We start from the raw sequence: 144,179 nt of genomic DNA, 5'->3' as shown, positions 1-144,179 counted from the left end.
GTGAAATTTGACTTCCTTCATATATTCTTGAAATCAACATACATAGAAATCCAATTTTTACTAGACGTACTGCCTTAGAATATATTAATTGTGATTACAATAAATTTTTCAAACTTATTCTGTTAAAGATGAGTATATCTAGTTTACAATTTAGTCTCAGAAATCAACTTCCGACTTAAAACGAAGTGTGTAGACTTTTTTGAGTTAACGTACAAAAAATCAACATTTTTATGAACTCTTTATTTTTGTATTGGCTTTGTATTTCAATTTGATTCAAATAGATGAAATTTGTTAGGATTTGGATTAGTTCTAGCTGGTCTTTCATCCTTCTTCTATTGTGAAATTTGACTTCCTTCATATTTTCTTGAATCAACGTACATAGAAATGCAATTTTTACTAGACGTAATGCTTTAGAATATATTATTTGTGATTGCAATACATTTTTCAAACTTTTTCTGTTAAAGATGAGTTTATCTAGTTTACAATTTAGTCTCAGAAATCAATTTCCGACTTATAACGAAGTGTGTAGACTTTTTTTAGTTAACGTATATAAAATTCAACATTTTTATGATCTTTTTTTTTCTTGGCTTTGTTTTTCTATTTGATTCAAGATTGATGACATTTTTTAGGATTTGGATTAGTTCTGCTTGGTCTTTCTTCCTTCTTCTATTGTGAAATTTGACTTCCTTCATATATTCTTGAATCAACATACATAAAAATCGAACTTTTACTAGACGTAGTGCCTTAAAACATATTAATTGTGATTACAATACATTTTTCAATCTTATTCTATTAAATATGAATATATCTGGTTTACAATTTAGTCTCAGAAATCAACTTCCGACTTATAACAAGGTGTGTAGACTTTTTTGAGTTAACATATTAAAAATTCCACATTTTTATGAACTCTTTATTTTTTATTGGCTTTGTCTTTCGATTTGATTCAAATAGATTAAATTTGTTAGAATTTGGATTAGTTCTGGCTGGTCTTTCATCCTTCTTCGATTGTGAAATTTGACTTAATTCATATTTTCTTGAATCAACGTACATAGAAATGCAATTTTTACTAGACGTAATGCCTTCAAACATATTATTTGTGATTACAATACATTTTTCAAACTTTTTCTGTTAAAGATGAGTTTATCTAGTTTACAATTTATTGTCAGAAATCAATTTCAGACTTATAACGAAGTGTGTAGACTTTTTTGAGTTGACGTATATAAAATTCAACATTTTTATGAACTCTTTCTTTTTGTGTTGGGTTGGTCTTTCTATTTGACTCAAGATAGATGAAATTTGTTAGGATTTGGATTAGTTCTTCTTGGTCTTTCATCCTTCTTATATATTGAAATTTGCCATCCTCATATTTTCTTAAATCAACGTACATAGAAATTCAATTTTTACTAGACGTAATGCTTTAGAACATATTATTTATGATTACAATACATTTTTCAAACTTTTTCTGTTAAAGATGAGTTTATCTAGTTTACGATTTAGTGTCAGAAATCAATTTCCGACTTGTAGACTTTTTTGAGTTAACGTATATAAAATTAAAAATTTTTTGAACTCTTTCATTTGTGTTGGTTTGTCTTTCTATTTGATTCAAGATAGATGAAATTTGTTAGGATTTGGATTAGTTATGCATGGTCTTTAATCCTTCTTCTATTGTAAAATTTGACTTCTTCATATTTTCTTGAATCAACGTACATAGAAATGCAATTTTTACTAGACGTAATGCTTTAGAACATATTATTTGTGATTGCAATACATTTTTCAAACTTTTTCTGTTAAAGATGAGTTAATCTAGTTTACGATTTAGTCTCAGAAATCAATTTCCGATTTATAACGAAGTGTGTAGACTTTTTTGAGTTAACGTATATAAAATTCAATATTTTTATGAACTCTTTCTTTTTGTGTTGGCTTTGTCTTTCTATTTGATTCAAGATAGATGAAATTTGTTAGGATTTGGATTAGTTCTGCATGGTCTTTCATCTTTCTTCTATTGTGACATTTGACTTCCTTCATATTTTCTTGAATCAACGTACATAGAAATGCAATTTTTACTAGAGCTATTGCCTTAGAACATATTAATTGTAATTACAATACATTTTTCAAACTTTTTCTGTTAAAGATGAGTTTATCTAGTTTACAATTTAGTCTCAGAAATAAATTTCCGACTTATAACGAAGTGTGTAGACTTTTTTGAGTTAACGTATATGAAATTTAACATTTTTATGATCTTTTTTTTTCTTGGCTTTGTTTTTCTATTTGATTCAAGATTGATGAAATTTGTTAGTATTTGGATTAGTTATGCTTGGTCTTTTGTCCTTCTTCTATTGTGTAATTTGACTTCCTTCATATATTCTTGAATCAACATAGAAATGCATTTTTACTAGACGTAGCCTTAGAACATATTAATTGTAATTACAATACATTTTTCAAACTTTTCTGTTAAAGATGAGTATATCTAGTTTACAATTTAGTCTCAGAAATCAACTTCCGACTTATAACGAGTGTGTAGACTTTTTTGAGTTAACGTATAAAATTCAACATTTTATGAACTCTTTTTTTTATTGGCTTTGTCTTTCTATTTGATTCAATAGATTAAATTTGTTAGATTTGGATTAGTTCTGGCTGGTCTTTCATCCTTCTTCGATTGTGAAATTTGACTTCCTTCATATTTTCTTGAATCAACGTACATAGAAATGCAATTTTTACTAGACGTAATACCTTCGAACATATTATTTGTGATTACAATACATTTTTCAAACTTTTTCTGTTAAAGATGAGTTTATCTAGTTTACAATTTAGTCAGAAATCAATTTCGACTTATAACGAAGTGTGTAGACTTTTTTGAGTTAACGTATATAAAATTCAACATTTTTATCTCTTTCTTTTTGTGTTGGGTTGTCTTTCTATTTGATTCAAGATAGATGAAATTTGTTAGATTTGGATTAGTCTTCTTGGTCTTATCCTTCTTCTATTGTGATTTGATCCTCATATTTTCTTGAATCAACGTACATAGAAATCAATTTTTACTAGACGTAATGCTTAGAACATATTATTTATGATTGCAATACATTTTTCAAACTTTTTCTGTTAAAGATGAGTTATCTAGTTTACGATTTAGTCTCAAAATCAATTTCCGACTGTGTAGACTTTTTTGAGTTAACGTATATAAAATTCAAATTTTATGAACTCTTTCTTGTGTTGGTTTGTCTTTCTATTTGATTCAAGATAGATGAAATTTGTTAGGATTTGGATTAGTTATGCATGGTTTCATCTTCTTCTATTGTGAATTTGACTTCCTTCATATTTTCTTGAATCAACGTACATAGAAATGCAATTTTTACTAGACGTAATGCTTAGAACATATTATTGTGATTGCAATACATTTTTCAAACTTTTTCTGTTAAAGATGAGTTAATCTAGTTTACGATTTAGTCTCAGAAATCAATTTCAGACTTATAACGAAGTGTGTAGACTTTTTTGAGTTAACGTATAAAATTCAATATTTTATGAACTTTTTTTTTGTGTTGCTTTGTTTCTATTTGATTCAAGATAGATGAAATTTGTTAGGATTTGGATTAGTTCTGCATGGTCTTTCATCTTCTTCTATTGTGACATTTGACTTCCTTCATATTTTCTTGAATCAACGTACATAGAAATGCAATTTTTACTAGAGTATGCCTTAGAACATATTAATTGTAATTACAATACATTTTTCAAACTTTTCTGTTAAAGATGAGTTTATCTAGTTTACAATTTAGTCTCAGAAATCAATTTCGACTTATAACGAAGTGTGTAGACTTTTTGAGTTAACGTATAAAATTCAACATTTTTATGATCTTTTTTTTCTTGGCTTTGTTTTCTATTTGATTCAAGATGATGAAATTTGTTAGAATTTGGATTAGTTCTGCTGGTCTTTCGTCCTTCTTCTATTGTGAATTTGACTTCCTTCATATTCTTGAATCAACGTACATAGAAATCCTTTTTACTAGACGTATGCTTAGTACATATTATTGTAATTACAATACATTTTTCAAACTTATTCTGTTAAAGATGAGTATATAGTTTACAATTTAGTCTCAGAAATCAATTTCCGACTTATAACGAAGTGTGTAGACTTTTTTTGAGTTAACGTATAAAAAATTCAACATTTTTATGAACTCTTTATTTTTTATTGGCTTTGTCTTTATTTGATTCAAATAGACGAAATTTTTTAGAATTTGGATTAGTTCTGCTGGTCTTTGATCCTTCTTCTATTGTGAATTTGACTTCCTTCATATTTTCTTGAATCAACGTACATAGAAATGCAATTTTTACTAGAGGTATTGCCTTAGAACATATTTGTAATTACAATACATTTTTCAAACTTTTTCTGTTAAAGATGAGTTTATTTAGTTTACAATTTAGTCTCAGAAATAAATTCCGACTTATAACGAAGTGTGTAGACTTTTTGAGTTAACGTATATGAAATTAACATTTTTATGATCTTTTTTTTTTCTTGGCTTTGTTTTTCTATTTGATTCAAGATTGATGAAATTTGTTAGTATTTGGATTAGTTCTGCTTGGTCTTTCGTCCTTCTTCTATTGTGTAATTTGACTTCCTTCATATATTCTTGAATCAACATACATAGAAATCCCATTTTTACTAGACGTACTGCCTTAGTACATATTAATTGTAATTACAATACATTTTTCAAACTTATTCTGTTAAAGATGAGTATATCTAGTTTACAATTTAGTCTCAGAAATCAACTTCCGACTTATAACGAAGTGTGTAGACTTTTTTGAGTTAACGTATAAAAAATTCAACATTTTTATGAACTTTTATTTTTTCTTGGCGTTGTCTTTCAATTTGATTCAAATAGACGAAATTTTTTAGAATTTGGATTAGTTCTGGCTGGTCTTTGATCCTTCTTCTATTGTGAATTTGACTTCCTTCATATTTTCTTGAATCAACGTACATAGAAATGCAATTTTTACTAGACGTACTGCTTTAGAACATATTATTTGTGACTGCAATACATTTTTCAAACTTTTCTGTTAAAGATGAGTTAATCTAGTTTACGATTTAGTCTCAGAAATCAATTTCAGACTTATAACGAAGTGTGTAGACTTTTTTGAGTTAACGTATATAAATTCAATATTTTATGAACTTTTCTTTTTGTGTTGGCTTTGTCTTTCTATTTGATTCAAGATAAATGAAATTTGTTAGGATTTGGATTAGTTCTGCATGGTATTTCATCTTTCTTCTATTGTGACATTTGACTTCCTTCATATTTTCTTGAATCAACGTACATAGAAATGCAATTTTTACTAGAGGTATTGCCTTAGAACATATTAATTGTAATTACAATACATTTTTCAAACTTTTCTGTTAAAGATGAGTTTATCTAGTTTACAATTTAGTCTCAGAAATAAATTTCCGACTTATAACGAAGTGTGTAGACTTTTTTGAGTTAACGTATATGAATTTAACATTTTTATGATCTTTTTTTTTTCTTGGCTTTGTTTTTCTATTTGATTCAAGATTGATGAAATTTGTTAGTATTTGGATTAGTTCTGCTTGGTCTTTCGTCCTTCTTCTATGTGTAATTTGACTTCCTTCTATATCTTGAATCAACATACATAGAAATCCCTTTTACTAGACGTACTGCCTTAGTACATATTAATTGTAATTACAATACATTTTTCAAACTTATTCTGTTAAAGATGAGTATATCTAGTTTACAATTTAGTCTCAGAAATCAACTTCCGACTTATAACGAAGTGTGTAGACTTTTTTGAGTTAACGTATAAAAATTCAACATTTTTATGAACTCTTTATTTTTTATTGGCGTTGTCTTTCAATTTGATTCAAATAGACGAAATTTTTTAGAATTTGGATTAGTTCTGGCTGGTCTTTGATCCTTTTCTATTGTGAATTTGACTTCCTTCATATTTTCTTGAATCAACGTACATAGAAATGCAATTTTTACTAGACGTAATGCTTTAGAACATATTATTTGTGATTGCAATACATTTTTCAAACTTTTTCTGTTAAAGATGAGTTAATCTAGTTTACGATTTAGTCTCAGAAATCAATTTCAGACTTATAACGAAGTGTGTAGACTTTTTGAGTTAACGTATAAAATTCAATATTTTCATGAACTCTTTCTTTTTGTGTTGGCTTTGTCTTTCTATTTGATTCAAGATAGATGAAATTTGTTAGGATTTGGATTAGTTCTGCATGGTATTTCATCTTTCTTCTATTGTGACATTTGACTTCCTTCATATTTTCTTGAATCAACGTACATAGAAATGCAATTTTTACTAGAGGTATTGCCTTAGAACATATTAATTGTAATTACAATACATTTTTCAAACTTTTTCTGTTAAAGATGAGTTTATCTAGTTTACAATTTAGTCTCAGAAATAAATTTCCGACTTATAACGAAGTGTGTAGACTTTTTTGAGTTAACGTATATGAAATTTAACATTTTTATGATCTTTTTTTTTCTTGGCTTTGTTTTCTATTTGATTCAAGATTGATGAAATTTGTTAGTATTTGGATTAGTTCTGCTTGGTCTTTGTCCTTCTTCTATTGTGTAATTTGACTTCCTTCATATATTCTTGAATCAACATACATAGAAATCCCATTTTTACTAGACGTACTGCCTTAGTACATATTAATTGTAATTGACAATACATTTTTCAAACTTATTCTGTTAAAGATGAGTATATCTAGTTTACAATTTAGTCTCAGAAATCAACTTCCGACTTATAACGATGTGTGTAGACTTTTTTGAGTTAACGTATTAAAAATTCCACATTTTTATGAACTCTTTATTTTTATTGGCTTGTCTTTCGATTTGATTCAAATATATTAAATTTGTTAGAATTTGGATTAGTTTCTGGCTGGTCTTTTATCATCTTCTATGAAATTTGACTTCCTTCATATTTTCTTGAATCAACGTACATAGAAATGCAATTTTTACTAGACGTAATGCCTTCGAACATATTATTTGTTACAATACATTTTCAAACTTTTTCTGTTAAAGATGAGTTTATCTAGTTACAATTATTGTCAGAAATCAATTTCAGACTTATAACGAAGTGTGTAGACTTTTTTGAGTTACGTATAAAATTCAACATTTTATGAACTCTTCTTTATGTGTGGGTTTTCTTTCTATTTGACTCAAGATAGATGAAATTTGTTAGGATTTGGATTATTCTCTTGGTCTTCATCCTTTTCTTTGAATTTCCATCCTCATATTTTCTTAATCAACGTACATAGAAATCAATTTTTACTAGACGTAATGCTTTAGAACATATTATTTGATTGCAATACATTTTTCAAACTTTTTCTGTTAAAATGAGTTTATCTAGTTTACGATTTAGTCTCAAAAATCAATTTCCGATGTAGACTTTTTTGAGTTAACGTATATAAAATTCAAAATTTTATGAACTCTTTTTTGTTTGGTTTGTCTTTCTATTTGATTCAAGATAGATGAAATTTGTTAGGATTTGGATTAGTTGCATGGTCTTAATCCTTCTTCTATTGTGAATTTGACTTCATATTTTCTTGAATCAACGTACATAGAAATGCAATTTTTACTAGACGTAATGCTTTAGAACATTATTTGTGATTGCAATACATTTTTCAAACTTTTCTGTTAAAGATGAGTTAATCTAGTTTACGATTTAGTCTCAGAAATCAATTTCAGACTTATAACGAAGTGTGTAGACTTTTTTGAGTTAACGTATATAAAATTCAATTTTATGAACTCTTTCTTTTTGTGTTGGCTTTGTCTTTCTATTTGATTCAAGATAGATGAAATTTGTTAGGATTTGGATTAGTTCTGCATGGTATTTCCTCTTCTTCTATTGTGACATTTGACTTCCTTCATATTTCTTGAATCAACGTACATAGAAATGCAATTTTTACTAGGTATTGCCTTAGAACATATTAATTGTAATTACAATACATTTTTCAAACTTTTTCTGTTAAAGATGAGTTTATCTAGTTTACAATTTAGTCTCAGAAATAAATTTCCGACTTATAACGAAGTGTGTAGACTTTTTTGAGTTAACGTATATGAAATTTAACATTTTTATGATCTTTTTTTTTCTTGGCTTTGTTTTTATTGATTCAAGATTGATGAAATTTGTTAGTATTTGGATTAGTTCTGCTTGGTCTTACATCCTTCTTCTATTGTGTAATTTGACTTCCTTCATTTTCTTGAATCAACATACATAGAAATCCCATTTTTACTAGACGTACTGCCTTAGTACATATTAATTGTAATTACAATACATTTTTCAAACTTATTCTGTTAAAGATGAGTATATCTAGTTTACAATTTAGTCTCAGAAATCAACTTCCGACTTATAACGAAGTGTGTAGAATTTTTTGAGTTAACGTATAAAAATTCAACATTTTATGAACTCTTTATTTTATTGGCGTTGTCTTTCAATTTGATTCAAATAGACGAAATTTTTAAGAATTTGGATTAGTTCTGGCTGGTCTTTGATCCTTCTTCTATTGTGAATTTGACTTCCTTCATATTTCTGAATCAACGTACATAGAAATGCAATTTTTACTAGACGTAATGCTTTAGAACATATTATTTGTGACTGCAATACATTTTTCAAACTTTTCTGTTAAAGATGAGTTAATCTAGTTTACGATTTAGTCTCAGAAATCAACTTCCGACTTATAACGAAGTGTGTAGATTTTTGAGTTAACGTATAAAATTCAACATTTTTATGAACTCTTTTTTTTTATTGGCGTTGTCTTTCATTTGATTCAAATAGACGAAATTTTTAGACTTGGATTAGTTCTGGCTGGTCTTTGATCCTTCTTCTATTGTGAATTTGACTTCCTTCATATTTTCTTGAATCAACGTACATAGAAATGCAATTTTTACTAGACGTAATGCTTAGAACATATTATTTGTGATTGCAATACATTTTTCAAACTTTTTCTGTTAAAGATGAGTTAATCTAGTTTACGATTTAGTCTCAGAAATCAATTTCAGACTTATAACGAAGTGTGTAGACTTTTTTGAGTTAACGTATAAAATTCAATTTTTATGAACTCTTTCTTTTTGTGTTGGCTTTGTCTTTCTATTTGATTCAAGATAGATGAAATTTGTTAGGATTTGGATTAGTTCTGCATGGTATTTCATCTTTCTTCTATTGTGAATTTGACTTCCTTCATATTTTCTTGAATCAACGTACATAGAAATGCAATTTTTACTAGAGGTATTCCTTAGAACATATTAATTGTAATTACAATACATTTTCAAACTTTTTCTGTAAAGATGAGTTTATCTAGTTTACAATTTAGTCTCAGAAATAAATTTCCGACTTATAACGAAGTGTGTAGACTTTTTTGAGTTAACGTATATGAAATTTAACATTTTATGATCTTTTTTTTTTGGCTTTGTTTTTCTATTTGATTCAAGATGATGAAATTTGTTAGTATTTGGATTAGTTCTGCTGGTCTTTCGTCCTTCTTCTATTGTGTAATTTGACTTCCTTCATATTCTTGAATCAACGTACATAGAAATCCCATTTTTACTAGACGTACTGCCTTAGTACATATTAATTGTAATTACAATACATTTTTCAAACTTATTCTGTTAAAGATGAGTATATCTAGTTTACAATTTAGTCTCAGAAATCAACTTCCTACTTATAACGAAGTGTGTAGACTTTTTTGAGTTAACGTATAAAAAATTCAACATTTTTATGAATTCTTATTTTTTTGGCGTTGTCTTTCAATTTGATTCAAATAGACGAAATTTTTAGATTTGGATTAGTTCTGGCTGGTCTTTGATCCTTCTTCTATTGTGAATTTGACTTCCTTCATTTTCTTGAATCAACGTACATAGAAATGCAATTTTTACTAGACGTAAGCTTTAGAACATATTATTGTGATTGCAATACATTTTTCAAACTTTTTCTGTTAAAGATGAGTTAATCTAGTTTACGATTTAGTCTCAGAAATCAATTTCAGACTTATAACGAAGTGTGTAGACTTTTTTGAGTTAACGTATATAAAATTCAATATTTTTATGAACTCTTTCTTTTGTGTTGGCTTTGTCTTTCTATTTGATTCAAGATAGATGAAATTTGTTAGGATTTGGATTAGTTCTGCATGGTATTTCATCTTTCTTCTATTGTGACATTTGACTTCCTTCATATTTTCTTGAATCAACGTACATAGAAATGCAATTTTTACTAGAGGTATTGCCTTAGAACATATTAATTGTAATTACAATACATTTTTCAAACTTTTTGTTAAAGATGAGTTTATCTAGTTTACAATTTAGTCTCAGAAATAAATTTCCGACTTATAACGAAGTGTGTAGACTTTTTTGAGTTAACGTATATGAAATTTAACATTTTTATGATCTTTTTTTTTTCTTGGCTTTGTTTTTCTATTTGATTCAAGATTGATGAAATTTGTTAGTATTTGGATTAGTTCTGCTTGGTCTTTCGTCCTTCTTCTATTGTGTAATTTGACTTCCTTCATATATTCTTGAATCAACATACATAGAAATCCCATTTTTACTAGACGTACTGCCTTAGTACATATTAATTATAATTACAATACATTTTTCAAACTTATTCTGTTAAAGATGAGTATATCTAGTTTACAATTTAGTCTCAGAAATCAACTTCCGACTTATAACGAAGTGTGTAGACTTTTTTGAGTTAACGTATAAAAAATTCAACATTTTTATGAACTCTTTATTTTTTATTGGCGTTGTCTTTCAATTTGATTCAAATAGACGAAATTTTTAGAATTTGGATTAGTTCTGGCTGGTCTTTGATCCTTCTTCTATTGTGAATTTGACTTCCTTCATTTTCTTGAATCAACGTACATAGAAATGCAATTTTTACTAGACGTAAGCTTTAGAACATATTATTTGTGACTGCAATACATTTTTCAAACTTTTCTGTTAAAGATGAGTTAATCTAGTTTACGATTTAGTCTCAGAAATCAATTTCAGACTTATAACGAAGTGTGTAGACTTTTTTGAGTTAACGTATATAAAATTCAATATTTTTATGAACTCTTTCTTTTGTGTTGGCTTTGTCTTTCTATTTGATTCAAGATAGATGAAATTTGTTAGGATTTGGATTAGTTCTGCATGGTATTTCATCTCTTCTATTGTGACATTTGACTTCCTTCATATTTTCTTGAATCAACGTACATAGAAATGCAATTTTTACTAGAGGTATTGCCTTAGAACATATTAATTGTAATTACAATACATTTTTCAAACTTTTTCTGTTAAAGATGAGTTTATCTAGTTTACAATTTAGTCTCAGAAATAAATTTCCGACTTATAACGAAGTGTGTAGACTTTTTTGAGTTAACGTATATGAAATTTAACATTTTTATGATCTTTTTTTTTTCTTGGCTTTGTTTTTCTATTTGATTCAAGATTGATGAAATTTGTTAGTATTTGGATTAGTTCTGCTTGGTCTTTCGTCCTTCTTCTATTGTGTAATTTGACTTCCTTCATATATTCTTGAATCAACATACATAGAAATCCCATTTTTACTAGACGTACTGCCTTAGTACATATTAATTGTAATTACAATACATTTTTCAAACTTATTCTGTTAAAGATGAGTATATCTAGTTTACAATTTAGTCTCAGAAATCAACTTCCGACTTATAACGAAGTGTGTAGACTTTTTTGAGTTAACGTATAAAAAATTCAACATTTTTATGAACTCTTTATTTTTTATTGGCGTTGTCTTTCAATTTGATTCAAATAGACGAAATTTTTAGAATTTGGATTAGTTCTGGCTGGTCTTTGATCCTTCTTCTATTGTGAATTTGACTTCCTTCATATTTTCTTGAATCAACGTACATAGAAATGCAATTTTTACTAGACGTAATGCTTTAGAACATATTATTTGTGACTGCAATACATTTTTCAAACTTTTTCTGTTAAAGATGAGTTAATCTAGTTTACGATTTAGTCTCAGAAATCAATTTCAGACTTATAACGAAGTGTGTAGACTTTTTTGAGTTAACATATATAAAATTCAATTTTTTTGAACTCTTTCTTTTTGTGTTGGCTTTGTCTTTCTATTTGATTCAAGATAGATGAAATTTGTTAGGATTTGGATTAGTTCTGCATGGTATTTCATCTTCTTCTATTGTGACATTTGACTTCCTTCATATTTTCTTGAATCAACGTACATAGAAATGCAATTTTTACTAGAGGGTATTGCCTTAGAACATATTAATTGTAATTACATACATTTTTCAAACTTTTTCTGTTAAAGATGAGTTTATCTAGTTTACAATTTAGTCTCAGAAATAAATTTCCGACTTATAACGAAGTGTGTAGACTTTTTTGAGTTAACGTATATGAAATTTAACATTTTTATGATCTTTTTTTTTTCTTGGCTTGTTTTTCTATTTGATTCAAGATTGATGAAATTTGTTAGTATTTGGATTAGTTCTGCTTGGTCTTTGTCCTTCTTCTATTGTGTAATTTGACTTCCTTCATATTCTTGAATCAACATACATAGAAATCCCATTTTTACTAGACGTACTGCCTTAGTACATATTAATTGTAATTACAATACATTTTTCAAACTTATTCTGTTAAAGATGAGTATATCTAGTTTACAATTTAGTCTCAGAAATCAACTTCCGACTTATAACGAAGTGTGTAGACTTTTTTGAGTTAACGTATAAAAAATTCAACATTTTTATGAACTCTTTATTTTTTATTGGCGTTGTCTTTCAATTTGATTCAAATAGACGAAATTTTTTAGAATTTGGATTAGTTCTGGCTGGTCTTTGATCCTTCTTCTATTGTGAATTTGACTTCCTTCATATTTTCTTGAATCAACGTACATAGAAATGCAATTTTTACGAGAGGTATTGCCTTAGAACATATTAATTGTAATTACAATACATTTTTCAAACTTTTTCTGTTAAAGATGAGTTTATTTAGTTTACAATTTAGTCTCAGAAATAAATTTCCGACTTATAACGAAGTGTGTAGACTTTTTTGAGTTAACGTATATGAAATTTAACATTTTTATGACTTTTTTTTTTCTTGGCTTTGTTTTTCTATTTGATTCAAGATTGATGAAATTTGTTAGTATTTGGATTAGTTCTGCTTGGTCTTTCGTCCTTCTTCTATTGTGTAATTGACTTCCTTCATATTCTTGAATCAACATACATAGAAATCCCATTTTTACTAGACGTACTGCCTTAGTACATATTAATTGTAATTACAATACATTTTTCAAACTTATTCTGTTAAAGATGAGTATATCTAGTTTACAATTTAGTCTCAGAAATCAACTTCCGACTTATAACGAAGTGTGTAGACTTTTTTGAGTTAACGTATAAAATTCAACATTTTTATGAACTCTTTATTTTTTCTTGGCGTTGTCTTTCAATTTGATTCAAATAGACGAAATTTTTTAGAATTTGGATTAGTTCTGGCTGGTCTTTGATCCTTCTTCTATTGTGAATTTGACTTCCTTATTTTCTTGAATCAACGTACATAGAAATGCAATTTTTACTAGACGTACTGCTTTAGAACATATTATTTGTGACTGCAATACATTTTTCAAACTTTTCTGTTAAAGATGAGTTAATCTAGTTTACGATTTAGTCTCAGAAATCAATTTCAGACTTATAACGAAGTGTGTAGACTTTTTTGAGTTAACGTATAAAATTCAATATTTTTATGAACTCTTTCTTTTTGTGTTGGCTTTGTCTTTCTATTTGATTCAAGATAATGAAATTTGTTAGGATTTGGATTAGTTCTGCATGGTATTTCATCTTTCTTCTATTGTGACATTTGACTTCCTTCATATTTTCTTGAATCAACGTACATAGAAATGCAATTTTTACTAGAGGTATTGCCTTAGAACATATTAATTGTAATTACAATACATTTTTCAAACTTTTTCTGTTAAAGATGAGTTTATCTAGTTTACAATTTAGTCTCAGAAATAAATTTCCGACTTTAACGAAGTGTGTAGACTTTTTTGAGTTAACGTATATGAAATTTAACATTTTATGATCTTTTTTTTTTCTTGGCTTTGTTTTTCTATTTGATTCAAGATTGATGAAATTTGTTAGTATTTGGATTAGTTCTGCTTGGTCTTTCGTCCTTCTTCTATTGTGTAATTTGACTTCCTTCATATTCTTGAATCAACATACATAGAAATCCCATTTTTACTAGACGTACTGCCTTAGTACATATTAATTGTAATTACAATACATTTTTCAAACTTATTCTGTTAAAGATGAGTATATCTAGTTTACAATTTAGTCTCAGAAATCAACTTCCGACTTATAACGAAGTGTGTAGACTTTTTTGAGTTAACGTATAAAAAATTCAACATTTTTATGAACTCTTTATTTTTTATTGGCGTTGTCTTTCAATTTGATTCAAATAGACGAAATTTTTTAGAATTTGGATTAGTTCTGGCTGGTCTTTGATCCTTCTTCTATTGTGAATTTGACTTCCTTCATATTTTCTTGAATCAACGTACATAGAAATGCAATTTTTACTAGACGTAATGCTTTAGAACATATTATTTGTGATTGCAATACATTTTTCAAACTTTTTCTGTTAAAGATGAGTTAATCTAGTTTACGATTTAGTCTCAGAAATCAATTTCAGACTTATAACGAAGTGTGTAGACTTTTTTGAGTTAACGTATATAAAATTCAATATTTTCATGAACTCTTTCTTTTTGTGTTGGCTTTGTCTTTCTATTTGATTCAAGATAGATGAAATTTGTTAGGATTTGGATTAGTTCTTCTTGGTCTATCATCCTTCTTATATTTGAGATTTGCCATCCTCATTTTTCTTAAATGAACGTACATAGAAATTCATTTTACTAGACGTAATGCTTTAGAACATATTATTTATGATTGCAATACATTTTTCAAACTTTTTCTGTTAAAATGATTTATCTAGTTTACGATTTAGTCTCAAAATCAATTTCCGACTTGTAGACTTTTTTGAGTTAACGTATATAAAATTCAAAATTTTATGAACTCTTTCATTTGTGTTGGTTTGTCTTTCTATTTGATTCAAGATAGATGAAATTTGTTAGGATTTGGATTAGTTATGCATGGTATTTCATCTTCTTCTATTGTGACATTTGACTTCCTTCATATTTCTTGAATCAACGTACATAGAAATGCAATTTTTACTAGACGTAATGCTTTAGAACATATTATTTGTGATTGCAATACATTTTTCAAACTTTTTCTGTTAAAGATGAGTTAATCTAGTTTACGATTTAGTCTCAGAAATCAATTTCAGACTTATAAGAAAGTGTGTAGACTTTTTGAGTTAACGTATATAATTCAATATTTTTATGAACTCTTTCTTTTGTGTTGCTTTGTCTTTCTATTTGATTCAAGATAGATGAAATTTGTTAGGATTTGGATTAGTTCTGCATGGTATTTCATCTTTCTTCTATTGTGACATTTGACTTCCTTCATATTTTCTTGAATCAACGTACATAGAAATGCAATTTTTACGAGAGGTATTGCCTTAGAACATATTAATTGTAATTACAATACATTTTTCAAACTTTTTCTGTTAAAGATGAGTTTATCTAGTTTACAATTTAGTCTCAGAAATAAATTTCCGACTTATACGAAGTGTGTAGACTTTTTTGAGTTAACGTATATGAAATTTAACATTTTTATGATCTTTTTTTTTCTTGGCTTTGTTTTTCTATTTGATTCAAGATTGATGAAATTTGTTAGTATTTGGATTAGTTCTGCTTGGTCTTTCGTCCTTCTTCTATTGTGTAATTTGACTTCCTTCATATATTCTTGAATCAACATACATAGAAATCCCATTTTTACTAGACGTACTGCCTTAGTACATATTAATTGTAATTACAATACATTTTTCAAACTTATTCTGTTAAAGATGAGTATATCTAGTTTACAATTTAGTCTCAGAAATCAACTTCCGACTTATAACGAAGTGTGTAACTTTTTTGAGTTAACGTATAAAAATTCAACATTTTTATGAACTCTTTATTTTTTATTGGCGTTGTCTTTCAATTTGATTCAAATAGACGAAATTTTTTAGAATTTGGATTAGTTCTGGCTGGTCTTTGATCCTTCTTCTATTGTGAATTTGACTTCCTTCATATTTTCTTGAATCAACGTACATAGAAATGCAATTTTTACGAGAGTTGCTTAGAACATATTATTTAATTACAATACATTTTTCAAACTTTTTCTGTTAAAGATGAGTTTATCTAGTTTACAATTTAGTCTCAGAAATAAATTTCCGACTTATAACGAAGTGTGTAGACTTTTTGAGTTAACGTATAAAATTAACATTTTTATGACTTTTTTTTTCTTGGCTTTGTTTCTATTTGATTCAAGATGATGAAATTGTTAGATTTGGATTAGTTCTGCTTGGTCTTACATCCTTCTTCTATTGTGTAATTTGACTTCCTTCATATATTCTTGAATCAACGTACATAGAAATCCAATTTTTACTAGACGTACTGCCTTAGTACATATTAATTGTAATTACAATACATTTTTCAAATTATTCTGTTAAAGATGAGTATATCTAGTTTACAATTTAGTCTCAGAAATCAACTTCCGACTTATAACGAAGTGTGTAGATTTTTGAGTTAACGTATAAAAAATTCAACATTTTTATGAACTCTTTATTTTTATTGGCGTTGTCTTTCAATTTGATTCAAATAGATGAAATTTTTAAGAATTGGATTAGTTCTGGCTGGTCTTTGATCCTTTTCTATTGTGAATTTGACTTCCTTCATATTTCTTGAATCAACGTACATAGAAATGCAATTTTTACTAGAGTAATGCTTTAGAACATATTATTTGTGACAATACATTTTTCAAACTTTTTCTGTTAAAGATGAGTTAATCTAGTTTACGATTTAGTCTCAGAAATCAACTTCCGACTTATAACGAAGTGTGTAGAATTTTTTGAGTTAACGTATAAAAAATTCAACATTTTTATGAACTCTTTATTTTTTATTGGCGTTGTCTTTCATTTGATTCAAATAGACGAAATTTTTAAGAACTTGGATTAGTTCTGGCTGGTCTTTGATCCTTCTTCTATTGTGAATTTGACTTCCTTCATATTTTCTTGAATCAACGTACATAGAAATGCAATTTTTACTAGACGTAATGCTTTAGAACATATTATTTGTGATTGCAATACATTTTTCAAACTTTTCTGTTAAAGATGAGTTAATCTAGTTTACGATTTAGTCTCAGAAATCAATTTCAGACTTATAACGAAGTGTGTAGACTTTTTTGAGTTAACGTATATAAAATTCAACATTTTTATGAACTCTTTCTTTTTGTGTTGGCTTTGTCTTTCTATTTGATTCAAGATAGATGAAATTTGTTAGGATTTGGATTAGTTCTGCATGGTATTTCATCTTTCTTCTATTGTGAATTTGACTTCCTTCATATTTTCTTGAATCAACGTACATAGAAATGCAATTTTTACTAGAGGTATTCCTTAGAACATATTAATTGTAATTACAATACATTTTTCAAACTTTTTCTGTTAAAGATGAGTTATCTAGTTTACAATTTAGTCTCAGAAATAAATTTCCGACTTATAACGTGTGTAGACTTTTTTGAGTTAACGTATATGAAATTAACATTTTTATGATCTTTTTTTTTTTGGCTTTGTTTTTCTATTTGATTCAAGATTGATGAAATTTGTTAGATTTGGATTAGTTCTGCTTGGTCTTTCGTCCTTCTTCTATTGTGAATTTGACTTCCTTCATATTCTTGAATCAACATACATAGAAATCCATTTTTACTAGACGTACTGCCTTAGTACATATTAATTGTAATTACAATACATTTTTCAAACTTATTCTGTTAAAGATGAGTATATCTAGTTTACAATTTAGTCTCAGAAATCAACTTCCGACTTATAACGAAGTGTAGACTTTTTTGAGTTAACGTATAAAAAATTCAACATTTTTATGAACTCTATTTTTTTGGCGTTGTCTTTCAATTTGATTCAAATAGACGAAATTTTTAGAATTTGGATTAGTTCTGGCTGGTCTTTGATCCTTCTTCTATTGTGAATTTGACTTCCTTCATATTTTCTTGAATCAACGTACATAGAAATGCAATTTTTACTAGACGTAAGCTTTAGAACATATTATTTGTGATTGCAATACATTTTTCAAACTTTTTCTGTTAAAGATGAGTTAATCTAGTTTACGATTTAGTCTCAGAAATCAATTTCAGACTTATAACGAAGTGTGTAGACTTTTTTGAGTTAACGTATATAAAATTCAATATTTTTATGAACTCTTTCTTTTGTGTTGGCTTTGTCTTTCTATTTGATTCAAGATAGATGAAATTTGTTAGGATTTGGATTAGTTCTGCATGGTATTTCATCTTTCTTCTATTGTGACATTTGACTTCCTTCATATTTTCTTGAATCAACGTACATAGAAATGCAATTTTTACTAGAGGTATTGCCTTAGAACATATTAATTGTAATTACAATACATTTTTCAAACTTTTTCTGTTAAAGATGAGTTTATCTAGTTTACAATTTAGTCTCAGAAATAAATTTCCGACTTATAACGAAGTGTGTAGACTTTTTTGAGTTAACGTATATGAAATTTAACATTTTTATGATCTTTTTTTTCTTGGCTTTGTTTTCTATTTGATTCAAGATTGATGAAATTTGTTAGTATTTGGATTAGTTCTGCTTGGTCTTTCGTCCTTCTTCTATTGTGTAATTTGACTTCCTTCATTATTCTTGAATCACATACATAGAAATCCATTTTTACTAGACGTACTGCCTTAGTACATATTAATTGTAATTACAATACATTTTTCAAACTTATTCTGTTAAAGATGAGTATATCTAGTTTACAATTTAGTCTCAGAAATCAACTTCCGACTTATAACGAAGTGTGTAGACTTTTTTGAGTTAACGTAAAAAATTCAACATTTTTATGAACTCTTTATTTTTTATTGGCGTTTGTCTTTCAATTTGATTCAAATAGACGAAATTTTTTAGAATTTGGATTAGTTCTGGCTGGTCTTTGATCCTTCTTCTATTGTGAATTTGACTTCCTTCATATTTTCTTGAATCAACGTACATAGAAATGCAATTTTTACTAGACGTAAGCTTTAGAACATATTATTTGTGATTGCAATACATTTTTCAAACTTTTTCTGTTAAAGATGAGTTAATCTAGTTTACGATTTAGTCTCAGAAATCAATTTCAGACTTATAACGAAGTGTGTAGACTTTTTGAGTTAACGTATATAAAATTCAAATTTTTATGAACTCTTTCTTTTGTGTTGGCTTTGTCTTTCTATTTGATTCAAGATAGATGAAATTTGTTAGGATTTGGATTAGTTCTGCATGGTATTCATTTTCTTTCTTCTATTGTGACATTTGACTTCCTTCATATTTTCTTGAATCAACGTACATAGAAATGCAATTTTTACTAGAGGTATTGCCTTAGAACATATTAATTGTAATTACAATACATTTTTCAAACTTTCTGTTAAAGATGAGTTTATCTAGTTTACAATTTAGTCTCAGAAATAAATTTCCGACTTATAACGAAGTGTGTAGACTTTTTTGAGTTAACGTATATGAAATTTAACATTTTATGACTTTTTTTTTTCTTGGCTTTGTTTTCTATTTGATTCAAGATTGATGAAATTTGTTAGTATTTGGATTAGTTCTGCTTGGTCTTTCGTCCTTCTTCTATTGTGTAATTTGACTTCCTTCATATATCTTGAATCAACATACATAGAATATCCATTTTTACTAGACGTACTGCCTTAGTTACATATTAATTGTAATTACAATACATTTTTCAAACTTATTCTGTTAAAGATGAGTATATCTAGTTTACAATTTAGTCTCAGAAATCAACTTCCGACTTATAACGAAGTGTGTAGACTTTTTTGAGTTAACGTAAAAAATTCAACATTTTTATGAACTCTTTATTTTTTATTGGCGTTGTCTTTCAATTTGATTCATAGAGACAAATTTTTAGAATTTGGATTAGTTCTGGCTGGTCTTTGATCCTTCTTCTATTGTGAATTTGACTTCCTTCATATTTTCTTGAATCAACGTACATAGAAATGCAATTTTTACTAGACGTAATGCTTTAGAACATATATTTGTGACTGCAATACATTTTTCAAACTTTTTCTGTTAAAGATGAGTTAATCTAGTTTACGATTTAGTCTCAGAAATCAATTTCAGACTTATAACGAAGTGTGTAGACTTTTTTGAGTTAACGTATAAAATTCAATATTTTTTGAACTCTTTCTTTTTGTGTTGGCTTTGTCTTTCTATTTGATTCAAGATAGATGAAATTTGTTAGGATTTGGATTAGTTCTGCATGGTATTTCATCTTCTTCTATTGTGAATTTGACTTCCTTCATATTTCTTGAATCAACGTACATAGAAATGCAATTTTTACTAGAGGGGTATTGCCTTAGAACATATTAATTGTAATTACAATACATTTTTCAAACTTTTTCTGTTAAAGATGAGTTATCTAGTTTACAATTTAGTCTCAGAAATCAATTTCCGACTTATAACGAAGTGTGTAGACTTTTTTGAGTTAACGTATATGAAATTAACATTTTTATGATCTTTTTTTTTCTTGGCTTTGTTTTTCTATTTGATTCAAGATTGATGAAATTTGTTAGTATTTGGATTAGTTCTGCTTGGTCTTTCGTCCTTCTTCTATTGTGAATTTGACTTCCTTCATATTTCTTGAATCAACGTACATAGAAATCCCAATTTTTACTAGACGTACTGCCTTAGAACATATTAATTGTAATTACAATACATTTTTCAAACTTATTCTGTTAAAGATGAGTAATCTAGTTTACAATTTAGTCTCAGAAATCAATTCCGACTTATAACGAAGTGTGTAGACTTTTTTGAGTTAACGTATAAAAATTCAACATTTTTATGAACTCTTTATTTTTTATTGGCGTTGTCTTTCTATTTGATTCAAATAGACGAAATTTTTAGAATTTGGATTAGTTCTGCATGGTTTGATCCTTCTATTGTGAATTTGACTTCCTTCATATTTTCTTGAATCAACGTACATAGAAATGCAATTTTAGAGAGGTATTGCCTTAGAACATATTAATTGTAATTACAATACATTTTTCAAACTTTTTCTGTTAAAGATGAGTTTATTTAGTTTACAATTTAGTCTCAGAAATAAATTTCCGACTTATAACGAAGTGTGTAGACTTTTTTGAGTTAACGTATATGAAATTTAACATTTTTATGATCTTTTTTTTTCTTGGCTTTGTTTTTCTATTTGATTCAAGATGATGAAATTTGTTAGTATTTGGATTAGTTCTGCTTGGTCTTTCGTCCTTCTTCTATTGTGTAATTTGACTTCCTTCATATTCTTGAATCAACATACATAGAAATCCCATTTTTACTAGACGTACTGCCTTAGTACATATTAATTGTAATTACAATACATTTTTCAAACTTATTCTGTTAAAGATGAGATATCTAGTTTACAATTTAGTCTCAGAAATCAACTTCCGACTTATAACGAAGTGTGTAGACTTTTTTGAGTTAACGTATATAAAAAATTCAACATTTTTATGAACTCTTTTTTTTTTTGGCGTTGTCTTTCAATTTGATTCAAATAGACGAAATTTTTAGAATTTGGATTAGTTCTGGCTGGTCTTTGATCCTTCTTCTATTGTGAATTTGACTTCCTTCATATTTTCTTGAATCAACGTACATAGAAATGCAATTTTACTAGACGTACTGCTTTAGAACATATTATTTGTGACTGCAATACATTTTTCAAACATTTTCTGTTAAAGATGAGTTATCTAGTTTACGATTTAGTCTCAGAAATCAATTTCAGACTTATAACGAAGTGTGTAGACTTTTTTGAGTTAACGTATATAAAATTCAATATTTTTATGAACTCTTTCTTTTTGTGTTGGCTTTGTCTTTCTATTTGATTCAAGATAATGAAATTTGTTAGGATTTGGATTAGTTCTGCATGGTATTTCATCTTTCTTCTATTGTGACATTTGACTTCCTTCATATTTTCTTGAATCAACGTACATAGAAATGCAATTTTACTAGAGGTATTGCCTTAGAACATATTAATTGTAATTACAATACATTTTTCAACTTTTTCTGTTAAAGATGAGTTTATCTAGTTTACAATTTAGTCTCAGAAATAAATTTCCGACTTATAACGAAGTGTGTAGACTTTTTTGAGTTAACGTATATGAAATTTAACATTTTTATGATCTTTTTTTTTCTTGGCTTTGTTTTTCTATTTGATTCAAGATTGATGAAATTTGTTAGTATTTGGATTAGTTCTGCTTGGTCTTTCGTCCTTCTTCTATTGTGTAATTTGACTTCCTTCATATATTCTTGAATCAACATACATAGAAATCCCATTTTACTAGACGTACTGCCTTAGTACATATTAATTGTAATTACAATACATTTTTCAAACTTATTCTGTTAAAGATGAGTATATCTAGTTTACAATTTAGTCTCAGAAATCAACTTCCGACTTATAACGAAGTGTGTAGACTTTTTTGAGTTAACGTATAAAAAATTCAACATTTTTATGAACTCTTTATTTTTTATTGGCGTTGTCTTTCAATTTGATTCAAATAGACGAAATTTTTTAGAATTTGGATTAGTTCTGGCTGGTCTTTGATCCTTCTTCTATTGTGAATTTGACTTCCTTCATATTTTCTTGAATCAACGTACATAGAAATGCAATTTTTACTAGACGTAATGCTTTAGAACATATTATGTGATTGCAATACATTTTTCAAACTTTTTCTGTTAAAGATGAGTTATCTAGTTTACGATTTAGTCTCAGAAATCAATTTCAGACTTATAACGAAGTGTGTAGACTTTTTTGAGTTAACGTATATAAATTCAATTTCATGAACTCTTTCTTTTGTGTTGGCTTTGTCTTTCTATTTGATTCAAGATAGATGAAATTTGTTAGGATTTGGATTAGTTCTTCTTGGTCTATCATCCTTCTTATATTTTGAGATTTGCCATCCTCATATTTTCTTAAATGAACGTACATAGAAATTCAATTTTTACTAGACGTAATGCTTTACAATTATTTATGATTGCAATACATTTTTCAAACTTTTCTGTTAAAATGAGTTTATCTAGTTTACGATTTAGTCTCAAAAATCAATTTCCGACTTGTAGACTTTTTTGAGTTAACGTAATAAAATTCAAAATTTTATGAACTCTTTCATTTGTGTTGGTTTGTCTTTCTATTTGATTCAAGATAGATGAAATTTGTTAGGATTTGGATTAGTTATGCATGGTATTTCATTTCTTCTATTGTGACATTTGACTTCCTTCATATTTTCTTGAATCAACGTACATAGAAATGCAATTTTTACTAGACGTAATGCTTTAGAACATATTATGTGATTGCAATACATTTTTCAAACTTTTTCTGTTAAAGATGAGTTATCTAGTTTACGATTTAGTCTCAGAAATCAATTTCAGACTTATAACGAAGTGTGTAGACTTTTTTGAGTTAACGTATATAAAATTCAATATTTTTATGAACTCTTTCTTTTTGTGTTGGCTTTGTCTTTCTATTTGATTCAAGATAGATGAAATTTGTTAGGATTTGGATTAGTTCTGCATGGTATTTCATCTTTCTTCTATTGTGACATTTGACTTCCTTCATATTTTCTTGAATCAACGTACATAGAAATGCAATTTTTACGAGAGGTATTGCCTTAGAACATATTAATTGTAATTACAATACATTTTTCAAACTTTTCTGTTAAAGATGAGTTTATCTAGTTTACAATTTAGTCTCAGAAATAAATTTCCGACTTATAACGAAGTGTGTAGACTTTTTTGAGTTAACGTATATGAAATTTAACATTTTTATGATCTTTTTTTTTCTTGGCTTTGTTTTTCTATTTGATTCAAGATTGATGAAATTTGTTAGTATTTGGATTAGTTCTGCTTGGTCTTCGTCCTTCTTCTATTGTGTAATTTGACTTCCTTCATATATTCTTGAATCAACATACATAGAAATCCCATTTTTACTAGACGTACTGCCTTAGTACATATTAATTGTAATTACAATACATTTTTCAAACTTATTCTGTTAAAGATGAGTATATCTAGTTTACAATTTAGTCTCAGAAATCAATTTCCGATGTAGACTTTTTTGAGTTAACGTAAAAAATTCAACATTTTTATGAACTCTTATTTTTTATTGGCGTTGTCTTTCAATTTGATTCAAATAGATGAATTTTTTAGGATTTTGGATTAGTTCTGGCTGGTTTTGATCCTTCTTCTATTGTGAATTTGACTTCCTTCATATTTTCTTGAATCAACGTACATAGAAATGCAATTTTTACTAGACGTATGCTTAGAACATATTATTGTGATTACAATACATTTTTCAAACTTTTTCTGTTAAAGATGAGTTATCTAGTTTACATTTAGTCTCAGAAATCAATTTGACTTATAACGAAGTGTGTAGACTTTTTTGAGTTAACGTATATAAAATTCAATTTTTTTTGAACTCTTTTTTGTGTTGGCTTTGTTTTCTATTTGATTCAAGATAGATGAAATTTGTTAGGATTTGGATTAGTTCTGCTGGTATTTCATCTTCTTCTATTGTGAATTTGACTTCCTTCATATTTCTTGAATCAACGTACATAGAAATGCAATTTTTACTAGACGTTGCCTTAGAACATATTAATTGTAATTACAATACATTTTTCAAACTTTTCTGTTAAAGATGAGTTATCTAGTTTACAATTTAGTCTCAGAAATAAATTTCCGACTTATAACGAAGTGTGTAGACTTTTTTGAGTTAACGTATAAATTAACATTTTTATGAACTCTTTTTTTTTTCTTGGCTTTGGTTTTTCTATTTGATTCAAGATTGATGAAATTTGTTAGATTTGGATTAGTTTGCTTGGTCTTTCGTCCTTCTTCTATTGTGTAATTTGACTTCCTTCATATTTCTTGAATCAACGTACAAGAAATGCATTTTTACTAGACGTACTGCCTTAGTACATATTAATTGTAATTACAATACATTTTTCAAACTTATTCTGTTAAAGATGAGTATATCTAGTTTACAATTTAGTCTCAGAAATCAACTTCCGACTTACAAACGAAGTGTGTAGACTTTTTTGAGTTAACGTATAAAAAATTCACATTTTTATGAACTCTTTATTTTTTATTGGGTTGTGTTTCAATTTGATTCAAATAGACGAAATTTTTTAGAATTGGATTAGTTCTGGCTGGTCTTTGATCCTTCTTCTATTGTGAATTTGACTTCCTTCATATTTTCTTGAATCAACGTACATAGAAATGCAATTTTTACTAGACGTAATGCTTTAGAACATATTATTTGTGACTGCAATACATTTTTCAAACTTTTCTGTTAAATGAGTTAATCTAGTTTACGATTTAGTCTCAGAAATCAATTTCAGACTTATAACGAAGTGTGTAGACTTTTTTGAGTTAACGTATATAAAATTCAATATTTTTATGAACTCTTTCTTTTTGTGTTGGCTTTGTCTTTCTATTTGATTCAAGATAGATGAAATTTGTTAGGATTTGGATTAGTTCTGCATGGTATTTTCTTTCTTCTATTGTGACATTTGACTTCCTTCATATTTTCTTGAATCAACGTACATAGAAATGCAATTTTTACTAGAGGTATTGCCTTAGAACATATTAATTGTAATTACAATACATTTTTCAAACTTTTCTGTTAAAGATGAGTTTATCTAGTTTACAATTTAGTCTCAGAAATAATTTCCGACTTATAACGAAGTGTGTAGACTTTTTTGAGTTAACGTATATAAATTTAACATTTTTATGATCTTTTTTTTTTTGGCTTGTTTTTCTATTTGATTCAAGATTGATGAAATTTGTTAGTATTTGGATTAGTTCTGGTCTTCTTCCTTCTTCTATTGTGTAATTTGACTTCCTTCATATATTCTTGAATCAACATACATAGAAATCCTTTTTACTAGACGTACTGCCTTAGTACATATTAATTGTAATTACAATACATTTTTCAAACTATTTGTTAAAGATGAGTATATCTAGTTTACAATTTAGTCTCAGAAATCAACTTCCGACTTATAACGAAGTGTGTAGACTTTTTTGAGTTAACGTATAAAAAATTCAACATTTTTATGAATCTTATTTTTTATTGGCGTTGTCTTTCAATTTGATTCAAATAGACGAAATTTTTTAGAATTTGGATTAGTTCTGGCTGGTCTTTGATCCTTCTTCTATTGTGAATTTGACTTCCTTCATATTTTCTTGAATCAACGTACATAGAAATGCAATTTTTACTAGACGTAAGCTTTAGAACATATTATTTGTGACTGCAATACATTTTTCAAACTTTTTCTGTTAAAGATGAGTTAATCTAGTTTACGATTTAGTCTCAGAAATCAATTTCAGACTTATAACGAAGTGTGTAGACTTTTTTGAGTTAACGTATATAAAATTCAATATTTTTATGAACTCTTTCTTTTGTTGGCTTTGTCTTTCTATTTGATTCAAGATAGATGAAATTTGTTAGGATTTGGATTAGTTCTGCATGGTATTTCATCTTTCTTCTATTGTGACATTTGACTTCCTTCATATTTTCTTGAATCAACGTACATAGAAATGCAATTTTTACTAGAGGTATTGCCTTAGAACATATTAATTGTAATTACAATACATTTTTCAAACTTTTTCTGTTAAAGATGAGTTTATCTAGTTTACAATTTAGTCTCAGAAATAAATTTCCGACTTATAACGAAGTGTGTAGACTTTTTTGAGTTAACGTATATGAAATTTAACATTTTTATGATCTTTTTTTTTCTTGGCTTTGTTTTTCTATTTGATTCAAGATTGATGAAATTTGTTAGTATTTGGATTAGTTCTGCTTGGTCTTTCGTCCTTCTTCTATTGTGTAATTTGACTTCCTTCATAATTCTTGAATCAACATACATAGAAATCCCATTTTTACTAGACGTACTGCCTTAGTACATATTAATTATAATTACAATACATTTTTCAAACTTATTCTGTTAAAGATGAGTATATCTAGTTTACAATTTAGTCTCAGAAATCAACTTCCGACTTATAACGAAGTGTGTAGACTTTTTTGAGTTAACGTATAAAAATTCAACATTTTTATGAATCTTTATTTTTTATTGGCGTTGTCTTTCAATTTGATTCAAATAGACGAAATTTTTTAGAATTTGGATTAGTTCTGCTGGCTTTGATCCTTCTTCTATTGTGAATTTGACTTCCTTCATATTTTCTTGAATCAACGTACATAGAAATGCAATTTTTACTAGACGTAAGCTTTAGAACATATTATTTGTGACTGCAATACATTTTTCAAACTTTTTCTGTTAAAGATGAGTTAATCTAGTTTACGATTTAGTCTCAGAAATCAATTTCAGACTTATAACAAGTGTGTAGACTTTTTTGAGTTAACGTATATAAAATTCAATATTTTTATGAACTCTTTCTTTTGTGTTGGCTTTGTCTTTCTATTTGATTCAAGATAGATGAAATTTGTTAGGATTTGGATTAGTTCTGCATGGTATTTCATCTTTCTCTCTATTGTGACATTTGACTTCCTTCATATTTTCTTGAATCAACGTACATAGAAATGCAATTTTTACTAGAGGTATTGCCTTAGAACATATTAATTGTAATTACAATACATTTTTCAAACTTTTTCTGTTAAAGATGAGTTTATCTAGTTTACAATTTAGTCTCAGAAATAATTTCCGACTTATAACGAAGTGTGTAGACTTTTTTGAGTTAACGTATATGAAATTTAACATTTTTATGATCTTTTTTTTTTCTTGGCTTTGTTTTTCTATTTGATTCAAGATTGATGAAATTTGTTAGTATTTGGATTAGTTCTGCTTGGTCTTTCGTCCTTCTTCTATTGTGTAATTTGACTTCCTTCATATATTCTTGAATCAACATACATAGAAATCCCATTTTTACTAGACGTACTGCCTTAGTACATATTAATTGTAATTACAATACATTTTTCAAACTTATTCTGTTAAAGATGAGTATATCTAGTTTACAATTTAGTCTCAGAAATCAACTTCCGACTTATAACGAAGTGTGTAGACTTTTTTGAGTTAACGTATAAAAATTCAACATTTTTATGAACTCTTTATTTTTATTGGCGTTGTCTTTCAATTTGATTCAAATAGACAAATTTTTTAGAATTTGGATTAGTTCTGGCTGGTCTTTGATCCTTCTTCTATTGTGAATTTGACTTCCTTCATATTTTCTTGAATCAACGTACATAGAAATGCAATTTTTACTAGACGTAATGCTTTAGAACATATTTTGTGACTGCAATACATTTTTCAAACTTTTTCTGTTAAAGATGAGTTAATCTAGTTTACGATTTAGTCTCAGAAATCAATTTCAGACTTATAACGAAGTGTGTAGACTTTTTTGAGTTAACATATAAAATTCAATATTTTTTTGAACTCTTCTTTTTGTGTTGGCTTTGTCTTTCTATTTGATTCAAGATAGATGAAATTTGTTAGGATTTGGATTAGTTCTGCATGGTATTTCATCTTTCTTCTATTGTGACATTTGACTTCCTTCATATTTTCTTGAATCAACGTACATAGAAATGCAATTTTTACTAGAGGGGTATTGCCTTAGAACATATTAATTGTAATTACAATACATTTTTCAAACTTTTTCTGTTAAAGATGAGTTTATATCTAGTTTACAATTTAGTCTCAGAAAAATTTCCGACTTATAACGAAGTGTGTAGACTTTTTTGAGTTAACGTATATGAAATTTAACATTTTTATGATCTTTTTTTTTTCTTGGCTTTGTTTTCTATTTGATTCAAGATTGATGAAATTTGTTAGATTTGGATTAGTTCTGCTTGGTCTTTTCCTTCTTCTATTGTGTAATTTGACTTCCTTCATATTTCTTGAATCAACGTACATAGAAATCCATTTTTACTAGACGTACTGCCTTAGAACATATTAATTGTAATTACAATACATTTTTCAAACTTTTCTGTTAAAGATGAGTATATCTAGTTTACAATTTAGTCTCAGAAATCAACTTCCGACTTATAACGAAGTGTGTAGACTTTTTTGAGTTAACGTAAAAAATTCAACATTTTTATGAACTCTTTTTTTTATTGGCGTTGTCTTTCATTTGATTCAAATAGACGAAATTTTTAGAATTTGGATTAGTTCTGGCTGGTCTTTGATCCTTCTTCTATTGTGAATTTGACTTCCTTCATATTTTCTTGAATCAACGTACATAGAAATGCAATTTTTACTAGAGGTATTGCCTTAGAACATATTAATTGTAATTACAATACATTTTTCAAACTTTTTCTGTTAAAGATGAGTTTATCTAGTTTACAATTTAGTCTCAGAAATCAATTTCCGACTTATAACGAAGTGTGTAGACTTTTTTGAGTTAACGTATATGAAATTTAACATTTTTATGATCTTTTTTTTTGGCTTTGTTTTCTATTTGATTCAAGATGATGAAATTTGTTAGATTTGGATTAGTTCTGCTTGGTCTTTCGTCCTTCTTCTATTGTGTAATTTGACTTCCTTCATATTTCTTGAATCAACGTACATAGAAATGCATTTTTACTAGACGTATGCCTTAGAACATATTAATTGTAATTACAATACATTTTCAAACTTTTCTGTTAAAGATGAGTTATCTAGTTTACAATTTAGTCTCAGAAATCAATTTCCGACTTATAACGAAGTGTGTAGACTTTTTTGAGTTAACGTATAAAAAATTCAACATTTTTTGAACTCTTTATTTTTTTGGCGTTGTCTTTCAATTTGATTCAAATAGATGAAATTTTTAGAATTTGGATTAGTTCTGGCTGGTCTTTGATCCTTCTTCTATTGTGAATTTGACTTCCTTCATATTTTCTTGAATCAACGTACATAGAAATGCAATTTTTACTAGACGTATGCTTAGAACATATTATTTGTGATTGCAATACATTTTTCAAACTTTTCTGTTAAAGATGAGTTAATCTAGTTTACGATTTAGTCTCAGAAATCAATTTCCGACTTATAACGAAGTGTGTAGACTTTTTTGAGTTAACGTATAAAATTCAAATTTTTATGAACTCTTTTTTTTGTGTTGGCTTTGTCTTTCTATTTGATTCAAGATAGATGAAATTTGTTAGGATTTGGATTAGTTCTGCATGGTTTTCATCTTCTTCTATTGTGAATTTGACTTCCTTCATATTTTCTTGAATCAACGTACATAGAAATGCAATTTTTACTAGGTATTGCCTTAGAACATATTAATTGTAATTACAATACATTTTTCAAACTTTTTCTGTTAAAGATGAGTTTATCTAGTTTACAATTTAGTCTCAGAAAAATTTCCGACTTATAACGAAGTGTGTAGACTTTTTTGAGTTAACGTATATGAAATTAACATTTTTATGAATTTTTTTTTTTTGGCTTTGTTTTCTATTTGATTCAAGATGATGAAATTTGTTAGATTTGGATTAGTTCTGCTTGGTCTTTCGTCCTTCTTCTATTGTGTAATTTGACTTCCTTCATATTCTTGAATCAACGTACATAGAAATCATTTTTACTAGACGTATGCCTTAGAACATATTAATTGTAATTACAATACATTTTTCAAACTTTTCTGTTAAAGATGAGTATATCTAGTTTACAATTTAGTCTCAGAAATCAACTTCCGACTTATAACGAAGTGTGTAGACTTTTTTGAGTTAACGTATAAAAAATTCAACATTTTTATGAACTCTTTATTTTTTATTGGCGTTGTCTTTCAATTTGATTCAAATAGACGAAATTTTTAGAATTTGGATTAGTTCTGGCTGGTCTTTGATCCTTCTTCTATTGTGAATTTGACTTCCTTCATATTTTCTTGAATCAACGTACATAGAAATGCAATTTTTACTAGACGTAATGCTTTAGAACATATTATTTGTGATTGCAATACATTTTTCAAACTTTTTCTGTTAAAGATGAGTTATCTAGTTTACGATTTAGTCTCAGAAATCAATTTCAGACTTATAACGAAGTGTGTAGACTTTTTTGAGTTAACGTATAAAATTCAATATTTTATGAACTCTTTCTTTTTGTGTTGGCTTTGTCTTTCTATTTGATTCAAGATAGATGAAATTTGTTAGGATTTGGATTAGTTCTCTTGGTCTATCATCCTTCTTATATTTGAATTTGACTTCCTCATATTTCTTGAATCAACGTACATAGAAATCAATTTTTACTAGACGTAATGCCTTAGAACATATTTATGATTCAATACATTTTTCAAACTTTTTCTGTTAAAGATGAGATCTAGTTTACAATTTAGTCTCAAAAAATCAATCCGAGTGTGTAGACTTTTTTGAGTTAACGTATATAAAATTAACATTTTATGAACTCTTTTTTTGTTGGTTGTCTTTCTATTTGATTCAAGATAGATGAAATTTGTTAGATTTGGATTAGTTTGCTGGTTTCATCTTCTTCTATTGTGAATTTGACTTCCTTCATTTTCTTGAATCAACGTACATAGAAATGCAATTTTTACTAGACGTATGCTTAGAACATATTATTTGTGATTGCAATACATTTTTCAAACTTTTCTGTTAAAGATGAGTTAATCTAGTTTACGATTTAGTCTCAGAAATCAATTTCCGACTTATAACGAAGTGTGTAGACTTTTTTGAGTTAACGTATATAAAATTCAAATTTTTATGAACTCTTTCTTTTGTTTGGCTTTGTCTTTCTATTTGATTCAAGATAGATGAAATTTGTTAGGATTTGGATTAGTTCTGCATGGTATTTCATCTTCTTCTATTGTGACATTTGACTTCCTTCATATTTTCTTGAATCAACGTACATAGAAATGCAATTTTTACTAGAGGTATTGCCTTAGAACATATTAATTGTAATTACAATACATTTTTCAAACTTTTTCTGTTAAAGATGAGTTTATCTAGTTTACAATTTAGTCTCAGAAATAAATTTCCGACTTATAACGAAGTGTGTAGACTTTTTTGAGTTAACGTATATGAAATTTAACATTTTTATGATCTTTTTTTTTCTTGGCTTTGTTTTCTATTTGATTCAAGATTGATGAAATTTGTTAGTATTTGGATTAGTTCTGCTTGGTCTTCGTCCTTCTTCTATTGTGTAATTTGACTTCCTTCATATATTCTTGAATCAACATACATAGAAATCCCATTTTTACTAGACGTATGCCTTAGTACATATTAATTGTAATTACAATACATTTTTCAAACTTATTCTGTTAAAGATGAGTATATCTAGTTTACAATTTAGTCTCAGAAATCAATTTCCGACTGTGTAGACTTTTTTGAGTTAACGTATAAAAATTCAACATTTTATGAACTCTTATTTTTTATTGGCGTTGTCTTTCAATTTGATTCAAATAGATGAAATTTTTAGATTTGGATTAGTTCTGGCTGGTCTTTGATCCTTCTTCTATTGTGAATTTGACTTCCTTCATATTTTCTTGAATCAACGTACATAGAAATGCAATTTTACTAGACGTAATGCTTTAGAACATATTATTGTGATTGCAATACATTTTTCAAACTTTTCTGTTAAAGATGAGTTAATCTAGTTTATTTAGTCTCAGAAATCAATTTCAGACTTATAACGAAGTGTGTAGACTTTTTTGAGTTAACGTATATAAAATTCAATATTTTATGAACTCTTTTTTTGTGTTGGCTTTGTCTTTCTATTTGATTCAAGATAGATGAAATTTGTTAGGATTTGGATTAGTTCTGCATGGTATTTCATCTTTCTTCTATTGTGACATTTGACTTCCTTCATATTTTCTTGAATCAACGTACATAGAAATGCAATTTTTACTAGAGGTATTGCCTTAGAACATATTAATTGTAATTACAATACATTTTTCAAACTTTTTCTGTTAAAGATGAGTTTATCTAGTTTACAATTTAGTCTCAGAAATAAATTTCCGACTTATAACGAAGTGTGTAGACTTTTTGAGTTAACGTATATGAAATTAACATTTTTATGATCTTTTTTTTTCTTGGCTTTGTTTTTCTATTTGATTCAAGATTGATGAAATTTGTTAGTATTTGGATTAGTTCTGCTTGGTCTTTCGTCCTTCTTCTATTGTGTAATTTGACTTCCTTCATATTTCTTGAATCAACATACATAGAAATCCCATTTTTACTAGACGTATGCCTTAGTAACATTAATTGTAATTACAATACATTTTTCAAACTTATTCTGTTAAAGATGAGTATATCTAGTTTACAATTTAGTCTCAGAAATCAACTTCCGACTTAAACGAAGTGTGTAGATTTTTGAGTTAACGTATAAAAAATTCAACATTTTTATGAACTCTTTATTTTTTATTGGCGTTGTCTTTCAATTTGATTCAAATAGACGAAATTTTTTAGAATTTGGATTAGTTCTGGCTGGTCTTTGATCCTTCTTCTATTGTGAATTTGACTTCCTTCATATTTTCTTGAATCAACGTACATAGAAATGCAATTTTTACTAGACGTAATGCTTTAGAACATATTATTTGTGATTGCAATACATTTTTCAAACTTTTTCTGTTAAAGATGAGTTAATCTAGTTTACGATTTAGTCTCAGAAATCAATTTCGACTTATAACGAAGTGTGTAGACTTTTTTGAGTTAACGTATATAAAATTCAATATTTTATGAACTCTTTCTTGTGTTGGCTTTGTCTTTCTATTTGATTCAAGATAGATGAAATGTTTGTTAGGATTTGGATTAGTTCTGCATGGTATTTCATCTTCTTCTATTGTGACATTTGACTTCCTTCATATTTTCTTGAATCAACGTACATAGAAATGCAATTTTTACTAGAGGTATTGCCTTAGAACATATTAATTGTAATTACAATACATTTTTCAAACTTTTTCTGTTAAAGATGAGTTTATCTAGTTTACAATTTAGTCTCAGAAATAAATTTCCGACTTATAACGAAGTGTGTAGACTTTTTTGAGTTAACGTATATGAAATTTAACATTTTTATGATCTTTTTTTTTGCTTGGTTTTTTTCTATTTGATTCAAGATTGATGAAATTTGTTAGATTTGGATTAGTTCTGCTTGGTCTTTTCCTTCTTCTATTGTAATTTGACTTCCTTCATATTCTTGAATCAACATACATAGAAATCATTTTTACTAGACGTATGCCTTAGAACATATTAATTGTAATTACAATACATTTTTCAAACTTTTCTGTTAAAGATGAGTATATCTAGTTTACAATTTAGTCTCAGAAATCAACTTCCGACTTATAACGAAGTGTGTAGTTTTTGAGTTAACGTATAAAAATTCAACATTTTTATGAACTCTTTATTTTTTATTGGCTTTGTCTTTCATTTGATTCAAATAGATAAATTTGTTAGATTTGGATTAGTTCTGGCTGGTCTTTCATCCTTCTTCTATTGTGAATTTGACTTCCTTCATATTTTCTTGAATCAACGTACATAGAAATGCAATTTTTACTAGACGTAATGTTAGAACATATTATTGTGATTACAATACATTTTTCAAACTTTTTCTGTTAAAGATGAGTTTATCTAGTTTACAATTTAGTCTCAGAAATCAATTTCAGACTTATAACGAAGTGTGTAGACTTTTTGAGTTAACGTATATAAAATTCAACATTTTTATGAACTCTTTCTTTTGTGTTGGTTTGTCTTTCTATTTGATTCAAGATAGATGAAATTTGTTAGGATTTGGATTAGTTCTTCTTGGTCTTTCATCCTTCTTATATTTGAATTTGATCCTCATATTTCTTGAATCAACGTACATAGAAATTCAATTTTTACTAGACGTATGCTTTAGAACATATTATTATGATTACAATACATTTTTCAAACTTTTCTGTTAAAGATGAGTTTATCTAGTTTACGATTTAGTCTCAAAATCAATTTCCGACTTGTAGACTTTTTGAGTTAACGTATTAAAATTCAAAATTTTATGAACTCTTTCATTTGTGTTGGTTTGTCTTTCTATTTGATTCAAGATAGATGAAATTTGTTAGGATTTGGATTAGTTATGCATGGTCTTTATCCTTCTTCTATTGTGAATTTGACTTCCTTCATATTTCTTGAATCAACGTACATAGAAATGCAATTTTTACTAGACGTAATGCTTTAGAACATATTATTTGTGATTGCAATACATTTTTCAAACTTTTTCTGTTAAAGATGAGTTAATCTAGTTTACGATTTAGTCTCAGAAATCAATTTCAGACTTATAACGAAGTGTGTAGACTTTTTTGAGTTAACGTATATAAAATTCAATATTTTTATGAACTCTTTCTTTTTGTGTTGGCTTTGTCTTTCTATTTGATTCAAGATAGATGAAATTTGTTAGGATTTGGATTAGTTCTGCATGGTATTTCATCTTTCTTCTATTGTGACATTTGACTTCCTTCATATTTTCTTGAATCAACGTACATAGAAATGCAATTTTTAGAGGTATTGCCTTAGAACATATTAATTGTAATTACAATACATTTTTCAAACTTTTTCTGTTAAAGATGAGTTTATCTAGTTTACAATTTAGTCTCAGAAATAAATTTCCGACTTATAACGAAGTGTGTAGTTTTTTGAGTTAACGTATATGAAATTTAACATTTTTATGATCTTTTTTTTTCTTGGCTTTGTTTTCTATTTGATTCAAGATTGATGAAATTTGTTAGTATTTGGATTAGTTCTGCTTGGTCTTTCGTCCTTCTTCTATTGTGTAATTTGACTTCCTTCATATATTCTTGAATCAACATACATAGAAATCCCATTTTTACTAGACGTACTGCCTTAGTACATATTAATTGTAATTACAATACATTTTTCAAACTTATTCTGTTAAAGATGAGTATATCTAGTTTACAATTTAGTCTCAGAAATCAACTTCCGACTTATAACGAAGTGTGTAGACTTTTTTGAGTTAACGTATAAAAAATTCAACATTTTTATGAACTCTTTATTTTTTATTGGCGTTGTCTTTCAATTTGATTCAAATAGACGAAATTTTTTAGAATTTGGATTAGTTCTGGCTGGTCTTTGATCCTTCTTCTATTGTGAATTTGACTTCCTTCATATTTTCTTGAATCAACGTACATAGAAATGCAATTTTTACTAGACGTAATGCTTTAGAACATATTATTGTGATTGCAATACATTTTTCAAACTTTTTCTGTTAAAGATGAGTTAATCTAGTTTACGATTTAGTCTCAGAAATCAATTTCAGACTTATAACGAAGTGTGTAGACTTTTTTGAGTTAACGTATATAAAATTCATTTTATGAACTCTTTCTTTTTGTGTTGGCTTTGTCTTTCTATTTGATTCAAGATAGATGAAATTTGTTAGGATTTGGATTAGTTCTGCATGGTATCATCTTTCTTCTATTGTGACATTTGACTTCCTTCATATTTTCTTGAATCAACGTACATAGAAATGCAATTTTTACTAGAGGTATTGCCTTAGAACATATTAATTGTAATTACAATACATTTTTCAAACTTTTTCTGTTAAAGATGAGTTTATCTAGTTTACAATTTAGTCTCAGAAATAAATTTCCGACTTATAACGAAGTGTGTAGACTTTTTTGAGTTAACGTATATGAAATTTAACATTTTTATGATCTTTTTTTTTTTGGCTTTGTTTTCTATTTGATTCAAGATTGATGAAATTTGTTAGTATTTGGATTAGTTCTGCTTGGTCTTTCGTCCTTCTTCTATTGTGTAATTTGACTTCCTTCATATATTCTTGAATCAACATACATAGAAATCCCATTTTTACTAGACGTACTGCCTTAGTACATATTAATTGTAATTACAATACATTTTTCAAACTTTTCTGTTAAAGATGAGTATATCTAGTTTACAATTTAGTCTCAGAAATCAACTTCCGACTTATAACGAAGTGTGTAGACTTTTTTGAGTTAACGTAAAAAATTCAACATTTTTATGAACTCTTTATTTTTTATTGGCGTTGTCTTTCAATTTGATTCAAATAGACGAAATTTTAGAATTTGGATTAGTTCTGGCTGGTCTTTGATCCTTCTTCTATTGTGAATTTGACTTCCTTCATATTTTCTTGAATCAACGTACATAGAAATGCAATTTTTACTAGACGTAATGCTTTAGAACATATTATTTGTGACTGCAATACATTTTTCAAACTTTTTCTGTTAAAGATGAGTTAATCTAGTTTACGATTTAGTCTCAGAAATCAATTTCAGACTTATAACGAAGTGTGTAGACTTTTTTGAGTTAACGTATATAAAATTCAATATTTTATGAACTCTTTCTTTTTGTGTTGGCTTTGTCTTTCTATTTGATTCAAGATAGATGAAATTTGTTAGGATTTGGATTAGTTCTGCATGGTATTTCATCTTTCTTCTATTGTGACATTTGACTTCCTTCATATTTTCTTGAATCAACGTACATAGAAATGCAATTTTTACTAGAGGTATTGCCTTAGAACATATTAATTGTAATTACAATACATTTTTCAAACTTTTTCTGTTAAAGATGAGTTTATCTAGTTTACAATTTAGTCTCAGAAATAAATTTCCGACTTATAACGAAGTGTGTAGACTTTTTTGAGTTAACGTATATGAAATTTAACATTTTTATGATCTTTTTTTCTTGGCTTTGTTTTTCTATTTGATTCAAGATTGATGAAATTTGTTAGTATTTGGATTAGTTCTGCTTGGTCTTTCGTCCTTCTTCTATTGTGTAATTTGACTTCCTTCATATATTCTTGAATCAACATACATAGAAATCCCATTTTTACTAGACGTACTGCCTTAGTACATATTAATTGTAATTACAATACATTTTTCAAACTTATTCTGTTAAAGATGAGTATATCTAGTTTACAATTTAGTCTCAGAAATCAACTTCCGACTTATAACGAAGTGTGTAGACTTTTTTGAGTTAACGTATAAAAAATTCAACATTTTTATGAACTCTTTATTTTTTATTGGCGTTGTCTTTCAATTTGATTCAAATAGACGAAATTTTTTAGAATTTGGATTAGTTCTGGCTGGTCTTTGATCCTTCTTCTATTGTGAATTTGACTTCCTTCATATTTTCTTGAATCAACGTACATAGAAATGCAATTTTTACTAGACGTAATGCTTTAGAACATATTATTTGTGATGCAATACATTTTTCAAACTTTTTCTGTTAAAGATGAGTTAATCTAGTTTACGATTTAGTCTCAGAAATCAATTTCAGACTTATAAAAGTGTGTAGACTTTTTGAGTTAACGTATATAAAATTCAATATTTTATGAACTCTTTCTTTTTGTGTTGGCTTTGTCTTTCTATTTGATTCAAGATAGATGAAATTTGTTAGGATTTGGATTAGTTCTGCATGGTATTTCATCTTTCTTCTATTGTGACATTTGACTTCCTTCATATTTTCTTGAATCAACGTACATAGAAATGCAATTTTTACTAGAGGTATTGCCTTAGAACATATTAATTGTAATTACAATACATTTTTCAAACTTTTTCTGTTAAAGATGAGTTTATCTAGTTTACAATTTAGTCTCAGAAATAAATTTCCGACTTATAACGAAGTGTGTAGACTTTTTTGAGTTAACGTATATGAAATTTAACATTTTTATGATCTTTTTTTTTCTTGGCTTTGTTTTTCTATTTGATTCAAGATTGATGAAATTTGTTAGTATTTGGATTAGTTCTGCTTGGTCTTTGTCCTTCTTCTATTGTGTAATTTGACTTCCTTCATATATTCTTGAATCAACATACATAGAAATCCCATTTTTACTAGACGTACTGCCTTAGTACATATTAATTGTAATTACAATACATTTTTCAAACTTATTCTGTTAAAGATGAGTATATCTAGTTTACAATTTAGTCTCAGAAATCAACTTCCGACTTATAACGAGTGTGTAGACTTTTTTGAGTTAACGTATAAAAATTCACATTTTTATGAACTCTTTATTTTTTATTGGCTTGTCTTTCGATTTGATTCAAATAGATAAATTTGTTAGAATTTGGATTAGTTCTGGCTGGTCTTTCATCCTTCTTCGATTGTGAATTTGACTTCATATTTTCTTGAATCAACGTACATAGAAATGCAATTTTTACTAGACGTAATGCCTTCGAACATATTATTTGTGATTACAATACATTTTCAAACTTTTTCTGTTAAAGATGAGTTTATCTAGTTTACAATTTGTCAGAAATCAATTTCAGACTTATAACGAAGTGTGTAGACTTTTTTGAGTTAACGTATATAAAATTCAACATTTTTATGAACTCTTTCTTTTGTGTTGGTTTGTCTTTCTATTTGATTCAAGATAGATGAAATTTGTTAGGATTTGGATTAGTTCTTCTTGGTCTTTCATCTTCTTATATTTGAATTTGCCATCCTCATTTTCTTAATCAACGTACATAGAAATCAATTTTTACTAGACGTATGCTTAGAACATATTATTTATGATTGCAATACATTTTTCAAACTTTTCTGTTAAAAATGAGTTTATCTAGTTTACGATTTAGTCTCAAAATCAATTTCCGACTTGTAGACTTTTTTGAGTTAACGTATATAAAATTCAAATTTTATGAACTCTTTCATTTGTGTTGGTTTGTCTTTCTATTTGATTCAAGATAGATGAAATTTGTTAGGATTTGGATTAGTTATGCATGGTCTTTCTTCTTCTATTGTGAATTTGACTTCTTCATATTTTCTTGAATCAACGTACATAGAAATGCAATTTTTACTAGACGATGCTTTAGAACATATTATTTGTGATTGCAATACATTTTTCAAACTTTTTCTGTTAAAGATGAGTTAATCTAGTTTACGATTTAGTCTCAGAAATCAATTTCAGACTTATAACGAAGTGTGTAGACTTTTTTGAGTTAACGTATATAAAATTCAATATTTTTATGAACTCTTTCTTTTTGTGTTGGCTTTGTCTTTCTATTTGATTCAAGATAGATGAAATTTGTTAGGATTTGGATTAGTTCTGCATGGTATTTCATCTTTCTTCATTGTGACATTTGACTTCCTTCATATTTTCTTGAATCAACGTACATAGAAATGCAATTTTTACTAGAGGTATTGCCTTAGAACATATTAATTGTAATTACAATACATTTTTCAAACTTTTTCTGTTAAAGATGAGTTTATCTAGTTTACAATTTAGTCTCAGAAATAAATTTCCGACTTATAACGAAGTGTGTAGACTTTTTTGAGTTAACGTATATGAAATTTAACATTTTTATGATCTTTTTTTTTCTTGGCTTTGTTTTCTATTTGATTCAAGATTGATGAAATTTGTTAGTATTTGGATTAGTTCTGCTTGGTCTTTCGTCCTTCTTCTATTGTGTAATTTGACTTCCTTCATATATTCTTGAATCAACATACATAGAAATCCCATTTTTACTAGACGTACTGCCTTAGTACATATTAATTGTAATTACAATACATTTTTCAAACTTATTCTGTTAAAGATGAGTATATCTAGTTTACAATTTAGTCTCAGAAATCAACTTCCGACTTATAACGAAGTGTGTAGACTTTTTTGAGTTAACGTATAAAAAATTCAACATTTTTATGAACTTTTTTTTTTATTGGCGTTGTCTTTCAATTTGATTCAAATAGACGAAATTTTTTAGAATTTGGATTAGTTCTGGCTGGTCTTTGATCCTTCTTCTATTGTGAATTTGACTTCTTCTTCATATTTTCTTGAATCAACGTACATAGAAATGCAATTTTTACTAGACGTAATGCTTTAGAACATATTATTTGTGACTGCAATACATTTTTCAAATTTTTTCTGTTAAAGATGAGTTAATCTAGTTTACGATTTAGTCTCAGAAATCAATTTCAGACTTATAACGAAGTGTGTAGACTTTTTTGAGTTAACGTATATAAATTCAATATTTTATGAACTCTTTCTTTTTGGTTGGCTTTGTCTTTCTATTTGATTCAAGATAGATGAAATTTGTTAGGATTTGGATTAGTTCTGCATGGTCTTTCATCTTTCTTCTATTGTGAAATTTGACTTCCTTCATATTTTCTTGAATCAACGTACATAGAAATGCAATTTTTACTAGAGGTATTGCCTTAGAACATATTAATTGTAATTACAATACATTTTTCAAACTTATTATGTTAAAGATGAGTATATCTAGTTTACAATTTAGTCTCAGAAATCAACTTCCGACTTATAACGAAGTGTGTAGACTTTTTTGAGTTAACGTATAAAAATTCAACATTTTATGAACTCTTTATTTTTATTGCGTTGTCTTTCAATTTGATTCAAGTAGATGAAATTTTTAGAAATTGGATTAGTTCTGGCTGGTCTTTCATCCTTCTTCTAGTGTAAAATTTGACTTCCTTCATATTTCTTGAATCAACGTACATATAAATGCAATTTTTACTAGAGCTATTGCCATAGAACATATTAATTGTAATTACAATACATTTTTCAATCTTTTTCTGTTAAAGATGAGTTTATCTTGTTTACAATTTAGTCTCAGAAATCAACTTTCGACTTATAACGAAGTGTGTAGATTTTTTTGAGTTAATGTATAAAAAATTCAAAATTTTTATGAACTCTTTATTTTTGTATTGGCTTTGTCTTTCAGTTTGATTCAAATAGATGAAATTTTTTAGAATTTGGATTAGTTCTGGCTGGTTTTTCATCCTTCATCTATTGTGAAGTTTGACTTCCTTCATATTTTATTGAATCAACGTACATAGAAATGTAATTTAAACTAGGCGTAATGCCTTAGAACATATTATTTGTGATTACAATACATTTTCAAATTTTTTCTGTTAAAGATTAGTTTATCTAGTCTACAAAGATGAAATTTATTAGGATTTGGATTATTTCTGCTTGATCTTTCATCCTTCTTCTATTGTGAAATTTGACTTCCTTCATATTTTCTTGAATCAACGTACATAGAAATGCAATTTTTACTAGACGTACTGCCTTAGAACATATTAATTGTAATTACAATATATTTTTCAAAAAATTTCTGTTAAAGATGAGTTTATCTAGTTTACAGTCTAGTCTCAGAAATCAACCTCCTACTTATAACGAAGTGTGTAGAATATTTTGAGTTAACGTATAAAAAATTCAACATTTTATGAACTCTTTATTTTTTATTGGCTTTGTCTTTCAATTTGATTCAAATAGATGAAATTTTTTAGAACTTGGGTTAGTTCTGGCTGGTCTTTCATCCTTCTTCTGTTGTGAAATTTTACTTCATTTTCTTGAATCAACGTACATAGAAATGCAATTATTACTAGACATAATGCCATAGAACATATTATTTGTGATTACAATACGTTTCAAACTTTTTCTGTAATCAATTTCAGACATAAACGAAGTGTGTAGACTTTTTTGAGTTAACGTAATAAAATTCAACATTTTTATGATCTCTTTCTTTTTGTGTTGGCTTTGTCTTTCTATTTGATTCAGGATAGATGAAATTGTAAGGATTTGGATTAGTTCTGCGTTGTGTTTCATCCTTCTTCTAGTGTGAAATTTGATTTCCTTCATATTTTCTTGAATCAACGTAGAAAGAAATGCAATTTTTACTAGATGTATTGCCTTAGGACATATTAATTGTAATTACAATACATTTTTCAAATGTTTTCTGTTAAAGATGAGTTTATCTAGTTTACAATTTAGTCTCAGAAATCAATTCCCGACTTATAACGAAGTGTGTAGACTTTTTGAGTTAACGTATAAAAAATTCAACATTTTTATGAACTCTTTATTTTTGTATTGGATTGTCTTTTAGTTTGATTCAAATAGATAAATTTTTTTAGAATTTGGGTTAGTTCTGGCTGGTCTTTCATCCTTCTTCTATTGTGAAATTTAACTTCCTTCATATTTTCTTGAATCAACGTACATAGAAATGCAATTTTTACCAGACGTAATGCCTTAGAACATATTATTTGTGATTACAATACATTTTCAAACTTTTTATGTTAAAGATGAGTTTATCTAGTTTACAATTTAGTTTCAGTAATCAATATCAGACTTATAGCGAAGTGTGTAGACTTTTTTGAGTTAACATATATAAAATTCAACATTTTTATGAAGTCTTTCTTTTTGTGTTGGTTTTGTCTTTCTGTTTGATTCAATATAGATGAAATTTTTTAGGATTTGGATTAGTTCTTCATGGTCTTTCATCCTTCTTATATTGTGAAATTTGCCTTCCTTCATTTTCTTGAATCAACGTACATAGAAATACAATTTTTACTTGACGTAATGGTTTAGAACATATTATTTGTGATTACAATACATTTTTTAAACTTTTTATTGAAAGATGGGTTTATCTAGTTTACGATTTAGCCTCAGAAATCAATTTCCGACTTGTAGATTTTTTGAGTTAACGTATAAAAAATTCAACATATTTATGAACACTTTATTTTTGTGTTGGCTTTGTCTTTCAATTTGATTCAAATAGATGAAATTTGTTAGAATTTGGGTTAGTTCTTGCTGGTTTTTCATCCTTCTTCTATTGTGAAATTTGACTTCCTTCATATTTTCTTGAATCAACGTACATAGAAATGCAATTTTTACTAAACGTAATGCCTTAGAACATATTATTTGTGACTACAATACATTTCTCAAACATTTTCTGTTAAAAATGAGTTTATCTAGTTTACAATTTAGTCTCAGAAATCAATTTCCGACTTATAACGAAGTGTGTAGACTTTTTAGGTTAACGTATATAAAATTCAACATTTTTATGATCTCCTTCTTTTTGTCTTGGCTTTGTCTTTCTATTTGATTCAATATAGGTGAAATTTGTTAGTATTAGGATTAGTTCTGCTTGGTCTTCCGTCCTTCTTCTATTGTGAAATTTGACTTCCTTCATATATTCTTGATCAACATACATAGAAATGCAATTTTAACGTACTGCCTTAGAACATATTAATTGTGATTACAATACATTTTTCAACCTTTTTCTGTTAAGGATGAGTTTATCTAGTTTACAATTTTGTCTCAGAAATCAACTTCCGACTTATAACGAAGTGTGTAGACTTTAAGTTAACGTATACAAAATTCAACATTTTTATGAACTCTTTATTTTTGTATTGGCTTTGTCTTTCAATTTGATTCAAATAGATGAAATTTGTTAGAATTTGGATTAGTTCTGGCTGGTTTTTCATCCTTCTTCTATTGTGAAGTTTGACTTCCTTCATATTTTATTGAATCAACTTACATAGAAATGCAATTTAAACTAGGCGTAATGCCTTAGAACAAATTTGTGATTACAATACATTTTTCAAATTTTTTCTGTTAAAGATTAGTTTATCTAGTTTACAATTTATTCTCTAATCAATTTCAGACTTATAACGAAGTGTGTAGACTTTTTTGAGTTGACGTATATAAAATTCAACATTTTTATGAACTCTTTCTTTTTGTGTTGGCTCTGTCTTTCTATTTGACTCAAGATAGATGAAATTTGTTAGGATTTGGATTAGTTCTTCTTGGTCTTTCATCCTTCTTCTATTGTGAAATTTGCCATCCTCATATTTTCTTGAATCAACGTACATAGATATGCAATTTGTACTTAACGTAATGCTTTAGAACATATTATTTGTGATTACAATATATTTTTCAAACTTTTTATGTTAAAGATGAGTTTATCTAGTTTACGATTTAATCTCAGAAATCAATTTCCGACTTATAACGAAGTGTGTAGATTTTTTGAGTTAACATATATAAAATTTAAAATATTTATGAACTCTTTCTTTTTGTGTTGGCTTTGTCTTACTATTTGATTCAAGATAGATGAAATTTGTTAGGATTTGGATTAGTTATGCATGGTCTTTCATCCTTCTTCTATTGTGAAATCTTACTACCTTCATATTTTCTTGAATTAACATACATAGAAATGCAATTTTTACTAGACGTATGCCTTAGAACATATACTTTGTGACTACAATACATTTTTCAAATTTTTTATGTTAAAGATGAGTTTATCTATTTTACAATTTAGGTTCAGAAATCAATTTTAGACTTATAACGATGTGTGTTGACTTTTTTGAGTTAACGTTTATAAAATTCAACATTTTTATGAACTCTTTCTTTTTGTGTTGGCTTTGTATTTCTATTTTGATTCAAGATGGAAGAAATTTCTTAGGATTTGAATTAGTTCTACATGGTCTTTCATCCTTCTTCTAGTCTGAAATTTGACTTCCTTCATATTTTTTTGAATCAACGTACATAGAAATGCAATTTTTACTAGAGGTATTGCCTTAGAACATAGTAATTGCAATTACAATACATTTTTCAAACTTTTTCTGTTAAAGATGAGTTTATCTAGTTTACAATTTAGTCTCATAAATCAATTTCCGACTTATAACGAAGTGTGTAGAATTTTTGGAGTTAATGTATGTAAAATTCAAAAATTTTATGAACCTTATCTTTTTGTGTTGGCTTTGTCTTTCTATTTGATTCAAGATAGATGAAATTTGTTAGGATTTGGATTAGTTCTTCTTGGTCTTTCATCTTTCTTCTATTGTTGAATTGACTTCCATCATATTTTCTTGAATCAACGTACATAGAAATGCAATTTTTACTAGACGTAATGCTTTAGAACATATTATTTGTGATTACAATACATTTTTCAAACTTTTTCTGTTAAAGATGAGTTTATCTAGTTTGCAATTTAGTTTCAAAAATCAATTTCAGACATATAACGAAGTGTGTAGACTTTTTTGAGGTAACGTACATAAAATTCCACATTTTTATGAACTCTTTCTTTTTGTGTTGGATTTGTCTTTCTATTTGCTTCAAGATAGATTAAATTTGTTAGGATTTGGATTAGTTCTACATGGTCTTTCATCCTTCTTCTAGTGTGAAATTTGACTTCCTTCATATTTCTTGAATCAACGCACATAGAAATGGAATTTTTACTTGACGTAATGCTTTAGGACATATTATTTGTGATTACAATATATTTGTCAAACTTTTTCTGTTAAAGATGAGTTTATCTAATTTACGATTTAGTCTCAGAAATATATTTCCGAGTTATAACGAAGTGTGTAGACTTTTTTTAGTTAACGTATATAAAATTCAAAATTTTATGAACTCTTTCATTTGTATTGGCTTTGTCTTTATATTCGATTCAAGATAGATGAAATTTGTTAGGATTTGGATTAGTTATGCATGGTCTTTCATCCATCTTCTATTGTGAAATTTGGCGTCCTTCATATTTTCTTGAACCAACGTATATAGAAATGCAATTTTTACTAGACGTTATGCCTTAGAACATATTATTTGTGACTACAATACATTTTTCAAACTTTTCCTATTAAAGATGAGTTTATCTAGTTTACAATTTAGTTTCTGAAATCAATTTCAGACTTATAACGAAGATGTAGACTTTTTTGAGTTAAGGTATATAAAATTCAACATTTTTATGAACTCTTTCTTTTTGTATTGGCTTTGTCTTTCTATTTGGTTCAAGGTAGATGAAATTTGTTTGGATTTGGATTAGTTCTTCTTGGTCGTTCATCCTTCTTCTATTGTGAAATTTTCCTTCCTTCATATTTTATTGAATCAACGTACATAGAAATGCTATTTTTACTAGACGTAATGCTTTAGAACATATTATTTGTGATTACAATACATTTTTCAAACTTTTTCTGTTAAAGATGAGTTTATCTAGTTTGCGGTTTAGTCTTAGAAATCAATTTCCGACTTATAACGAAGTGTGTAGAATTTTTTTAGTTAACTTATATAAAATTCAAAAATTTTATGAATTCTTTCTTATTGTATTGGCTTTGTCTTTCTATTTCAGTCAAGATAGATGAAATTTGTTAGGATTTGGATTAGTTCTGCATGGTCATTCATCCTTCTTCTATTGTGAAATTTGACTTCCTTCATATTTTCTTGAATCAACGTACATAAAAAGGGAATTTTTACTTGACGTAATTCCTTAGAACATATTATTTGTGATTACAATACATTTTCAAACTTTTTATGTTAAAGATGGTTTATCTAGTTTACGATTTAGTCTCAGAAATCAATTTCCGACTTGTTGACTTTTTTGAGTTAACGTATATAAAATTCAAAATTTTATGAACTCTTTCATTTGTGTTGGCTTTGTCTTTCTATTTGATTTAAGATAGATTTGTTAGGATTTGGAATAGTTATGCATGGTCTTTCATCCTTCTTCTATTGTGAAATTTGACTTCCTTCATATTTTCTTGAATCAACGTACATAGAAATGCAATTTTTACTAGAGGTACTGCCTTAGAACATAGTAATTGCAATTAGAATAGGTTTTTCAAACTTTTTCTGTTGAAGATGAGTTTATCTAGTTTACGATTTAGTCTCAGAAATCAATTTCCGACTTATAACGAAGTGTGTAGATTTTTTGAGTTAACATATATAAAATTTAAAAATTTTATGAACTCTTTCTTTTTGTGTTGGCTTTGTATTACTATTTGATTTAAGATAGATGAAATTTGTTAGGATTTGGATTAGTTCTGCATTGTCTTTCATCCTTCTTCTATTGTGAAATTTTACTTCCTTCATATTTTCTTGAATCAACGTACATAGAAATGCAATTTTTAGTAGACGTAATGCTTTAGAACATATTATTTGTGATTACAATACATTTTTCAAACTTTTTCTGTTAAAGATGAGTTTATCTAGTTTGCAATTTAGTTTCAAAAATCAACTTCAGACATATATAACGAAGTGTGTAGACTTTTTTTGAGGTAACGTACATAAAATTCAACATTTTTATGAACTCTTTCTTTTTGTGTTGGCTTTGTCTTTCTATTTGCTTCAAGATGGATTAAATTTGTTAGGATTTGGATTAGTTCTACATGGTCTTTCATCCTTCTTCTAGTGTGAAATTTGACTTCCTTCATATTTCTTGAATCAACGTACATAGAAATGAAATTTTTACTTGACGTAATGCTTTAGGACATATTATTTGTGATTACAATACATTTGTCAAACTTTTTCTGTTAAAGATGAGTTTATCTAGTTTACGATTTAGTCTCAGAAATCAATTTCCGAGTTATAACGAAGTGTGTAGACTTTTTTTAGTTAACGTATATAAAATTCAAAATTTTATGAACTCTTTTATTTGTGTTGGCTTTGTCTTTCTATTCAATTCAAGATATATGAAATTTGTTAGGATTTGTATTAGTTATGCATGGTCTTTCATCCATCTTCTATTGTGAAATTTGGCTTCCTTCATATTTTCTTGAATCAACGTATATAGAAATGCAATTTTTACTAGACGTTATGCCTTAGAACATATTATTTGTGACTTCAATACATTTTTCAAACTTTTCCTGTTAAAGATGAGTTTATCTAGTTTACAATTTAGTTTCAGAAATCTATTTCAGACTTATAACGAAGATGTAGACTTTTTTGAGTTAAGGTATATAAAATTCAACATTTTTATGAACTCTTTCTTTTTGTGTTGGCTTTGTCTTTCTATTTGATTCAAGATAGAAGAAATTTGTTAGGATTTGGATTAGTTCTACATGGTCTTTCATCCTTCTTCTATTGTGAAATTTGCCTCCTTCATATTTTCTTGAATAAACGTACATAGAAATGCAATTTGTACTTGACGTAAGGCTTTAGAACATATTATTTGTGATTACAATACATTTTTCAAACTTTTTCTGTTAAAGATGAGTTTATCTATTTTACGATTTAGTCTCAGAAATCAATTTCCGACTTATAACGAAGTGTGTAGATTTTTTGAGTTAACGTATATAAAATTTAAAATTTTTATGAACTCTTTCTTTTTGTGTTGGCTTTGTCTTACTATTTGATTCAAGATAGATGAAATTTGTTAGGATTTGGATTAGTTGTGCATGGTCTTTCATCCTTCTTCTATTGTGAAATTTTACTTCCTTCATATTTTCTTGAATCAACGTACATAGAAATGAGATTTTTACTAGACGTAATGCCTTAGAACATATTATTTGTGACTACAATACATTTTTCAAACTTTTTGTGTTAAAGATGAGTTTATCTAGTTTACAATTTAGTCTCAGAAATCAATTTCAGACTTATAACGAAGTGTGCATCCTTTTTTGAGTTAACGTATATAAAATTCAACATTTTTTGAACACTTTCTTTTTGTGTTGGCTCTGTCTTTTATATTTGATTCAAGATAGATGAAAATTGTTAGGATTTGGATTAGTTCTTCTTGGTCTTTCATCCTTCTTCTATTGTGAAATTTGCCTTCCTTCATATTTTCTTGAATCAACGTACATAGAAATGCAATTTGTACTTGACGTAAGGCTTTAGAACATATTATTTGTGATTACAATACACTTTTTCTGTTAAAGATGAGTTTATCTATTTTACGATTTAGTCTCAGAAATCAATTTCCGACTTATAACGAAGTGTGTAGAATTTTTTTAGTTAACTTATATAAAATTCAAAAATTTTATGAATTCTTTCTTATTGTATTGGCTTTGTCTTTCTATTTCAGTCAAGATAGATGAAATTTGTTAGGATTTGGATTAGTTCTGCATGGTCATTCATCCTTCTTCTATTGTGAAATTTGACTTCCTTCATATTTTCTTGAATCAACGTACATAGAAAGGGAATTTTTACTTGACGTAATTCCTTAGAACATATTATTTGTGATTACAATACATTTTCAAACTTTTTATGTTAAAGATGGTTTATCTAGTTTACGATTTAGTCTCAGAAATCAATTTCCGACTTGTTGACTTTTTTGAGTTAACGTATATAAAATTCAAAATTTTATGAACTCTTTCATTTGTGTTGGCTTTGTCTTTCTATTTGATTTAAGATAGATTTGTTAGGATTTGGAATAGTTATGCATGGTCTTTCATCCTTCTTCTATTGTGAAATTTGACTTCCTTCATATTTTCTTGAATCAACGTACATAGAAATGCAATTTTTACTAGAGGTACTGCCTTAGAACATAGTAATTGCAATTAGAATAGGTTTTTCAAACTTTTTCTGTTGAAGATGAGTTTATCTAGTTTACGATTTAGTCTCAGAAATCAATTTCCGACTTATAACGAAGTGTGTAGATTTTTTGAGTTAACATATATAAAATTTAAAAATTTTATGAACTCTTTCTTTTTGTGTTGGCTTTGTATTACTATTTGATTTAAGATAGATGAAATTTGTTAGGATTTGGATTAGTTCTGCATTGTCTTTCATCTTTCTTCTATTGTGAAATTTTACTTCCTTCATATTTTCTTGAATCAACGTACATAGAAATGCAATTTTTACTAGACGTAATGCTTTAGAACATATTATTTGTGATTACAATACATTTTTCAAACTTTTTCTGTTAAAGATGAGTTTATCTAGTTTGCAATTTAGTTTCAAAAATCAATTTCAGACATATAACGAAGTGTGTAGACTTTTTTGAGGTAACGTACATAAAATTCCACATTTTTATGAACTCTTTCTTTTTGTGTTGGATTTGTCTTTCTATTTGCTTCAAGATAGATTAAATTTGTTAGGATTTGGATTAGTTCTACATGGTCTTTCATCCTTCTTCTAGTGTGAAATTTGACTTCCTTCATATTTCTTGAATCAACGCACATAGAAATGGAATTTTTACTTGACGTAATGCTTTAGGACATATTATTTGTGATTACAATATATTTGTCAAACTTTTTCTGTTAAAGATGAGTTTATCTAATTTACGAATTAGTCTCAGAAATCAATTTCCGAGTTATAAGGAAGTGTGTAGACTTTTTTTAGTTAACGTATATAAAATTCAAAATTTTATGAACTCTTTCATTTGTGTTGGCTTTGTCTTTCTATTCGATTCAAGATAGATGAAATTTGTTAGGATTTGGATTAGTTATGCATGGTCTTTCATCCATCTTCTATTGTGAAATTTGGCTTCCTTCATATTTTCTTGAACCAACGTATATAGAAATGCAATTTTTACTAGACGTTATGCCTTAGAACATATTATTTGTGACTACAATACATTTTTCAAACTTTTCCTATTAAAGATGAGTTTATCTAGTTTACAATTTAGTTTCTGAAATCAATTACAGACTTATAACGAAGATGTAGACTTATCTAGTTTAAGGTATATAAAATTCAACATTTTTATGAACTCTTTCTTTTTGTATTGGCTTTGTCTTTCTATTTGGTTCAAGGTAGATGAAATTTGTTTGGATTTGGATTAGTTCTTCTTGGTCTTTCATCCTTCTTCTATTGTGAAATTTTCCTTCCTTCATATTTTATTGAATCAACGTACATAGAAATGCTATTTTTACTAGACGTAATGCTTTAGAACATATTATTTGTGATTACAATACATTTTTCAAACTTTTTCTGTTAAAGATGAGTTTATCTAGTTTGCGGTTTAGTCTTAGAAATCAATTTCCGACTTATAACGAAGTGTGTAGAATTTTTTTAGTTAACTTATATAAAATTCAAAAATTTTATGAATTCTTTCTTATTGTATTGGCTTTGTCTTTCTATTTCAGTCAAGATAGATGAAATTTGTTAGGATTTGGATTAGTTCTGCATGGTCATTCATCCTTCTTCTATTGTGAAATTTGACTTCCTTCATATTTTCTTGAATCAACGTACATAGAAAGGGAATTTTTACTTGACGTAATTCCTTAGAACATATTATTTGTGATTACAATACATTTTCAAACTTTTTATGTTAAAGATGGTTTATCTAGTTTACGATTTAGTCTCAGAAATCAATTTCCGACTTGTTGACTTTTTTGAGTTAACGTATATAAAATTCAAAATTTTATGAACTCTTTCATTTGTGTTGGCTTTGTATTTCTATTTGATTTAAGATAGATTTGTTAGGATTTGGAATAGTTATGCATGGTCTTTCATCCTTCTTCTATTGTGAAATTTGACTTCCTTCATATTTTCTTGAATCAACGTACATAGAAATGCAATTTTTACTAGAGGTATTGCCTTAGAACATAGTAATTGCAATTAGAATAGGTTTTTCAAACTTTTTCTGTTAAAGATGAGTTTATCTAGTTAACAATTTAGTTTCTGAAATCAATTTCAGACTTATAACGAAGTGTCTATCCTTTTTCGAGTTAACGTATATAAAATTCAACATTTATTTGACCTCTTTCTTTTTGTGTTGGCTCTGTCTTTTCTATTTGATTCAAGATAGATGAAATTTGTTAGGATTTGGATTAGTTCTTCTTGGTCTTTCATCCTTCTTCTATTGTAAAATTTTCCTTCCCTCATATTTTCTTGAATCAAAGTACATAGATATGCAATTTTTACTTGACGTAGAGCTATAGAACATATTATTTGTGATTACAATACATTTTTCAAACTTTTTCTGTTGAAGATGAGTTTATCTAGTTTACGATTTAGTCTCAGAAATCAATTTCCGACTTATAACGAAGTGTGTAGATTTTTTGAGTTAACATATATAAAATTTAAAATTTTTATGAACTCTTTCTTTTTGTGTTGGCTTTGTATTACTATTTGATTTAAGATAGATGAAATTTGTTAGGATTTGGATTAGTTCTGCATTGTCTTTCATCCTTCTTCTATTGTGAAATTTTACTTCCTTCATATTTTCTTGAATCAACGTACATAGAAATGCAATTTTTACTAGACGTAATGCTTTAGAACATATTATTTGTGATTACAATACATTTTTCAAACTTTTTCTGTTAAAGATGAGTTTATCTAGTTTGCAATTTAGTTTCAAAAATCAACTTCAGACATATAACGAAGTGTGTAGACTTTTTTTGAGGTAACGTACATAAAATTCAACATTTTTATGAACTCTTTCTTTTTCTGTTGGCTTTGTCTTTCTATTTGCTTCAAGATGGATTAAATTTGTTAGGATTTGGATTAGTTCTACATGGTCTTTCATCCTTCTTCTAGTGTGAAATTTGACTTCCTTCATATTTCTTGAATCAACGTACATAGAAATGGAATTTTTACTTGACGTAATGCTTTAGGACATATTATTTGTGATTACAATACATTTGTCAAACTTTTTCTGTTAAAGATGAGTTTATCTAGTTTACGATTTAGTCTCAGAAATCAATTTCCGAGTTATAACGAAGTGTGTAGACTTTTTTTAGTTAACGTATATAAAATTCAAAATTTTATGAACTCTTTTATTTGTGTTGGCTTTGTCTTTCTATTCAATTCAAGATATATGAAATTTGTTAGGATTTGTATTAGTTATGCATGGTCTTTCATCCATCTTCTATTGTGAAATTTGGCTTCCTTCATATTTTCTTGAATCAACGTATATAGAAATGCAATTTTTACTAGACGTTATGCCTTAGAACATATTATTTGTGACTACAATACATTTTTCAAACTTTTCCTGTTAAAGATGAGTTTATCTAGTTTACAATTTAGTTTCAGAAATCTATTTCAGACTTATAACGAAGATGTAGACTTTTTTGAGTTAAGGTATATAAAATTCAACATTTTTATGAACTCTTTCTTTTTGTGTTGGCTTTGTCTTTCTATTTGATTCAAGATAGAAGAAATTTGTTAGGATTTGGATTAGTTCTACATGGTCTTTCATCCTTCTTCTATTGTGAAATTTGCCTTCCTTCATATTTTCTTGAATAAACGTACATAGAAATGCAATTTGTACTTGACGTAAGGCTTTAGAACATATTATTTGTGATTACAATACATTTTTCAAACTTTTTCTGTTAAAGATGAGTTTATCTATTTTACGATTTAGTCTCAGAAATCAATTTCCGACTTATAACGAAGTGTGTAGATTTTTTGAGTTAACGTATATAAAATTTAAAATTTTTATGAACTCTTTCTTTTTGTGTTGGCTTTGTCTTACTATTTGATTCAAGATAGATGAAATTTGTTAGGATTTGGATTAGTTGTGCATGGTCTTTCATCCTTCTTCTATTGTGAAATTTTACTTCCTTCATATTTTCTTGAATCAACGTACATAGAAATGAGATTTTTACTAGACGTAATGCCTTAGAACATATTATTTGTGACTACAATACATTTTTCAAACTTTTTGTGTTAAAGATGAGTTTATCTAGTTTACAATTTAGTCTCAGAAATCAATTTCAGACTTATAACGAAGTGTGCATCCTTTTTTGAGTTAACGTATATAAAATTCAACATTTTTTGAACACTTTCTTTTTGTGTTGGCTCTGTCTTTTCTATTTGATTCAAGATAGATGAAAATTGTTAGGATTTGGATTAGTTCTTCTTGGTCTTTCATCCTTCTTCTATTGTGAAATTTGCCTTCCTTCATATTTTCTTGAATCAACGTACATAGAAATGCAATTTGTACTTGACGTAAGGCTTTAGAACATATTATTTGTGATTACAATACATTTTTTCAAACTTTTTCTGTTAAAGATGAGTTTATCTATTTTACGATTTAGTCTCAGAAATCAATTTCCGACTTATAACGAAGTGTGTAGATTTTTTGAGTTAACGTATATAAAATTTAAATTTTTTATGAACTCTTTCTTTTTGTGTTGGCTTTGTCTTACTATTTGATTCAAGATAGATGAAATTTGTTAGGATTTGGATTAGTTGTGCATGGTCTTTCATCCTTCTTCTATTGTGAAATTTTACTTCCTTCATATTTTCTTGAATCAACGTACATAGAAATGAGATTTTTACTAGACGTAATGCCTTAGAACATATTATTTGTGACTACAATACATTTTTCAAACTTTTTGTGTTAAAGATGAGTTTATCTAGTTTACAATTTAGTCTCAGAAATCAACTTCCGACTTATAACGAAGTGTTTAGACTTTTTTGAGTTAACGTATAAAAAATTCAACATTTTTATGAACTCTTTATTTTTGTATTGGCTTTGTCTTTCAGTTTGATACACATAGATGAAATTTGTTAGGATTTGGGTTAATTATGGCTGGTATTTCATCCTTCTTCTATTGTGAAATTTGACTTCCTTCATATTTTCTTGAATCAACGTACATAGAAATGCAATTTTTACTAGACGTAATTCCTTAGAACATATTATTTGTGATTGCAATACATTTTCAAACTTTTTATGTTAAAGACGGGTTTATCTAGTTTACGATTTAGTTTCAGAAATCAATTTCCGACTTGTAGACATTTTCTGAGTTAACGTATATAAAATTCTAAATTTTATGGACTCTTTCATTTGTGTTGGCTTTGTCTTTCTATTTGATTCAAGATAGATTAAATTTGTTAAGATTTGGATTAGTTCTACATGGTCTTTCATCCTTCTTCTAGTATGAAATTTGACTTCCTTCATATTTCTTGAATCAACGTACATAGAAATGCAATTTTTACTAGACGTAATGCCTTAGAACATATTATTTGTGACTACAATACATTTTCAAACTTTTTCTGTTAAAGATGAGTTTATCTTGTTAACAATTGAGTTTCAGAAATCAATTTCAGACATATAACGAAGTGTGTGGACTTTTTTGAGTTAACGTACATAAAATTCAACATTTTTATGAACTCTTTCTTTTTGTGTTGGCTTTGTCTTTCTATTTGATTCAAATTTTCTCTCTCTCCTAAAAAAGCTCTGGCGATTTTAGGGTTTTAAAAAAATAATAATCACGTTTTCTCTAATCTTGTTCACCCTTTGGGTGTTTCAAGATGGGGAAATCTTCGGATCCCGGTAATATGAAGATTATATCTTTTGCAGAAATGGTTGTTGGTAAGAAACAACTAAATACCACTTCCATTGATTTGGGTACGCTTCCTAACCCTACTATGGAAGACGGAAAACCATCCTTGGTGATTCCAGACAATTTCTTTCAAAAGGGATGTGCTATATGGCAGTATAGTCTCATTGGGAGGCTTGTTTTTAAGGATCTGAATTTTGGCGCTGTTAAAAAGTCACTTGTAAAACAATGGAAGCTGGGTGAAGATAAAGTGAAGTTCGTGCCTATGAGTAAAGGTTTTTTCATTATAAAGTTATCTTCCAAAGAGGATCAGCAAAAAGTGAACCGTAAGGAGTCATGGATTGTTGAAAATCAAGCATTGAAGTTGCAAGAGTGGTTTCCAAGTTTTGATCCTTCAAAACAAAGAACTTCTCATGCTGTTGTGTGGGTAAAGCTTCCAGGTCTTCCCATGGAATTATGGACCTAAGGTCTTATCCTTAGGTAAAACTCTTGGTACACCTATTGTGGTGGATTCAAAAACTTTAAATCATGATTATGGTTATTTTGCATCTATTTTGATTGATATTAATTTTGCTGAAAACGTTGCTGAGAAGATCATTCTCTCATCTGGTGGGAGGAAATTTTCACAATCAGTGGATATTCCTAAGAAGCCTGCATATTGTAAACATTGCAATATCATAGGACATGCCTATGCTGATTGTAAAAAGGCACGCCAGCTGTTTGGGAAGGCTATAATCAATAATAATAATGATGCTAAAAAGAGTCAATCAGGTAACAGCCCTTTGGTTGTGCAAGAAGGTGCTGGTAATAAGGTTAATGATGCTCCAACAAAGACTGGCGGGGAGAAGGGAACTACTGCTCGTGCAGCTGCTAAGAAGAATTCGCAAGCTACCAACCAATCTTTGGAATGGAGACAACGTCAGAAAAGTGCAGCTAATGTTACTTCTGATGACGTTCAAAAAGATGCGTCAAATCATGGTAATACTCAGCAATTTCAAGATGCAAATGACTGGCAGCAAGTAGGGGATAAGAATAAGGGTTCACCTTTAAAATTTACTCCGCTTGCGGAGGATTTATTCAGTTCTGAGTTGGTTGTTCATCGTAATAGTTTTGATGTTCTTACCAGAGAAGTTGGACTTACTAATGAGAATAATAGTGAGGAGATGGAGAATGCCGTGGAAAATGAACTTGAGGAGGAGACTGATTTTTCTGAAGGGAGTATTGGTTCTAAGGATTGGGCGGAAGTAGGTGATGTTATTCGTGCTAGAAGGGAAGCAAAAAAACTGTCTAAGAAGGCTAAAAGCGTTCTAGCAAAGCGCAATCAATCGGACTTCAGTCAAGACACGGAAAGAATACCAATCTTGGTAACTGAACGTGATGGGAATTTAGAGAAATCCAAGGAATTTGAAGCTTGCTCGGACTCTTGTTCTGGCAGTAATAAGGAGGCTACAGATTCTTGTTTAAATACGGAGGCTCTAAAATTCAATTTGGATTTGGAGAATAGTAGCCGTGACTTGGAGTTGGATGGTGAATCCAATTTGAATACGGAAAAATGAATTGAGGCCACGTCTTGTCATATTGGGAATGATGTAGTTTACTCTGACGGTGTTTTGGGGGAGAATAAGTCTGGGAACTCTACGGACCAGGTTTTTAAAAAGGGAAAACATGAAGATATTTTGAGGGAGCAGCAGGTGGTACGTGCCAAGGCAAAATTTAAAGGTAGTTCGAATATTGCTGAGCACAATGCTAGGCTGCAACTGCATAAAGTTTTGAGTACTAATAGAGAGGTGCATTTATCTAAAGAGGAGCATGAAGTTCTTCTTACAATAACGAAATTTGATATTCAACAACAGTTTGTGAAAGATTTATCTTTTCGCAAGGAGTATTGCAAGGAAATACAAGACCAATTAAAAAGAATGCAAACTCCAAAGAAGAATAATAAGAACAAAGGAGGGGGTGGAAACTCTTAATGTTTTCCTTTGTTAGTTTTTCTTGTTATTTTTTTTGGGCTTTGTTGCTTATTTTTTGTTAGTTATTTTGTTGTTTTTCACCCCTTTGGTTTATGGGGGTGGGGAGTTTATCTTAATAAACCTTTTTGACCTAGCAAAAAAGAAACTAATTGATTCAAGATAGATTAAATTTGTTAAGATTTGGATTAGTTCTACATGGTCTTTCATCCTTCTTCTAGTATCAAATTTGACTTCCTTCATATTTCTTGAATCAACGTACATAGAAATGCAATTTTTACTAGAGCTATTGCCTTAGAATATATTAATTGTAATTACAATACATTTTTCAAACTTTTTCTGTTAAAGATGAGTTTATCTAGTTTACAATTTAGTTTCAGAAATCAATTTCAGACTTATAACGAAGTGTGTAGCCTTTTTTAAGTTAACGTATATAAAATTCAACCTTTTTTTGAACTCTTTCTTTTTGTGTTGGCTTTGTCTTTCTATTTGATTCAAGATAGAAGAAATTTGTTAGGATTTGGATTAGTTCTACATGGTCTTTCATCCTTCTTCTAGTCTGAAATTTGACTTCCTTCATATTTTCTTGAATCAACGTACATAGAAATGCAATTTTTACTAGAGGTATTGCCTTAGAACATAGTAATTGCAATTACAATACATTTTTCAAACTTTTTCTGTCAAAGATGAGTTTATCTAGTTTACAATTTAGTTTCAGAAATCAATTTCAGACTTAAGTTTACAATTTAGTCTCAGAAATAAATTTCCGACTTATAACGAAGTGTGTAGACTTTTTTGAGTTAACGTATATGAAATTTAACATTTTTATGATCTTTTTTTTTCTTGGCTTTGTTTTTCTATTTGATTCAAGATTGATGAAATTTGTTAGTATTTGGATTAGTTCTGCTTGGTCTTTCGTCCTTCTTCTATTGTGTAATTTGACTTCCTTCATATATTCTTGAATCAACATACATAGAAATCCCATTTTTACTAGACGTACTGCCTTAGTACATATTAATTGTAATTACAATACATTTTTCAAACTTATTCTGTTAAAGATGAGTATATCTAGTTTACAATTTAGTCTCAGAAATCAACTTCCTACTTATAACGAAGTGTGTAGACTTTTTTGAGTTAACGTATAAAAAATTCAACATTTTTATGAATTCTATATTTTTTATTGGCGTTGTCTTTCAATTTGATTCAAATAGACGAAATTTTTTAGAATTTGGATTAGTTCTGGCTGGTCTTTGATCCTTCTTCTATTGTGAATTTGACTTCCTTCATATTTTCTTGAATCAACGTACATAGAAATGCAATTTTTACTAGACGTAAAGCTTTAGAACATATTATTTGTGACTGCAATACATTTTTCAAACTTTTTCTGTTAAAGATGAGTTAATCTAGTTTACGATTTAGTCTCAGAAATCAATTTCAGACTTATAACGAAGTGTGTAGACTTTTTTGAGTTAACGTATATAAAATTCAATATTTTTATGAACTCTTTCTTTTTGTGTTGGCTTTGTCTTTCTATTTGATTCAAGATAGATGAAATTTGTTAGGATTTGGATTAGTTCTGCATGGTATTTCATCTTTCTTCTATTGTGACATTTGACTTCCTTCATATTTTCTTGAATCAACGTACATAGAAATGCAATTTTTACGAGAGGTATTGCCTTAGAACATACTAATTGTAATTACAATACATTTTTCAAACTTTTTCTGTTAAAGATGAGTTTATCTAGTTTACAATTTAGTCTCAGAAATAAATTTCCGACTTATAACGAAGTGTGTAGACTTTTTTGAGTTAACGTATATGAAATTTAACATTTTTATGATCTTTTTTTTTTCTTGGCTTTGTTTTTCTATTTGATTCAAGATTGATGAAATTTGTTAGTATTTGGATTAGTTCTGCTTGGTCTTTCGTCCTTCTTCTATTGTGTAATTTGACTTCCTTCATATATTCTTGAATCAACATACATAGAAATCCCATTTTTACTAGACGTACTGCCTTAGTACATATTAATTGTAATTACAATACATTTTTCAAACTTATTCTGTTAAAGATGAGTATATCTAGTTTACAATTTAGTCTCAGAAATCAACTTCCGACTTATAACGAAGTGTGTAGACTTTTTTGAGTTAACGTATAAAAAATTCAACATTTTTATGAACTCTTTATTTTTTCTTGGCGTTGTCTTTCAATTTGATTCAAATAGACGAAATTTTTTAGAATTTGGATTAGTTCTGGCTGGTCTTTGATCCTTCTTCTATTGTGAATTTGACTTCCTTCATATTTTCTTGAATCAACGTACATAGAAATGCAATTTTTACTAGACGTAATGCTTTAGAACATATTATTTGTGATTGCAATACATTTTTCAAACTTTTTCTGTTAAAGATGAGTTAATCTAGTTTACGATTTAGTCTCAGAAATCAATTTCAGACTTATAACGAAGTGTGTAGACTTTTTTGAGTTAACGTATATAAAATTCAATATTTTCATGAACTCTTTCTTTTTGTGTTGGCTTTGTCTTTCTATTTGATTCAAGATAGATGAAATTTGTTAGGATTTGGATTAGTTCTTCTTGGTCTATCATCCTTCTTATATTTTGAGATTTGCCATCCTCATATTTTCTTAAATGAACGTACATAGAAATTCAATTTTTACTAGACGTAATGCTTTAGAACATATTATTTATGATTGCAATACATTTTTCAAACTTTTTCTGTTAAAAATGAGTTTATCTAGTTTACGATTTAGTCTCAAAAATCAATTTCCGACTTGTAGACTTTTTTGAGTTAACGTATATAAAATTCAAAATTTTATGAACTCTTTCATTTGTGTTGGTTTGTCTTTCTATTTGATTCAAGATAGATGAAATTTGTTAGGATTTGGATTAGTTATGCATGGTATTTCATCTTTCTTCTATTGTGACATTTGACTTCCTTCATATTTTCTTGAATCAACGTACATAGAAATGCAATTTTTACTAGACGTAATGCTTTAGAACATATTATTTGTGATTGCAATACATTTTTCAAACTTTTTCTGTTAAAGATGAGTTAATCTAGTTTACGATTTAGTCTCAGAAATCAATTTCAGACTTATAACGAAGTGTGTAGACTTTTTTGAGTTAACGTATATAAAATTCAATATTTTTATGAACTCTTTCTTTTTGTGTTGGCTTTGTCTTTCTATTTGATTCAAGATAGATGAAATTTGTTAGGATTTGGATTAGTTCTGCATGGTCTTTCATCTTTCTTCTATTGTGAAATTTGACTTCCTTCATATTTTCTTGAATCAACGTACATAGAAATACAATTTTTACTAGACGTATTGCCTTAGAACATATTAATTGTAATTACAATACATTTTTCAAACTTTTTCTGTTAAAGATGAGTTTATCCAGTTTACAATTTAGTCTCAGAAATCAACTTCCGACTTATAACGAAGTGTGTAGACTTTTTTGAGTTAACGTATAAAAAATCTAACATTTTTATGAATTCTTTATTTTTGTATTGGCTTTGTCTTTCAATTTGATTCAAATAGATGAAATTTGTTGGAATTTTGATTAGTTCTGCATGGTCTTTCATCCTTCTTCTATGGTGAAATTTGGATTCCTTCATATTTTCTTGAATTAACGTACATAGAAATGCAATTTTTACTAGACGTAATTCCTTAGAAAATATAATTTGTGATTAAAATATATTTTTCAAACTTTTTCTGTTAAAGATGAGTTTATCTAGCTTACAATTTAGTCTCAGAAATCAATTTGCGACTTATACCGAAGTTTGTAGACTTTTTTGAGTTAACGTATAAAAAATTCAACATTTTTATGAACTCTTTATTTTTGTATTGGCTTTGTCTTTCAATTTGATTCAAATAGATGAAATTTGTTAGAATTTGGATTAGTTCTGGCTGGTCTTTCATCCTTCTTCTATTGTGAAATTTGACTTCCTTCATATTTTCTTGAATCAACGTACATAGAAATGCAATTTTTACTAGACGTAATTCCTTAGAACATATTATTTGTAATTACAATACATTTTTCAAACTTTTTCTGTTAAAGATGAGTTTATCTAGTTTAAAATTTAGTTTCAGAAATCAATTTCAGACATATAACGAAGTGTGTAGACTTTTTTGAGTTAACGTATATAAAATTCAACATTTGTATGATCTCTTTCTTTTTGTGTTGGCTTTGTCTTTCTATTTGATTCAAGATAGATGAAATTTGTAAGGATTTGGATTAGTTCTGCGTTGTGTTTCATCCTTCTTCTAGTGTGAAATTTGATTTCCTTCAAATTTTCTTGAATCAACGTAGAAAGAAATGCAATTTTTACTAGATGTATTGCCTTAGGACATATTAATTGTAATTACAATACATTTTTCAAATGTTTTCTGTTAAAGATGAGTTTATCTAGTTTACAATTTAGTCTCAGAAATCAATTCCCGACTTATAACGAAGTGTGTAGACTTTTTTGAGTTAACGTATAAAAAATTCAACATTTTTATGAACTCTTTATTTTTGTATTGGATTTGTCTTTTAGTTTGATTCAAATAGATAAATTTTTTTAGAATTTGGGTTAGTTCTGGCTGGTCTTTCATCCTTCTTCTATTGTGAAATTTAACTTCCTTCATATTTTCTTGAATCAACGTACATAGAAATGCAATTTTTACCAGACGTAATGCCTTAGAACATATTATTTGTGATTACAATACATTTTCAAACTTTTTATGTTAAAGATGAGTTTATCTAGTTTACAATTTAGTTTCAGTAATCAATATCAGACTTATAGCGAAGTGTGTAGACTTTTTTGAGTTAACATATATAAAATTCAACATTTTTATGAAGTCTTTCTTTTTGTGTTGGTTTTGTCTTTATCTAGTTTACAATTTGGTCTCACAAATAAATTTCCGACTTATAACGAAGTGTGTAGACTTTTTTGAGTTAACGTATATGAAATTTAACATTTTTATGATCTTTTTTTTTTCTTGGCTTTGTTTTTCTATTTGATTCAAGATTGATGAAATTTGTTAGTATTTGGATTAGTTCTGCTTGGTCTTTTGTCCTTCTTCTATTGTGTAATTTGACTTCCTTCATATATTCTTGAATCAACATACATAGAAATCCCATTTTTACTAGACGTACAGCCTTAGTACATATTAATTGTAATTACAATACATTTTTCAAACTTATTCTGTTAAAGATGAGTATATCTAGTTTACAATTTAGTCTCAGAAATCAACTTCCGACTTATAACGATGTGTGTAGACTTTTTTGAGTTAACGTATTAAAAATTCCACATTTTTATGAACTCTTTATTTTTTATTGGCTTTGTCTTTCGATTTGATTCAAATAGATTAAATTTGTTAGAATTTGGATTAGTTCTGGCTAGTCTTTCATCCTTCTTCGATTGTGAAATTTGACTTCCTTCATATTTTCTTGAATCAACGTACATAGAAATGCAATTTTTACTAGACGCAATGCCTTCGAACATATTATTTGTGATTACAATACATTTTTCAAACTTTTTCTGTTAAAGATGAGTTTATCTAGTTTACAATTTATTGTCAGAAATCAATTTCAGACTTATAACGAAGTGTGTAGACTTTTTTGAGTTGACGTATATAAAATTCAACATTTTTATGAACTCTTTCTTTATGTGTTGGGTTTGTCTTTCTATTTGACTCAAGATAGATGAAATTTGTTAGGATTTGGATTAGTTCTTCTTGGTCTTTCATCCTTCTTATATTTTGAAATTTGCCATCCTCATATTTTCTTAAATCAACGTACATAGAAATTCAATTTTTACTAGACGTAATGCTTTAGAACATATTATTTATGATTGCAATACATTTTTCAAACTTTTTCTGTTAAAAATGAGTTTATCTAGTTTACGATTTAGTCTCAAAAATCAATTTCCGACTTGTAGACTTTTTTGAGTTAACGTATATAAAATTCAAAATTTTATGAACTCTTTCATTTGTGTTGGTTTGTCTTTCTATTTGATTCAAGATAGATGAAATTTGTTAGGATTTGGATTAGTTATGCATGGTCTTTAATCCTTCTTCTATTGTGAATTTTGACTTCTTCATATTTTCTTGAATCAACGTACATAGAAATGCAATTTTTACTAGACGTAATGCTTTAGAACATATTATTTGTGATTGCAATACATTTTTCAAACTTTTTCTGTTAAAGATGAGTTAATCTAGTTTACGATTTAGTCTCAGAAATCAATTTCAGACTTATAACGAAGTGTGTAGACTTTTTTGAGTTAACGTATATAAAATTCAATATTTTTATGAACTCTTTCTTTTTGTGTTGGCTTTGTCTTTCTATTTGATTCAAGATAGATGAAATTTGTTAGGATTTGGATTAGTTCTGCATGGTATTTCATCTTTCTTCCATTGTGACATTTGACTTCCTTCATATTTTCTTGAATCAACGTACATAGAAATGCAATTTTTACTAGAGGTATTGCCTTAGAACATATTAATTGTAATTACAATACATTTTTCAAACTTTTTCTGTTAAAGATGAGTTTATCTAGTTTACAATTTAGTCTCAGAAATAAATTTCCGACTTATAACGAAGTGTGTAGACTTTTTTGAGTTAACATATATGAAATTTAACATTTTTATGATCTTTTTTTTTTCTTGGCTTTGTTTTTCTATTTTATTCAAGATTGATGAAATTTGTTAGTATTTGGATTAGTTCTGCTTGGTCTTTCGTCCTTCTTCTATTGTGTAATTTGACTTCCTTCATATATTCTTGAATCAACATACATAGAAATCCCATTTTTACTAGACGTACTGCCTTAGTACATATTAATTGTAATTACAATACATTTTTCAAACTTATTCTGTTAAAGATGAGTATATCTAGTTTACAATTTAGTCTCAGAAATCAACTTCCGACTTATAACGAAGTGTGTAGACTTTTTTGAGTTAACGTATAAAAAATTCAACATTTTTATGAACTCTTTATTTTTTATTGGCGTTGTCTTTCAATTTGATTCAAATAGACGAAATTTTTTAGAATTTGGATTAGTTCTGGCTGGTCTTTGATCCTTCTTCTATTGTGAATTTGACTTCCTTCATATTTTCTTGAATCAACGTACATAGAAATGCAATTTTTACTAGACGTAATGCTTTAGAACATATTATTTGTGACTGCAATACATTTTTCAAATTTTTTCTGTTAAAGATGAGTTAATCTAGTTTACGATTTAGTCTCAGAAATCAATTTCAGACTTATAACGAAGTGTGTAGACTTTTTTGAGTTAACGTATATAAAATTCAATATTTTTATGAACTCTTTCTTTTTGTGTTGGCTTTGTCTTTCTATTTGATTCAAGATAGATGAAATTTGTTAGGATTTGGATTAGTTCTGCATGGTCTTTCATCTTTCTTCTATTGTGAAATTTGACTTCCTTCATATTTTCTTGAATCAACGTACATAGAAATGCAATTTTTACTAGAGGTATTGCCTTAGAACATATTAATTGTAATTACAATACATTTTTCAAACTTATTATGTTAAAGATGAGTATATCTAGTTTACAATTTAGTCTCAGAAATCAACTTCCGACTTATAACGAAGTGTGTAGACTTTTTTGAGTTAACGTATAAAAATTCAACATTTTTATGAACTCTTTATTTTTTATTGCCGTTGTCTTTCAATTTGATTCAAGTAGATGAAATTTTTTAGAAATTGGATTAGTTCTGGCTGGTCTTTCATCCTTCTTCTAGTGTAAAATTTGACTTCCTTCATATTTCTTGAATCAACGTACATATAAATGCAATTTTTACTAGAGCTATTGCCATAGAACATATTAATTGTAATTACAATACATTTTTCAATCTTTTTCTGTTAAAGATGAGTTTATCTTGTTTACAATTTAGTCTCAGAAATCAACTTTCGACTTATAACGAAGTGTGTAGATTTTTTTGAGTTAATGTATAAAAAATTCAAAATTTTTATGAACTCTTTATTTTTGTATTGGCTTTGTCTTTCAGTTTGATTCAAATAGATGAAATTTTTTAGAATTTGGATTAGTTCTGGCTGGTTTTTCATCCTTCATCTATTGTGAAGTTTGACTTCCTTCATATTTTATTGAATCAACGTACATAGAAATGTAATTTAAACTAGGCGTAATGCCTTAGAACATATTATTTGTGATTACAATACATTTTTCAAATTTTTTCTGTTAAAGATTAGTTTATCTAGTCTACAAAGATGAAATTTATTAGGATTTGGATTATTTCTGCTTGATCTTTCATCCTTCTTCTATTGTGAAATTTGACTTCCTTCATATTTTCTTGAATCAACGTACATAGAAATGCAATTTTTACTAGACGTACTGCCTTAGAACATATTAATTGTAATTACAATATATTTTTCAAAAAATTTCTGTTAAAGATGAGTTTATCTAGTTTACAGTCTAGTCTCAGAAATCAACCTCCTACTTATAACGAAGTGTGTAGAATATTTTGAGTTAACGTATAAAAAATTCAACATTTTTATGAACTCTTTATTTTTTTATTGGCTTTGTCTTTCAATTTGATTCAAATAGATGAAATTTTTTAGAACTTGGGTTAGTTCTGGCTGGTCTTTCATCCTTCTTCTGTTGTGAAATTTTACTTCATATTTTCTTGAATCAACGTACATAGAAATGCAATTATTACTAGACATAATGCCATAGAACATATTATTTGTGATTACAATACGTTTTCAAACTTTTTCTGTAATCAATTTCAGACATATAACGAAGTGTGTAGACTTTTTTGAGTTAACGTATATAAAATTCAACATTTTTATGATCTCTTTCTTTTTGTGTTGGCTTTGTCTTTCTATTTGATTCAGGATAGATGAAATTTGTAAGGATTTGGATTAGTTCTGCGTTGTGTTTCATCCTTCTTCTAGTGTGAAATTTGATTTCCTTCATATTTTCTTGAATCAACGTAGAAAGAAATGCAATTTTTACTAGATGTATTGCCTTAGGACATATTAATTGTAATTACAATACATTTTTCAAATGTTTTCTGTTAAAGATGAGTTTATCTAGTTTACAATTTAGTCTCAGAAATCAATTCCCGACTTATAACGAAGTGTGTAGACTTTTTTGAGTTAACGTATAAAAAATTCAACATTTTTATGAACTCTTTATTTTTGTATTGGATTTGTCTTTTAGTTTGATTCAAATAGATAAATTTTTTTAGAATTTGGGTTAGTTCTGGCTGGTCTTTCATCCTTCTTCTATTGTGAAATTTAACTTCCTTCATATTTTCTTGAATCAACGTACATAGAAATGCAATTTTTACCAGACGTAATGCCTTAGAACATATTATTTGTGATTACAATACATTTTCAAACTTTTTATGTTAAAGATGAGTTTATCTAGTTTACAATTTAGTTTCAGTAATCAATATCAGACTTATAGCGAAGTGTGTAGACTTTTTTGAGTTAACATATATAAAATTCAACATTTTTATGAAGTCTTTCTTTTTGTGTTGGTTTTGTCTTTCTGTTTGATTCAATATAGATGAAATTTTTTAGGATTTGGATTAGTTCTTCATGGTCTTTCATCCTTCTTATATTGTGAAATTTGCCTTCCTTCATATTTTCTTGAATCAACGTACATAGAAATACAATTTTTACTTGACGTAATGGTTTAGAACATATTATTTGTGATTACAATACATTTTTTAAACTTTTTATTGAAAGATGGGTTTATCTAGTTTACGATTTAGCCTCAGAAATCAATTTCCGACTTGTAGACTTTTTTGAGTTAACGTATAAAAAATTCAACATATTTATGAACACTTTATTTTTGTGTTGGCTTTGTCTTTCAATTTGATTCAAATAGATGAAATTTGTTAGAATTTGGGTTAGTTCTTGCTGGTTTTTCATCCTTCTTCTATTGTGAAATTTGACTTCCTTCATATTTTCTTGAATCAACGTACATAGAAATGCAATTTTTACTAAACGTAATGCCTTAGAACATATTATTTGTGACTACAATACATTTCTCAAACATTTTCTGTTAAAAATGAGTTTATCTAGTTTACAATTTAGTCTCAGAAATCAATTTCCGACTTATAACGAAGTGTGTAGACTTTTTTAGGTTAACGTATATAAAATTCAACATTTTTATGATCTCCTTCTTTTTGTCTTGGCTTTGTCTTTCTATTTGATTCAATATAGGTGAAATTTGTTAGTATTAGGATTAGTTCTGCTTGGTCTTCCGTCCTTCTTCTATTGTGAAATTTGACTTCCTTCATATATTCTTGATCAACATACATAGAAATGCAATTTTAACGTACTGCCTTAGAACATATTAATTGTGATTACAATACATTTTTCAACCTTTTTCTGTTAAGGATGAGTTTATCTAGTTTACAATTTTGTCTCAGAAATCAACTTCCGACTTATAACGAAGTGTGTAGACTTTAAGTTAACGTATACAAAATTCAACATTTTTATGAACTCTTTATTTTTGTATTGGCTTTGTCTTTCAATTTGATTCAAATAGATGAAATTTGTTAGAATTTGGATTAGTTCTGGCTGGTTTTTCATCCTTCTTCTATTGTGAAGTTTGACTTCCTTCATATTTTATTGAATCAACTTACATAGAAATGCAATTTAAACTAGGCGTAATGCCTTAGAACATATTATTTGTGATTACAATACATTTTTCAAATTTTTTCTGTTAAAGATTAGTTTATCTAGTTTACAATTTATTCTCTGAAATCAATTTTCGACTTATAACGAAGTGTGTATCCTTTTTTGAGTTAACGTATATAAAATTCAACATTTATTTGAACTCTTTCTTTTTGTGTTGGCTCTGTCTTTTCTATTTGATGCAAGATAGATGAAAATTGTTAGGATTTGGATTAGTTCTTCTTGGTCTTTCATCCTTCTTCTATTGTGAAATTTACCTTCCTTCATATTTTCTTGAATCAACGTACATAGATATGCAATTTGTACTTAACGTAATGCTTTAGAACATATTATTTGTGATTACAATACATTTTTCAAACTTTTTATGTTAAAGATGAGTTTATCTAGTTTACGATTTAATCTCATAAATCAATTTCCGACTTATAACGAAGTGTGTAGATTTTTTGAGTTAACATATATAAAATTTAAATTTTTATGAACTCTTTCTTTTTGTGTTGGCTTTGTCTTACTATTTGATTCAAGATACATGAAATTTGTTAGGATTTGGATTAGTTATGCATGGTCTTTCATCCTTCTTCTATTGTGAAATCTTACTTCCTTCATATTTTCTTGAATCAACATACATAGAAATGCAATTTTTACTAGACGTATGCCTTAGAACATATACTTTGTGACTACAATACATTTTTCAAACTTTTTCTGTTAAAGATGAGTTTATCTATTTTACAATTTAGGTTCAGAAATCAATTTTAGACTTATAACGAAGTGTGTAGACTTTTTTGAGTTAATGTATATAAAATTCAACATTTTTATGAACTCTTTCTTTTTGTGTTGGCTTTGTCTTTCTATTTTGATTCAAGATGGAAGAAATTTCTTAGGATTTGGATTAGTTCTACATGGTCTTTCATCCTTCTTCTAGTCTGAAATTTGACTTCCTTCATATTTTTTTGAATCAACGTACATAGAAATGCAATTTTTACTAGAGGTATTGCCTTAGAACATAGTAATTGCAATTACAATACATTTTTCAAACTTTTTCTGTTAAAGATGAGTTTATCTAGTTTACAATTTAGTCTCATAAATCAATTTCCGACTTATAACGAAGTGTGTAGAATTTTTGGAGTTAATGTATGTAAAATTCAAAAATTTTATGAACCTTATCTTTTTGTGTTGGCTTTGTCTTTCTATTTGATTCAAGATAGATGAAATTTGTTAGGATTTGGATTAGTTCTTCTTGGTCTTTCATCTTTCTTCTATTGTTGAATTGACTTCCATCATATTTTCTTGAATCAACGTACATAGAAATGCAATTTTTACTAGACGTAATGCTTTAGAACATATTATTTGTGATTACAATACATTTTTCAAACTTTTTCTGTTAAAGATGAGTTTATCTAGTTTGCAATTTAGTTTCAAAAATCAATTTCAGACATATAACGAAGTGTGTAGACTTTTTTGAGGTAACGTACATAAAATTCCACATTTTTATGAACTCTTTCTTTTTGTGTTGGATTTGTCTTTCTATTTGCTTCAAGATAGATTAAATTTGTTAGGATTTGGATTAGTTCTACATGGTCTTTCATCCTTCTTCTAGTGTGAAATTTGACTTCCTTCATATTTCTTGAATCAACGCACATAGAAATGGAATTTTTACTTGACGTAATGCTTTAGGACATATTATTTGTGATTACAATATATTTGTCAAACTTTTTCTGTTAAAGATGAGTTTATCTAATTTACGAATTAGTCTCAGAAATCAATTTCCGAGTTATAAGGAAGTGTGTAGACTTTTTTTAGTTAACGTATATAAAATTCAAAATTTTATGAACTCTTTCATTTGTGTTGGCTTTGTCTTTCTATTCGATTCAAGATAGATGAAATTTGTTAGGATTTGGATTAGTTATGCATGGTCTTTCATCCATCTTCTATTGTGAAATTTGGCTTCCTTCATATTTTCTTGAACCAACGTATATAGAAATGCAATTTTTACTAGACGTTATGCCTTAGAACATATTATTTGTGACTACAATACATTTTTCAAACTTTTCCTATTAAAGATGAGTTTATCTAGTTTACAATTTAGTTTCTGAAATCAATTACAGACTTATAACGAAGATGTAGACTTATCTAGTTTAAGGTATATAAAATTCAACATTTTTATGAACTCTTTCTTTTTGTATTGGCTTTGTCTTTCTATTTGGTTCAAGGTAGATGAAATTTGTTTGGATTTGGATTAGTTCTTCTTGGTCGTTCATCCTTCTTCTATTGTGAAATTTTCCTTCCTTCATATTTTATTGAATCAACGTACATAGAAATGCTATTTTTACTAGACGTAATGCTTTAGAACATATTATTTGTGATTACAATACATTTTTCAAACTTTTTCTGTTAAAGATGAGTTTATCTAGTTTGCGGTTTAGTCTTAGAAATCAATTTCCGACTTATAACGAAGTGTGTAGAATTTTTTTAGTTAACTTATATAAAATTCAAAAATTTTATGAATTCTTTCTTATTGTATTGGCTTTGTCTTTCTATTTCAGTCAAGATAGATGAAATTTGTTAGGATTTGGATTAGTTCTGCATGGTCATTCATCCTTCTTCTATTGTGAAATTTGACTTCCTTCATATTTTCTTGAATCAACGTACATAAAAAGGGAATTTTTACTTGACGTAATTCCTTAGAACATATTATTTGTGATTACAATACATTTTCAAACTTTTTATGTTAAAGATGGTTTATCTAGTTTACGATTTAGTCTCAGAAATCAATTTCCGACTTGTTGACTTTTTTGAGTTAACGTATATAAAATTCAAAATTTTATGAACTCTTTCATTTGTGTTGGCTTTGTCTTTCTATTTGATTTAAGATAGATTTGTTAGGATTTGGAATAGTTATGCATGGTCTTTCATCCTTCTTCTATTGTGAAATTTGACTTCCTTCATATTTTCTTGAATCAACGTACATAGAAATGCAATTTTTACTAGAGGTATTGCCTTAGAACATAGTAATTGCAATTAGAATAGGTTTTTCAAACTTTTTCTGTTAAAGATGAGTTTATCTAGTTAACAATTTAGTTTCAGAAATCAATTTCAGACTTATAACGAAGTGTGTATCCTTTTTTGAGTTAACGTATATAAAATTCAACATTTATTTGACCTCTTTCTTTTTGTGTTGGCTCTGTCTTTTCTATTTGATTCAAGATAGATGAAATTTGTTAGGATTTGGATTAGTTCTTCTTGGTCTTTCATCCTTCTTCTATTGTGAAATTTTCCTTCCCTCATATTTTCTTGAATCAAAGTACATAGATATGCAATTTTTACTTGACGTAGAGCTATAGAACATATTATTTGTGATTACAATACATTTTTCAAACTTTTTCTGTTGAAGATGAGTTTATCTAGTTTACGATTTAGTCTCAGAAATCAATTTCCGACTTATAACAAAGTGTGTAGATTTTTTGAGTTAACATATATAAAATTTAAAAATTTTATGAACTCTTTCTTTTTGTGTTGGCTTTGTATTACTATTTGATTCAAGATAGATGAAATTTGTTAGGATTTGGATTAGTTCTGCATTGTCTTTCATCCTTCTTCTATTGTGAAATTTTACTTCCTTCATATTTTCTTGAATCAACGTACATAGAAATGAAATTTTTACTAGACGTAATGCTTTAGAACATATTATTTGTGATTACAATACATTTGTCAAACTTTTTCTGTTAAAGATGAGTTTATCTAGTTTACGATTTAGTCTCAGAAATCAATTTCCGAGTTATAACGAAGTGTGTAGACTTTTTTTAGTTAACGTATATAAAATTCAAAATTTTATGAACTCTTTTATTTGTGTTGGCTTTGTCTTTCTATTCAATTCAAGATATATGAAATTTGTTAGGATTTGTATTAGTTATGCATGGTCTTTCATCCATCTTCTATTGTGAAATTTGGCTTCCTTCATATTTTCTTGAATCAACGTATATAGAAATGCAATTTTTACTAGACGTTATGCCTTAGAACATATTATTTGTGACTACAATACATTTTTCAAACTTTTCCTGTTAAAGATGAGTTTATCTAGTTTACAATTTAGTTTCAGAAATCAATTTCAGACTTATAACGAAGATGTAGACTTTTTTGAGTTAAGGTATATAAAATTCAACATTTTTATGAACTCTTTCTTTTTGTGTTGGCTTTGTCTTTCTATTGATTCAAGATAGAAGAAATTTGTTAGGATTTGGATTAGTTCTACATGGTCTTTCATCCTTCTTCTATTGTGAAATTTGCCTTCCTTCATATTTTCTTGAATAAACGTACATAGAAATGCAATTTGTACTTGACGTAAGGCTTTAGAACATATTATTTGTGATTACAATACATTTTTCAAACTTTTTCTGTTAAAGATGAGTTTATCTATTTTACGATTTAGTCTCAGAAATCAATTTCCGACTTATACCGAAGTGTGTAGATTTTTTGAGTTAACGTATATAAAATTTAAAATTTTTATGAACTCTTTCTTTTTGTGTTGGCTTTTTCTTACTATTTGATTCGAAATAGATGAAATTTGTTAGGATTTGGATTAGTTGTGCATGGTCTATCATCCTTCTTCTATTGTGAAATTTTACTTCCTTCATATTTTCTTGAATCAACGTACATAGAAATGAGATTTTTACTAGACGTAATGCCTTAGAACATATTATTTGTGACTACAATACATTTTTCAAACTTTTTCTGTTAAAGATGAGTTTATCTAGTTAACAATTTAGTTTCAGAAATCAATTTCAGACTTATAACGAAGTGTGTATCCTTTTTTGAGTTAACGTATATAAAATTCAACATTTATTTGACCTCTTTCTTTTTGTGTTGGCTCTGTCTTTTCTATTTGATTCAAGATAGATGAAATTTGTTAGGATTTGGATTAGTTCTTCTTGGTCTTTCATCCTTCTTCTATTGTGAAATTTTCCTTCCCTCATATTTTCTTGAATCAAAGTACATAGATATGCAATTTTTACTTGACGTAGAGCTATAGAACATATTATTTGTGATTACAATACATTTTTCAAACTTTTTCTGTTGAAGATGAGTTTATCTAGTTTACGATTTAGTCTCAGAAATCAATTTCCGACTTATAACAAAGTGTGTAGATTTTTTGAGTTAACATATATAAAATTTAAAAATTTTATGAACTCTTTCTTTTTGTGTTGGCTTTGTATTACTATTTGATTCAAGATAGATGAAATTTGTTAGGATTTGGATTAGTTCTGCATTGTCTTTCATCCTTCTTCTATTGTGAAATTTTACTTCCTTCATATTTTCTTGAATCAACGTACATAGAAATGAAATTTTTACTAGACGTAATGCTTTAGAACATATTATTTGTGATTACAATACATTTGTCAAACTTTTTCTGTTAAAGATGAGTTTATCTAGTTTACGATTTAGTCTCAGAAATCAATTTCCGAGTTATAACGAAGTGTGTAGACTTTTTTTAGTTAACGTATATAAAATTCAAAATTTTATGAACTCTTTTATTTGTGTTGGCTTTGTCTTTCTATTCAATTCAAGATATATGAAATTTGTTAGGATTTGTATTAGTTATGCATGGTCTTTCATCCATCTTCTATTGTGAAATTTGGCTTCCTTCATATTTTCTTGAATCAACGTATATAGAAATGCAATTTTTACTAGACGTTATGCCTTAGAACATATTATTTGTGACTACAATACATTTTTCAAACTTTTCCTGTTAAAGATGAGTTTATCTAGTCTACAATTTAGTTTCAGAAATCAATTTCAGACTTATAACGAAGATGTAGACTTTTTTGAGTTAAGGTATATAAAATTCAACATTTTTATGAACTCTTTCTTTTTGTGTTGGCTTTGTCTTTCTATTTGATTCAAGATAGAAGAAATTTGTTAGGATTTGGATTAGTTCTACATGGTCTTTCATCCTTCTTCTATTGTGAAATTTGCCTTCCTTCATATTTTCTTGAATAAACGTACATAGAAATGCAATTTGTACTTGACGTAAGCCTTTAGAACATATTATTTGTGATTACAATACATTTTTCAAACTTTTTCTGTTAAAGATGAGTTTATCTATTTTACGACTTAGTCTCAGAAATCAATTTCCGACTTATAACGAAGTGTGTAGATTTTTTGAGTTAACGTATATAAAATTTAAAATTTTTATGAACTCTTTCTTTTTGTGTTGGCTTTGTCTTACTATTTGATTCGAAATAGATGAAATTTGTTAGGATTTGGATTAGTTGTGCATGGTCTTTCATCCTTCTTCTATTGTGAAATTTTACTTCCTTCATATTTTCTTGAATCAACGTACATAGAAATGAGATTTTTACTAGACGTAATGCCTTAGAACATATTATTTGTGACTACAATACATTTTTCAAACTTTTTGTGTTAAAGATGAGTTTATCTAGTTTACAATTTAGTCTCAGAAATCAATTTCAGACTTATAACGAAGTGTGTATCCTTTTTTGAGTTAACGTATATAAAATTCAACATTTTTTGAACACTTTCTTTTTGTGTTGGCTCTGTCTTTTCTATTTGATTCAAGATAGATGAAAATTGTTAGGATTTGGATTAGTTCTTCTTGGTCTTTCATCCTTCTTCTATTGTGAAATTTTCCTTCCTTCATATTTTCTTGAATCAACGTACATAGAAATGCAATTTGTACTTGACGTAAGGCTTTAGAACATATTATTTGTGATTACAATACATTTTTCAAACTTTTTCTGTTAAAGATGAGTTTATCTATTTTACGATTTAGTCTCAGAAATCAATTTCCGACTTATAACGAAGTGTGTAGATTTTTTGAGTTAACGCATATAAAATTTAAATTTTTTATGAACTCTTTCTTTTTGTGTTGGCTTTGTCTTACTATTTGATTCAAGATAGATGAAATTTGTTAGGATTTGGATTAGTTGTGCATGGTCTTTCATCCTTCTTCTATTGTGAAATTTTACTTCCTTCATATTTTCTTGAATCAACGTACATAAAATGAGATTTTTACTAGACGTAATGCCTTAGAACATATTATTTGTGACTACAATACAATTTTCAAACTTTTTGTGTTAAAGATGAGTTTATCTAGTTTACAATTTAGTCTCAGAAATCAACTTCCGACTTATAACGAAGTGTTTAGACTTTTTTGAGTTAACGTATAAAAAATTCAACATTTTTATGAACTCTTTATTTTTGTATTGGATTTGTCTTTCAGTTTGATACACATAGATGAAATTTGTTAGGATTTGGGTTAATTGTCTTTCATCCTTCTTCTATTGTGAAATTTGACTTCCTTCATATTTTCTTGAATCAACGTACATAGAAATGCAATTTTTACTAGACGTAATTCCTTAGAACATATTATTTGTGATTGCAATACATTTTCAAACTTTTTATGTTAAAGACGGGTTTATCTAGTTTACGATTTAGTTTCAGAAATCAATTTCCGACTTGTAGACATTTTCTGAGTTAACGTATATAAAATTCAAAATTTTATGGACTCTTTCATTGTGTTGGATTTGTCTTTCTATTTGATTCAAGATAGATTAAATTTGTTAAGATTTGGATTAGTTCTACATGGTCTTTCATCCTTCTTCTAGTATGAAATTTGACTTCCTTCATATTTCTTGAATCAACGTACATAGAAATGCAATTTTTACTAGACGTAATGCCTTAGAACATATTATTTGTGACTACAATACATTTTCAAACTTTTTCTGTTAAAGATGAGTTTATCTTGTTAACAATTGAGTTTCAGAAATCAATTTCAGACATATAACGAAGTGTGTGGACTTTTTTGAGTTAACGTACATAAAATTCAACATTTTTATGAACTCTTTCTTTTTGTGTTGGCTTTGTCTTTCTATTTGATTCAAATTTTTTCTCTCTCCTAAAAAAGCTCTGGCGATTTTAGGGTTTTAAAAAAAAAATAATCACGTTTTCTCTAATCTTGTTCACCCTTTGGGTGTTTCAAGATGGGGAAATCTTCGGATCCCGGTAATATGAAGATTATATCTTTAGCAGAAATGGTTGTTGGTAAGAAACAACTAAATACCACTTCCATTGATTTGGGTACGCTTCCTAACCCTACTATGGAAGACGGAAAACCATCCTTGGTGATTCCAGACAATTTCTTTCAAAAGGGATGTGCTATATGGCAGTATAGTCTCATTGGGAGGCTTGTTTTTAAGGATCTGAATTTTGGCGCTGTTAAAAAGTCACTTGTAGAACAATGGAAGCTGGGTGAAGATAAAGTGAAGTTCGTGCCTATGAGTAAAGGTTTTTTCATTATAAAGTTATCTTCCAAAGAGGATCAGCAAAAAGTGAACCATAAGGAGTCATGGATTGTTGAAAATCAAGCATTGAAGTTGCAAGAGTGGTTCCCAAGTTTTGATCCTTCAAAACAAAGAACTTCTCATGCTGTTGTGTGGGTAAAGTTTCCAGGTCTTCCCATGGAATTATGGACCTAAGGTCTTATCCTTAGGTAAAACTCTTGGTACACCTATTGTGGTGGATTCAAAAACTTTAAATCATGATTATGGTTATTTTGCATCTATTTTGATTGATATTAATTTTGCTGAAAACGTTGCTGAGGAGATCATTCTCTCATCTGGTGGGAGGAAATTTTCACAATCAGTGGATATTCCTAAGAAGCCTGCATATTGTAAACATTGCAATATCATAGGACATGCCTATGCTGATTGTAAAAAGGCACGCTAGCTGTTTGGGAAGGCTATAATCAATAATAATAATGATGCTAAAAAGAGTCAATCAGGTAACAGCCCTTTGGTTGTGCAAGAAGGTGCTGGTAATAAGGTTAATGATGCTCCAACAAAGACTGGTGGGGAGAAGGGAACTACTGCTCGTGCAGCTGCTAAGAAGAATTCGCAAGCTACCAACCAATCTTTGGAATGGAGACAACGTCAGAAAAGTGCAGCTAATGTTACTTCTGATGACGTTCAGAAAGATGCGTCAAATCATGGTAATACTCAGCAATTTCAAGATGCAAATGACTGGCAGCAAGTAGGGGATAAGAATAAGGGTTCACCTTTAAAATTTACTCCGGTTGCGGAGGATTTATTCAGTTCTGAGTTGGTTGTTCATCGTAATAGTTTTGATGTTCTTACCAGAGAAGTTGGACTTACTAATGAGAATAATAGTGAGGAGATGGAGAATGCCGTGGAAAATGAACTTGAGGAGGAGACTGATTTTTCTGAAGGGAGTATTGGTTCTAAGGATTGGGCGGAAGTAGGTGATGTTATTCGTGCTAGAAGGGAAGCAAAAAAACTGTCTAAGAAGGCTAAAAGCGTTCTATCAAAGCGCAATCAATCGGACTTCAGTCAAGACACGGAAAGAATACCAATCTTGGTAACGGAACGTGATGGGAATTTAGAGAAATCCAAGGAATTTGAAGCTTGCTCGGACTCTTGTTCTGGAAGTAATAAGGAGGCTACAGATTCTTGTTTAAATACAGAGGCTTTAAAATTCAATTTGGATTTGGAGAATAGTAGTCGTGACTTGGAGTTGGATGGTGAATCCAATTTGAATACGGAAAAATGAATTGAGGCCACGTCTTGTCATATTGGGAATGATGTAGTTTACTCTGACGGTGTTTTGGGGGAGAATAAGTCTGGGAACTCTACGGACCAGGTTTTTAAAAAGGGAAAACATGAAGATATTTTGAGGGAGCAGCAGGTGGTACGTGCCAAGGAAAAATTTAAAGGTAGTTCGAATATTGCTGAGCACAATGCTAGGCTGCAACTGCATAAAGTTTTGAGTACTAATAGAGAGGTGCATTTATCTAAAGAGGAGCATGAAGTTCTTCTTACAATAACGAAATTTGATATTCAACAACAGTTTGTGAAAGATTTATCTTTTCGCAAGGAGTATTGCAAGGAAATACAAGACCAATTAAAAAGAATGCAAACTCCAAAGAAGAATAATAAGAACAAAGGAGGGGGTGGAAACTCTTAATGTTTTCCTTTGTTAGTTTTTCTTGTTATTTTTTTTGGGCTTTGTTGCTTATTTTTTGTTAGTTATTTTGTTGTTTTTCACCCCTTTGGTTTATGGGGGTGGGGAGTTTATCTTAATAAACCTTTTTGACCTAGCAAAAAAGAAAGTATTTGATTCAAGATAGATTAAATTTGTTAAGATTTGGATTAGTTCTACATGGTCTTTCATCCTTCTTCTAGTATGAAATTTGACTTCCTTCATATTTCTTGAATCAACGTACATAGAAATGAAATTTTTACTAGAGCTATTGCCTTAGAATATATTAATTGTAATTACAATACATTTTTCAAACTTTTTCTGTTAAAGATGAGTTTATCTAGTTTACAATTTAGTTTCAGAAATCAATTTCAGACTTATAACGAAGTGTGTAGCCTTTTTTAAGTTAACGTATATAAAATTCAACCTTTTTTTGAACTCTTTCTTTTTGTGTTGGCTTTGTCTTTCTATTTGATTCAAGATAGAAGAAATTTGTTAGGATTTGGATTAGTTCTACATGGTCTTTCATCCTTCTTCTAGTCTGAAATTTGACTTCATTCATATTTTCTTGAATCAACGTACATAGAAATGCAATTTTTACTAGAGGTATTGCCTTAGAACATAGTAATTGCAATTACAATACATTTTTCAAACTTTTTCTGTTAAAGATGAGTTTATCTAGTTTACAATTTAGTTTCAGAAATCAATTTCAGACTTATAACGAAGTGTGTATCCTTTTTTGAGTTAACGTATATAAAATTCAACATTTTTTTGAACTCTTTCTTTTTGTGTTGGCTCTGTCTTTTCTATTTGATTCAAGATAGATGAAAATTGTTAGGATTTGGATTAGTTCTTCTTGGGCTTTCATCCTTCTTCTATTGTGAAATTTGCCTTCCTTCATATTTTCTTTAATCAACGTACATAGAAATGCAATTTGTACTTGACGTAATGCTTTAGAACATATTTTTTGTGATTACAATACATTTGTCAAACTTTTTCTGTTAAAGATGAGTTTATATATTTACGATTTAGTCTCAGAAATCAATTTCCTTTTTTTTTGCTAGGTCAAAAAAGGTTTATTAAGCAAAAAAACGTAATTACAAGAATTACAAAATTGGAGCACAATTCTCCCTACCCCCATAAACCAAAGGGGACTAAATAACGATTAAGAAATAACAAAAGCAATAACCACAAAAAAGAAAAATAAAGAAGCTACATATATCTATAGCCAACTCCTTTCAATTTACTTATGCTGCTACCAACTCTATACGATTTGCTCTTTGAAAAAATTCCATCCATAATATCCGTATCAAAAGCATAATTACCCAAGACATCCTCATCTTCATCCTCATAAAACTCTCTGTCTTCATCCTCAGATGCAAAGTTACCAGGGACAAGCTTAATAGGAGACAACTTACTAGGAGATTTTTCCTTTGATAATTCTTCCTTAGACAAAATATTATTCTTATCAAAAACAGTATCAACCAACCCCGCTTGAATGTCACGGGTTGGAGATTCCTCAATAGACTTGCTGGGAGAAGATTCCAAACTTGAATCAGATTGTAAAGAACGCTTTGCTATAATAATAGCAGCCTGTTTGGCAACTTTCCTAGCTTTTTTCCTTTCTAAAATGTCAGCATCAACCTCACCCCAACTTTTAGAGCCCATACTAACATCTGAGTCACTAGATTCCACTTGTTCCTCCTCCTCAATAATAACCTTATCAAGGCCTAACTCAGATGCTAGAACACCAAATTTGTTTTTAACCGCAACTTCAGTTTGCATCAACTCATCCACAAAAGGAGTATAATCATTCTCAAAAGGAGTAAAAGAGAAAGTACCTTTGTTAGGGGGTTTCTTTCCTTTCACTTCAGTCCATTCTTCTTTAGAAAAACTCTGTGCAGCCATGTCTTCATGATTTTTTCGTAAAGCTCTATCTTTCTTAGCTGCAATACTATTTTTACAATGAATAAATCTCATCTGAGCCTCACGCAACTCAACAGAATATTGAGCAAGCTCCTTTTCTAACTGATTTGCTTCATCAATAACGTCATTAGGGGTGTTTTTTAACACGGACCCAGACTCAAGAGCTTCAGCATGGCCTGCATGGATAGAAGTTGTACGTACATTATCTTCAGTTTCACGAGACCCAACAGTTTCAATAGGATTTGGTTTGCTCACGGATTGTATTCCAGATTCAGCCAGGGAGTTTGATTTGTTCACAACTCTTGTCTGGGTTTCCAACTCAGACACAGACTCTTTAGAGTTTTGGTCGGACTGAAATTGAGTATTTGTTGCCCCTTGCGTAACTATTGCATGGTCTGCATGAGCAGATTGTGAACGTACACCAATCATATTATCCTGCATATTACCCTTATTCAAAGACTTCTCCCCCTCCGCATTAGCTAATTTTGGTTGCCAAACTTGGATTGCAGGTTTATGAACAATCTGTTTTTCCTTACCAGCAGTCTTCATGCTGTTCTTCCTTTTGCATTCACCATCAACATGCCCAATAATATTGCAAGATAAACAGAATTTAGGTGAATTTGGTATATCAACATATTGCCAAATTTTTTTACCTCCAGCAGTGATAGAGATGCGCTCAGGAATATGCTTTGCAAAGTCTATATCTACCAAAACAGCCGCGAAGTGACCATATTCCAGATTTAGGTTTCTTTGATCCACCACAATGGGTGTTCCAAGGATTTTCCCAATAGAGAGTAATGATCTCTCAGTCCATATCTCAATAGGGAGACCAAGAAAACGTACCCAAACAGCTGCATGGGACGTTCTTTGTTTATCAGGATTAAAACCGGGGTACCAATCAATCAACCTCAGAATTTGTTGATTGATAAACAACTTTTCAGCACGTATCTTCTCCTTGTCCAAATCTGAAGATAACATAATAACAAAGAATCCTTTGCTCATAGGTATAAACTTACAGCTATTCTTAAGTTTCCATTGATTTTCAAGGATTTTTTGAACCTCAACAAACTTTAAACCTGTAGCATCCAGCCTAGCTATGAAGATATATTGAAATGGCTTGCACCCTTCCTGATAATAATCATTAGGAATGACAAGAGCTGGCTCACCTTCAACAAGAATAGGGTTTGGTAACAAGGAAATATCAACTGAAGTTGGGTTTAGGGTTTTACGTTCCCTAACTTTTCAGCAAAAGAAACTGTTCTAGCATGCTTCTGATTTGAGCTACTAGGAATATTAACTGAAGAATGAATCATCATGAATCAACGTATTGATTATGATAATCCAAAAATGTAAAACTTGAAACTCAGAAATCAATTTCCGACTTATAACGAAGTGCGTAGATTTTTTGAGTTAACGTATATAAAATTTAAAATTTTTATGAACTCTTTCTTTTTGTGTTGGCTTTGTCTTACTATTTGATTCAAGATAGATAAATTTGTTAGGATTTGGATTAGTTCTGCATGGTCTTTCATCCCCTTTGGATTAGACGAAAACGATTTTAATTTCCTAGTTCTCTTCTCTATGCTAATTTTTAATGTTTAGGAGCTTATTTTATGAGTTTTTAGAGTTTTTTTTTCTCCCCTTTGGTTTATGGGGGTGGGGAGGTCTAGATACTCCCATTTTGTACTTCTTGTAATTACGTTTTTTTGCTTTAATAAACCATTTTGACCTAGCAAAAAAAAAGGTCTTTCATCCTTCTTCTATTGTGAAATTTTTCTGTTAAAGATGAGTTTATCAAGTTTAAAATTTAGTCTCAGAAATCAATTTCCGACTTATAACGAAATGTGTCAACTTTTTTGAGTTAACGTATATAAAATTCAACATTTTTATGAACTCTTTCTTTTTGTGTTGGCTTTGTCTTTCTATTTGATTCAAGATAGATGAAATTTGTTAGGATTTGGATTAGTTCTGCATGGTCTTTCATCCTTCTTCTATTGTGAAATTTGACTTCCCTTCATATTTTCTTGAATCAACGTACATAGAAATGCAATTTTTACTAGACGTATTGCCTACGAACATATTAATTGTAATTATAATACATTTTCAAACTTTTTTTGTTAAAGATGAGTTTATCTAGTTTACAATTTAGTCTCAGAAATCAATTTTCGACTTATAACGAAATGTGTAGACTTTTTTGAGTTAACATATATAAAATTAAACATTTTTATGAACTCTTTCTTTTTAAGTTGGCTTTGTCTTTCTATTTGATTCAAGATAGATGAAATTTGTTAGGATTTGGATTAGTTCTGCATGGTCTTTCATCCTTCTTCTATTGTGAAATTTGACTTGCTTCATATTTTCTTGAATCAACGTACATAGAAATGCAATTTTTACTAGACGTAATGCCTTAGAACATATTATTTGTGATTACAATACATTTTCAAACTTTTTATGTTAAAGACGGGTTTATCTAGTTTACGATTTAGTCTCAGAAATCAATTTCCGACTTGTAGACTTTTTTTGAGTTAACGTATATAAAATTCAAAACTTTATGAACTCTTTCATTTGTGTTGGCTTTGTCTTTATATTTTATTAAAAATAGATGAAATTTGTTAGGATTCAGAATAGTTATGCATGGTCTTTCATCCTTCTTCTATTGTGAAATTTGACTTCCTTCATATTTTCCTGAATCAACGTACATAGAAATGCAATTTTTACTAGACGTAATGCCTTAGATCATATTATTTGTGACTACAATACATTTTCAAACTTTTTCTGTTGAAGATGAGTTTATCTAGTTTACAATTTAGTTTCAGAAATCAATTTCAGATATATAACGAAGTGTGTGGACTTTTTTGAGTTAACGTACATAAAATTCAACATTTTTATGAACTCTTTCTTTTTGTGTTGGCTTTGTCTTTCTATTTGATTCAAGATAGATTAAATTTGTTAAGATTTGGATTAGTTCTACATGGTCTTTCATCCTTCTTCTAGTATGAAATTTGACTTCCTTCATATTTCTTGAATCAACGTACATTGAAATGCAATTTTTACAAGAGCTATTCCCTTAGAATAAATTAATTGTAATTACAATACATTTTTCAAACTTTTTCTGTTAAAGATGTGTTTATCTAGTTTACAATTTTGTCTCAGAAATCAACTTCCGACTTATAACGAAGTGTGTAGACTTTTTTAAGTTAACTTAAAAAAAATTCAACATTTTTATGAACTCTTTATTTTTGTATTGGATTTGTCTTTCAATTTGATTTAAATAGATGAAATTTGTTAGAATTTAGATTAGTTCTGGATGGTTTTTCATCCTTCTTCTAGTCTGAAATTTGACTTCCTTCATATTTTATTGAATCAACGTACATAGAAATGCAATTTTTACAAGAGGTATTGCCTTAGAACATAGTAATTGCAATTACAATATGTTCTTCAAACTTTTTCTGTTAAAGATGAGTTTATCTAGTTCACAATTTAGTTTCAGAAATCAATTTCAGACTTATAACGAAGTGTGTATCCTTTTTTGAGTTAACGTGTATAAAATTCAACATTTATTTGAACTCTTTCTTTTTGTGTTGGCTCTGTCTTTTCTATTTGATTCAAGATAGAAGAAATTTGTTAGGATTTGGATTAGTTCTTCTTGGTCTTTCATCCTTCTTCCATTGTGAAATTTGCCTTCCTTCATATTTTCTTGAATCAACGTACATAGATATGCAATTTGTACTTGACGTAATGCTTTAGAACATATTATTTGTGATTACAATACATTTTTCAAACTTTTTCTGTTAAAGATGAGTTTATCTAGTTTACGATTTAGTCTCAGAATCAATTTCCGACTTATAACGAAGTGTGTAGATTTTTTGAGTTAACGTATATAAAATTTAAAATCTTTATGAACTCTTTCTTTTTGTGTTGGCTTTGTCTTACTATTTGATTCAAGATAGATGAAATTTATTAGGATTTGGATTACTTCTGCATGGTCTTTCATCCTTCTTCTATTATGAAATTTTACTTCCTTCATATTTTCTTGAATCAATGTACATAGAAATGCAATTTTTACTAGACGTAATGCCTTAGAACATATTATTTGTGACTACAATACATTTTTCAAACTTTTTATGTTAAAGATGAGTTTATCTATTTTACGATTTAGTCTCAGAAATCAATTTCCGAGTTATAACGAAGTGTGTAGACTTTTTTTAGTTAGCGTGTATAAAATTCAACATTTTTATGAACTCTTTCTTTTTGTGTTGGCTTTGTCTTTCTATTTGATTCAAGATAGAAGAAATTTGTTAGGATTTGGATTAGTTCTACATGGTCTTTCATCCTTCTTCTAGTCTGAAATTTGACTTCCTGCATATTTTTTTGAATCAACGTACATAGAAATGCAATTTTTACTAGAGGTATTGCCTTAGAACATAGTAATTGGAATTACAATACATTTTTCAAACTTTTTATGTTAAAGATGAGTTTATCTAGTTTACAATTTAGTCTCAAAAATCAATTTCCGACTTATAACGAAGTGTGTAGACTTTTTGGAGTTAATGTATGTAAAATTCAAAATTTTTATGAACCTTATCTTTTTGTGTTGGCTTTGTCTTTCTATTTGATTTAAGATAGATGAAATTTGTTAGGAATTGGAATAGTTACGCATGGTCTTTCATCCTTTTTCTATTGTGAAATTTGACTTCCTTCATATTTTCTTGAATCAACGTACATAGAAATGCAATTTTTACTAGACGTAATGCCTTAGAACATATTATTTGTGACTACAATACATTTTCAAACTTTTCTGTTAAATATGAGTTTATCTAGTTTACAATTTAGTTTAAAAAATCAATTTCAGACATTTAACGAAGTGTGTAGACTTTTTTGAGGTAACGTACTTAAAATTCAACATTATTATGAACTCTTTCTTTTTATGTTGGCTTTGTCTTTCTATTTGATTCAAGATAGATTAAATTTGTTAGGATTTGGATTAGTTCTACATGGTCTTTCATTCTTCTTCTAGTGTGAAATTTGACTTCCTTCATATTTTTTGAATCAACGTACATAGAAATGGAATTTTTACTTGACGTAATGCTTTAGAAAATATTATTTGTGATTACAATACATTTGTCAAACTTTTAATGTTAAAGATGAGTTTATCTAGTTTACGATTTAGTCTCAAAAATCAATTTCCGAGTTATAACGAAGTGTGTAGACTTTTTTTAGTTAACGTATATAAAATTCAAAATTTTATGAACTCTTTCGTTTGTGTTGGCTTTGTCTTTCTATTCGATTCAAGATAGATGAAATTTGTTAGGATTTGGATTATTTATGCATGGTCTTTCATCCATATTCTATTGTGAAATTTGGCTTGCTTCATATTTTCTTGAATCAACGTATATAGAAATGCAATTTTTACTAGACGTTATGCCTTAGAACATATTATTTGTGACTACAATACATTTTTCAAACTTTTCCTGTTAAAGATGAGTTTATCTAGTTTACAATTTTGTTTCAGAAATCAATTTCAGACTTATAACGAAGTGTGTAGACATTTTTGAGTTAAGGTATATAAAATTCAACATTTTTATGAACTCTTTCTTTTTGTATTGGCTTTGTTTTTCTATTTGATTCAAGGTAGATGAAATTTGTTTGGATTTGGATTAGTTCTTCTTGGTCTTTCATCCTTCTTCTATTGTGAAATTTTCCTTCCTTCATATTTTATTGAATCAACGTACATAGAAATGAAATTTTTACTAGACGTAATGCTTTAGAACATATTATTTGTGATTACAATACATTTTTCAAACTTTTTCGGTTAAAGATGAGTTTATCTAGTTTGCGATTTAGTCTCAGAAATCAATTTCCGACTTATAACGAAGTGTGTAGAATTTTTCTAGTTAACGTATATAAAATTCAAAAATTTTATGAACTCTTTTTTTTGTATTGGCTTTGTCTTTCTATTTCAGTCGAGATAGATGAAATTTGTTAGGATTTGGATTAGTTCTGCATGGTCATTCATCCTTCTTCTATTGTGAAATTTGACTTCCTTTATATTTTCTTAAATCAACGTACATAGAAAGGCAATTTTTACTTGACGTAATGCCTAAGAACATATTATTTGTGATTACAATACATTTTCAAACTTTTTATTTAGTTTACGATTTAGTCTCAGAAATCAATTTCCTACTTGTTGACTTTTTTGAGTTAGCGTATATAAAATTCAAAATTTTATGAACTCTTTCATTTGTGTTGGCTTTGTCTTTCTATTTGATTTAAGATAGATGAAATTTTTTAGGATTTGGAATAGTTATGCATGGTCTTTTATCCTTCTTCTATTGTGAAATTTGACTTCCTTCATATTTTCTTGAATCAACGTACATAGAAATGCAATTTTTACTAGACGTAATGCCTTAGAACATATTATTTGTGACTACAATACATTTTCAAACTTTTTCTATTAAATATGAGTTTATCTAGTTTACAATTTAGTTTAAAAAATCAATTTTAGACATTTAACGAAGTGTGTAGACTTTTTTTGAGGTAACGTACATAAAATTCAACATTTTTATGAACTCTTTCTTTTTGTGTTGGCTTTGTCTTTCTATTTGATTCAAGATAGATTAAATTTGTTAGGATTTGGATTAGTTCTACATGGTCTTTCATCCTTCTTCTAGTGTGAAATTTGGCTTCCTTCATATTTCTTGAATCAACGTACATAGAAATGGAATTTTTAGTTGACGTAATGCTTTAGAACATATTATTTGTGGTTACAATACATTTGTCAAACTTTTTCTGTTAAAGATGAGTTTATCTAGTTTACGATTTAGTCTCAGAAATCAATTTCCGAGTTATAACGAAGTGTGTAGACTTTTTTTAGTTAACATATATAAAATTCAAAATTTTATGAACTCTTTCGTTTGTGTTGGCTTTGTCTTTCTATTCGATTCAAGATAGATGAAATTTGTTAAGATTTGGATTAGTTTGCATGGTCTTTCATCCATCTTCTATTGTGAAATTTGGCTTCCTTCATATTTTCTTGAATCAACGTACATAGAAATGCAATTTTTACTAGACGTAATGCCTTAGAACATATTATTTGTGACTACAATACATTTTCAAACTTTTCTGTTAAAGATGAGTTTATCTAGTTTACATTTAGTCAGAAATCAATTTCAGACTTATAACGAATGTGTAGACTTTTTTGAGTTAACGTATAAAATTCAAATTTTTATGAACTCTTTCTTTTTGTATTGGCTTTGTCTTTCTATTTGATTCAAGATAGATGAAATTTGTTTGGATTTGGATTAGTTCTTCTGGTCTTTCATCCTTCTTCTATTGTGAAATTTTCCTTCCTTCATATTTTTGAATCAACGTACATAGAAATGCAATTTTTACTAGACGTAATGCTTTAGAACATATTATTTGTGATTACAATACATTTTCAAACTTTTTCTGTTAAGATGAGTTTATCTAGTTTGCGATTTAGTCTCAGAAATCAATTTCACTTATAACGAAGTGTGTAGAATTTTTTAGTTAACGTATATAAAATTCAAAATTTTATGAACTCTTTTTTTGTTTGGCTTTGTCTTTCTATTTCAGTCAAGATAGATGAAATTTGTTAGGATTTGGATTAGTTCTGCATGGTCTTCATCCTTCTTCTATTGTGAAATTTGACTTCCTTCATATTTTCTTGAATCAACGTACATAGAAAGCAATTTTTACTTGACGTAATGCCTTAGAACATATTATTTGTGATTACAATACATTTTCAAACTTTTTATGTTAGTTTTACGATTTAGTCTCAGAAATCAATTTCCGACTTGTTGACTTTTTTGAGTTAACGTATATAAAATTCAAAATTTTATGAACTCTTTCATTTGTGTTGGCTTTGTCTTTCTATTTGATTAAGATAGATGAAATTTTTTAGGATTTGGAATAGTTATGCATGGTCTTTCATCCTTCTTCTATTGTGAAATTTGACTTCCTTCATATTTTCTTGAATCAACGTACATAGAAATGCAATTTTTACTAGACGTAATGCCTTAGAACATATTATTTGTGACTACAATACATTTTCAAACTTTTTCTATTAAATATGAGTTTATCTAGTTTACAATTTAGTTTAAAAATCAATTTAGACATTTAACGAAGTGTGTAGACTTTTTTGAGGTAACGTACATAAAATTCAACATTTTTATGAACTCTTTCTTTTTGTGTTGGCTTTGTCTTTCTATTTGATTCAAGATAGATTAAATTTGTTAGGATTTGGATTAGTTCTACATGGTCTTTCATCCTTCTTCTAGTGTAAAATTTGACTTCCTTCATATTCTTGAATCAACGTACATAGAAATGGAATTTTTATTGACGTAATGCTTAGAACATATTATTGTGATTACAATACATTTGTCAAACTTTTTCTGTTAAAGATGAGTTTATCTAGTTTACGATTTAGTCTCAGAAATCAATTTCCGAGTTATAACGAAGTGTGTAGACTTTTTTAGTTAACATATATAAAATTCAAAATTTTATGAACTCTTTCGTTTGTGTTGGCTTTGTCTTTCTATTCGATTCAAGATAGATGAAATTTGTTAGGATTTGGATTAGTTTGCATGGTCTTTCATCCATCTTCTATTGTGAAATTTGGCTTCCTTCATATTTTCTTGAATCAACGTACATAGAAATGCAATTTTTACTAACGTAATGCCTTAGAACATATATTTGTGACTACAATACATTTTCAAACTTTTTCTGTTAAAGATGAGTTTATCTAGTTTACGATTTAGTCTCAGAAATCAATTTCCGACTTATAACGAACTGTGTAGACTTTTTTAGTTAACGTATATAAAATTCAAATTTTTATGAACTCTTTCTTTTTGTGGCTTGTCTTCTATTTGATTCAAGTAGATGAAATTTGTTGGATTTGGATTAGTTCTTCATGGTCTTTCATCCTTCTTCTATTGTGAAATTTCCTTCCTTCATATTTTTGAATCAACGTACATAGAAATGAATTTTTACTAGACGTAATGCTTTAGAACATATTATTTGTGATTACAATACATTTTTCAAACTTTTTTGTTAAAGATGAGTTTATCTAGTTTACGATTTAGTCTCAGAAATCAATTTCAACTTATAACGAAGTGTGTAGAATTTTTTAGTTAACGTATATAAAATTCAAATTTTTATGAACTCTTTTTTTGTATTGGCTTTGTCTTTCTATTTGTCGAGATATATGAAATTGTTAGGATTTGGATTAGTTCTGCATGGTCTTTCATCCTTCTTCTATTGTGAAATTTGACTTCCTTCATATTTTCTTAATCAACGTACATAGAAATGCAATTTTACTTGACGTAATGCTTAGAACATATTATTTGTGATTACAATACATTTTCAAACTTTTTATTTAGTTTACGATTTAGTCTCAGAAATCAATTCCGACTTGTTGACTTTTTGAGTTAACGTATATAAAATTCAAAATTTTATGAACTCTTTCTTTTGTGTTGGCTTTGTCTTTCTATTTGATTTAAGATAGATGAAATTTGTTAGGATTTGGATAGTTATGCATGGTCTTTCATCCTTCTTCTATTGTGAAATTTGACTTCCTTCATATTTTCTTGAATCAACGTACATAGAAATGCAATTTTTACTAGACGTAATGCCTTAGAACATATTATTTGTGACTACAATACATTTTCAAACTTTTTGTTAAAGATGAGTTTATCTAGTTTACGATTTAGTTTAAAAATCAATTTAGACATTTAACGAAGTGTGTAGACTTTTTTGAGTAACGTACATAAAATTCAACATTTTTATGAACTCTTTCTTTTGTGTTGGCTTTGTCTTTATATTTGATTCAAGATGATTAAATTTGTTAGGATTTGGATTAGTTCTACATGGTCTTTCATCCTTCTTCTAGTGTGAAATTTGACTTCCTTCATATTTCTTGAATCAACGTACATAGAAATGAATTTTTAGTTGATAATGCTTTAGAAATTTATTTGTGATTACAATACATTTGTCAAACTTTTTCTGTTAAAGATGAGTTTATCTATTTTACGATTTAGTCTCAGAAATCAATTTCCGAGTTATAACGAAGTGTGTAGACTTTTTTAGTTAACATATAAAATTCAAAATTTTATGAACTCTTTCGTTTGTGTTGGCTTTGTCTTTCTATTCGATTCAAGATAGATGAAATTTTTAGATTTGGATAGTTCTGCATGGTCTTTAATCCTCTTATATTGTGAAATTTGGCTTCCTTCATATTTTCTTGAATCAACGTACATAGAAATGCAATTTTTATAGACGTAATGCCTTAGAACATATTATTTGTGACTACAATACATTTTCAAACTTTTTCTATTAAATATGAGTTTATCTAGTTTACAATTAGTTTAAAAAATCAATTTTAGACATTTAACGAAGTGTGTAGACTTTTTTGAGGTAACGTACATAAAATTCAACATTTTTATGAACTCTTTCTTTTTGTGTTGGCTTTGTCTTTCTATTTGATTCAAGATAGATTAAATTTGTTAGGATTTGGATTAGTTCTACATGGTCTTTCATCCTTCTTCTAGTGTAAAAATTGACTTCCTTCATATTTCTTGAATCAACGTACATAGAAATGGAATTTTTAATTGACGTAATGCTTTAGAAACATATTATTTGTGATTACAATACATTTGTCAAACTTTTTCTGTTAAAGATGAGTTTTATCTAGTTTACGATTTAGTCTCAGAAATCAATTTCCGAGTTATAACGAAGTGTGTAGACTTTTTTTTAGTTAACATATATAAAATTCAAAATTTTATGAACTCTTTCGTTTGTGTTGGCTTTGTCTTTCTATTCGATTCAAGATAGATGAAATTTGTTAAGATTTGGATTAGTTTTGCATGGTCTTTCATCCATCTTCTATTATGAAATTTGGCTTCCTTCATATTTCTTGAATCAACGTACATAGAAATGCAATTTTACTAGACGTAATGCCTTAGAACATATTATTTGTGACTACAATACATTTTCAAACTTTTTCTGTTAAAGATGAGTTTATCTAGTTTACGATTTAGTCTCAGAAATCAATTTCCGACTTATAACGAACTGTGTAGACTTTTTTAGTTAACGTATATAAAATTCAAAATTTTATGAACTCTTTCTTTTTGTATTGGCTTTGTCTTTCTATTTGATTCAAGTAGATGAAATTTGTTTGGATTTGGATTAGTTCTTCTTGGTCTTTCATCCTTCTTCATTGTGAAATTTTCCTTCCTTCATATTTTATTGAATCAACGTACATAGAAATGAAATTTTACTAGACGTAATGCTTTAGAACATATTATTTGTGATTACAATACATTTTTCAAACTTTTTATGTTATAGATGAGTTTATCTAGTTTGCGATTTAGTCTCAGAAATCAATTTACAACTTATAACGAAGTGTGTAGAATTTTTTTAGTTAACGTATATAAAATTCAAATTTTTATGAACTCTTTTTTTTGTATTGGCTTTGTCTTTCTATTTCAGTCGAGATATGAAATTTGTTAGGATTTGGATTAGTTCTGCATGGTCATTCATCCTTCTTCTATTGTGAAATTTGACTTCCTTCATATTTCTTAAATCAACGTACGTAGAAAGGAAATTTTTACTTGACGTAATGCCTTAGAACATATTATTTGTGATTACAATACATTTTCAAATTTTTATTTAGTTTACGATTTAGTCTCAGAAATCAATTTCCGACTTGTTGACTTTTTTGAGTTAACGTATAAAAATTCAAAATTTTATGAACTCTTTCATTTGTGTTGGCTTTGTCTTTCTATTTGATTTAAGATAGATGAAATTTTTAGGATATGGAATAGTTATGCATGGTCTTTCATCCTTCTTCTATTGTGAAATTTGACTTCCTTCATATTTTCTTGAATCAACGTACATAGAAATGCAATTTTTACTAGACGTAATGCCTTAGAACATATTATTTGTGACTACAATACATTTCATTTTCAACTTTTTTTAAAGATGAGTTTATCTATTTTACGATTTAGTTTAAAAATCAATTTTAGACATTTAACGAAGTGTGTAGACTTTTTTTTGAGGTAACGTACATAAAATCAACATTTTTATGAACTCTTTCTTTTTGTGTTGGCTTTGTCTTTATATTTGATTCAAGATTGATTAAATTTGTTAGGATTTGGATTAGTTCTACATGGTCTTTCATCCTTCTTCTAGTGTGAAATTTGACTTCCTTCATATTTCTTGAATCAACGTACATAGAAATGGAATTTTTTAGTTGACTTAATGCTTTAGAACATATTATTTGTGATTACAATACATTTGTCAAACTTTTTCTGTTAAAGATGATTATATCTATTTTACGATTTAGTCTCAGAACAATTTCCGAGTTATAACGAAGTGTGTAGACTTTTTTAGTTAACATATATAAAATTCAAAATTTTATGAACTCTTTCGTTTGTGTTGGCTTTGTCTTTCTATTCGATTCAAGATAGATGAAATTTGTTAAGATTTGGATTAGTTCTGCATGGTCTTTCATCCATCTTATATTGTGAAATTTGGCTTCATTCATATTTCTTGAATCAACGTACATAGAAATGCAATTTTTACTAGACGTAATGCCTTAGAACATATTATTTGTGACTACAATACATTTCAAACTTTTCTGTTAAATATGAGTTTATCTAGTTTACATTTAGTTTAAAAAATCAATTTCAGACATTTAACGAAGTGTGTAGACTTTTTTGAGGTAACGTACTTAAAATTCAACAATTATGAACTCTTTCTTTTTATGTTGGCTTTGTCTTTCTATTTGATTCAAGATAGATTAAATTTGTTAGGATTTGATTAGTTCTACATGGTCTTTCATTCTTCTTCTAGTGTGAAATTTGACTTCCTTCATATTTTTTGAATCAACGTACATAGAAATGGAATTTTTTACTTGACGTATGCTTTAGAAAATATTATTTGTGATTACAATACATTGTCAAACTTTAATGTTAGAGAGTTTATCTAGTTTACGATTTAGTCTCAGAAATCAATTTCCGACTTATAACGAAGTGTGTAGATTTTTTTGAGTTAACGTATATAAATTAAATCTTTATGAACTCTTTTCTTTTTGTTGGCTTTGTCTTACTATTTGATTCAAGATAGAGAAATTTGTTAGGATTGGATTACTTCTGCATGGTCTTTCATCCTTCTTCTATTGTGAAATTTTACTTCCTTCATATTTTCTTGAATCAATGTACATAGAAATGCAATTTTACTAGACGTAATGCCTTAGAACTTCCTTCATATTTTCTTCAATCAATGTATATAGAAATGCAATTTTTACTAGACGTAATGCCTTAGAACATATTATTTGTGACTACAATACATTTCAACTTTTTTTGTTAAATATGAGTTTATCTAGTTTACAATTTAGTTTAAAAAATCAATTTCAGACATATAACGAAGTGTGTAGACTTTTTTGATGTAACGTACATAAAATTCAACATTTTTATGAATTCTTTCTTTTTGTGTGGCTTTGTCTTTCTATTTGATTCAAGATAGATTAAATTTGTTAGGATTTGGATTAGTTCTACATGGTCTTTCATCCTCTTCTAGTGTGAAATTTGACTCATCATATTTCTTGAATCAACGTACATAGAAATGAATTTTTACTTGACGTAATGCTTTAGAGATATTATTTGTGATTACAAACACATTGTCAAACTTTTTCTGTTAAAGATGAGTTTATCTAGTTTACGATTTAGTCTCAGAAATCAACTTCCGAGTTATAACGAAGTGTGTAGACGTTTTTTAGTTAACGTATATAAAATTCAAATTTTATGAACTCTTTCATTTGTGTTGGCTTTGTCTTTCTGTTCGATTCAAATAGATGAAATTTGTGAGATTTGGATTGTTATGCATGGTCTTTCATCCATCTTTATTGTGAAATTTGGCTTCCTTCATATTTTGTTGAATCAACGTACATAGAAATGCAATTTTACTAGACGTTATGCCTTAGAACATTTTATTTGTGACTACAATACATTTTTCAAACTTTTCCTGTTAAAGATGAGTTATCTAGTTTACAATTTAGTTTCAGAAATCAATTCAGACTTATAACGAGTGTGTAGACTTTTTTTGAGTTAAGGTATATAAAATTCAACATTTTTATGAACTCTTTCTTTTTGTATTGGCTTTGTGTTTCTATTTGATTCAAGGTAGATGAAATTTGTTTGGATTTGGATTAGTTCTTCTTGGTCTTTCATCCTTCTTCTATTGTGAAATTTTCCTTCCTTCATATTTATTGAATCAACGTACATAGAAATGCAAATTTTACTAGACATAATGCTTTAGAACATATTATTTGTGATTACAATACATTTTTCAAACTTTTCTGTAAATATGAGTTTATCTAGTTTGCGATTTTTCTCAGAAATCAATTTCCGACTTATACGAAGTGTGTAGAATTTTTTTAGTTAACGTATATAAATCCAAAAATTTTATGAACTCTTTCTTTTAGTATTGGCTTTGTCTTTCTATTTCAGTCAAGATAGATGAAATTTGTTAGGATTTGGATTAGTTCTGCATGGTCATTATTCATCCTTCTTCTATTTTGAAATTTGACTTCCTTCATATTTTCTTGAATCAACGTACATAGAAAGGCAATTTTTTACTTGACGTGATGCCTTATAACATATTATTTGTGATTACAATACATTTTCAAACTTTTATGTTAAGATGGGTTTATCTAGTTTACGATTTAGTCTCAGAAATCATTTCCGACTTGTTTGACTTTTTTGAGTTAACGTATATAAAATTCAAATTTTATGAACTCTTTCATTTGTGTTGTCTTTGTCCTTTCTATTCGATTCAGATAGATGAAAGTTGTGAGATTTGGATTAGTTATGCATGGTCTTTCATCCATATTCTATTGTGAAATGCATTTTTTACTAACGTTATGCCTTAGAACATTTATTTGTGACTACAATACATTTTCAAACTTTCCTGTTAAAGATGAGTTTATCTAGTTTACATTTAGTTTCAGAATCAATTTCAGACTTATAACGAAGTGTGTAGACTTTTTGAGTTAACCGGATATAAAATTCAAACATTTTTATGAACTCTTTCTTTTTGTATTGGCTTTGTCTTTTATGTTTCAAGGTAGATGGAAATTGTTTGGATTTTTATTAACTCTTCTTCTTGTCTTTCATCCTTCTCTATTGTGAATTTTCATTCCTTCATATTTTATTGAATCAACGTACATAGAAATGCAATTTTTACTAGACGTAATGCTTTAGAACATATTTTTTGATTACAATAGATTTGTTCAAACTTTTCTGTTAAAGATGAGTTTATCTAGTTTTGCGATTTAGTCTCATAAATCAATTTCCGAATGATAACGATGTGTGTAGAATTTTTTTAGTTACTTATATAAAATTCAAATTTTTATGAACTCTTTCTTTTTTGTATTGGCTTTGTCTTTCTATTTCAGTCAAGATAGATGAAATTTGTTAAGATTTGGATTAGTTCTGCATGGTCATTCATCCTTCTTCTATTATGTGAAATTTTGACTTCCTTCATATTTTCTTGATCAACGTACATAAAAGGCAATTTTTACTTGACGTAATGGCCTTAGAACATAGTATTTGTGATTACAATACATTTTCAAACTTTTTATGTTAAAGATGGGGTTTATCTAGTTTACGATTTAGTCTAAGAAATCAATTTCCGACTTGTTGATTTTTTGAGTTAACGTATAAAAATTCAAAATTTATGAACTCTTTCATTTGTGTTGGCTTTGTCTTTCTATTTGATTTAAGATAGATGAAATTTGTTAGGATTTGGAATAGTTATGCATGGTCTTTCATCCTTCTTCTATTGTGAAATTTGACTTCCTTCATATTTTCTTCAATCAATGTACATAGAAATGCAATTTTTACTAGACGTAATGCCTTAGAACATATTATTTGTGACTACAATACATTTTCAAACTTTTTCTGTTAAATATGAGTTTATCTAGTTTACAATTTAGTTAAAAAATCAATTTCAGACATATAACGAAGTGTGTAGACTTTTTTGATGTAACGTACATAAAATTCAACATTTTTATGAATTCTTTCTTTTTGTGTTGGCTTTGTCTTTCTATTTGATTCAAGATAGATTAAATTTGTTAGGATTTGGATTAGTTCTACATGGTCTTTCATCCTTCTTCTAGTGTGAAATTTGACTGCCTTCATATTTCTTGAATCAACGTACATAGAAATGGAATTTTTACTTGACGTAATGCTTTAGAACATATTATTTGTGATTACAACACATTTGTCAAACTTTTTCTGTTAAAGATGAGTTTATCTAGTTTACGATTTAGTCTCAGAAATCAACTTCCGAGTTATAACGAAGTGTGTAGACGTTTTTTAGTTAACGTATATAAAATTCAAAATTTTATGAACTCTTTCATTTGTGTTGGCTTTGTCTTTCTGTTCGATTCAAGATAGATGAAATTTGTGAGGATTTGGATTAGTTATGCATGGTCTTTCATCCATCTTTTATTGTGAAATTTGGCTTCCTTCATATTTTGTTGAATCAACGTACATAGAAATGCAATTTTTACTAGACGTTATGCCTTAGAACATTTATTTGTGACTACAATACATTTTTCAAACTTTTCCTGTTAAAGATGAGTTTATCTAGTTTACAATTTAGTTTCAGAAATCAATTTCAGACTTATAACGAAGTGTGTAGACTTTTTTGAGTTAAGGTATATAAAATTCAACATTTTTATGAACTCTTTCTTTTTGTATTGGCTTTGTGTTTCTATTTGATTCAAGGTAGATGAAATTTGTTTGGATTTGGATTAGTTCTTCTTGGTCTTTCATCCTTCTTCTATTGTGAAATTTTCCTTCCTTCATATTTTATTGAATCAACGTACATAGAAATGCAAATTTTACTAGACGTAATGCTTTAGAACATATTATTTGTGATTACAATACATTTTTCAAACTTTTTCTGTTAAATATGAGTTTATCTAGTTTGCGATTTTGTCTCAGAAATCAATTTCCGACTTATAACGAAGTGTGTAGAATTTTTTTAGTTAACGTATATAAAATTCAAAATTTTTATGAACTCTTTCTTTTAGTATTGGCTTTGTCTTTCTATTTCAGTCAAGATAGATGAAATTTGTTAGGATTTGGATTAGTTCTGCATGGTCATTCATCCTTCTTCTATTTTGAAATTTGACTTCCTTCATATTTTCTTGAATCAACGTACATAGAAAGGCAATTTTTACTTGACGTAATGCCTTATAACATATTATTTGTGATTACAATACATTTTCAAACTTTTTATGTTAAAGATGGGTTTATCTAGTTTACGATTTAGTCTCAGAAATCAATTTCCGACTTGTTGACTTTTTTGAGTTAACGTATATAAAATTCAAAATTTTATGAACTCTTTCATTTGTGTTGGCTTTGTCTTTCTATTTGATTTAAGATAGATGAAATTTGTTAGGATTTGGAATAGTTATGCATGGTCTTTCATCCTTCTTCTATTGTGAAATTTGACTTCCTTCATATTTTCTTGAATCAACGTACATAGAAATGCAATTTTTACTTGACGTAATGCCTTAGAACATATTATTTGTGATTACAATACATTTTCAAACTTTTTATGTTAAAGATGGGTTTATCTAGTTTACGATTTAGTCTCAGAAATCAATTTCCGACTTGTTGACTTTTTTGAGTTAACGTATATAAAATTCAAAATTTTATGAACTCTTTCATTTGTGTTGGCTTTGTCTTTCTATTCGATTCAAGATAGATGAAATTTGTGAGGATTTGGATTAGTTATGCATGGTCTTTCATCCATATTCTATTGTGAAATGCAATTTTTACAAGACGTTATGCCTTAGAACATATTATTTGTGACTACAATACATTTTTCAAACTTTTCCTGTTAAAGATGAGTTTATCTAGTTTACAATTTAGTTTCAGAAATCAATTTCAGACTTATAACGAAGTGTGTAGACTTTTTTGAGTTAACGTATATAAATTCAACATTTTTATGAACTCTTTTTTTTGTATTGGCTTTGTCTTTATTTGTTTCAAGGTAGATGAAATTTGTTTGGATTTGTATTACTTCTTCTTGGTCTTTCATCCTTCTTCTATTGTGAAATTTTCCTCCTTCATATTTTATTGAATCAACGTACATAGAAATGCAATTTTTACTAGACGTAATGCTTTAGAACATATTATTTGTGATTACAATAGATTTTCAAACTTTTTCTGTTAAAGATGAGTTTATCTAGTTTTGCGATTTAGTCTCATAATCAATTTCCGAATTATAACGATGTGTGTAGAATTTTTTAGTTAACTTATATAAAATTCAAAATTTTTATGAACTCTTTCTTTTTGTATTGGCTTTGTCTTTCTACTTCAGTCAAGATAGATGAAATTTGTTAAGATTTGGATTAGTTCTGCATGGTCATTCATCCTTCTTCTATTGTGAAATTTGACTTCCTTCATATTTTCTTGAATCAACGTACATAGAAAGGCAATTTTTACTTGACGTAATGCCTTAGAACATATTATTTGTGATTACAATACATTTTCAAACTTTTTATGTTAAAGATGGGTTTATCTAGTTTACGATTTAGTCTAGAAATCAATTTCCGACTTGTTGACTTTTTTGAGTTAACGTATATAAAATTCAAAATTTTATGAACTCTTTCATTTGTGTTGGCTTTGTCTTTCTATTTGATTTAAGATAGATGAAATTTGTTAGGATTTGGAATAGTTATGCATGGTCTTTCATTTCTTCTCTATTGTGAAATTTGACTTCCTTCATATTTTCTTCAATCAATGTACATAGAAATGCAATTTTTACTAGACGTAATGCCTTAGAACATATTATTTGTGACTACAATACATTTTCAAACTTTTTCTGTTAAATATGAGTTTATCTAGTTTACAATTTAGTTAAAAATCAATTTCAGACTATAACGAAGTGTGTAGACTTTTTTGATGTAACGTACATAAAATTCAACATTTTTATGAATCTTTCTTTTTGTGTTGGCTTTGTCTTTCTATTTGATTCAAGATAGATTAAATTTGTTAGGATTTGGATTAGTTCTACATGGTCTTTCATCCTTCTTCTAGTGTGAAATTTGACTGCCTTCATATTTCTTGAATCAACGTACATAGAAATGGAATTTTTACTTGACGTAATGCTTTAGAACATATTATTTGTGATTACAACACATTTGTCAAACTTTTTCTGTTAAAGATGAGTTTATCTAGTTTACGATTTAGTCTCAGAAATCAATTCCGAGTTATAACGAAGTGTGTAGACTTTTTTAGTTAACGTATATAAAATTCAAAATTTTATGAACTCTTTCATTTGTGTTGGCTTTGTCTTTCTGTTCGATTCAAGATAGATGAAATTTGTGAGGATTTGGATTAGTTATGCATGGTCTTTCATCCATCTTTATTGTGAAATTTGGCTTCCTTCATATTTTTGAATCAACGTACATAGAAATGCAATTTTTACTAGACGTTATGCCTTAGAACATTTATTTGTGACTACAATACATTTTTCAAACTTTTTGTTAAAGATGAGTTTATCTAGTTTACAATTTAGTTTCAGAAATCAATTTCAGACTTATAACGAAGTGTGTAGACTTTTTTGAGTTAAGGTATATAAAATTCAACATTTTTATGAACTCTTTCTTTTTGTATTGGCTTTGTTTCTATTTGATTCAAGGTAGATGAAATTTGTTTGGATTTGGATTAGTTCTTCTTGGTCTTTCATCCTTCTTCTATTGTGAAATTTTCCTTCCTTCATATTTTATTGAATCAACGTACATAGAAATGCAATTTTACTAGACGTAATGCTTTAGAACATATTATTTGTGATTACAATACATTTTTCAAACTTTTTCTGTTAAATGAGTTTATCTAGTTTGCGATTTTGTCTCAGAAATCAATTTCCGACTTATAACGAAGTGTGTAGAATTTTTTTAGTTAACGTATATAAAATTCAAAATTTTTATGAACTCTTTCTTTTAGTATTGGCTTTGTCTTTCTATTTCAGTCAAGATAGATGAAATTTGTTAGGATTTGGATTAGTTCTGCATGGTCATTCATCCTTCTTCTATTTTGAAATTTGACTTCCTTCATATTTTCTTGAATCAACGTACATAGAAAGGCAATTTTTACTTGACGTAATGCCTTATAACATATTATTTGTGATTACAATACATTTTCAAACTTTTTATGTTAAAGATGGGTTTATCTAGTTTACGATTTAGTCTCAGAAATCAATTTCCGACTTGTTGACTTTTTTGAGTTAACGTATATAAAATTCAAAATTTTATGAACTCTTTCATTTGTGTTGGCTTTGTCTTTCTATTTGATTTAAGATAGATGAAATTTGTTAGGATTTGGAATAGTTATGCATGGTCTTTCATCCTTCTTCTATTGTGAAATTTGACTTCCTTCATATTTTCTTGAATCAACGTACATAGAAATGCAATTTTTACTTGACGTAATGCCTTAGAACATATTATTTGTGATTACAATACATTTTCAAACTTTTTATGTTAAAGATGGGTTTATCTAGTTTACGATTTAGTCTCAGAAATCAATTTCCGACTTGTTGACTTTTTTGAGTTAACGTATATAAAATTCAAAATTTTGAACTCTTTCATTGTGTTGGCTTTGTCTTTCTATTCGATTCAAGATAGATGAAATTTGTGAGGATTTGGATTAGTTATGCATGGTCTTTCATCCATATTCTATTGTGAAATGCAATTTTTACAAGACGTTATGCCTTAGAACATATTATTTGTGACTACAATACATTTTTCAAACTTTTCCTGTTAAAGATGAGTTTATCTAGTTTACAATTTAGTTTCAGAAATCAATTTCAGACTTTAACGAAGTGTGTAGACTTTTTTGAGTTAACGTATATAAAATTCAACATTTTTATGAACTCTTTCTTTTTGTATTGGCTTTGTCTTTCTATTTGATTCAAGGTAGATGAAATTTGTTTGGATTTGTATTATTCTTCTTGGTCTTTCATCCTTCTTCTATTGTGAAATTTTCCTTCCTTCATATTTTATTGAATCAACGTACATAGAAATGCAATTTTTACTAGACGTAATGCTTTAGAACATATTATTTGTGATTACAATAGATTTTTCAAACTTTTTCTGTTAAAGATGAGTTTATCTAGTTTTGCGATTTAGTCTCATAAATCAATTTCCGAATTATAACGATGTGTGTAGAATTTTTTAGTTAACTATATAAAATTCAAAATTTTATGAACTCTTTCTTTTTGTATTGGCTTTGTCTTTCTATTCATCAAGATAGATGAAATTTGTTAAGATTTGGATTAGTTCTGCATGGTCATTCATCCTTCTTCTATTGTGAAATTTGATTCCTTCATATTTTCTTGAATCAACGTACATAGAAAGGCAATTTTTACTTGACGTAATGCCTTAGAACATATTATTTGTGATTACAATACATTTTCAAACTTTTTATGTTAAAGATGGTTTATCTAGTTTACGATTTAGTCTAAGAAATCAATTTCCGACTTGTTGACTTTTTTGAGTTAACGTATATAAAATTCAAAATTTTATGAACTCTTTCATTTGTGTTGGCTTTGTCTTTCTATTTGATTTAAGATAGATGAAATTTGTTAGGATTTGGAATAGTTATGCATGGTCTTTCATCCTTCTTCTATTGTAAATTTGACTTCCTTCATATTTTCTTCAATCAATGTACATAGAAATGCAATTTTTACTAGACGTAATGCCTTAGAACATATTATTTGTGACTACAATACATTTTCAAACTTTTTCTGTTAAATATGAGTTTATCTAGTTTACAATTTAGTTAAAAAATCAATTTCAGACATATAACGAAGTGTGTAGACTTTTTTGATGTAACGTACATAAAATTCAACATTTTTATGAATTCTTTTTCTTTTTGTGTTGGCTTGTCTTTCTATTTGATTCAAGATAGATTAAATTTGTTAGGATTTGGATTAGTTCTACATGGTCTTTCATCCTTCTTCTAGTGTGAAATTTGACTGCCTTCATATTTCTTGAATCAACGTACATAGAAATGGAATTTTTACTTGACGTAATGCTTTAGAACATTTATTTGTGATTACAAACATTTGTCAAACTTTTTCTGTTAAAGATGAGTTTATCTAGTTTACGATTTAGTCTCAGAAATCAACTTCCGAGTTATAACGAAGTGTGTAGACTTTTTTAGTTAACGTATATAAAATTCAAAATTTTATGAACTCTTTCATTTGTGTTGGCTTTGTCTTTCTGTTCGATTCAAGATAGATGAAATTTGTGAGGATTTGGATTAGTTATGCATGGTCTTTCATCCATCTTTATTGTGAAATTTGGCTTCCTTCATATTTTGTTGAATCAACGTACATAGAAATGCAATTTTTACTAGACGTTATGCCTTAGAACATTTATTTGTGACTACAATACATTTTTCAAACTTTTCCTGTTAAAGATGAGTTTATCTAGTTTACAATTTAGTTTCAGAAATCAATTTCAGACTTATAACGAAGTGTGTAGACTTTTTTGAGTTAAGGTATATAAAATTCAACATTTTTATGAACTCTTTCTTTTGTATTGGCTTTGTGTTTCTATTTGATTCAAGGTAGATGAAATTTGTTTGGATTTGGATTAGTTCTTCTTGGTCTTTCATCCTTCTTCTATTGTGAAATTTTCCTTCCTTCATATTTTATTGAATCAACGTACATAGAAATGCAAATTTTACTAGACGTAATGCTTTAGAACATATTATTTGTGATTACAATACATTTTTCAAACTTTTTCTGTTAAATATGAGTTTATCTAGTTTGCGATTTTGTCTCAGAAATCAATTTCCGACTTATAACGAAGTGTGTAGAATTTTTTTAGTTAACGTATATAAAATTCAAAATTTTTATGAACTCTTTCTTTTGTATTGGCTTTGTCTTTCTATTTCAGTCAAGATAGATGAAATTTGTTAGGATTTGGATTAGTTCTGCATGGTCATTCATCCTTCTTCTATTTTGAAATTTGACTTCCTTCATATTTTCTTGAATCAACGTACATAGAAAGGCAATTTTTACTTGACGTAATGCCTTATAACATATTATTTGTGATTACAATACATTTTCAAACTTTTTATGTTAAAGATGGGTTTATCTAGTTTACGATTTAGTCTCAGAAATCAATTTCCGACTTGTTGACTTTTTTGAGTTAACGTATATAAAATTCAAAATTTTATGAACTCTTTCATTTGTGTTGGCTTTGTCTTTCTATTTGATTTAAGATAGATGAAATTTGTTAGGATTTGGAATAGTTATGCATGGTCTTTCATCCTTCTTCTATTGTGAAATTTGACTTCCTTATTTTCTTGAATCAACGTACATAGAAATGCAATTTTTACTTGACGTAATGCCTTAGAACATATTATTTGTGATTACAATACATTTTCAAACTTTTTATGTTAAATATGGGTTTATCTAGTTTACGATTTAGTCCTAGAAATCAATTTCCGACTTGTTGACTTTTTTGAGTTAACGTATATAAAATTCAAAATTTTATGAACTCTTTCATTTGTGTTGGCTTTGTCTTTCTATTCGATTCAAGATAGATGAAATTTGTGAGGATTTGGATTAGTTATGCATGGTCTTTCATCCATATTCTATTGTGAAATGCAATTTTTACAAGACGTTATGCCATAGAACATATTATTTGTGACTACAATACATTTTTCAAACTTTTCCTGTTAAAGATGAGTTTATCTAGTTTACAATTTAGTTTCAGAAATCAATTTCAGACTTATAACGAAGTGTGTAGACTTTTTTGAGTTAACGTATATAAAATTCAACATTTTTATGAACTCTTTCTTTTTGTATTGGCTTTGTCTTTCTATTTGTTTCAAGGTAGATGAAATTTGTTTGGATTTGTATTACTTCTTCTTGGTCTTTCATCCTTCTTCTATTGTGAAATTTTCCTTCCTTCATATTTTATTGAATCAACGTACATAGAAATGCAATTTTTACTAGACGTAATGCTTTAGAACATATTATTTGTGATTACAATAGATTTTTCAAACTTTTTCTGTTAAAGATGAGTTTATCTAGTTTTGCGATTTAGTCTCATAAATCAATTTCCGAATTATAACGATGTGTGTAGAATTTTTTTAGTTAACTTATATAAAATTCAAAATTTTTATGAACTCTTTCTTTTTGTATTGGCTTTGTCTTTCTACTTCAGTCAAGATAGATGAAATTTGTTAAGATTTGGATTAGTTCTGCATGGTCATTCATCCTTCTTCTATTGTGAAATTTGATTTCCTTCATATTTTCTTGAATCAACGTACATAGAAAGGCAATTTTTACTTGACATAATGCCTTAGAACATATTATTTGTGATTACAATACATTTTCAAACTTTTTATGTTAAAGATGGGTTTATCTAGTTTACGATTTAGTCTAAGAAATCAATTTCCGACTTGTTGACTTTTTTGAGTTAACGTATATAAAATTCAAAATTTTATGAACTCTTTCATTTGTGTTGGCTTTGTCTTTCTATTTGATTTAAGATAGATGAAATTTGTTAGGATTTGGAATAGTTATGCATGGTCTTTCATCCTTCTTCTATTGTGAAATTTGACTTCCTTCATATTTTCTTCAATCAATGTACATAGAAATGCAATTTTTACTAGACGTAATGCCTTAGAACATATTATTTGTGACTACAATACATTTTCAAACTTTTTCTGTTAAATATGAGTTTATCTAGTTTACAATTTAGATTAAAAAATCAATTTCAGACATATAACGAAGTGTGTAGACTTTTTTGATGTAACGTACATAAAATTCAACATTTTTATGAATTCTTTCTTTTTGTGTTGGCTTTGTCTTTCTATTTGATTCAAGATAGATTAAATTTGTTAGGATTTGGATTAGTTCTACATGGTCTTTCATCCTTCTTCTAGTGTGAAATTTGACTGCCTTCATATTTCTTGAATCAACGTACATAGAAATGGAATTTTTACTTGACGTAATGCTTTAGAACATATTATTTGTGAATACAACACATTTGTCAAACTTTTTCTGTTAAAGATGAGTTTATCTAGTTTACGATTTAGTCTCAGAAATCAACTTCCGAGTTATAACGAAGTGTGTAGACGTTTTTTAGTTAACGTATATAAAATTCAAAATTTTATGAACTCTTTCATTTGTGTTGGCTTTGTCTTTCTGTTCGATTCAAGATAGATGAAATTTGTGAGGATTTGGATTAGTTATGCATGGTCTTTCATCCATCTTTTATTGTGAAATTTGGCTTCCTTCATATTTTGTTGAATCAACGTACATAGAAATGCAATTTTTACTAGACGTTATGCCTTAGAACATTTTATTTGTGACTACAATACATTTTTTAAACTTTTCCTGTTAAAGATGAGTTTATCTAGTTTACAATTTAGTTTCAGAAATCAATTTCAGACTTATAACGAAGTGTGTAGACTTTTTTGAGTTAAGGTATATAAAATTCAACATTTTTATGAACTCTTTCTTTTTGTATTGGATTTGTGTTTCTATTTGATTCAAGGTAGATGAAATTTGTTTGGATTTGGATTAGTTCTTCTTGGTCTTTCATCCTTCTTCTATTGTGAAATTTTCCTTCCTTCATATTTTATTGAATCAACGTACATAGAAATGCAAATTTTACTAGACGTAATGCTTTAGAACATATTATTTGTGATTACAATACATTTTTCAAACTTTTTCTGTTAAATATGAGTTTATCTAGTTTGCGATTTTGTCTCAGAAATCAATTTCCGACTTATAACGAAGTGTGTAGAATTTTTTTAGTTAACGTATATAAAATTCAAAATTTTTATGAACTCTTTCTTTTAGTATTGGCTTTGTCTTTCTATTTCAGTCAAGATAGATGAAATTTGTTAGGATTTGGATTAGTTCTGCATGGTCATTCATCCTTCTTCTATTTTGAAATTTGACTTCCTTCATATTTTCTTGAATTAACGTACATAGAAAGGCAATTTTTACTTGACGTAATGCCTTATAACATATTATTTGTGATTACAATACATTTTCAAACTTTTTATGTTAAAGATGGGTTTATCTAGTTTACGATTTAGTCTCAGAAATCAATTTCCGACTTGTTGACTTTTTTGAGTTAACGTATATAAAATTCAAAATTTTATGAACTCTTTCATTTGTGTTGGCTTTGTCTTTCTATTTGATTTAAGATAGATGAAATTTGTTAGGATTTGGAATAGTTATGCATGGTCTTTCATCCTTCTTCTATTGTGAAATTTGACTTCCTTCATATTTTCTTGAATCAACGTACATAGAAATGCAATTTTTACTTGACGTAATGCCTTAGAACATATTATTTGTGACTACAATACATTTTCAAACTTTTTATGTTAAAGATGGGTTTATCTAGTTTACGATTTAGTCTCAGAAATCAATTTCCGACTTGTTGACTTTTTTGAGTTAACGTATATAAAATTCAAAATTTTATGAACTCTTTCATTTTTGTTGGCTTTGTCTTTCTATTCGATTCAAGATAGATGAAATTTGTGAGGATTTGGATTAGTTATGCATGGTCTTTCATCCATATTCTATTGTGAAATGCAATTTTTACAAGACGTTATGCCTTAGAACATATTATTTGTGACTACAATACATTTTTCAAACTTTTCATGTTAAAGATGAGTTTATCTAGTTTACAATTTAGTTTCAGAAATCAATTTCAGACTTATAACGAAGTGTGTAGACTTTTTTGAGTTAAGGTATATAAAATTCAACATTTTTATGTACTCTTTCTTTTTGTATTGGCTTTGTCTTTCTATTTGATTCAAGGTAGATGAAATTTGTTTGGATTTGTATTACTTCTTCTTGGTCTTTCATCCTTCTTCTATTGTGAAATTTTCCTTCCTTCATATTTTATTGAATCAACGTACATAGAAATGCAATTTTTACTAGACGTAATGCTTTAGAACATATTATTTGTGATTACAATAGATTTTTCAAACTTTTTCTGTTAAAGATGAGTTTATCTAGTTTTGCGATTTAGTCTCATAAATCAATTTCCGAATTATAACGATGTGTGTAGAATTTTTTTAGTTAACTTATATAAAATTCAAAATTTTTATGAACTCTTTCTTTTTGTATTGGCTTTGTCTTTCTATTTCAGTCAAGATAGATGAAATTTGTTAAGATTTGGATTAGTTCTGCATGGTCATTCATCCTTCTTCTATTGTGAAATTTGACTTCCTTCATATTTTCTTGAATCAACGTACATAGAAAGGCAATTTTTACTTGACGTAATGCCTTAGAACATATTATTTGTGATTACAATACATTTTCAAACTTTTTATGTTAAAGATGGGTTTATCTAGTTTACGATTTAGTCTAAGAAATCAATTTCCGACTTGTTGACTTTTTTGAGTTAACGTATATAAAATTCAAAATTTTATGAACTCTTTCATTTGTGTTGGCTTTGTCTTTCTATTTGATTTAAGATAGATGAAATTTGTTAGGATTTGGAATAGTTATGCATGGTCTTTCATCCTTCTTCTATTGTGAAATTTGACTTCCTTCATATTTTCTTCAATCAATGTACATAGAAATGCAATTTTTACTAGACGTAATGCCTTAGAACATATTATTTGTGACTACAATACATTTTCAAACTTTTTCTGTTAAATATGAGTTTATCTAGTTTACAATTTAGTTTAAAAAATCAATTTCAGACATATAACGAAGTGTGTAGACTTTTTTGATGTAACGTACATAAAATTCAACATTTTTATGAATTCTTTCTTTTTGTGTTGGCTTTGTCTTTCTATTTGATTCAAGATAGATTAAATTTGTTAGGATTTGGATTAGTTCTACATGGTCTTTCATCCTTCTTCTAGTGTGAAATTTGACTGCCTTCATATTTCTTGAATCAACGTACATAGAAATGGAATTTTTACTTGACGTAATGCTTTAGAACATATTATTTGTGATTACAACACATTTGTCAAACTTTTTCTGTTAAAGATGAGTTTATCTAGTTTACGATTTAGTCTCAGAAATCAACTTCCGAGTTATAACGAAGTGTGTAGACGTTTTTTAGTTAACGTATATAAAATTCAAAATTTTATGAACTCTTTCATTTGTGTTGGCTTTGTCTTTCTGTTCGATTCAAGATAGATGAAATTTGTGAGGATTTGGATTAGTTATGCATGGTCTTTCATCCATCTTTTATTGTGAAATTTGGCTTCCTTCATATTTTGTTGAATCAACGTACATAGAAATGCAATTTTTACTAGACGTTATGCCTTAGAACATTTTATTTGTGACTACAATACATTTTTCAAACTTTTCCTGTTAAAGATGAGTTTATCTAGTTTACAATTTAGTTTCAGAAATCAATTTCAGACTTATAACGAAGTGTGTAGACTTTTTGAGTTAAGGTATATAAAATTCAACATTTTTATGAACTCTTTCTTTGTATTGGCTTTGTGTTTCTATTTGATTCAAGGTAGATGAAATTTGTTTGGATTTGGATTAGTTCTTCTTGGTCTTTCATCCTTCTTCTATTGTGAAATTTCCTTCCTTCATATTTTATTGAATCAACGTACATAGAAATGCAATTTTACTAGACGTAATGCTTTAGAACATATTATTTGTGATTACAATACATTTTTCAAACTTTTTCTGTTAAATATGAGTTTATCTAGTTTGCGATTTTGTCTCAGAAATCAATTTCCGACTTATAACGAAGTGTGTAGAATTTTTTAGTTAACGTATAAAATTCAAAATTTTTATGAACTCTTTCTTTTAGTATTGGCTTTGTCTTTCTATTTCAGTCAAGATAGATGAAATTTGTTAGGATTTGGATTAGTTCTGCATGGTCATTCATCCTTCTTCTATTTTGAAATTTGACTTCCTTCATATTTTCTTGAATCAACGTACATAGAAAGGCAATTTTTACTTGACGTAATGCCTTATAACATATTATTTGTGATTACAATACATTTTCAAACTTTTTATGTTAAAGATGGGTTTATCTAGTTTACGATTTAGTCTCAGAAATCAATTTCCGACTTGTTGACTTTTTTGAGTTAACGTATATAAAATTCAAAATTTTATGAACTCTTTCATTGTGTTGGCTTTGTCTTTCTATTTGATTTAAGATAGATGAAATTTGTTAGGATTTGGAATAGTTATGCATGGTCTTTCATCCTTCTTCTATTGTGAAATTTGACTTCCTTCATATTTTCTTGAATCAACGTACATAGAAATGCAATTTTTACTTGACGTAATGCCTTAGAACATATTATTTGTGACTACAATACATTTTCAAACTTTTATGTTAAAGATGGGTTTATCTAGTTTACGATTTAGTCTCAGAAATCAATTTCCGACTTGTTGACTTTTTTGAGTTAACGTATATAAAATTCAAAATTTTATGAACTCTTTCATTTGTGTTGGCTTTGTCTTTCTATTCGATTCAAGATAGATGAAATTTGTGAGGATTTGGATTAGTTATGCATGGTCTTTCATCCATATTCTATTGTGAAATGCAATTTTTACAAGACGTTATGCCTTAGAACATATTATTTGTGACTACAATACATTTTCAAACTTTTCCTGTTAAAGATGAGTTTATCTAGTTTACAATTTAGTTTCAGAAATCAATTTCAGACTATAACGAAGTGTGTAGACTTTTTTGAGTTAACGTATATAAAATTCAACATTTTTATGAACTCTTTCTTTTTGTATTGGCTTTGTCTTTCTATTTGATTCAAGGTAGATGAAATTTGTTTGGATTTGTATATTCTTCTTGGTCTTTCATCCTTCTTCTATTGTGAAATTTTCCTTCCTTCATATTTTATTGAATCAACGTACATAGAAATGCAATTTTTACTAGACGTAATGCTTTAGAACATATTATTTGTGATTACAATAGATTTTTCAAACTTTTTCTGTTAAAGATGAGTTTATCTAGTTTTGCGATTTAGTCTCATAAATCAATTTCCGAATAAACGATGTGTGTAGAATTTTTAGTTAACTTATATAAAATTCAAAATTTTTATGAACTCTTTCTTTTTGTATTGGCTTTGTCTTTCTATTTCAGTCAAGATAGATGAAATTTGTTAAGATTTGGATTAGTTCTGCATGGTCATTCATCCTTCTTCTATTGTGAAATTGACTTCCTTCATATTTTCTTGAATCAACGTACATAGAAAGGCAATTTTTACTTGACGTAATGCCTTAGAACATATTATTGTGATTACAATACATTTTCAAACTTTTTATGTTAAAGATGGGTTTATCTAGTTTACGATTTAGTCTAAGAAATCAATTTCCGACTTGTTGACTTTTTGAGTTAACGTATATAAAATTCAAAATTTTATGAACTCTTTCATTTGTGTGGCTTTGTCTTTCTATTTGATTTAAGATAGATGAAATTTGTTAGGATTTGGAATAGTTATGCATGGTCTTTCATCCTTCTTCTATTGTGAAATTTGACTTCCTTCATATTTTCTTCAATCAATGTACATAGAAATGCAATTTTACTAGACGTAATGCCTTAGAACATATTATTTGTGACTACAATACATTTTCAAACTTTTTCTGTTAAATATGAGTTTATCTAGTTTACAATTTAGTTTAAAAAATCAATTTCAGACATATAACGAAGTGTGTAGACTTTTTTGATGTAACGTACATAAAATTCAACATTTTTATGAATTCTTTCTTTTTGTTTGCTTTGTCTTTCTATTTGATTCAAGATAGATTAAATTTTGTTAGGATTGGATTAGTTCTACATGGTCTTTCATCCTTCTTCTAGTGTGAAATTTGACTGCCTTCATATTTCTTGAATCAACGTACATAGAAATGGAATTTTTACTTGACGTAATGCTTTAGAACATATTATTTGTGATTACAACACATTTGTCAAACTTTTTCTGTTAAAGATGAGTTTATCTAGTTTGCGATTTAGTCTCAGAACTCCATTTCCGACTTATAACGAAGTGTGTAGACTTTTTTAGTTAACGTATATAAAATTCAAAAATTCATGGATATTATTGTGCAAGGTGATTGGCAGATTCATGGAGTTCATTCGCCAACGCCTTTTAAGTGGGGTGTGGGGCAACAGGATTTACCAAAAATTCATGGGAGTGGATAGGGTTTTTGGATGCCTGATTTACAAGGTAAATTTCTGTCAAGTCAGCTAGGGATTGATTAGGAAGAAATATCCTATTTTGAGGGAAGCGGGGGTTGTTATGGAGGAGGGTGGTGCATCCTTCATGGCGGCTCAGAACTGGAAGTTTATTCGTGGTGCGTGTGCTACTCTTGATAAGGTACGTAGCAGATTTAAAATTCAACTTACATCTAAATGTAGTGTGTGTCAGATTGAGGAGGAGTCTCTCCAACATATTCTTTGGAGCTATAATTTTGCGCGTCAAGCTTGGGAGTGGATTGAAGGTATTTTCAAAATTAAACCTAATTATGATATTATTACTTCTTACCAAAGGCAAAAAATCATAGTGGTATTGTTAAGGATTTGTGGTTGGTAGTGAATTTGGTTGTGCGTTCAGAATTATGGTTCACTAGGAACAAAAAAGTGTATGAAAAGAAGAACCCTTGTTGGTCTTTATTTCAAAAACGTGTTTTTAGTTTGATGCAAGATTATTCAGTTCGTATGAAGAGTTATATGCATAATTCTATGGATGACTTGAGAATTCTGGAGTTTTTTAGGGTTCGGCATAGAAAGGTGAAGTTTACTGATCCCAAGGAGTGTTTTTGGTTCCTCCTAATGATAATGAATTGCTTTTGTGCACGGATGGCGCCTCAAGAGGTAATCTAGGTGGGGGTGCGGGTGCTGGTGTTGTTGCAACGAATGCAAATTGTGAAGTGGTAGGTGCAATGTGTATTGGTTTGGGAGTTACTTCTAATTATTTGGCTGAGTTGTATGGTATTATTGTGGGTATGGAGTGGGCAGTTCAGTGGGGATATGCTTGCATTGTTATTAGATCAGATTCTACAAGTGTGTTGAAGGCTTTGGAAGAAGATAACGTTCTTTGGTTTGCTAGGCAAAGATGGATGGAAGTTAAAGGTTTATATGGTTCAATTCGTTTTGAACGTTCTTTTAGAGAGGCAAATTTTGCAGCTGATGCAATGGCAAAGCATGGTTGTTTATTAGAGGATGGGGTTGGTTTTCACTTTGAAGGTCGACCAGTTTTTTTAAGTTCTATTGAGTTTCCAAATGTAATTTATTATCGTTTTATATTTTCTTGACTTAGCAAAAAAAAGTATATAAAATTCAAAATTTTATGAACTCTTTCATTTGTGTTGGCTTTGTCTTTCTATTCGATTCAAGATAGATGAAATTTGTGAGGATTTGGATTAGTTATGCATGGTCTTTCATCCATCTTCTATTGTGAAATTTGGCTTCCTTCATATTTTCTTGAATCAACGTATATAGAAATGCAATTTTTACTAGACGTCATGCCTTAGAACATATTATTTGTGACTACAATACATTTTTCAAACTTTTCCTGTTAAAGATGAGTTTATCTAGTTTACAATTTAGTTTCAGAAATCAATTTCAGACTTATAATGAAGTGTTTAGACTTTTTTGAGTTAAGGTATATAAAATTCAACATTTTTATGAACTCTTTCTTTTTGTATTGGCTTTGTCTTTCTATTTGATTCAAGGTAGATGAAATTTGTTTGGATTTGGATTAGTTCTTCTTGGTCTTTCATCCTTCTTCTATTGTGAAATTTCCTTCCTTCATATTTTATTGAATCAACGTACATAGAAATGAAATTTTTACTAGACGTAATGCTTTAGAACATATTATTTGTGATTACAATACATTTTTCAAACTTTTTCTGTTAAAGATGAGTTTATCTAGTTTGCGATTTAGTCTTAGAAATCAATTTCTGACTTATAACGAAGTGTGTAGAATTTTTTTAGTTAACATATATAAAATTCAAAATTTTTATGAACTCTTTCTTTTTGTATTGGCTTTGTTTTTCTATTTCAGTCAAGATAGATGAAATTTGTTAGGATTTGGATTAGTTCTGCATGGTCATTCATCCTTCTTCTATTGTGAAATTTGTCTTCCTTCATATTTTCTTGAATCAACGTACATAGAAAGGCAATTTTTACTTGATATAATGCCTTAGAACATATTATTTGTGATTACAATACATTTTCAAACTTTTTATGTTAAAGATGGGTTTATCTAGTTTACGATTTAGTCTCGGAAATCAATTTCCGACTTGTTGACTTTTTTGAGTTAACGTATATAAAATTCAAAATTTTATGAACTCTTTCATTAATGTTGGCTTTGTCTTTATATTTGATTTAAGATAGATGAAATTTGTTAGGATTTGGAATAGTTATGCATTGTCTTTCATCCTTCTTTTATTGTGAAATTTGACTTCCTTCATATTTTCTTGAATCAATGTACATAGAAATGCAATTTTTACTAGACGTAATGCCTTAGAACATATTATTTGTGACTACAATACATTTTAAAACTTTTTCTGTTAAATATAAGTTTTCTAGTTTACAATTTAGTTTAAAAAATCAATTTAAGACATATAACGAAATGTGTAGACTTTTTTGAGGTAACGTACATAAAATTCAACATTTTTATGAACTCTTTCTTTTTGTGTTGGCTTTGTGTTTTTATTTGATTCAAGATAGATTAAATTTGTTAGGATTTGGATTAGTTCTACATGGTCTTTCATCCTTCTTCTAGTGTGAAATTTGACTTCCTTCATATTTCTTGAATCAACGTACATAGAAATGGATTTTTTACTTGACGTAATGCTTTAGAATATATTATTTGTGATTACAATACATTTGTCAAACTTTTTCTGTTAAAGATGAGTTTATCTAGTTTACGATTTAGTCTCAGAAATCAATTTCCGAGTTATAACGAAGTGTGTAGACTTTTTTTAGTTAACGTATATAAAATTCAAAATTTTATGAACTCTTTCATTTGTGTTGGCTTTGTCTTTCTATTCGATTCAAGATAGATGAAATTTGTTAGGATTTGGATTAGTTAGGCATGGTCTTTCATCCATCTTCTATTGTGAAATTTGGCTTCCTTCATATTTTCTTGAATCAACGTATATAGAAATGCAGTTTACACTAGACGTTATGCCTTAGAACATATTATTTGTGACTACAATACATTTTTCAAACTTTTCCTGTTAAAGATGAGTTTATCTAGTTTACAATTTGGTTTCAGAAATCAATTTCAGACTTATAACGAAGTGTATAGACTTTTTTGAGTTAAGGTATATAAAATTCAACATTTTTATGAACTCTTTCTTTTTGTATTGGCTTTGTCTTTCTATTTGATTCAAGTTATATGAAATTTGTTTGGATTTGGATTAGTTCTTCTTGGTCTTTCATCCTTCTTCTATTGTAAAATTTTCCTTCCTTCATATTTATTGAATCAACGTACATAGAAATGCAATTTTTACTAGACGTAATGCTTTAGAACATATTATTTGTGATTACAATACATTTTTCAAACTTTTTTCTGTTAAAGATGAGTTTATCTAGTTTGCGATTTAGTCTCAGAAATCCATTTCCGACTTATAACGAAGTGTGTAGAATTTTTTTAGTTAACGTATATAAAATTCAAAAAATTTAAGAACTCTTTCTTTTTGTATTGGCTTTGTCTTTTTTATGTAACCTCTTTTCGTGTAAACTATTTCTTGAAAATTTTGTTATCTATTAATACAAATTTTTGACTTATCAAAAAAAAGCATTGTCTTTCTATTTCAGTCAAGATAGATGAAATTTGTTAGGATTTGGATTAGTTCTGCATGGTCATTCATCCTTTTTCTATTGTGAAATTTGACTTCCTTCATATTTTCTTGAATCAACGTACATAGAAAGGCAATTTTTACTTGACGTAATGCCTTAGAACATATTATTTGTGATTACAACACATTTTCAAACTTTTTATGTTAAAGATGGGTTTATCTAGTTTACGATTTAGTCTCAGAAATCAATTTCCGACTTGTTGACTTTTTTGAGTTAACGTATATAAAATTCAAAATTTTATGAATTCTTTCATTTGTGTTGGCTTTGTCTTTCTATTTGATTTAAGATAGATGAAATTTGTTAGGATTTGGAATAGTTATGCAAGGTATTTCATCCTTCTTCTATTGTGAAATTTGACTTGCTTCATATTTTCATGAATCAACTTACATAGAAATACAATTTTTACTAGACGTATTTCCTTAGAACATATTAATTGTAATTACAATACATTTCTCAAACTTTTTCTGTTAAAGATGAGTTTATCTAGTTTACAATTTAGTCTCAGAAATTAATTTTCGACTTATAACGAAATGTGTAGACTTTTTTGAGTTAACGTATATAAAATTCAACATTTTAATAAACTCTTTCTTTTTGTGTTGGCTTTGTCTTTCTATTTGATTCAAGATAGAAGAAATTTGTTAAAATATGGATTAGTTCTGCATGGTCTTTCATCCTTCTTCTATTATGAAAGTTGACTTCCTTCATATTTTCTTGAATCAACGTACATAGAAATGCAATTTTTACTAGACGTAATGCCTTAGAACATATTATTTGTGACTACAATACATTTTCAAACTTTTTTTGTTAAAGATGAGTTTATCTAGTTTACAATTTAGTTTCAGAAATCAATTTCTGACATATAACGAAGTGTGTGGACTTTTTTGAGTTAACGTACATAAAATTCAACATTTTTATGAACTCTTTCTTTTTGTGTTGGCTTGGTCTTTCTATTTGATTCATAATAGATTAAATTTGTTAAGATTTGGATTATTTCTACATGGTCTTTCATCCTTCTTCTAGTATGATATTTGACTTCCTTCATATGTCTTGAATCAACGTACATAGAAATGCAATTTTTACTAGAGCTATTGCCTTAGAATATATTAATTGTAATTACAATACATTTTTCAAACTTTTTCTGTTAATGATGAGTTTATCTAGTTTACAATTTTGTCTCAGAAATCAACTTCCGACTTATAACGAAGTGTGTAGACTTTTTTGAACGTATATAAAATTCAACAATTTTATGATCTCTTTCTTTTTGTGTTGGCTTTGTCTTTCTATTTGATTCAAGATAAATGAAATTTGTAAGGATATGGATTAGTTCTGCATGGTCTTTCATCCTTCTTTTAGTTTGAAATTTGACTTCCTTCATATTTCTTGAATCAACGTACATAGAAATGCAATTTTTACTAGAGTTATTGCCTTAGAACATATTCATTGTAATTACAATACATTTTTACAATTTTTTCTGTTAAAATGAGTTTATCTAGTTTACAATTTAGTCTCAGAAATCAATTTCCGACATATAACGAAGTGTGTAGACTTTTTTAGGTTAACGTATATAAAATTCAACATTCTTTCATCCTTCTTTTATTGTGAAATTTGACTTCCTTCATATTTTCTTGAATCAATGTACATAGAAATGCAATTTTTACTAGACGTAATGCCTTAGAACATATTATTTGTGACTACAATACATTTTAAAACTTTTTCTGTTAAATATAAGTTTTCTAGTTTACAATTTAGTTTAAAAAATCAATTTCAGACATATAACGAAATGTGTAGACTTTTTTGAGGTAACGTACATAAAATTCAACATTTTTATGAACTCTTTCTTTTTGTGTTGGCTTTGTGTTTTTATTTGATTCAAGATAGATTAAATTTGTTAGGATTTGGATTAGTTCTACATGGTCTTTCATCCTTCTTCTAGTGTGAAATTTGACTTCCTTCATATTTCTTGAATCAACGTACATAGAAATGGATTTTTTACTTGACGTAATGCTTTAGAATATATTATTTGTGATTACAATACATTTGTCAAACTTTTTCTGTTAAAGATGAGTTTATCTAGTTTACGATTTAGTCTCAGAAATCAATTTCCGAGTTATAACGAAGTGTGTAGACTTTTTTTAGTTAACGTATATAAAATTCAAAATTTTATGAACTCTTTCATTTGTGTTGGCTTTGTCTTTCTATTCGATTCAAGATAGATGAAATTTGTTAGGATTTGGATTAGTTAGGCATGGTCTTTCATCCATCTTCTATTGTGAAATTTGGCTTCCTTCATATTTTCTTGAATCAACGTATATAGAAATGCAGTTTACACTAGACGTTATGCCTTAGAACATATTATTTGTGACTACAATACATTTTTCAAACTTTTCCTGTTAAAGATGAGTTTATCTAGTTTACAATTTGGTTTCAGAAATCAATTTCAGACTTATAACGAAGTGTATAGACTTTTTTGAGTTAAGGTATATAAAATTCAACATTTTTATGAACTCTTTCTTTTTGTATTGGCTTTGTCTTTCTATTTGATTCAAGTTATATGAAATTTGTTTGGATTTGGATTAGTTCTTCTTGGTCTTTCATCCTTCTTCTATTGTAAAATTTTCCTTCCTTCATATTTATTGAATCAACGTACATAGAAATGCAATTTTTACTAGACGTAATGCTTTAGAACATATTATTTGTGATTACAATACATTTTTCAAACTTTTTTCTGTTAAAGATGAGTTTATCTAGTTTGCGATTTAGTCTCAGAAATCCATTTCCGACTTATAACGAAGTGTGTAGAATTTTTTTAGTTAACGTATATAAAATTCAAAAAATTTAAGAACTCTTTCTTTTTGTATTGGCTTTGTCTTTTTTATGTAACCTCTTTTCGTGTAAACTATTTCTTGAAAATTTTGTTATCTATTAATACAAATTTTTGACTTATCAAAAAAAAGCTTTGTCTTTCTATTTCAGTCAAGATAGATGAAATTTGTTAGGATTTGGATTAGTTCTGCATGGTCATTCATCCTTCTTCTATTGTGAAATTTGACTTCCTTCATATTTTCTTGAATCAACGTACATAGAAAGGCAATTTTTACTTGACGTAATGCCTTAGAACATATTATTTGTGATTACAATACATTTTCAAACTTTTTATGTTAAAGATGGGTTTATCTAGTTTACGATTTAGTCTCAGAAATCAATTTCCGACTTGTTGACTTTTTTGAGTTAACGTATATAAAATTCAAAATTTTATGAATTCTTTCATTTGTGTTGGCTTTGTCTTTCTATTTGATTTAAGATAGATGAAATTTGTTAGGATTTAGAATAGTTATGCAAGGTATTTCATCCTTCTTCTATTGTGAAATTTGACTTGCTTCATATTTTCATGAATCAACTTACATAGAAATACAATTTTTACTAGGCGTATTTCCTTAGAACATATTAATTGTAATTACAATACATTTCTCAAACTTTTTCTGTTAAAGATGAGTTTATCTAGTTTACAATTTAGTCTCAGAAATTAATTTTCGACTTATAACGAAATGTGTAGACTTTTTTGAGTTAACGTATATAAAATTCAACATTTTAATAAACTCTTTCTTTTTGTGTTGGCTTTGTCTTTCTATTTGATTCAAGATAGAAGAAATTTGTTAAAATATGGATTAGTTCTGCATGGTCTTTCATCCTTCTTCTATTATGAAAGTTGACTTCCTTCATATTTTCTTGAATCAACGTACATAGAAATGCAATTTTTACTAGACGTAATGCCTTAGAACATATTATTTGTGACTACAATACATTTTCAAACTTTTTTTGTTAAAGATGAGTTTATCTAGTTACAATTTAGTTTCAGAAATCAATTTCAGACATATAACGAAGTGTGTGGACTTTTTTGAGTTAACGTACATAAAATTCAACATTTTTATGAACTCTTTCTTTTTGTGTTGGCTTGGTCTTTCTATTTGATTCATAATAGATTAAATTTGTTAAGATTTGGATTATTTCTACATGGTCTTTCATCCTTCTTCTAGTATGATATTTGACTTCCTTCATATGTCTTGAATCAACGTACATAGAAATGCAATTTTTACTAGAGCTATTGCCTTAGAATATATTAATTGTAATTACAATACATTTTTCAAACTTTTTCTGTTAATGATGAGTTTATCTAGTTTACAATTTTGTCTCAGAAATCAACTTCCGACTTATAACGAAGTGTGTAGACTTTTTTGAACGTATATAAAATTCAACAATTTTATGATCTCTTTCTTTTTGTGTTGGCTTTGTCTTTCTATTTGATTCAAGATAAATGAAATTTGTAAGGATATGGATTACTTCTGCATGGTCTTTCATCCTTCTTTTAGTTTGAAATTTGACTTCCTTCATATTTCTTGAATCAACGTACATAGAAATGCAATTTTTACTAGAGTTATCGCCTTAGAACATATTCATTGTAATTACAATACATTTTTACAATTTTTTCTGTTAAAATGAGTTTATCTAGTTTACAATTTAGTCTCAGAAATCAATTTCCGACATATAACGAAGTGTGTAGACTTTTTTAGGTTAACGTATATAAAATTCAACATTTTTATCATCTCTTTATTTTTGTATTGGCTTTGTCTTTGAATTTGATTCGAATAAATGAAATTTGTTAGAATTTTTTGGGTTAGTTCTGGCCGGTCCTTCATCCTTCTTCTATTGTGAAATTTGACTTTTTTTTCATATTTTCTTGAATCAATGTACATAGAAATGCAATTTTTACTAGACGTAATGCCTTAGAACATATTATTTGTGATTACAATATATTTTTCAAACTTTTTCTGTTAAAGATGAGTTTATCTAGTTTACAATTTAGTCTCAGAAATCAACTTCCGACTTATAACGAAGTGTGTAGAATTTTTTGAGTTAACGTATATAAAATTCAACATTTTTATCATCTCTTTCTTTTTGTGTTGGCTTTGTCTTTCTATTTGATTCTAGATAGATGAAATTTGTAAGGATTTGGATTAGTTTTGCATGGTCTTTCATCCTTATTTTAGTGTGAAATTTGACTTCCTTCATATTTTCTTGAATCAACGTACATAGAAATGCAATTTCTGCTAGATGTATTGCCTTAGGACATTTTAATTGTAATTACGATACATTTTTCAAATTTTTTCTGTTAAAAATGAGTTTATCTAGTTTACAATTTAGTCTCAGAAATCAATTTCCGACTTATAACGAAGCGTGCAGACTTTTTTAGGTTAACGTATGTAAAATTCAACATTTTTATGATCTCTTTCTTTTTGTGTTGGCTTTGTCTTTCTTTTTGATTCAAGATAGGTGAAATTTGTTAGGATTTGGATTAGTTCTGCTTAGTCTTTCGTCCTTCTTCTATTGTGAAATTTGACTTCCTTCATATATTCTTGAATCAACATACATAGAAATGCAATTTTTATGTACTGCCTTAGAACATATTAATTGTGATTACAATATATTTTTCAAACTTTTTCTGTTAAAGATGAGTTTATCTAGTTTACAATTTAGTCTCAGAAATCAACTTCCGACTTATAACGAAGTGTGTAGAATTTTTTGAGTTAACGTATATAAAATTCAACATTTTTATGAAATTTTCTTTTTGTGTTGGCTTTGTCTTTCTATTTGATTCAGGTAGATGAAATTTGTTAGGTTTGGATTATTTCTACATGGTCTTTCATCCTTCTTCTAGTGTGAAATTTGACTTCCTTCATATTTCTTGAATCAACGTACATAGAAATGCAATTTTTACTAGAGTTATTGCCTTAGAACATATTAATTGTAATTACAATACATTTTTCAAACTTTTTATGTTAAAATGAGTTTATCTAGTTACAATTTAGTCTCAGAAATCAATTTCCGACTTATAACGAAGTGTGTAGACTTTTTTAGGTTAACGTATATAAAATTCAACATTTTTATCATCTCTTTATTTTTGTATTGGCTTTGTCTTTCAATTTGATTCGAATAGATGAAATTTGTTAAAAAAATTTGGGTTAGTTCTGGCTGGTCTTTCATCCTTCTTCTATTGTGAAATATGACTTTTATTCATATTTTCTTGATCAATGTACATAGAAATGCAATTTTTACTAGACGTAATACCTTAGAACATATATGTTTGATTACTATACATTTTCAAACATTTTCTGTTAAAGATGAATTTATCTAGTTTACAAATTAGTCTCGAAAATCAACTTCCGACTTATAACGAAGTGTGTAGACTTTTTTGAGTTAACGTATAAAAAATTCAACATTTTTATGAACTCTTTATTTTTGTATTGGCTTTGTGTTTCAATTTTATTCAAATAGATGAAATTTGTTAGAATTTGGGTTAGTTCTGGCTGGTCTTTCATCCTTCTTCTATTGTGAAATTTGACTTCCTTCATATTTTCTTGAATCAACGTACATAAAAATGCAATTTTTACTAGACGTAATGCCTTAGAACATATTATTTGCGATTACAATACATTTTCAAACTTTTTATGTTAAAGATAGGTTTATCTAGTTTACGATTTAGTCTCAGAATCAAGTTCCGACTATAACGAAGTGTGTAGCTTTTTTGAGTTAACGTATATAAAATTCAAAATTTTATGATCTCTTTCTTTTTGTTGGCTTTGTCTTTCTATTTGATTCAAGATAGATGAAATTTGTTTGGATTTGGATTAGTTTTGCATGGTCTTTCATCCTTCTTCTATTTGAAATTTGCTTCCTTCATATTTTCTTGAATCAACGTACATAGAAATGCAATTTTTACTAGACGTGATGCCTTAGATCATATTATTTGTGACTACAATACATTTTCAAACTTTTTCTGTTAAAGATGAGTTTATCTAGTTACGATTTAGTCTCAGAAATCAATTTCAGACTTATAACGAAGTGTGTAGACTTTTTTAGTTAACGTATATAAAATTCAAATTTTATGAACTCTTTCTTTTTTTGTGGCTTTGTCTTTTTATTGTTCAAGAAATGAAATTTGTTAGGATTTGGATTAGTTCTGCATGTCTTTCATCCTTCTTCTAGTGTGAAATTTGACTTCCTTCATATTTTCTTGAATCAACGTACATAGAAATGCAATTTTTGCTAGATGATGCCTTAGACATATTATTGTAAGTACAATACATTTTTCAAACTTTTCTGTTAAAGATGAGTTTATCTAGTTTACAATTTAGTTTCAGAAATCAATTTCAGACATATAACGAAGTGTAGACTTTTTGAGTTAACGTATATAAAATTCAACATTTTATGATCTCTTTCTTTTTGTGTGGCTTTCTTTCTATTTGATTCAAGTAGATGAAATTTGTAAGGATTTGGATTAGTTCTGCATGGTCTTCATCCTTCTTCTATTGTGAAATTGTCTTCCTTCATATTTTCTTGAATCAACGTACATAGAAATGCAATTTTTGCTAGGTATGCCTTAGAACATATTATTTGTAAGTACAATACATTTTTCAAACTTTTTCTGTTAAAGATGAGTTTATCTAGTTTGCGATTTAGTCTTAGAAATCAATTTCTGACTTATAACGAAGTGTGTAGAATTTTTTTAGTTAACATATATAAAATTCAAATTTTTATGAACTCTTTCTTTTTGTATTGGCTTTGTTTTCTATTTCAGTCAAGATAGATGAAATTTGTTAGGATTTGGATTAGTTCTGCATGGTCATTCATCCTTCTTCTATTGTGAAATTTGTCTTCCTTCATATTTTCTTGAATCAACGTACATAGAAAGGCAATTTTACTTGATATAATGCCTTAGAACATATTATTGTGATTACAATACATTTTCAAACTTTTTATGTTAAAGATGGGTTTATCTAGTTTATGATTTAGTCTCGGAAATCAATTTCCGACTTGTTGACTTTTTGAGTTAACGTATATAAAATTCAAAATTTTATGAACTCTTTCATTAATGTTGGCTTTGTCTTTATATTTGATTTAAGATAGATGAAATTTGTTAGGATTTGGAATAGTTATGCATTGTCTTTCATCCTTCTTTATTGTGAAATTTGACTTCCTTCATATTTTCTTGAATCAATGTACATAGAAATGCAATTTTTACTAGACGTAATGCCTTAGAACATATTATTGTGACTACAATACATTTTAAAACTTTTTCTGTTAAATATAAGTTTTCTAGTTTACAATTTAGTTTAAAAAATCAATTTCAGACATATAACGAAATGTGTAGACTTTTTGAGGTAACGTACATAAAATTCAACATTTTTATGAACTCTTTCTTTTGTGTTGGCTTTGTGTTTTATTTGATTCAAGATAGATTAAATTTGTTAGGATTTGGATTAGTTCTACATGGTCTTTCATCCTTCTTCTAGTGTGAAATTTGACTTCCTTCATATTTCTTGAATCAACGTACATAGAAATGGATTTTTTACTTGACGTAATGCTTAGAATATATTATTTGTGATTACAATACATTTGTCAAACTTTTTCTGTTAAAGATGAGTTTATTAGTTTACGATTTAGTCTCAGAAATCAATTTCCGAGTTATAACGAAGTGTGTAGACTTTTTTTAGTTAACGTATATAAAATTCAAAATTTTATGAACTCTTTCATTTGTGTTGGCTTTGTCTTTCTATTCGATTCAAGATAGATGAAATTTGTTAGGATTTGGATTAGTTAGGCATGGTCTTTCATCCATCTTCTATTGTGAAATTTGGCTTCCTTCATATTTTCTTGAATCAACGTATATAGAAATGCAGTTTACACTAGACGTTATGCCTTAGAACATATTATTGTGACTACAATACATTTTTCAAACTTTTCCTGTTAAAGATGAGTTTATCTAGTTTACAATTTGGTTTCAGAAATCAATTTCAGACTTATAACGAAAGTGTATAGACTTTTTTGAGTTAAGGTATAAAATTCAACATTTTTATGAACTCTTTCTTTTTGTATTGGCTTTGTCTTTCTATTTGATTCAAGTTATATGAAATTTGTTTGGATTTGGATTAGTTCTTCTTGGTCTTTCATCCTTCTTCTATTGTAAAATTTTCCTTCCTTCATATTTATTGAATCAACGTACATAGAAATGCAATTTTTACTAGACGTAATGCTTTAGAAATATTATTTTGTGATTACAATACATTTTTCAAACTTTTTCTGTTAAAGATGAGTTTATCTAGTTTGCGATTTAGTCTCAGAAATCCATTTCCGACTTATAACGAAGTGTGTAGAATTTTTTAGTTAACGTATATAAAATTCAAAAAATTTAAGAACTCTTTCTTTTTGTATTGGCTTTGTCTTTTTTATGTAACCTCTTTTCGTGTAAACTATTTCTTGAAAATTTTGTTATCTATTAATAAATTTTTGACTTATCAAAAAAAAGCTTTGTCTTTCTATTTCAGTCAAGATAGATGAAATTTGTTAGGATTTGGATTAGTTCTGCATGGTCATTCATCCTTCTTCTATTGTGAAATTTGACTTTCCTATTTTCTTGAATCAACGTACATAGAAAGGCAATTTTTACTTGACGTAATGCCTTAGAAATATTATTGTGATTACAATACATTTTCAAACTTTTTATGTTAAAGATGGTTTATCTAGTTTACGATTTAGTCTCAGAAATCAATTTCCGACTTGTTGACTTTTTTGAGTTAACGTATATAAAATTCAAAATTTTATGAATTCTTTCATTTGTGTTGGCTTTGTCTTTCTATTTGATTAAGATAGATGAAATTTGTTAGGATTTGGATAGTTATGCAAGGTTTCATCCTTCTTCTATTGTGAAATTTGACTTGCTTCATATTTTCTTGAATCAACTTACATAGAAATACAATTTTTACTAGACGTTTCCTTAGAACATATTAATTGTAATTACAATACATTTCTCAAACTTTTTCTGTTAAAGATGAGTTTATCTAGTTTACAATTTAGTCTCAGAAATTAATTTCGACTTATAACGAAATGTGTAGACTTTTTTGAGTTAACGTATATAAAATTCAACATTTTATAAACTCTTTCTTTTTGTGTTGGCTTTGTCTTTCATTTGATTCAAGATAGAGAAATTTGTTAATATGGATTAGTTCTGCATGGTCTTTCATCCTTCTTCTATTATGAAATTGACTTCCTTCATATTTTCTTGAATCAACGTACATAGAAATGCAATTTTTACTAGACGTAATGCCTTAGAACATATTATTGTGACTACAATACATTTTCAAACTTTTTTGTTAAAGATGAGTTTATCTAGTTTACAATTTAGTTCAGAAATCAATTTCAGACATATAACGAAGTGTGTGGACTTTTTTGAGTTAACGTACATAAAATTCAACATTTTTATGAACTCTTTTTTTGTGTTGGCTTGGTCTTTCTATTTGATTCATAATAGATAAATTTGTTAAGATTTGGATTAGTTCTACATGGTCTTTCATCCTTCTTCTAGTATGATTTGACTTCCTTCATATTCTTGAATCAACGTACATAGAAATGCAATTTTTACTAGAGCTATTGCCTTAGAATATTTAATTGTAATTACAATACATTTTTCAAACTTTTTCTGTTAATGATGAGTTTATCTAGTTTACAATTTGTCTCAGAAATCAACTTCCGACTTATAACGAAAGTGTGTAGACTTTTTTGAACGTATAAAATTCAACATTTTATGATCTCTTTCTTTTGTGTTGGCTTTGTCTTTCTATTTGATTCAAGATAATGAAATTTGTAGGATTGGATTATTCTGCATGGTCTTTCATCCTTCTTTAGTTTGAAATTTGACTTCCTTCATATTTCTTGAATCAACGTACATAGAAATGCAATTTTTACTAGAGTTATGCCTTAGAACATATTCATTGTAATTACAATACATTTTTACAATTTTTTCTGTTAAAATGAGTTTATCTAGTTTACAATTTAGTCTCAGAAATCAATTTCCGACTTATAACGAAGTGTGTAGACTTTTTTAGGTTAACGTATATAAAATTCAACATTTTTAATCTCTTTATTTTTGTATTGGCTTTGTCTTTATTTGATTCAATAATGAAATTTGTTAGATTTGGTTAGTTCTGGCTGGTCTTCATCCTTCTTCTATTGTGAAATTTGACTTTTCATATTTTCTTGAATCAACGTACATAGAAATGCAATTTTTACTAGACGTAATGCCTTAGAACATATTATTTGTGATTACAATATTTTTCAAACTTTTTCTGTTAAAGATGAGTTTATCTAGTTTACAATTTAGTCTCAGAAATCAACTTCCGACTTATAACGAAGTGTGTAGAATTTTTTGAGTTAACGTATAAAAATTCAACATTTTATGATCTCTTTCTTTTTGTGTTGGCTTTGTCTTTCTATTTGATTCAAGATAGATGAAATTTGTAGGATTTGGATTAGTTTTGCATGGTCTTTCATCCTTTTTTAGTGTGAAATTTGACTTCCTTCATATTTTCTTGAATCAACGTACATAGAAATGCAATTTCTAGATGTATTGCCTTAGACATTTAATTGTAATTACAATACATTTTTCAAATTTTTCTGTTAAAATGAGTTTATCTAGTTTACAATTTAGTCTCAGAAATCAATTTCCGACTTATAACGAAGTGTGTAGACTTTTTTAGTTAACGTATTAAAATTCAACATTTTTATGATCTCTTTCTTTTTGTGTTGGCTTTGTCTTTCTTTTGATTCAAGATAGTGAAATTTGTTAGGATTTGGATTAGTTCTGCTTAGTCTTTCGTCCTTCTTCTATTGTGAAATTTGACTTCCTTCATATTTCTTGAATCAACATACATAGAAATGCAATTTTTATGTGCCTTAGAACATATTAATTGTGATTACAATATTTTCAAACTTTTTCTGTTAAAGATGAGTTTATCTAGTTTACAATTTAGTCTCAGAAATCAACTTCCGATATAACGAACGAAGTGTGTAGAATTTTTTGAGTTAACGTATATAAAATTCAACATTTTTATGAATTTCTTTTTGTGTTGGCTTTGTCTTTCTATTTGATTCAAGTAGATGAAATTTGTTAGGATTTGGATTATTCTACATGGTCTTTCATCCTTCTTCTAGTGTGAAATTTGACTTCCTTCATATTTCTTGAATCAACGTACATAGAAATGCAATTTTTACTAGAGTATTGCCTTAGAACATATTAATTGTAATTACAATACATTTTCAAACTTTTTTTGTTAAAATGAGTTTATCTAGTTTACAATTTAGTCTCAGAAATCAATTTCCGACTTATAACGAAGTGTGTAGACTTTTTTAGTTAACGTATATAAAATTCAACATTTTTATCATCTCTTTATTTTGTATTGGCTTTGTCTTTCAATTTGATTCGAATAGATGAAATTTGTTAAATTTGGGTTAGTTCTGGCTGGTCTTTCATCCTTCTTCTATTGTGAAATTGACTTTTTCATATTTTCTTGAATCAACTACATAGAAATGCAATTTTTACTAGACGTAATGCCTTAGAACATATTATTTGTGATTACAATACATTTTCAAACTTTTTCTGTTAAAGATGATTTATCTAGTTTACAATTAGTCTCAAAATCAACTTCCGACTTATAACGAAGTGTGTAGACTTTTTTGAGTTAACGTATAAAAAATTCAACATTTTATGAACTCTTTATTTTTGTATTGGCTTTGTTTCAATTTTATTCAAATAGATGAAATTTGTTAGATTTGGGTTAGTTCTGGCTGGTCTTTCATCCTTCTTCTATTGTGAAATTTGACTTCCTTCATATTTTCTTGAATCAACGTACATAGAAATGCAATTTTTACTAGACGTAATGCCTTAGAACATATTATTGGATTACAATACATTTTCAAACTTTTTATGTTAAAGATAGTTTATCTAGTTTACGATTTAGTCTCAGAAATCAATTTCCGACTTATAACGAAGTGTGTAGACTTTTTGAGTTAACGTATATAAAATTCAACATTTTATGACTCTTTCTTTTTGTTTGGCTTTGTCTTTCTATTTGATTCAAGATAGATGAAATTTGTTGGATTTGGATTAGTTTGCATGGTCTTTCATCCTTCTTCTATTTGAAATTTGACTTCCTTCATTTTCTTGAATCAACGTACATAGAAATGCAATTTTTACTAGACGTGATGCCTTAGACATATTATTTGTGACTACAATACATTTTTCAAACTTTTTCTGTTAAAGATGAGTTTATCTAGTTTACGATTTAGTCTCAGAAATCAATTTCGACATATAACGAAGTGTGTAGACTTTTTTAGTTAACGTATATAAAATTCAAATTTTATGAACTCTTTCTTTTTTGTTGGCTTTGTCTTTTTATTTGATTCAAGATAATGAAATTTGTTAGGATTTGGATTAGTTCTGCATGTCTTTCATCCTTCTTATGTGTGAAATTTGACTTCCTTCATATTTTCTTGAATCAACGTACATAGAAATGCAATTTTTACTAGGTATTGCCTTAGACATATTATTTGTAATTACAATACATTTTTCAAACTTTTTCTGTTAAAGATGAGTTTATCTAGTTTACAATTTAGTTCAGAAATCAATTTCAGACTTATAACGAAGTGTGTAGACTTTTTTGAGTTAACGTAATAAAATTAACAATTTTATGATCTCTTTCTTTTTGTGTTGGCTTTGTCTTTCTATTTGATTCAAGATAGATGAAATTTGTAGGATTTGGATTAGTTTGCATGGTCTTTCATCCTTCTTCTAGTGTGAAATTTGACTTCCTTCATATTTTCTTGAATCAACGTACATAGAAATGCAATTTTGCTAGATGTATTGCCTTAGACATTTAATTGTAATTACAATACATTTTTCAAACTTTTTCTGTTAAAATGAGTTTATCTAGTTTACAATTTAGTCTCAGAAATCAATTCCGACTTATAACGAAGTGTGTAGACTTTTTTAGGTTAACGTATATAAAATTCAACATTTTTATGATCTCTTTCTTTTTGTGTTGGCTTTGTCTTTCTATTTGATTCAAGATAGATGAAATTGTTAGGATTTGGATTAGTTCTGTGGTCTTTCATCCTTCTTCTATTGTGAAATTTGACTTCCTTCATATATTTTTGAATCAACGTACATAGAAATGCAATTTTTATGTATGCCTTAGAACATATTAATTGTGATTATAATATATTTTTCAAACTTTTTCTGTTAAAGATGAGTTTATCTAGTTTACAATTTAGTCTCAGAAATCAATTTCCGACTTATAACGAAGTGTGTAGATTTTTTGAGTTAACGTATATAAAATTCAACATTTTTATGAACTCTTTCTTTTTTGTTGGCTTTGTCTTTTATTTGATTCAAGATAGATGAAATTTGTTAGGATTTGGATTAGTTCTGCATGGTCTTTCATCCTTCTTCTAGTGTGAAATTTGACTTCCTTCATATTTCTTGAATCAACGTACATAGAAATGCAATTTTACTAGACGTATGCCTTAGAACATATTATTGTTACAATACATTTTCAAATTTCTGTTAAAGATGAGTTTATCTAGTTTCAATTTAGTTCAGAAATCAATTTCCGATATAACGAAGTGTGTAGACTTTTTTGAGTTAACGTATATATTCAACATTTTTATGAACTCTTTTTTTGTATTGGCTTTGTCTTTCTATTTGATTCAAGATAGATGAAATTTGTTAGGATTTGGATTAGTTCTGCATGGTCTTTCATCCTTCTTCTAGTGTGAAATTTGACTTCCTTCATATATTTTTGAATCAACGTACATAGAAATGCAATTTTTACTAGAGTATTGCCTTAGAACTATAATTGTAATTACAATACATTTTTCAAACTTTTTCTGTTAAAGATGAGTTTATCTAGTTTACAATTTAGTCTCAGAAATCAATTTCCGACTTATAACGAAGTGTGTAGACTTTTTTGAGTTAACGTATATAAAATTCAACATTTTTATGAACTCTTTTTTTTGTGTTGGCTTTGTCTTTCATTTGATTCAAATAGATGAAATTTGTTAGATTTGGTTAGTTCTGGCTGGTCTTTCATCCTTCTTCTATTGTGAAATTTGACTTTTCATATTTCTTGAATCAACGTACATAGAAATGCAATTTTTACTAGACGTAATGCCTTAGAACATATTATTTGTGATTACAATACATTTTCAAACTTTTTCTGTTAAAGATGATTTATCTAGTTTACAATTATTTTCAGAAATCAATTGACTTATAACGAAGTGTGTAGACTTTTTTGAGTTAACGTATATAAAATTCAACATTTTTATGAACTCTTTTTTTGTGTTGGCTTTGTCTTTCATTTGATTCAAGATAGATGAAATTTGTTAGGATTTGGATTAGTTCTGCATGGTCTTTCATCCTTCTTCTATTGTGAAATTTGACTTCCTTCATATTTCTTGAATCAACGTACATAGAAATGCAATTTTTACTAGACGATGCCTTAGAACATATTATTGTGATTACAATACATTTTTCAAACTTTTTCTGTTAAAGATGAGTTTATCTAGTTTACAATTTAGTCTCAGAAATCAATTTCCGACTTATAACGAAGTGTGTAGATTTTTTGAGTTAACGTATATAAAATTCAAATTTTTATGAACTCTTTCTTTTTTGTTGGCTTTGTCTTTTATTTGATTCAAGATAGATGAAATTTGTTAGGATTTGGATTAGTTCTGCATGGTCTTTCATCCTTCTTCTATTGTGAAATTTGACTTCCTTCATATTTTCTTGAATCAACGTACATAGAAATGCAATTTTTACTAGACGTATGCCTTAGAACATATTAATTGTGATTACAATATTTTTCAAACTTTTTCTGTTAAAGATGAGTTTATCTAGTTTACAATTTAGTCTCAGAAATCAATTTCCGACTTATAACGAAGTGTGTAGATTTTTTGAGTTAACGTATAAAAATTCAACATTTTTATGAACTCTTTCTTTTTGTGTTGGCTTTGTCTTTCTATTTGATTCAAGATAGATGAAATTTGTTAGGATTTGGATTAGTTCTGCATGGTCTTTCATCCTTCTTCTATTGTGAAATTTGACTTCCTTCATATTTCTTGAATCAACGTACATAGAAATGCAATTTTTACTAGACGTATTGCCTTAGAACTATTAATTGTAATTACAATACATTTTTCAAACTTTTTCTGTTAAAGATGAGTTTATCTAGTTTACAATTTAGTCTCAGAAATCAATTTCCGACTTATAACGAAGGTGTAGACTTTTTTGAGTTAACGTATAAAAATTCAAATTTTTATGAACTCTTTTTTTTGTGTTGGCTTTGTCTTTCATTTGATTCAAATAGATGAAATTTGTTAGAATTTGGTTAGTTCTGGCTGGTCTTTCATCCTTCTTCTATTGTGAAATTTGACTTTTCATATTTTCTTGAATCAACGTACATAGAAATGCAATTTTTACTAGACTAATGCCTTAGAACATATTATTGTGATTACAATACATTTTCAAACTTTTTCTGTTAAAGATGATTTATCTAGTTTACAATTTAGTCTCAGAAATCAATTTCGACTTATAACGAAGTGTGTAGACTTTTTTGAGTTAACGTATATAAAATTCAACATTTTTATGAACTCTTTTTTTTGTGTTGGCTTTGTCTTTCTATTTGATTCAAATAGATGAAATTTGTTAGGATTTGGATTTTCTTGGTCTTTCATCCTTCTTCTATTGTGAAATTTGACTTCCTTCATATTTTCTTGAATCAACGTACATAGAAATGCAATTTTTACTAGACGTATGCTTAGAACATATTTTGTGATTACAATACATTTTCAAACTTTTTCTGTTAAAGATGAGTTTATCTAGTTTACAATTTAGTCTCAGAAATCAATTTCCGACTTATAACGAAGTGTGTAGATTTTTTAGTTAACGTATATAAATTCAAATTTTTATGAACTCTTTCTTTTTGTTGGCTTTGTCTTTCTATTTGATTCAAGATAGATGAAATTTGTTAGGATTTGGATTAGTTCTGCATGGTTTCATCCTTCTTCTATTGTGAAATTTGACTTCCTTCATATTTTCTTGAATAACGTACATAGAAATGCAATTTTTACTAGACGTATTGCCTTAAACAATTATTTGTGATTACAATACATTTTCAAACTTTTTATGTTAAAGATGAGTTTATCTAGTTTACAATTTAGTCTCAGAAATCAAATTATAACGAATGTTGAGATTTTTTGAGTTAACGTATATAAAATTCAAACATTTTATGAACTTTTTTTTGTGTTGGCTTTGTCTTTCTATTTGATTCAAGATAGATGAAATTTGTTAGGATTTGGATTAGTTCTGCATGGTCTTTCATCCTTCTTCTATTGTGAAATTTGACTTCCTTCATATTTCTTGAATCAACGTACATAGAAATGCAATTTTTTTGACGTAATGCCTTAGAACATATTATTGTGATTACAATACATTTTCAAACTTTTTATGTTAAAGATGGTTTATCTAGTTTACAATTTAGTCTCAGAAATCAATTTCCGAACTTGTTGACTTTTTGAGTTAACGTATATAAAATTCAAATTTTATGAACTCTTTCATTTTGTGTTGGCTTTGTCTTTCTATTCGATTCAAGATAGATGAAATTTGTGAGGATTTGGATTAGTTATGCATGGTCTTTCATCCTATTCTATTGTGAAATGCAATTTTTTACAAGACGTTATGCCTTAGAACATATTATTTGTGACAATACATTTTTCAAACTTTTCTGTTAAAGATGAGTTATCTAGTTTACAATTTAGTTTCAGAAATCAATTTCAGACTTATAACGAAGTGTGTAGACTTTTTTGAGTTAACGTATATAAAATTCAACATTTTTATGAACTCTTTCTTTTTGTATTGGCTTTGTCTTTCTATTTGATTCAAGGTAGATGAAATTTGTTGGATTTGTATACTTCTTCTTGGTCTTTCATCCTTCTTCTATTGTGAAATTTTCCTTCCTTCATATTTATTGAATCAACGTACATAGAAATGCAATTTTTACTAGACGTAATGCTTAGAACATATTATTTGTGATTACAATAGATTTTTCAAACTTTTTCTGTTAAAGATGAGTTTATCTAGTTTGCGAATTTAGTCTCATAAATCAATTTCCGAATTATAACGATGTGTGTAGAATTTTTTAGTTAACGTATATAAAATTCAAATTTTTATGAACTCTTTCTTTTTGTATTGGCTTTGTCTTTTATTCAGTCAAGATAGATGAAATTTGTTAAGATTTGGATTAGTTCTGCATGGTCTTTCATCCTTCTTCTATTGTGAAATTTGACTTCCTTCATATTTTCTTGAATCAACGTACATAGAAAGGCAATTTTTACTGACGTAATGCCTTAGAACATATTATTTGTGATTACAATACATTTTCAAACTTTTTCTGTTAAAGATGGTTTATCTAGTTTACGATTTAGTCTAAGAAATCAATTTCCGACTTGTTGACTTTTTTGAGAACGTATATAAAAATTCAAAATTTTATGAACTCTTTCATTTGTGTTGGCTTTGTCTTTCTATTTGATTAAGATAGATGAAATTTGTTAGGATTTGGATAGTTATGCATGGTCTTTCATCCTTCTTCTATTGTGAAATTTGACTTCCTTCATATTTTCTTCAATCAATGTACATAGAAATGCAATTTTTACTAGACGTAATGCCTTAGAACATATTATTTGTGACTACAATACATTTTCAAACTTTTTCTGTTAAATATGAGTTTATCTAGTTTACAATTTAGTTTAAAAAATCAATTTCAGACATATAACGAAGTGTGTAGACTTTTTTGATGTAACGTACATAAAATTCAACATTTTTATGAATTCTTTCTTTTTGTGTTGGCTTTGTCTTTCTATTTGATTCAAGATAGATAAATTTGTTAGGATTTGGATTAGTTCTACATGGTCTTTCATCCTTCTTCTAGTGTGAAATTTGACTGCCTTCATATTTCTTGAATCAACGTACATAGAAATGAATTTTTACTTGACGTAATGCTTAGAACATATTATTTGTGATTACAACACATTTGTCAAACTTTTTCTGTTAAAGATGAGTTTATCTAGTTTACGATTTAGTCTCAGAAATCAATTTCCGAGTTATAACGAAGTGTGTAGACTTTTTAGTTAACGTATATAAAATTCAAATTTTATGAACTCTTTCATTTTGTGTTGGCTTTGTCTTTCTTTGATTCAAGATAGAAAATTTGTAGGATTTGGATTAGTTATGCATGGTCTTTCATCCTCTTTTATTGTGAAATTTGGCTTCCTTCATATTTTTGAATCAACGTACATAGAAATGCAATTTTTACTAGACGTTATGCCTTAGAACATATTATTTGTGACTACAATACATTTTTCAAACTTTTCTGTTAAAGATGAGTTTATCTAGTTTACAATTTAGTTTCAGAAATCAATTTCAGACTTATAACGAAGTGTGTAGACTTTTTTGAGTTAAGGTATATAAAATTCAACATTTTTATGAACTCTTTCTTTTTGTTGGCTTTTGTTTCTATTTGATTCAAGTAGATGAAATTTGTTGGATTTGGATTAGTTCTCTTGGTCTTTCATCCTTCTTCTATTGTGAAATTTCCTTCCTTCATATTTTTTGAATCAACGTACATAGAAATGCAATTTTACTAGACGTAATGCTTAGAACATATTATTTGTGATTACAATACATTTTTCAAACTTTTTCTGTTAAAATGAGTTTATCTAGTTTACATTTGTCTCAGAAATCAATTTCCGACTTAAAGATAGTGTGTAGACTTTTTTAGTTAACGTATATAAAATTCAAATTTTTATGAACTCTTTCTTTTTTGTGGCTTTGTCTTTCTATTTGATTCAAGATAGATGAAATTTGTTAGGATTTGGATTAGTTTGCATGGTTTCATCCTTCTTCTATTTGAAATTTGACTTCCTTCATTTTCTTGAATCAACGTACATAGAAATGCAATTTTTACTAGACGTATGCCTTAGAACATATTAATTGTGATTACAATAATTTTCAAACTTTTTCTATTAAAGATGAGTTTATCTAGTTTACAATTTAGTCTCAGAAATCAACTTCCGACTTATAACGAAGTGTGTAGAATTTTTGTTAGTTAACGTATATAAAATTCAACATTTTTATGAATTTTTCTTTTTGTGTTGGCTTTGTCTTTCTATTTGATTCAAGTAGATGAAATTTGTTAGGATTTGGATTATTTCTACATGGTCTTTCATCCTTCTTCTAGTGTGAAATTTGACTTCCTTCATATTTTGAATCAACGTACATAGAAATGCAATTTTTACTAGAGTATTGCCTTCTTAGAACTTATTAATTGTTACAATACATTTTCAAACTTTTTCTGTTAAAATGAGTTTATCTAGTTTACAATTTAGTCTCAGAAATCAATTTCCGATATAACGAGGTGTAGACTTTTTTAGGTTAACGTATAAAAATTCAATATTTTTATCATCTCTTTATTTTTGTGTTGGCTTTGTCTTTCAATTTGATTCGAATAGATGAAATTTGTTAGAATTTTTGGGTTAGTTCTGGCTGGTCTTTCATCCTTCTTCTATTGTGAAATTTGACTTTTCATATTTCTTGAATCAATGTACATAGAAATGCAATTTTTACTAGACCTAATGCCTTAGAACATATTTTTGTGATTACAATATTTTCAAACTTTTCTGTTAAAGATGATTTATCTAGTTTACAATTTATTTTCAGAAATCAATTTCAGACTTATAACGAAGTGTGTAGACTTTTTTGAGTTAAGGTATATAAAATTCAACATTTTTATGAACTCTTTCTTTTTGTATTGGCTTTGTGTTTCTATTTGATTCAAGGTAGATGAAATTTGTTTGGATTTGGATTAGTTCTTCTTGGTCTTTCATCCTTCTTCTATTGTGAAATTTTCCTTCCTTCATATTTTATTGAATCAACGTACATAGAAATGCAAATTTTACTAGACGTAATGCTTTAGAACATATTATTTGTGATTACAATACATTTTTCAAACTTTTTCTGTTAAATATGAGTTTATCTAGTTTGCGATTTTGTCTCAGAAATCAATTTCCGACTTATAACGAAGTGTGTAGAATTTTTTTAGTTAACGTATATAAAATTCAAAATTTTTATGAACTCTTTCTTTTTTTGTTGGCTTTGTCTTTTTATTTGATTCAAGATAGATGAAATTTGTTTGGATTTGGATTAGTTTTGCATGGTCTTTCATCCTTCTTCTATTTTGAAATTTGCCTTCCTTCATATTTTCTTGAATCAACGTACATAGAAATGCAATTTTTACTAGACGTGATGCCTTAGAACATATTAATTGTGATTACAATATATTTTTCAAACTTTTTCTATTAAATATGAGTTTATCTAGTTTACAATTTAGTCTCAGAAATCAACTTCCGACTTATAACGAAGTGTGTAGAATTTTTTGAATTAACGTATATAAAATTCAACATTTTTATGAAATTTTTCTTTTTGTGTTGGCTTTGTCTTTCTATTTGATTCAAGGTAGATGAAATTTGTTAGGATTTGGATTATTTCTACATGGTCTTTCATCCTTCTTCTAGTGTGAAATTTGACTTCCTTCATATATATTTTGAATCAACGTACATAGAAATGCAATTTTTACTAGAGTTATTGCCTTAGAACTTATTAATTGTAATTACAATACATTTTTCAAACTTTTTCTGTTAAAAATGAGTTTATCTAGTTTACAATTTAGTCTCAGAAATCAATTTCCGACTTATAACGAGGATTGTAGACTTTTTTAGGTTAACGTATATAAAATTCAATATTTTTATCATCTCTTTATTTTTGTGTTGGCTTTGTCTTTCAATTTGATTCGAATAGATGAAATTTGTTAGAATTTTTTGGGTTAGTTCTGGCTGGTCTTTCATCCTTCTTCTATTGTGAAATTTGACTTTTTTTCATATTTTCTTGAATCAATGTACATAGAAATGCAATTTTTACTAGACCTAATGCCTTAGAACATATTATTTGTGATTACAATACATTTTCAAACTTTTTCTGTTAAAGATGAATTTATCTAGTTTACAATTTATTTTCAGAGATCAATTTCAGACTTATAACGAAGTGTGTAGACTTTTTTGAGTTAACGTATATAAAATTCAACATTTTTATGAACTCTTTGTTTTTGTGTTGCCTTTATCTTTCTATTTGATTCAAGGTAGATGAAATTTGTTTGGATTTGGATTAGTTCTTCTTGGTCTTTCATCCTTCTTCTATTGTGAAATTTTCCTTCCTTCATATTTTATTGAATCAACGTACATAGAAATGCAAATTTTACTAGACGTAATGCTTTAGAACATATTATTTGTGATTACAATACATTTTTCAAACTTTTTCTGTTAAATATGAGTTTATCTAGTTTGCGATTTTGTCTCAGAAATCAATTTCCGACTTATAACGAAGTGTGTAGAATTTTTTTAGTTAACGTATATAAAATTCAAAATTTTTATGAACTCTTTCTTTTTTTGTTGGCTTTGTCTTTTTATTTGATTCAAGATAGATGAAATTTGTTTGGATTTGGATTAGTTTTGCATGGTCTTTCATCCTTCTTCTATTTTGAAATTTGCCTTCCTTCATATTTTCTTGAATCAACGTACATAGAAATGCAATTTTTACTAGACGTGATGCCTTAGAACATATTAATTGTGATTACAATATATTTTCCAAACTTTTTCTATTAAATATGAGTTTATCTAGTTTACAATTTAGTCTCAGAAATCAACTTCCGACTTATAACGAAGTGTGTAGAATTTTTTGAGTTAACGTATATAAAATTCAACATTTTTATGAACTTTTTCTTTTTGTGTTGGCTTTGTCTTTCTATTTGATTCAAGGTAGATGAAATTTGTTAGGATTTGGATTATTTCTACATGGTCTTTCATCCTTCTTCTAGTGTGAAATTTGACTTCCTTCATATATATTTTGAATCAACGTACATAGAAATGCAATTTTTACTAGAGTTATTGCCTTAGAACTTATTAATTGTAATTACAATACATTTTTCAAACTTTTTCTGTTAAAAATGAGTTTATCTAGTTTACAATTTAGTCTCAGAAATCAATTTCCGACTTATAACAAGGAGTGTAGACTTTTTTAGGTTAACGTATATAAAATTCAATATTTTTATCATCTCTTTATTTTTGTGTTGGCTTTGTCTTTCAATTTGATTCGAATAGATGAAATTTGTTAGAATTTTTTGGGTTAGTTCTGGCTGGTCTTTCATCCTTCTTCTATTGTGAAATTTGACTTTTTTTCATATTTTCTTGAATCAATGTACATAGAAATGCAATTTTTACTAGACCTAATGCCTTAGAACATATTATTTGTGATTACAATACATTTTCAAACTTTTTCTGTTAAAGATGAATTTATCTAGTTTACAATTTATTTTCAGAAATCAATTTCAGACTTATAACGAAGTGTGTAGACTTTTTTGAGTTAACGTATATAAAATTCAACATTTTTATGAACTCTTTGTTTTTGTGTTGCCTTTATCTTTCTATTTGATTCAATGTAGATGAAATTTGTTTGGATTTGGATTAGTTCTTCTTGGTCTTTCATCCTTCTTCTATTGTGAAATTTTCCTTCCTTCATATTTTATTGAATCAACGTACATAGAAATGCAAATTTTACTAGACGTAATGCTTTAGAACATATTATTTGTGATTACAATACATTTTTCAAACTTTTTCTGTTAAATATGAGTTTATCTAGTTTGCGATTTTGTCTCAGAAATCAATTTCCGACTTATAACGAAGTGTGTAGAATTTTTTTAGTTAACGTATATAAAATTCAAAATTTTTATGAACTCTTTCTTTTAGTATTGGCTTTGTCTTTCTATTTCAGTCAAGATAGATGAAATTTGTTAGGATTTGGATTAGTTCTGCATGGTCATTCATCCTTCTTCTATTTGAAATTTGACTTCCTTCATATTTTCTTGAATTAACGTACATAGAAAGGCAATTTTTACTTGACGTAATGCCTTATAACATATTATTTGTGATTACAATACATTTTCAAACTTTTTATGTTAAAGATGGGTTTATCTAGTTTACGATTTAGTCTCAGAAATCAATTTCCGACTTGTTGACTTTTTTGAGTTAACGTATATAAAATTCAAAATGTTATGAACTCTTTCATTTGTGTTGGCTTTGTCTTTCTATTTGATTTAAGATAGAAATTTGTTAGGATTTGGAATAGTTATGCATGGTCTTTCATCCTTCTTCTATTGTGAAATTTGACTTCCTTCATATTTCTTGAATCAACGTACATAGAAATGCAATTTTTACTTGACGTAATGCCTTAGAACATATTATTTGTGATTACAATACATTTTCAAACTTTTTATGTTAAAGATGGGTTTATCTAGTTTACGATTTAGTCTCGAAATCAATTTCCGACTTGTTGACTTTTTTGAGTTAACGTATATAAAATTCAAATTTTATGAACTCTTTCATTTGTGTTGGCTTTGTCTTTCTATTCGATTCAAGATAGATGAAATTTGTGAGGATTTGGATTAGTTATGCATGGTCTTTCATCCATATTCTATTGTGAAATGCAATTTTTACAAGACGTTATGCCTTAGAACATATTATTTGTGACTACAATACATTTTTCAAACTTTTCCTGTTAAAGATGAGTTTATCTAGTTTACGATTTAGTCTCAGAAATCAACTTCCGAGTTATAACGAAGTGTGTAGACATTTTTTAGTTAACGTATATAAAATTCAAAATTTTATGAACTCTTTCATTTGTGTTGGCTTTGTATTTCTGTTCGATTCAAGATAGATAAAATTTGTGAGGATTTGGATTAGTTATGCATGGTCTTTCATCCATCTTTTATTGTGAAATTTGGCTTCCTTCATATTTGTTGAATCAACGTACATAGAAATGCAATTTTTACTAGACGTTATGCCTTAGAACATTTTATTTGTGACTACAATACATTTTTCAAACTTTTCCTGTTAAATATGAGTTTATCTAGTTTACAATTTAGTTTCAGAAATCAATTTCAGACTTATAACGAAGTGTGTAGACTTTTTTGAGTTAAGGTATATAAAATTCAACATTTTATGAACTCTTTCTTTTTGTTTGGCTTTGTATTTCTATTTGATTCAAGGTAGATGAAATTTGTTTGGATTTGGATTAGTTTTCTTGGTCTTTCATCCTTCTTCTATTGTGAAATTTTCCTTCCATATTTTATTGAATCAACGTACATAGAAATGCAAATTTTACTAGACGTAATGCTTTAGAACATATTATTTGTGATTACAATACATTTTCAAACTTTTCTGTTAAATATGAGTTTATCTAGTTTGCGATTTTGTCTCAGAAATCAATTTCCGACTTATGACGAAGTGTGTAGAATTTTTTTAGTTAACGTATAAAATTCAAAATTTTTATGAACTCTTTCTTTTTGTATTGGCTTTGTCTTTCTATTTCAGTCAAGATAGATGAAATTTGTTAGGATTTGGATTAGTTCTGCATGGTCATTCATCCTTCTTCTATTTTGAAATTTGACTTCCTTCATATTTTCTTGAATCAACGTACATAGAAAGGCAATTTTTACTTGACGTAATGCCTTATAACATATTATTTGTGATTACAGTACATTTTCAAACTTTTTATGTTAAAGATGGGTTTATCTAGTTTACGATTTAGTCTCAGAAATCAATTTCCGACTTGTTGACTTTTTTGAGTTAACGTATATAAAATTCAAAATTTTATGAACTTTCATTTGTGTTGGCTTTGTCTTTCTATTTGATTTAAGATAGATGAAATTTGTTAGGATTGGATTTGGAATAGTTATGCATGGTCTTTCACTTCTTCTATTGTGAAATTTGACTTCCTTCATATTTTCTTGAATCAACGTACATAGAAATGCAATTTTTACTTGACGTAATGCCTTATAACATATTATTTGTGACTACAATACATTTTCAAACTTTTTATGTTAAAGATGGGTTTATCTAGTTTACGATTTAGTCTCAGAAATCAATTTCCGGCTTGTTGACTTTTTTGAGTTAACGTATATAAAATTCAAAATTTTATGAACTCTTTCATTTTGTTGGCTTTGTCTTTCTATTCGATTCAAGATAGATGAAATTTGTGAGGATTTGGATTAGTTATGCATGGTCTTTCATCCATATTCTATTGTGAAATGCAATTTTTACAAGACGTTATGCCTTAGAACATTATTTGTGACTACAATACATTTTTCAAACTTTTCCTGTTAAAGATGGGTTTATCTAGTTTACAATTTAGTCTAAGAAATCAATTTCCGACTTGTTGACTTTTTTGAGTTAACGTATATAAAATTCAAAATTTTATGAACTCTTTCATTTGTTGGCTTTGTCTTTCTATTTGATTTAAGATAGATGAAATTTGTTAGGATTTGGAATAGTTATGCATGGTCTTTCATCCTTCTTCTATTGTGAAATTTGACTTCCTTCATATTTTCTTCAATCAATGTACATAGAAATGCAATTTTTACTAGACGTAATGCCTTAGAACATATTATTTGTGACTACAATACATTTTCAAACTTTTTCTGTTAAATATGAGTTTATCTAGTTACAATTTAGTTTAAAAATCAATTTCAGACATATAACGAAGTGTGTAGACTTTTTTGATGTAACGTACATAAAATTCAACATTTTTATGAATTCTTTCTTTTTGTGTTGGCTTTGTCTTTCTATTTGATTCAAGATAGATTAAATTTGTTAGGATTTGGATTAGTTCTACATGGTCTTTCATCCTTCTTCTAGTGTGAAGTTTGACTGCCTTCATATTTCTTGAATCAACGTACATAGAAATGGAATTTTTACTTGACGTAATGCTTTAGAACATATTATTTGTGATTACAACACATTTGTCAAACTTTTCTGTTAAAGATGAGTTTATCTAGTTTACGATTTAGTCTCAGAAATCAACTTCCGAGTTATAACGAAGTGTGTAGACATTTTTTAGTTAACGTATATAAAATTCAAAATTTTATGAACTCTTTCATTTGTGTTGGCTTTGTATTTCTGTTCGATTCAAGATAGATAAAATTTGTGAGGATTTGGATTAGTTATGCATGGTCTTTCATCCATCTTTTATTGTGAAATTTGGCTTCCTTCATATTTTGTTGAATCAACGTACATAGAAATGCAATTTTTACTAGACGTTATGCCTTAGAACATTTTATTTGTGACTACAATACATTTTTCAAACTTTTCCTGTTAAATATGAGTTTCTAGTTTACAATTTAGTTTCAGAAATCAATTTCAGACTTATAACGAAGTGTGTAGACTTTTTGAGTTAAGGTATATAAAATTCAACATTTTTATGAACTCTTTCTTTTTGTATTGGCTTTGTATTTCTATTTGATTCAAGGTAGATGAAATTTGTTTGGATTTGGATTAGTTCTTCTTGGTCTTTCATCCTTCTTCTATTGTGAAATTTCCTTCCTTCATATTTATTGAATCAACGTACATAGAAATGCAAATTTTACTAGACGTAATGCTTTAGAACATATTATTTGTGATTACAATACATTTTTCAAACTTTTTCTGTTAAATATGAGTTTATCTAGTTTGCGATTTGTCTCAGAAATCAATTTCCGACTTATGACGAAGTGTGTAGAATTTTTTAGTTAACGTATATAAAATTCAAAATTTTATGAACTCTTTCTTTTTGTATTGGCTTTGTCTTTCTATTTCAGTCAAGATAGATGAAATTTGTTAGGATTTGGATAGTTCTGCATGGTCATTCATCCTTCTTCTATTTTGAAATTTGACTTCCTTCATATTTTCTTGAATCAACGTACGTACATAGAAAGGCAATTTTTACTTGACGTAATGCCTTATAACATATTATTTTGTGATTACAGTACATTTTCAAACTTTTTATGTTAAAGATGGTTTATCTAGTTACGATTTAGTCTCAGAAATCAATTTCCGACTTGTTGACTTTTTTGAGTTAACGTATATAAAATCAAATTTTATGAACTCTTTCATTTGTGTTGGCTTTGTCTTTCTATTTGATTTAAGATAGATAGATGAAATTTGTAGGATTTGGAATAGTTTGCATGGTCTTTCATCCTTCTTCTATTGTGAAATTTGACTTCCTTCATATTTTCTTGAATCAACGTACATAGAAATGCAATTTTTACTTGACGTAATGCCTTATACATATATTTGTGACTACAATACATTTTCAAACTTTTTATGTTAAAGATGGGTTTATCTAGTTTACGATTTAGTCTCAGAAATCAATTTCCGGCTTGTTGACTTTTTGAGTTAACGTATATAAAATTCAAAATTTTATGAACTCTTTCATTTTTGTTGGCTTTGTCTTTCTATTCGATTCAAGATAGATGAAATTTGTGAGGATTTGGATTAGTTATGCATGGTCTTTCATCCATATTCTATTGTGAAATGCAATTTTTACAAGACGTTATGCCTTAGAACATATTATTGTGACTACAATACATTTTTCAAACTTTCCTGTTAAGATGATGAGTTTATCTAGTTTACAATTTAGTTTCAGAAATCATTTCATACTTATAACGAAGTGTGTAGACTTTTTTGAGTTAAGGTATATAAATTCAACATTTTTATGTACTCTTTCTTTTTGTTGGCTTTGTTCTATTTGATTCAAGGTAGATGAAATTTGTTTGGATTGTATTACTTCTTCTTGGTCTTTTCTTCTTTTTGTTGTGAAATTTTCTCCTTCATATTTATTGAATCAACGTACATAGAAATGCAATTTTTACTAGACGTAATGCTTTAGAACATATTATTTGTGATTACATAGATTTTCAAACTTTTTCTGTTAAAGATGAGTTTATCTAGTTTTGCGATTTAGTCTCATAAATCAATTTCCGAATTATAACGATGTGTGTAGAATTTTTTTAGTTAACTTATATAAAATTCAAAATTTTTATGAACTCTTTCTTTTTGTATTGG

Source organism: Papaver somniferum, chromosome 9 (assembly GCF_003573695.1).
Source record: "Papaver somniferum cultivar HN1 chromosome 9, ASM357369v1, whole genome shotgun sequence".
In the NCBI taxonomy this organism is placed as follows: domain Eukaryota; kingdom Viridiplantae; phylum Streptophyta; class Magnoliopsida; order Ranunculales; family Papaveraceae; genus Papaver; species Papaver somniferum.
The sequence above is the reverse complement of the archived record's forward strand: the minus strand, read 5'-3'. Positions refer to the sequence as shown.